Below are 122185 nucleotides of genomic sequence, written 5' to 3'. Positions count from 1 at the left end.
CCTTGCAATTCATTGTTCAAGGGTAACTGTATTCTAAAACTAATTTAAATTGAGTTAAATATGGGACTTCCTTGGTGGTCCAGTGGTTAAGATTTCACCTTCCAATGCAGGGAGTGCATGTTCAGTCCTGTTCTGAGGGCTAAAATCTCACATGCCCCCTGGCCAAAAAACCAAAATGTAAAACAGAAACAATATTGTAACAAATTCAATAAAGACTTTAAAAATGGTCCACGTCAAAAACAAAAAAAGAGTGAAATGAATTGCTCAAGAACAATAAAGTTTCTGCCTACTAAGAATGAAAGAAAACCAAATCCCTAAGTAACATTTATTGCTCCCCTATTTTTCCTCTTTTAGTAAAAAATACCTTGTGGTAATGGCAATATCATAGTATTTAGTATTATTTCTTTTTAAAATATTCAGGAGTGGGATGGGGAGGGAGATGGAAGGGGGAGGTTCAGGAGGGAGGGGACATGTATACCCATGGCTGATTCATGCTGACGTTTGACATAAAAAAAATTTCTGTAAAGCAATTATCCTTCAATTAAAAAATAAATTTCTAAAAAAATAAAAAAAATAAATATTCCCCTAGTTGGGCTTCCCAGGTGGCACAAGTGGTAAAGAATCTACCTGCCGAGCAGGTGGTGCAAGAAGTGCAGGTTCGTCCCCTGGAGAAGGAAGATCCCCTGGAGAAGGAAGTAGCAACTCACTCGAGTATTCTTACCTGGAGAATGCCATGAACAGAGGAGCCTGGGTGGGCTCAGTCCACGAGGTCGCAAAGAGTCGGACATGACTGAGCACACAGGCACACACATTCCTCTAGCTTTGCAGTTAAAGTTTATGATGGCATGAGAAGAGAGAAAAGTATTTCATTCTTTTTTCTTACAAGTAGTAATCGAAATTAAAAGTAGTAAAATCGAATTAAAAGTAGTAATCGGAAAAAAAAAAAAAGTAGTAATCGGGCTGGTTCCAGAAAAAGATGATATAAGCACACTCCACCTCGGCTCTTGCGCAGAATCCAGCTATGGATACACACAGCAACTGTTTGAGGACTCTGAAAAGAAAAGAGGTGGATTGGGCAGGAAGACCAGCATGTGAAGTACCACTGAACCTGTGATGATTGATTCTTACCAATTTTCCCCCTGGGGGTATCCCCCAACACATTGAATTCAACCCCCCAGTGCGTTGAATTAAATGCACTGGAAACCTAGAAGTGAGTACTGGGTTGCAGACCAAGAGTGCCAGAAACCTTTAGGTCTGGTCTAAGAAGTAGAAGAGTACTTATATTCGGAGAGAGTGCAGAAATCCTTTTTCTTTTTTCCACCTTTTCTTTGTCCTCTTAGGGCACACCCCCAAGCAATCCCATGGTGGTGACAGCGTGAACTACCTACAGTGAAGCCAGTAGGAGCCAAAACTCAGGGAGCTAGCCCTTCCTTTCCAGTACAGCTTTGTTTCCAAGAGGTTGGAACCAACCTTCCATTTTTTTCTCTGTTCTCTATTTGCTTGGCTCTGGATACAAAAGATGATGGGGAAAGCACACATGGTAGCTGAAGCCTCAGTCTTTTGTCCAGAGAATGAATAGAAGGAACCAGAAAGTACCAGGGAGCTCATAGAGAAGAAGGAATTAAAAATAAATGACCCCATAAAACTGTTGATATAGTTCTCAGTCTACCCCCAGTGTGCACATGTATATGGATCTGATTCTTTTAGCATGTTGAAAACTTAGAAATTGAGTATGAAGGAGGAAACAGACAGAACAGGCTTCATCTTGAAAGCAGGACTCCATCTTGGGCCGGACTGTGGACTCTGAGCTATATGCCCACTATCTATGGAAACGACATACCAACTGGAAAACCAGGTCCCCAGAAGGAAGAGCCCCAGGGCTCGTACCTAGACTCTCCCTCGCCTAAAAGAGTACCCTAATTATCTGTGTAACAGAATAGAATCATCCATTCTATTATGCGTATTGGGGTATGCGTATGACCACAGGTCTGTTGATAATTGTCCACTGTTCACTACCTAGTCTTAAGGCATATGAATCACAGGTTAACTTTGATTGTATCTTTCTTTTTCCTTTGTTCAGACTAGTTTCAGAGAATTTGGGGAGGTAGGTTTGGGCATGTACACTTAGGGTATATAAGGTTTTCACAAAAACTGGTTGGGGTCCTTGGCTAAGAGGAGACTCTGCCTTGGGCCCATTGGTATAATAAACTGCACTCCACTATCTGCATTGTCCTTCTGAGTGAGTTTGTTCCCTGGAACGTGTGGCTACAACAGACTACCCAAATCCCAGACTGGCAATCAGGAGGCATTCACAGGCAGTAGGTCGAAAATGCAGTAAAAAAATTTTGAAAGCTGAACTGACACCCCAACCTGTCTTTTGCAGGCTATGATTCCAGTGTCAATTCAGCTTTCAAAACCTTTTACCATGTGTAGAACACCTGAAACTAAAAGAAACCAAAAAAACTTTTGCCTGCAACCTAACCAGATTGACTGCCTGCTGAAACAGACAAAAGTTCTGTATTCTCCATAGTATTTAACCAAGGCCCCAAGTTGGTAACAATATTCAAAATGTCAAGGATACTATCCAAAATAGTATGCCAGGAAATGGAAAAAGTATCATTTCTTAGAGAAAGACAATCAGCATATCCCAGTCAGAGATATTGGAGTTATCTGACAAAGACATTAAAACAGCTATTACAAAAGTGCTGTAGCAAATAATCATGAACACTCTTGAAATTAATGAAAAAAACTAATCAAATAGGTATTTTTAAAAGAATAAATGGAAATTTTACAACTGAAAAGCAACCGAAATTGAAAAACTACTCAACAGTCTTGAGCATAGTAAACTTGAAGATGAACTAAGAGAATTTGATCTGAAAAACAGAGAAAAAGATTGGGAAAATAAAGCAAAACCATGAGCAGAAATTTAGAGACTTGTAGGGCAATAATAAAATGTGTAATGTTTGTGCCATCAAGACTACCAGGACAGGAGAAAGTGTGGTGCTGAAAAAAATAGTTGGAGAAATATTGGTTGGAAACTTCAAATTTGGTGAAAAACTTAAACCTATAGATTCAGGAAGGCCAAAGTAATCCATCATAATGGAAATCTAGTCACAGTCACAATGAAACTGCACAATGATCTTAAAAGCAGCCAGCAAAAAGCATTACCTCAAGGGAAACGGATTTGAATTACTGGATTTCTCATCAGAAATCATGGAGGCCAGAGGGAAGTGGCACAATATTTCTAAATTGCAGAAAGGAAAGAACTGTTAACCCAGAATTCAATATCCACAGATAATAACCTTCAGGAACAAAAGTGAAATAAAGTCATTCTTGGGTAAAGAAAAAGGAAGAGAATCCATTGCCATCAGACTTGGTTTAAAAAGAATCACTAAAGGAAGTCCTTCAGCTAAAAGGGAAATGACACCATAAAGAAAATTGGAACGTTCAGGAATGAAGAGAAAATGAAATGGCAATTATCTTAAGTTCTTAAAATATATTTGATAATAGAAATAAAATATGACATAAATGTTCTCATTGTGTGTAGATGTAGTACATAAGGCATCAATAGCATAGAGGAGAAAAAGATACCTATATGATAGTAAAGTTTCTATTAATACACTCCACTCAATGTGAAAAATAGGTATTGTCAGTAGACTGAAAAGGTAAGTATGTATATCCTCATCCCTCAAGCAATCGCTATAGGGTGCTGCAAAGAAATTTAATAAACAATAGATAAAATGAAAAACTAAACATTTAAATAAAGGAGGGCAAGAAAAGGGCATCAGAAACAAAATATGGGAAACATGAACCAAATAAAATGGTAGGCCTAAATGCAAACACATCAGTTGTGTGTGCGCGCACCTGTGCATGTGCACACATGTGATCGGTCATGTCTGACTCTTCGTGACCCCATGGACTGTAGCCCTCCAGCCTCCTCTGTCCATGGGATTTTCTAGGCGAGAAACTGGAATGGATTGCCATTTCCTCCTCCAGGGGATTAGGGATCTTCCTGACCCAGGAATCAGACCCACATCTCCATGTCTCCTGCATCGGTAGATGCATTCTTTACCAACTGCACCACCTGGGAAGCCCGTATCAATACTTATATGAAATGTAAGTAGTCTATGCACACAGAGATTGTCAGAATCAAAAAACTAGAACCAGCTGTATCCTCTCTGCAAGAAACTTCAAATATAGTGATACAAGTAGGTCACAAGTAAAAGGATGGAAAAAACAGGCCATGCCAACACTAATCAAAAGAAAGCTAGCATGACTGTGTTAATTAGTAGACTTAAGAGCCAAGGGTATCTCCAAGGATAAGGGTATCCAAGGATAAAGAGGGACCGAATGTATTGATAAAAGAGTCAATTCACCAAGAAGACATAATTCTAAATGTAATTACACATAAATAGCTTTGAAATGCATGAAGCAAAACCTGATAAAACTGAAAGAAGAAACTACAGTGATGTATCGCCTCACATCAGTCAGAATGGCCATCACCAAAAAGTCTACATATAACACATGCTGGAGAGGGTGTGGAGAAAAGGGAACCCTCCTACACTGTTGATGGGAATGTAAATTGGTGCAGCCACCATGGAGAAAAGTATGGAGATCCCTTAAAAAAGCAAAAATAGAACTACTGTGTGATTCTGCAATCCCACTTGTGGGCATATACCCTAACCATAATTTGAAAAGACACATGCACCTCTGTGTTCATAACAGCACAGTTTACAATACCCACAACACAGAAGCAAACTAGATGTTCATTGACAGATGAATGGATGAAGATGACATGGGGTGAGGGGTAAATTAGGAATTTGAGAGTAACGTATACACATTACTGTATATAAAATGAATAGCGACCTACTGTAAAGAAAAAACTTATTAAAAAACAAGACATACACAGGAAGCTATAGAACATTACTGAGAAATTAAGAAGATAGTTAAAAAGTGAGTCATATTAGAAAATTTCATATATCTTATTCATGTGTCAGAAGAATCAATGTTTTGATGATACTGATTTTCCCCAAGTTGATTTATAAATTCAGTTCAATCTTGATTAAAATCCTAGCAGGACTTTTTTTTTCCCAGAAATTGGCAAGCTGATTCTAAAATTTATATGGAAAAGCAAAGACCTAGAATAGCTAAAGCTATTCCACAAAAGAAGAATTAAAGTGAAGAGCTAAAACCTCTTTTTAAAAAAAAATTTTAATTGAAGGTTAATTACTTTACAATATTGTAGTGGGTTTTGCCATCTATTGACATGAATCAGCCACGGGTGTACATGTGTCCCCCATCCTGAGCCCTCCTCCCACCTCCCTCCCCATCCCATCCCTCTGGGTTGTCCCAGTGCACTGGCTTTGAGTGCCCTGTTTCATGCATCTAACTTGGACTGGTGATCTGTTTCACATATGGTAATATACATGTTTCAATGCTATTCTCTCAAATCATCCCACCCTCACCTTCTCCCACAGAGTCCAAAGGCTGTTCTCTATATCTGTGTCTCTTTTGCTGTCTCGCATGTAGGGTCGTCGTTACCATATTTGTAAATTTCATATATGTGCGTTAATATACCATCTTGGTGTTTTTCTTTCTGACTTACTTCACTCTGTATAATAGGCTCCAGTTTCATCCACTTCATTAGAACTGACTCAAATGTGTTCTTTTTAATAGATGAGTAATATTCCATTGTGTATATGTACCACAACTTTCTTATCCATTCATCTGCTGAGGGACATCTAGGTTGCTTCCATGTCCTAGCTATTGTAAACAGTGCTGTGATGAACATTGGGGTACACATGTCTCTTTCAATTCTGGTAAAACCTCTTTCTTTCATGGCTTATTATAAAGCCTCAGTTAAAGTGCAAAGGCAAGTCAATGGAGAAAGGATAGTCTATTCAACAAATGATGCTGGTGTGATTAGATATCCATATGTTTAAAAAACATGAAATTGGACCTCTACCTTGCACTGCGTACAGCAAAACCAGTCATAAGTCCAAGTATAAAACTATAAAACTCCCAGAAGAAAACAGGAGAAAATGTTTGGGACCTTGGCTAGGTAGGTACCACACAAGAGACAAAATTTATAAAAGAAAAAAATTGGACATCAACATTGAAATCTTCTGTTCCTCCAAAGACACTGTTAGGAGAATGAGAAAACAAGGTACATATCAGAAAAAACATTTATTTACAAGCATATATCTGAGATATGACTTATATCTATAGCACAAAGAATGGTGAAATCTCAGTAAAATCCCCCACCCTGCATAAATAGTACACAAAAGATTTGAACAGACACTCAACTGGAAAAGATGTAAAGATGGCAAATAAGCACAAGAAAAGATGTTTGACATAATCAGTTGTTAAGGAAATGAAAATTAAAATCACAAAACACCACTACATATCTATTGTTGTTTAGTCGCTAAGTCATGTCCAACACTTTTGCAACCCCATGGACTGCAGCCCTCCAGGCTTCTCTGTCCATGGGATTTCCCAGGCAAGAATACTGGAGTGGGTTGCCATTTCCTTCTCCAGGGGAACTTCCCGACTCAAGGATCAGACCCACATCTCCTGCATTGGCAGGCAGATTCTTTACCACTGAGTCACCAGGGAAAGTCCACATACCTATTAGAATGGCTGAAAGACTGACCATACCAAATGCTGACAAGGATGTGGGGCAACCAGAACCCTCATACTGCTGGTGGGAATGTAAACTGGTATAACCAGTTAGAAAACAGGCAGTTTCTTTAAAAGTTATGCATATATCCAACATTCCATTCAAGGACTTGTACCTGAATGTTCATAGGAGCCTTAATTATTAATAGCCAAAAAACTAGAAACAACTGAAAAGTCCATCAGTGGGTTTTTGGATAAATAAATTGTGGCACGTTTGTACATAGCAATACTATTCAGCGATGGAAAGAAATGAACTATTTATACATACAACAAGGTGGGTGAACCTCAATTAGGCTAAGTTAAAGAAGCCAGGTGCGAAAGAGTACATACTGCATGACTTAACTCACATAAGATTCTGGAAGGTGCAAGCTAGTGTATGGTAATTGCAGATCAGTGGTTTCCTTGGTGAAGAGGGGAGATGTGGACGGAAGGAGGGATCTATTTACTGTGTTAGTACATGGGTGTACATATACCAAACTTTGAAAAGCTGTATATTCTGAATATTTGCAGTTTGTTATATTCCAATTATAGCTCAATACAGTATTTTGGAAAAAAAAAAAAAGAACCTCCTGCAAAAAACTGCAGTTAGCTGACAGCCTCCAATCGCAGTCGCCACATGTGTGAGGTTTGCTGCAGGTTCACACTGACGTGTCGCTCTTCCTGAGCTGTTCCCAGCCTGTAGCTGAGCGTGGCCGGGACACCAGCACCGGGCCAGTCCTGCCCCGTGTCTGGCCAAGACAGCGCTGCACTGCCAGCCGAGGCTCTGCCTTCCTCCCTTCTCTCCTGATGCCAGTGTCAGACCTGCACTATGGTCTGAGGCTTTTTTTTTTTTTTTTTCCGTAATTTTACTTATTTATATTTATTTTTGGCTGTACTGAGTCTTTGTTGCTGCACACAGGCTTTCCCTAGTTCTGGCAAGCGGGGGCTACTCTCCAGTTGTGGTGGGTGGGCTTCTCATTGCAGTGGTTTCTCTTGTTGCTGAGCATGGCCTCTAGGCACTCGGGCTCAATTGTTGTGGCACATGGGTTTAGCTGCTGGATGGCGTGTGGAATCTTCCTGGACCAGGGGTAGAACCCATGTCCCCTGCGTTGGCAGGCGGATTCTTAATCACTGGACCACCTGGGGAGCCCAAGGCTCTTACTACTGCTCCCTTTCCTGTTCACAGGCATCTCTGCCAGGAGACCACTACACTTCTTATTCCATCTTGGTATGTGCTTTCCGGAGGCTTGAGTTGACATGGTATCTTCAAATGTGCGCTGTCTGAGTTTACAATTTTTTGCTAATTTTCTGCTGGGTTGCTGTCATTTCTTTAAGGGTTCTTGGGACCTTGGACAAGTTACCTGACCTCTGTGCTTCAGTTTCCTCTGATGTAAACGGTAAATAATAAGGATCTCATAAAGTTGTTATGAGCTTCCCTGGTGGCTCAGAGGGTAAAGAGTCTGCCTGCAATGCGGGAGACCTGGGTTCGATCCCTGGGTAGAGAAGATCCCCTGGAGAAGGAAATGACAATCCACTCCAGTATTCTTGCCTGGAGAATCCCATGAACAGAGGAGCTTGGCGGGTTACAGTCCATGGGGTTGCAAAGAGTCGGACACAACTGAGCGATTTCACTTTCAAAGTTGTTATGAGGATGAAATGAATTAGCATTGGTGAAGCATTTAGTGCCTGGCACAAAGTAATTTCTATGTGTTCATTGAATTAAAAAAAAGAAAGAATCCTCTTTGTTTTCAGAATGTCCTTTGTTAAATAAGCCTCAAGCATTTTTCCCATCCTGTCACTCATATTTTATCTCTGTTGTATGGATACTGTTTTGATCCCATGGAAACTAATTTGTTTCTTATTGCTGCCATAACAAATTTTCACAAATTTAGTGGCTAAAAAAACCCCCACAAATTTATTCTCTTATAGGATTAGAAGTCCAAAATGACTCTTAAAGGGCTAAAATCAAGCAGGTTCATTCTACCTAAGGACTCCAGCAGAGACGCTGTTTCTTTGTCTTTCCCAGGCTCTGGAGGCTGTTCTCATTACTTGGCTCACGGCTCCACACGGCATTGCCTTTCCTACCTCTCCTCTGTCACCACATCACCTCCTTTGACCTTCTTGACTCCTTCTTTAAAAAAAAAAAAAAAAGTCATTTATTTGACTGCCCTGGATCTTAGTTGTGCCACATGAGATCTTTAGCTGTGGCATGTGGGATCTGATTCCCTGACCAGGGATCAAACCTGGGCCCCCTGCACTGGGAGCACAGAGTCTTAGTCACTGGACCACCAGGGAAGTTCCTTGACTTCCTCTTATAAGGACCCTGGCGATTACATTTTGTTCCCACCCAGATAACTCAGGATAATCCTCACATTTTAATCACACCTGCAAAGTCTCTTTTGCCATATAAGGTTGGTCACAGGTTCTGGGGGTTACCTCGGGGCTGTCTTTGGGGGAATCATTGTTCAGCCCACCACTGATACCTTTGGCCAAACAGAAGTTTCAGATTTTGATATTGTCACTTACTCTCTTAGTCCATTCCTTTGTGGTTTCTATTGGACACCAGTCTTCTTGGCAATCATGTATATGCAACCTGGAAACACAGGAAATTCTAAGTCTGTGAGGTTTGCCCTTGACCAAAGAGGGATGGAGCTAATGCTCCTACTTTTTGCTCCCTGGGTGAACAGTTCTGAAACTCATTTTATAAACCTTCTCAAAAGACTGCACAGAATCAAACACCAGTTATCCCAAGTAGTGGCCAAGTTAGAAAGAGATCCTTGTATTGTCTTTTGATGTGAATAAATTTACTAGGAAAGGATGTAGATAACATAAGGAGGTCTGTGGTATAGTAGTGGTTGGCACATAGAAAACCAAGCAAATTTAAAAATTATTAAGTCTAGGGAAAACATGTTATACCAGAAAAGAAAATCATAGTGATGATAACGTGGCCCTGAATCGCCTTCATAATAATGAAAACACTTGAATATTCGAAACTCAAATTTGTGGGGTGGGAAATGTGGGGCAGGAAGGATATTCACCTAGTGAAGTCAGTTGAGCTAATTTCCTTATCTGTTGAAGTCTTCCAACAGGTAGTGCCCAAGATGAGGTTAAAAAGAAAAACACTTAAATAAATAATATTTTAAAAAATCAGTTAAAAGGGTGAAACCTGGTTTTTGCTCTTCAAGGAGAGTAGGGATGGGGTGGGGAAAAATGCTGAAATTGCTGTTGTCTTAAAACTGAGGAGAGACAACCGAGGTTTCAAAACACTGGTTAAAATACCAAAGATGGCAGAGAGTGAAGAGGAGCTAAAAAGCCTCTTGATAAAAGTGCAAGAGGAGAGTGAAAAAGTTGGCTTAAAGCTTAACATTCAGAAAACTAAGATTATGGCATCTGGTCCCATCACTTCATGGGAAATAGATGGGGAGACAGTGGAAACAGTGTCAGACTTCATTTTTTGGGGCTCCAAAATCACTGCAGATGGTGATTGCAGCCATGAAATTAAAAGACACTCCTTGGAAGGAAAGTTATGACCAACCTAGATAGCATATTAAAAAGCAGAGACATTACTTTGCCAACAAAGGTCCGTCTGGTCAAGGCTATGGTTTTTCCAGTGGTCATGTATGGATGTGAGAGTTGGACTGTGAAGAAAGCTGAGTGCCGAAAAATTGATGCTTTTGAACTGTGGTGTTGGAGAAGACTCTTGAGAGTCCCTTGGACTGCAAGGAGATCTAACCAGTCCATCCTAAATGAGATCAGTCCTGGGTATTCATTGGAAGGACTGATGCTGAAGCTGAAACTCCAGTACTTTGGCCACCTGATGCAAAGAGCTGACTCATTGGAAAAGACCCTGATGCTGGGAGGGATTGGGGGCAGGAGGAGAAGGGGACGACAGAGGATGAGATGGCTGGATGGCATCACCGACTCGATGGGCGTGAGTCTGGGTAAACTCCGGGAGTTTGTGATGGACAGGGGGGCCTGGCGTGCTGCGATTCATGGGGTCGCAAAGAGTCGGACACGACTGAGCGACTGAACTGAACTGAACTGAAAATACCAAGTTTAAACAACAGTCCCCCCATCCTGGGCAAAACAAGAATGATGGAGGAGGAAATGGCAATCCACTCCAGTATTTTTGCCTGGAAAATCCCATGGACAGAGGAGCCTGGCATGCTACAGTCCACAGGGTCACAAAGACCCTGTCTGGTCGCAAAGTCAGACATGACTTAGTGACTAAATAGCAACAATCATCTCAGATCATCAGGCATTAGATCCCTGCTATAAAGGACTATTCTTGTGAAAAACTATTTTTGCAAAAACTTGTTTTCACTGACTTCTTGCCTCTATCAAAATACCTAGTAGACCCTGCTATATATAAAATAGACAGCTAACAAGGACCTACTGTATAGCACAGGGAATTCCAAACTCAATACTCTGTAGCAACCTATCTGGGAATAGAATCTGAAAAGAGTAGATATGTGTATGTGCACAACTGATTCACCTTGCTGCACCCCTGAAACTAACACATTGTAAATCAATTATACTCCAATAAAATTTATAATAAATTTTTAAAAGTGAAATGACTCATCCTTAAGGCATGGTCACAATGCAGTGTCCAATGTAGGCCCATAGAGGGCTCAAGAGGGCCTTGACTGCATTTGACCTTTGTGCATAAGCTGTGTTTACAACTGGCTTCTTTACTAAATTCTTCTGTTGACTTTTGATCTTCCTGCAATAGTACTGTTGATCATTGACCTTGAAGTCCTGGGAATGTAGTATAGTTGATGATCTCAAGAAACCTGGGAGAAAGTGGTCATTGTGAAATCATACAAAAGAAATCAGGATTGTTGAGTAATAACGTATTTTTCTGCCTTTCTGTGGACATAGGAAAAGTGCTTAAAAAGCTCGACATTTTGCATCTTTTCTCTTCATTTGCATCTTTTTATAAAACTATGAAATCTATTTAAAATCTAAAATTATTTTCTATTTGTGGTTGCGCCATGATAGGACATATTATTTTGTCATTCTTGATAATCTCCCAAAAGATAATCTTTGTAAATTATCTTATCCATTGTACAAGGCCAAGTTCCTAGAAACTGAGGGTTTTGTTTGTGTTTTTTTCATTGATTGCTTTGTTGTACTGGTGGAAATAACCAATAAACCAATCTGTAGTAAGAATAGAAAAGAGTTTTATGCCAGAAACTGAAGATTACAGCTCAGGAGACACAGATTCAAGAAGCACTTGAATTGTGTTCCGCCAGACTATAAAATGGAGAAGGTTTATAAGGGCAAAAACCACAAAATTACATTAGCTCTTTGTCAAGGATTGTAATGGGAGCTGGCGAAAAGTAATGTTGCTTGCTGAGCAAGGACTGATTGCAGTGTGAGATGGTTGCATAGCTACAAGGCCACGAAGTTGCAGGTGTCAGTTTTATTGTTTTGGGAATAGACAATTGTGTCCTTGAGTCTGATACAAAAAATATAAGTTCTTAGTAATTCAGGAACATGTCTGAAACCATGTCCAAAATGACCACTCAGCTCCATTTGGAAGCCTTGAACCACAGTAACTTCATTTAGATTTTTTTAATGCAATCTTTTCGTTAATGATTAAAGCAGATGTAACAATTGGGAAGGCCATAGCCTTGACTATATGGACCTTTGTCGGCAGAGTAATGTCTCTGCTTTTCAACACACTATCTAGGTTTGTCATAGCCTTCCTAGAAGCAAACGTCTTCTGATTTCATGGCCGCAGTCACCATCTGCAGTGATTTTAGAGCCCAAGAAGAGGAAATCTGTCACTGCTTCCACCTTTCCCCCTTATTTTTGCCATGCAGTAATGGGCCTGGATATCATGATCTTAGTTTTTTTAATGTTTAGTTTTAAGCCGGCTCTTTCACTCTCCTCCTTCACCCTCATCAAGTGGCTCTTTGTTCCTGTTTGCTTTCTGCCATTAGAGTGATATCATCTGCATATCTGAGGTTGTTGATATTTCTCCCTCCTGTCTTGATTCCAGTTTGTAACTCACCCAGGCAGGCATTTCTCATGATGTGCTCAGCGCATAGGTTAAACAAACAGGGTGACAGCAGACAGCCCTGTCATACTCTTTTCTCCATCTTGAACAAGCAGTTGTTCGATACAGGGTTCTAACTGTTGCTTCTTGACCCACATACAGGTTTCTCAGGAGACAGGTAAGATGGTCTAGTGTTCCCATCTCTTTAAGAGCTTGTCACAGTTTGTCATGATCCACACAAAGGCTTTGGCGTAGCTGATGAAACAGAGATAGATGTTTTTCTGGAATTCCCTAGCTTTCTCTGTGATCCAGCAAAGGTTGGCAATTTGATCTCTGGTTTCTCTGCCTTTTCTAAACCCAGCTTGGACATCTGGAAGTTCTTGATTCACATAAAGCTGAAGCCTAGCATGCAGATGTTTAAACATGACCTTACTAGCATGGGAGATGAGTACAACTGTCTGATGGTTAGCACTTTCCTTAGTACTACCCTTCTTGGGAATTGGGTTGAGGATTGACCTTTTCCAGTCCTGTGGCCCCTGCTGGGTCTTCCAGATTTGCTGGCATATTGAATGCAACACCTAGATGGCATCATCCTTTAGGGTTTTGAATAGTTCTACTGGAATTCCATCACATCCACTATCTTTGTTAACAGCAGTGCTTCCTAAGGTCCACTTGACTTTGCTTTCCAGAATGTCTGGCTCTGGGTGACTGACCACACCACTGTAGTAATCCAGTTCATTAAGGTCTTTTTTGTACAGTTCTTCCATGTGTTCTTTCCATCTCTTGATCTCTTTAGCGTCTAAATCATGTATGCTAAATATACTATAATACTTATAGTAAACCATGTAGAAGCCAGAATAACTTCTCATACCTTACTATGTGAAAATCTCTTCCATCATTGGTAGCACCATATGCTAATAGATGACTGTTAAATATAGTTGATTATAAAAATGATGAGAAAATATAGCTATGAAACAATTCTGTATAACTGATGTTCTTATAAAATGCTGTCTTTTTAGGGTGTTTTGTAAAACAGTCACTTGCTATCACCATCCCCACTTCTTTAATGTCCCAGGGGATCTGTAATCCATTTATTTTGAAGTAGGTAACACTTCTGTGATGAGCAGCAGGTGATACGAGACTCTAATTCTAGTAAACTACATACAGGGTCTGGTGCAATCAATAATCTTTCAATTAGCATCTGAAAAGCAATTTATTGATAAGCATCCAGAGAGTAGCAAGTGTAGGGCAAGAGCCCAGTGGTGAATAAACATGAAGAAAAAGCTTGAGTGGAAGCAGCAGGAAATAGCAGTTTACTAGAACTGATAAAAGCCTAGAAATAAGAGCAGTGCAATACATGCTTTAGAAATCTAGGGAGAAAAGCAATGAATCTGGAGTGTCCAATGACCTAGAAATCTAGAAAGTAAGATTTTTTAATGAATTTGTATTTTTATCTGTATATGTTTTTTGATAAATAATCAAGGCTTACAGTAAAATATAACAACCCCCTTCCCTCATTTTTCTCAATCTACTTTTAAGTCTTTTGGCATTTATCGCTAGATATCTAAATAATATGCTTATAATGCATATTTCTTGGTTTGTCAATTTTAGACATTATCTATTGATTTTCTGTTATAATAGATAAATACAATGTATTATATACCCACCACTGCTGCTTCCACTGATCCTCTCAAGATAGGAACAATAATAATTTTGTGTTAAATCAATAGTACTTACATAATGATGAGGTAAATATTGCTCACTACACAGCCAAGCAGTATACCATGATTACATTTCCTTTCTTGAACAACTTTCTGTTTTTCTGTTGTTAATCATTTTCTTCCTTCACTTTATTTTTCTATCTTCCTTTCCTTAGTTTTTCCCCCCCAAATATGCCATCAGATTTGACAAATATCTGTTCATGTTATTTTCCAAAAAGTTAGTTCAGTTAATGTGTAATTTCACTTTCTCTCTGGAGACCTGCCTCCCAGCCATTGTCTTCCTCTTTCCATCTGGACCCTTTGCTTTCTAAGCCTGCTGCTCAGCTGTCAACCTAGGACTTCTATTGCTGTTCCTCTGTTAGACTCCCTGTTTCCCAAATACCATGTCTTCTCCTTTCATTTTTACCCCCTTGTTTTGCTGGAGTACATCCTCTAGTAATATGTCTAGAAATGGGTACATGAGAAGTAAAAAGGGTTTTAGTCCTTACATGTGTGAGGATGTCCTTTATTAATTTGCCCTGACACTTTATTATATAATTCTTCGTTGGAAATAGTTTCCCGACAACTTTTGAAGGCCTTGCTTCACTATTCTATGGTCTCCAGTGTTACTGCTAAGCAGTCTGAGGATATTCTGATTATTAAGTCTTTGTGTTGACTATTTTTGGTTTTGGGGCTTTCCCCCCGCTCTAGAAGCTTTTAGACCTTTTTCTTTAGTATTCTAAAATATCACAATGACATGACCTGCACTGTTGTTCTTCTGTTTGTTTGTTTTTTTCCCCATGGTGTCTTTTTAGTCTGAAAATTCCTATGCTGTGTTTGGGGAAAATTCTTGGATTACTTCTTTAATAATGTCCTTCTCTCTATATTCTCTTTTCTCTTCTATGGAGGAGCTTATATGTCTGGTGCCTTCCTGGATTGACTGGATTTTCTTTCTTTCTTTTTCCTTCCACTGTCTATCTCTTTGATTTGTGTTCCATTTTTCTGGGAGAACTCCTCAATTCTATCTTTGGACATTTCGCTTAAATTTTTAATTTTAAAAAGTGCTTTCTAATTCTCTGAATTGCTTCATTTTTAATCGTATCTTGTCCCTTCTTCATAGATACAAACCATTTCTTATGAGAATACTATAGTTTCCTCTGTCGCCTGTGAGTACGTTCTCTCTCAACTGTGGCTCTGCCTTTTAAGTGGGAGGCTTTCCCCAGTATCTGGTGATCTTTTACTGTTTAGAAGTGAGGCATTAAAGCACCAGTTGGAAGTCTGTGCACGTGGTGGGCAGTACCCTAACTGACCCCAGTGGATGGTGGTTAGACGGTGAGCCAGCTGTTTTGTTACGAGGCCCCCAGGCGTCACTATCTGCAGCTCTTCTGCCGGATGGCTCATTTAGTTAAGCAGCAGATCCTCTTCTTCCTGCCTGGGGATTAGTACCTGGGAATGGTGTTCTGTGAACTCAAGTGGGAAGGCGCTGAGAAGGGATTCCCAGGTTAAAGTGCAGACTTTCACTCGGTTCTACTGTTTTCAGGCAGGTGCCTCATCCCTGTTGTACCTGGGCCCAGTTAGTGCCCCTGAGGTGGAAAGAGTCTCAGTTCAGTTTCCAGAAAATAAATCCCTGGTCGGCCAGTGAGGGACGGCTGGTCACTGGCTTGGAGTGAGAACAGGCAACAGAAGGCACAAATTCTCCTTATACAAAGTTTAAATTAGTTCTCCTAAAGTTTTGTTTTGTTTTCCTTCCAATCTGTATGTGTGTGTGTGTGGTGGGGGGCAGGTTGGGAGGTAAAATACACATAACACCAAATTTGCCATCTGAACCATTTTAAGTGTACAGTTTGAGTAGTATTAAGTACATTCATTTATATTGTCATGCAGTCATTACCACTACCCATTTCCAGAACTCTTTCCATCTTGCAAGACTGAACTTCTATACCCTTTACACAATAACTCCCCATTATTGAGTCTTTTCCTTACATTCTTGGCAGACTCAGCTTGAACATGCAGGGACACTCAAGATCTACCATTTCCCACATCCACCCAAATTCCTACCTTCAGAGACTCCCCATACCTCTATCTCCTAAGATTTTGCAGGGCTCTAAGGCAGGGACTGGCAAACCTTTTCTGTATAAGGGCCAGATACTAAATATTTTAGGCTTTACAGGTAACTACTCACCTCTGCCGCTGTAATATGAAAGCAGCCACAGATGGTATGTAAACAAATGAGTGTGACTGTGCTCCAGAAAAACTTTATTTACAAAAATTAGTTGTGGGCCCAATTTGGCCCGAGGGCTATAGTTTAATGATCTCTACAAATCTAGGGCAAGAATCTGCCTGCTTCTGGTTGTAGAAAGGTTTTTAGCTTTATCTGTTCTGCTATATTAGTTGACTGATTTTCATCTTAAAAAATTCGTGACATCCCTCCTCTGCTGTTATCTTTTCTCCCAATCACCTTGTCCTTTTGGAGTTTATAGCTTTTCTGCACCTCGGTAGTGATTTTCATGGCGTTTTCAGTAGGAGCTGAGATAAAGATATATGTTTATTTGATCCATAATTTTTAAAACTTTTAATTTCAAAATAATTTAAAATTTATAGTAAAGTTGTTGCAAGAATAGTACAAGGAACTCCCATAAACTCTCTACCCAGAGTTACTAATTGCTAATATTTCACTGCATTTCTTTGTAATTCTCTCTCTCCATTTATATATATTATATATACATGTATATATATACATATATACATATGAGATGTATGTATAGTATATGAAATGGAATGAACATTTCGGATGTGACTCCTCAAATCCTTCAGTGTGTATTTTCTAAGATCAAGGATAGTCACTTAGAAAAAAATTCATTCTCAAAATCAAAATATTTTGCACTAATATAACGCTATCATTTATAGACTTTCTTCAAATGTCCCCAATCATATCAATTATATTCTTCATAGAAACGGTTTCTAGTTCAGAATCTAGTCTAAGAGTATCATATGTGTTTTCATGACTCTTCAGTCTCCTTTCACCATGAATGTTTTTACTTGCCTTTCCTTGCCTTTCATGATCCTGACATTTTTGAAAAGTATAGGCAAGTTATTTTGCAGAATATTACTTTAATTGGGTTTTTTCCTGAGGTTTCCTCATGATTAGATTCATATTATGCATTTTTGGCATAAAAGATGTTGTTTCCTTCCAGTGACTCAGGAATTGATCTACAGTTTTCATCCAAAACTGTCCCCCCACACACATTATTTTTAATTCTCCCCGATGTACCTGGAAACTCTCCAGACATTTGTGCAGAAGAACAGCCTTTGTTTTGACTTTTTAAAAGCACATAATTTATTCTAGAGATCACATTATACCCATTCTTTCAGTCTATAAACCTTTCAATAGCTTTTGACTGAAAGCTGAAATCTGAAATCTGTCTAAATTTTGCCCTGCTGAGTTGAACTCAGTGCCTTATTTACTATGTCTAGGTAGATTGTACTTTGAAATATCTAGCACTAGCTTAGATTTCATCTTCTAACACTGGGTGAATGATCTAACCAAGGACGAGGATATTAGGAAACAGGAGTGAGGAGTGAGGTTACCACCTCAGTGCAGTTTTTTTAATACAAAAATGACAGTTTTACTGAGATGTAATTCACATACTATAAAATTCATCCTTTTAAAGTGTACAATTCAGTAGTTTTTAGTGTATTCACAGAGTTATGGTGAGGCAACACACTCCAGAACTCTCGCTTGGAAAATCCCATGGGCGGAGGAGCCTGGCAGGCTGAAGTCCATGGGGTCGCACAGAGTCGGACACGACTGAGCGACTCAGCAGCAGCAGCAGTCATCACCAATATCTGATTTTAGGATGTTTTCATCATCACTGAGTTTGAAGTGTAACAAATTTGAGTCCCTTGGTAATGGCTTCTGTTTGAAAGATTTGGTGAGGGATGGAGGAATCTCACAGACTGCAAGTTTTGGAGTACAGAGATGTCAGAGACTGCAGGGATGAGATCAGGCTTCACTAGGAAGGTGTGGGATTAAAGAACAGTAGGATTTCATATTTGGATGCAGGAGAGCATCCTTTCCAGGTATACTACATAAGCAAAGGTTTGGAGAGGGGACTGAGTTGAATGTTTTTATTAGCCAGGAACGAGCTACCCTCCAGGCATGGAGCTCCACTTAGTAAATCTCAGTCCTCACCATGAAGACCTCTTTATGCGGGTTCAAATTTCACTCAAACTAGTGTTTCTCAGACTGTGTGTTGAAAGACAGGTTTGTAGATCACCAGCCCAGGTTGGATGCGTGAGACAAGTGCTCGGGCCTGGTGCACTGGGAAGACCCAGAGGGATTGGGTAGAGAGGGAAGTGGGAGGGGGGATCGGGATGGGGAATACATGTAACTCCATGGCTGATTCATGTCAATGTATGACAAAAACCACTACAATATTGTAAAGTAATTAGCCTCCAACTAATAAAAATAAATGGGGGGGGGGGGAGACAGGTTTGTTTGCTTTAAAATTTCCCAATTTGTCCTGGACACAACACACGTGTAAAATACAATAACAATGAACTGGTGAAAATATGAAACAAGTTACACAAGGCTTAAGCTTGGGGTTTGTTTGTTTATCGATTCAGTGAGTTTCTGAGAACTTCGGCACCGTTTCTGACCGCGGGCCGCACTTTGAGAGCCCTCTTCCAAAGCAGAGGCGGGCTTAGGAAGGTGCAGAGTCATCCGGGTGGCCCAGGTAACAGGGGCGGAGCGGGACTGAACCCCGGTGGCCCCGCCCGCCCGCTGGGGGGCCGAGCCCGGGCGGGGTCAGCGCAGGGTAGTCACGGAACGCGCGGATCGGGAGCAGGGGAACCCGGAGAGCCGGAGCCAGAGGGACCGCCAAGCCCAGGAGCCAGGGAGCCGACGACCGTAAGCGCTCCGGGGCGTCGTGCGCAGTTTCCCGGGGCCCGGGCGCTCCCAGGGTGCAGGGGCGCAACGCGATCCCGAGGGCTGGGGGACGCTGGCGGCGGGCGCCGTATGGCCAGGGCTCTGGGGAGACTTCCACACAGGCCTCCGCCGCCGCCCCTGCCCCGCCGCCCGCAGCTGGGTCCCAACCGAGGCCTCGCCGCGTGCGGTCCGCAGGCGCTCGGGATTCCGAGAAGAGGCCCGCACGCACTCTGCCAAAGGACTCGGGCGGGCGGGGGAGCGCAGCGGGGCCCCCCTTGCCTGGCTCTCCCGGGGAGTACAGCTTCCAGGGGGCGTCGGGCTCATGCAGTGAAACTGCACTTTGTTCCCGGAGTCCTAAAACCGACCTCAAGTCTTTTAGCTGAGAAGTCCTCTCACCATCTCTAACCGCGGTCCCAGTTTTTCTCTCCCGCTCCCGGCTCTTCTCTCTGGAGAGAAGGCCAACCCCGCCCAGCTCAGAGCCCAGGAGAGGAAACGTGGGTCCGGGAAAGAGAGTTCACCGCGCAGTAGGAGCCCAGGGATGTGACCAGTCTAAGGGCAGCAGAGACCCGAGACTCCTGCAAGCCTCCCTCCCCGGAGGGATGCTGGGGAACTTAAGCCTCTGGCCCCTCACCTGCCCGGCCCTTCTGAAGCCTTCGGGGCGCGGGCTCTGACGATGTTGTGACTCTAATTTTGATTTCTTTTAAAGCCGCGCCTCCCACCCCGTTCACTCTCCTCTACTATATAAACTTCAGGCTCCACAGAGCCTGCGTGGGCCCCTGACGCGGGGATGGGCAGACAGCCCTCTCTTAGCCCTGTCCCCGCCCCGCGGGCTCTGTACAGAGAACAGGAGTGAAAGGTGAGGGGGGACCTCTGCATTCGGCACCTCAGCACCCGGTACATCGGATGTGAGCTGTTGCGGGAAATTGTTGAGAACATTGGGGTTTATGCCTGTTTTAGTGACACTCTGCAGACGCCTCTGAATTCAGCATTAAAAGTTAACACTTAAAAGAAGCGGCCGCAGCCTGGAAAGTTAACACTGTCTTCTGGTGTGGTGGTTGCATCCTTCTGGGAGTAGGGGCTTGAGGACCTTGTGGGGGTCTTTCACTAGCCCTAGTAGGTCTGATTTAGCAAGAAACTCTGGGCTTCCCTGGTGGATCAGGGGTAAAGAATCTGCCTGCAGTGCAGGGGACGCAGGAGATGTATGTTCGATCCGTAGGTCGGGAAGATCCCCTGGAGAAGGGCATGGCAATTCACTCCACTATTCTTGCTTGGAGAGTTTCATGGATAGAGGAGCCTGGTGGGCTACAGTCCATAGGATCTCGAAGAGTCAGAAACGACTGAAGTGGCTTAGCACAGCACTGAGCAGGCTCAGCAGTTTCTCTTTCCCAAATGTCCACACCTAGAAGGGCTTTGTGATGACTTCCTCATGTTTCCCGAGCAAATCCAGAGGACTGACCATGTGTGCAGGCTCTGCCCCGGCCACGGGGGCTCAGCAGGGACCATGTCTTCATAGAGTCTTTAGTTTTGTTGGGGGAAAGATGGACAATACGCAAGATAAATTTGTAAAATATAACGTATGTTAGAAAGCCATGTGTGCCGGGGAGAAAAACAAAGCACTGAAGGGAGAAGTGGGGGGTGGGGTGGGGGAGGTGGAATGAGGGAGTGGCAGGCTGCTCTCTGGAGTGATGGTAGACCGGGTCAAGGACGTGCAAAGGCCCCATGCCCGGCATGTGCCTGGCACGGGTGAACTTTATGTCTGTCTGCTGAGTGTGGGCCAAGCTGCCACCTGCGTCCTTTGGTGTGAGTGATCTACTGGATAAACTGAACTGGCCCAGCCTGAGAACAAGAGGCTCCCCCACCTCCAGTTCCAAGAAAAAGAAAGTCTTCCATGGAAAATAACTGATCAGCAAGGCAGCCAGGATGAACTTCAACACCATCTGCTCCAACCCACATGCTCCCTGTGTGATCCCACCTGCCTCCCAAGCTATGCCTTAAGCACCGTGGCTGGTACAGACTTACAGGAGTGGGAGGTCTGTGGGACATGACGTACTGGGGGCTCTTTGGGCAGAGGGACCCTTAGCGAGAGGGCATCGGATCATTGGAAGAAGTGGGATGCCTCCCCTAGCCCCCTCCTGTGGTGTCCTTGTTTGTGTCTGAGGTCTAAATCCAGCATTAGCTGGAGGTCACAGGGAGCCCCTGTGTTATCACTGCACGGTGACCCACCCATGGACATAACCCAACATGCCCAGACTTGGTCTTTGTGGACTCGCACCTTGACTTTGTTCCCAGCATCCTATCCTGGCCCAGACATGAGAAGGGAGGGGCTGCCCAGGTTCCAGTTCTCCATCCTTGAGCTGAGATATTCAAAGATATGAAACACAAGTGGGTTTAAAAAAACAAGGCAGGGCTAAGTGTGCGCTGCTCGCTGCTGCCAAAGAAAGAGCCCAGTGCAGACCCACTTGGGCTGAAGTGGGCACAGAGCAAGCCTGTGGTGACTTGAGGGGCCTCTAGGATCCCATGCTCAAACCCCACCTCTGATCAAACCCTACATCCCGTCATGAGTGATCTTTTCCTTTGAGAGGTAATCCAGTGCCGTGGAAGAGAAGATCTGGCTGGTGTCTCTACTGTGCCAGTCAGGTCCCCTCTGTGGACCTCATCCATGAAATGAGGTTGGACTTTATAATCTGCAAAGCTTCTTACAACTCTATTATGTGATGATTCTGTGCATAAGAATCCAAAGGGATCTTCAGAAAAGGAAATGGGTTAGTGGGGAATGGTCAGCTTTGAGGGACTGGGGTGGACCTGCAGCCTATGCCAGATCCACTGGGGGCAGTGTCAAATGGAGTGAAGGGCCAGGCCCGGGGTGTGGGCCCGGGACAAAACCCCAGGCAGAGGTTGAGGGCCAAGGGTTAAGGCAGAAGGATCACTTCCCAGCCCAGCTGGCCCTGTGGGTTACCTGTGGGCTGCCTATGGGTAGCTCTTGACCTGAACTCTAGGAGCAGAGGATCCGGGGGCTTGTGATCAGGTAGGGGAGTTGCAGCAGGGAGAAGGCACCCCAGAAGTTCGTCCTAGAGGGAACCGAAGCTTTGCCAGGGAGCCAGTCGCCTCCACCTCCCTCCCTGAGTGGGGAGTGCTGGACGCTCCCTTGCCAAGAAGATAGCTGTGCAGTCCTGCCCTTGCACACTGTATTACTGAACAGGCAATTATACAAACCAAGTTCAAACTGAAACAGTCTCTTGGCATCAAGGGTATATAGCCAGCCCTCTGTAACCCTGGGTTTTGAGGCCATGGATATGGAATCTGCCAAGACAGTGGGCTGACTATATAAGGGACCTGAGCATCCATGGATTTTGGTATTTGGAGGTCCTGGAACCAGTCCCCCATGGATACTGAAGAAATAACTGTTTACATTCCTAAGGGTGGTTTATCCTTTGTCACCAGAGAGCAGCTATTTTCACTCTCTAAAGTCTAGCCGGAGAGCTTATCTCCAGGCAGGCTCCAGGACCTTCAGGGGAGTCTTCCTGTCCACTGGACCCCATTGTCTGTGTCTTGGCTTTGCTGTCAGGCAGTGGACACTTGTCACAAGGACCCAGTTGAGGGCACGGTCCAGCTACTACAAAGCCACATCTGCTAGGCTCTCCATCGCCCGACTGAAAGTGATTGCATTATGGGGAAAAAAAATACTCTTCTGTTTGGGGAGTTTAAGGACTTTCCGGAGGATTCTGTAGCTAACCCACAAACGGAGACCATGGGGCTTGTCCTAAGTCAGGAGCAGGCGTTTTGGCTGCCTTTAACATTTGGGAAGATTCATAAACAGACTGCATTAAAATGCAGTTTTGGCACTTACAAGCTGGGTTAACTTGGACAAACTATTTAACTTGTTGAAGCTTCATTTTTAAATCTCTTCAAAACAGAAAAACAAAAACTATTAACATGACTTACTTCTCGGGGTTATTGTAGAACATGAGATGTTGTGCTTAGAGTCTTCCTACCCCTATGGCCCAGCCCAGGGCTTCTTTGGGCTTCGTCCAGGGAGGTGGTGGCACCCAGATGCATAGTGATGTTCTGGAAGGGTTCTGAGCACCCCCTTACCCCCTATGGGCCCATTGGGCTGGCTCTAGCTGGGCTGTGGTCTGCAGTGTGAGCCGTGAGGGCAATGGGAAGCTGATCAGGAGTGAGCAGGAGGCCAGGTGACTCCGGCTCAGAGACCCCCTACTGCGCTCCTCGCTGGCTGGGCCTGTGCCTCACCCTTCCCCGAGGACCACCACCTCGGAATGTCCACCAGCAGCTCAACCTGGGGCTTGGCTTTTCCTGCGGAATGAGTGACCTTTGCGATACTGGGTGCGGCTTTCCTGTTGTATCACTCTTGTCAGAAGTGGAGAGACTTGGACATTTTGGAAAATAAGAGAAACAGGTTCCAGCGCCAAACTCCATGATTAACCCCATGAGTGCCAAGGGCTCAGGGAAGTCTGACTCTCTTACCAGCTCTTTGGAGGGAAATGGATGGCCTTTCCCGCTTTCCAGTTTTCTCCCTGTGAACCAGGCTGTCCCTGTGAGAAGGCAGGAGAGCAGCCTGGTCGCCAGCTGTGGAGAGGTGGCCCCCTGCCCTCACCCGGTTATGTGCCCCCTTCCCACAGGCAGGTCTCAGGGTCACGGTGATACTGTCAAGGTGGAACATCTTAATTTCCGAGTTGCCTGCTCAACCTTTGGTTGAACACCAGAAGTATTTTTAGCTTTTGTATTTCTTTTTGCAACCTAGACATTTCCACAAGCAGACTGACCCCACCAAGACAGCAGCAATGCAGAATATTCCTCTAAACTCCGACCTGAGTCCTTAGGGCTGCAGTACGTGAGCACAGGGACGCCTTTCTGTGCATTTTAGATAAGAGAGCCAGCTCAGGTGACCGCGCTGTGGCCCAGCCTACAGTGCTATTGTGTTACACACTACTGAGGAAGCGCCCAGACCCAGAGCACACTGCTGAGAAAGCCACCCTGGGGATGGGAGGAAGGGAGAGAGTGTGGTGAATGGTGGGAAGGAAATCCAACAGGTGTATTATATGGCCCACACCTATTATCTCCTGAATAGAAGTCTTTCTCTCTTCAAATAGAAAATGCCACGTATTGAAATTCCAGGAAGGTAATGCTTTTTCCTCATAGGCAGTGAACTGTGTTCCACTTGGGTTTTTCCTTTGGTGATTTGGAACCAACGGACAACTTGACAGGTCTTATTTTAATTGGCAGACGTGAGATGGAAAGGGTTCAAATAAAACTCCCTGAGCGTGAGTGTGTGCACCCTGTGGGGTAGAGAGAGAGCCTGCTCCCCACTTGTGTTGTTTAACTAAAAGTATTGGCTGAAGGTTGAGTGAATGAGTTTGTGGCCACCCCCGCTCCAGGGGTATTTAAAATCTGTGGAGGTTGCCGTCCCCTCCCTGAGGTGCTCTGGGCCAGCCAGCCCACCACATGGCCCCCCTTCACCATTCCAGACTTTCCTGTCAGATACTGAGGCTGCCCCCTCCTTATCCCAGGCTGAATCCTCCTGCCAATGCAGGAGACACGGCTTCAATCTCTGGTCCAGGAATATCCCCTGGAGAAGGAAATGGAAAGAAGCCCACTCTGGTATTCTTGCTGGGACAATTCCATGGACCGAAGAACCTGGCGGTCTATAGTCCACAAGGTTGCAAAGAGTCGGACATGACTGAGTGATTAAACAACATATCCACCCTGGAGCCCCCTGCTCTTCCCTCTCACAGAGAAACCTCCTTAACTTCCCACCTTTGTGCAGGTAGCACTTCCTCAGGGAAGGTTCCCTCAGCTTCAGCCTAGGTCTGTCTCCCCTACCTTAGTGTTCCCAGGATTGAAAAACAAAAAGTGAATGCCCTCTTTTTTTCACAGTCAAAAATTCCCTGTGTGACCACTTTGTTCACTCAGTAGGAGATGTACTTTATTCTGCCCATCTTGCAGACGGGGAGACTGAGGCATGGAGGAATGAAGTCACTGGCCTAAGGTTACCTGGCCTATGGCTGGCAAGTGGTAGAGCCAGGATTCAAAGCAGGCCATTAGTACCTGACCACCAGCCGAGCTGGCACCCTACTCCGTGATTTTCATCGGATCCGTGGTCACTAATTGTATTCTTCCTTTCTATCTATTCAGGTGTGTGTATGCATGTATAGCTGGGGACAGAGGGCAGGGTGACTCTCCAGGGCAGACGGGGATGTGTCTTCCTTCCCTCAGGACCCAGAACAGGGGCTGCCCCATCAGAAGGCTGCCCCCCACACTGTTTATACTTTTTTACATCCCTTTGTTTTTGCCTATAAACTACTTTTTCCTTTCTCCCAGATGCCGGCTCCAGGCTGCTCTCCCAGTTTTGGCTCCAGGTCTTTCAGGGAGATAAACACAGTCCTCACCCTACTGCAGAGGATTCTAATCAGCCCAGCCCAGATGACCTAACCCATGGACCCCGTCCACCTGAGGCCCTGCCGGCCACTGGGGCTCAGGGAGAGGGCTGTGAGTGGACAGTCTGGTCACGCGCTGGGCTGTGCAGAGTCGGGGAGGCACCTGCACCCAGGGCTTTCCCCCACCTACCCTGGGCCTGAGTGCTCTCTGCCACATCGGGTGTCGTGGTTGGGGAGCCCTGGGAGCCCCAGATGTGGCCATCTGTCGGCCTGCATTTGAGGAAGAACGTTCGTGGTTTGTGTTGGCAGGCCAGCCTGAGGTGGAGGGGAGGCTGTCTGTTATCCCCATTCTGCAGGCTGTGCCTCCCCCCACAGAGGAGCAAGGCTGGGTAGGGTGGGGAGGGGCCAAGCCTGCTGAGGCACACAGACCCCCAGCCCCACCTTTCTCTGGCCCGGAGTCTGGGGGCCCACAGCGTACCCCTCTGCCACGCCATTGTTGGCCAGTGGCTGGCTTCTCCCAGAAGGAGCGTGTGGTTCTCATGTCTGAATCCCTGTCAGGAAGACTTAGGACCACAGGGTGGAGTGAGGAATTCCCACATGGAGGCCAGAGCTGGGCCTTCTCCACAGGCTCAGGGCTGTGGCCAACCTTCTCGGGCTCTTCTTGTGAAGGACACTGGGGCTTAGGGTGGAGAGAGGAACTCCCACATGGAGGCCAGAGCTGGGCCTTCTCCACAGGCTCAGGGCTGTGGCCACCTTCTCGGCCTCTTCTTGTGAAGGACATTGGGGCATCTGGCCGAGGGCCAGGTACATGGTGAGCGCTGACTTGGAGTTAGCTGGTAGCTTTCTATAGTTTAGGGAGCATTTTCTAATTGCGAGGTTCTCGCCACCTGCCTGGTTTGAGGAAGGAGAGTCTCCCAGTTCAGGCTGTGCCCCTCCCCACCGTGATCGCCAGGATCCTGAGGCTGATCCTCACCCTCTAGATCTCAATCTTGATTCCAGCTTGTGCTGCATCCAGCCCGGCATTTCTCACCATGTATGCTGCATAGAAGTTAAATAAGCAGGGTGACAACATAGCCTTGACGTACTCCTTTCCCAGTTTGGAACCAGTCCGTTGTTCCATGTCCAGTTCTAACTGTTGCTTCTTGACCTGCATACAGGTTTCTCAGGAGGCAGATAAGGTGGTCTAGTAGTCCCATCTCTTTCAGAATTTTCCACAGTTTGATGTGATCCATACAGTCCAAAACTTTAGTGTAATCAATGAAGCAGAAGTAGATATTTTTCTGGAATTCTCTTGCTTTTTCCATGATCCACTGGATGTTGGCAATTTGATCTCTAGTTCCTCTTCCTTTTCTAAACCCAGCTTGTACGTCTGGAAGCTCTTGGTTAATGTAACGTTGAAGCCCAAAAGTGAAAAGTCGCTCCAAAAAGTGAGAGTCTTGGTTAATGTACTGTTGAAGCCCAAAAGTGAAAAGTCGCTTCCAAAAGTGAAAGAGTCTTGTCAACTCTTTTGCGACCCTGTGGACTATACAGTCCATGGGATTCTCCAGGCCAGAATACTGGAGTGGGTAGCCTTTCCCTTCTCCCTCTTCCCTTTTCCCTTCCCAACCCAGGGATCAAACCCAGGTCTCCTGCATTGCAGGCAGATTCTTTACCAGCTGGGCCACCAGGGAAGCCCAGCTGAAGCCTAGCTTGGAGGATTTTGAGCATGACCTTACCAGCATGTGAAATGAGTGCAATTGTGCAGTAGTTTGAACATTCTTTGGCATCATTTGGGATTGGAATGATAAGTGACCTTTTCCAGTTTTCTTTCCAGTTTTGTCCCCAAAGTAGCAGGAAGCTATTTAGGAGTTTTAACAGGGGCATGATGGGGTCAGATTTGGGTTTCCGGAAGATCGCTCTGGCCGCAGGGCACACTGGAGGAGGCAGAGCAGGGGTGAGTGGACCCAGCTGTAGTCCAGGGAGAGAGGGGCACCACCTGGGCACACGGGCGGGCTGGCGGTGGTGGAGGTGGATTTGTGGTATAATTGGGAGGTGGAGCTTCCGGAAGTCGCCTATAGATTGGATGTGGATGAAATGGAGGATGGGGGGTTTCAAGGCCATCGCCTGGGGTTTTGGCAGTTAGAAGTGGGTACTTCCAGCTACAGGGAGAGGGAACCACAGAAGAAGACAAAGTTTCAGGAGACAAGTGCAACTCAGATGCATTGGAGGAGGCTTTGAGACATTGAGGAACTGTCAAGTTGGCAGGTGGGTGCCTGAGTCTGTTGCTCAGAGCAGGTCTGGGTTGGAGATTCAAGTGTGTGTCCTCTGTCCAGAGGCGGCAGTGGGAACTGCGTGCACAGAAAGGAGTCCCGTTTGGACAGCAGGTCTCCCACAGCCCAGGCAGATTTCTTTACCCCATTTCATATGCTTGCCAGGCCCCCAGCTCTCAGATGCCGGTGGGTTTCCAGGTTTCCAGATTCACCTTTGTCTCAAGGGCTTCTTGGCCACTGGGAAGTCACACCAGCGAGTTTGTGCAGCTCTAGTGCTGTGAGGCGTCTGACTTACTCTTGGAGCAGGATCACAGGGAAGGGTCGCTCTTGTGGTCTTCTATACTTTAGGAAATGCATCATTATTTTATTTGGGGGCAGATAGTTCAGGCATGTGGTAAAAAAGATTTTTTCGACATACAGAAGTCTATTCAGTGAAAGTTTGTTTCCTCCTTGCCGGAGGCCACTGTTGCCAGGGTCTGCATGAACTCTGACGGTCTCCACATGACTCTGTGTGTCCTTTGGTCCACACCAATGTCACCCAGTAATCGTACACACTTTTTTGTACCCTACTTTTTTCACTTACCTATCATGGAGATCTTTTCATTTTAGCATATAGATTTACCTTCTGCACATATTCACTGTATGAATGTCACAGACCATTTCACAGTCCCGGAAGATGGAGTATTTATATTGTTTCGGTCTCCTGCTTTTACCAAAAAAAAAAAAAAAGCTGTAGTGAATATTTTTCTACATACGGCATTTTACTTAAAGGTAAATTCAGTATTTTGGAGGCAGAAATTCCTAGAACTAGAATTGCTGAGTCAAAGGTCATTTGTATCTTACATCTTGACAGGTATTACAAAATTGCTTCTCACCCAGGTTTTTATTTAAAGAAGAGTCTGCATAGTTGGAGTCAAGTGGGACAATATCCTTTTCTGTTCTCAAGAATGATGGCCCCATTCTTGACAATACCACTTTGAGGAGCCACCTACTGTGTTGTGTCTGTCTTTTGAGAACATACCTTTCTGTGACTGGGGCAGCAAGAAAGTGTTTATTTATCATGTTCTATAGCATTGAGATTGTATATAGCATTGAAAATTTTGAAAACTGAGCATTTGTTCTTAAGAGTATGTGCCCTGGAGGACTTGATATATTTTCTTTTCCCCCTGACTTTCTCAATCAGTTAGGATTACTTTAGGCTTTATGTAATAGAAAACTCAAAATAACAACAGCTCAGACAATATAGAAGTTTATTTTTCTGTTATACAAAGGAAGTTTGGAAGTAAGTAGTCCAGAGCTGGACTGGTGGTTCCATGATGAATGCAAGATCCTTCCATCTTTCCCCATCTTCTCTGATTTCCATCCTCAAGATCACTTCATGTTCCAAAATGGCTACCGGAGTCCAGCCATCATGTCTGTGTCCCAGGAAGCATGAAAAAGAAGGGGAAGGGCAGAATGTGCAGCTTTCCAGCTGAGTCAGAGCTCTCTACATAGTCTTCCACACACATACAAGACCAGTACCCTTGTGCAGGTTGTTCACTGGACAAGGAAACCATTCATATCATCATCATCATGGATTTGTATTTTTATTTCCAAGTGCTTTCTAGCAGATGGCAGTGAGGTGTCCTGTAACAAAAGCAGTATATTAGGTTCATTTTCTGACAGTATTTTGAGGAATGGATGTCTTTTCCTAATTCACACGAAGGTTCTGTCTAGATCACAGATGGCTCTGCCTCAAACACACTTCCAGCTCTTTGTCAGCACCTAATCACCCTGTCATACCGAGAGCCAAGAAATGTAGCGTTTAGCTGGGCTTCTCTGACTAACATAAAACTTCCAACGCTGAGAAGGAAGAGGAAAACATAGCTGGCAGTCTGCCACAATATCTCAATCTGGGAGCATGTCTGCTGGAGCAGCCAAATCACTAAGGGCAACTGGGGTGGAATGCTGGGTTTGAGTAATCTCCTGCCTTGGCCACCTTTTTCTCACGCAACCATGAAAGACTTACCTCCCAAGTGTATTTCCTTTCCTTGACCCCCTTGGGATCTAATTCACAGCAGAGTCCTCTGAATTGCAAACACGATTTCTAAGTTAAAACTCCTGAGTCAACTTCATCATGATGAAGTGACAATTTATAAAAGAGATAAGATAGGGACTCCTTTCAGTTAATACAGGAAGAAATTAAATGACTGCACTCCAAAGCTTGTAATCAACTCTTACACTGAACATGGATGTAGATTATTGTGAATCTTTGCTTATATTCCATGCACTTTCTTACTTTCATGTCTTTGCACATGCTCTCTCTCTTTTTTCACTTGTGGATTTTTAAATGCCCAGTGAATTTGTTTATTTATCCTCACTGGGTCTTAGTTGTGGCATGCAGGATTGAGTTGCAGTATGTGGGATTTAGTCCCCTGACCAGGGAATGAACCTGGGCCCCCTGCATTAGGAATGCAGAGTCTTAGTCACTGGACTACCAGGGAAGTCCTTGCACATGCTCTCTTTTCTCCCTTGATGTATCTCCATTCCACCATTATTTTCTGTCTGGTAAACTCCTATACATCCCTAAAAACCCTATTCAATGACCCCCATACTCCATGAAACATTTGTGGCAGGCTTACCACTCTTACCTTTGTACACTTCTCTTCCATCTGTGTAGATATTATTGTATCTATCATTTGAGGGATGTTATTTGTTCATTTGTTTGCCCTTCTAGAGTATGAACTTCAGCAGGCACAAGACTGTGTCTTGTTCCTTATGCCTGCAAAGAAGCCAGCTCATCATCACAGGCAGTGTTTGCCAAACCGCCCTTTGACCCATACTTGCTTTTCCAAGGCACCAATCCAGCTCTCTCATTTTCTTTAAAAGAGCAAAATGACTTCTTGATACTTTATACATTCCAATTGCAAACAGAGTTTTCTTTTGACTTTTAGCATCAATCTCATAGTGAACTGTTTGTTTTAAAACTGGTGTTTCTGCCCCAAGCATAACAGAAATACTTTACATTAAGTGAAATTCTTAGCCTGAGTTTACTTTTAACAATGCTAAAGAGAACTAAGCACCGCTTTTACTTGACCTCCTATATTTAAAATTGTCCTTTGCAAGTCAAACCCAGAAGAACAAAAGAAAAATGAAATAATAAATTGCTCTGTTTGTATATTTTAGGGGTAAAGATCACGATATTGCGCAATTAACTGTTTCAACTTGAACTAATTCCTGATTTTTTCCCAAGTTTCATAAGCTCATGCTCAAAGCTTCGGTACAGAATTTGGGGACTTAAGTTGCATACAATCCCGTTTCTTATCAGGGTAGTCAATTGTTTAGATTTCCCTCCAAGTTCAACATCTTAGAACTAAATGACCACCATCTTCCAGTTATTGTGTCTTTAAAAATATCTGGCTGCTTTGCAACAAAAACTCCATTTTCCTTTTGAGACCAACTAATCATTTTTTAAGGAAGGGTACTGTGACTCCAGGAAAAAAAAAAAAAAATGTTTTCATTCTGAAAGGCTCCTCACTTCCCCAATTCTTTAAGCAAAGTATTTTGCCAGTATTCTGGAAAAGTGCATTACAAGCAAAACAAAACAACAACCTATTAGATTAAATATATTTTTGGAAGCTTTGGAGTAGATGAATTAACCTCCAATTTCAGATGCTAGCCTAATAAAGCAGAGACTCTCATTTCGTGTTGTATTACTTCTGAATTTTTCATAGTATTTCCTAAATATTGATGTTTTTATGTGGATAGACTATTTTCTACACCAGCAGGAGCTGACCACACAGATGAGATAAATATAGCTTTCCTTGGAAACAGGAAGCCTTAGTAAACAGAATTCTACACCCTAATGTAACTTCTCAGAACAGAAAAGAATGGGGACTACCCTCCAGAGACATCTATTGCAAAACACTAGTAGCCAAGCGGTATATAACCTTGCACTTTCCTTAACCTTCAAGTTTGTCTTCGGTGAGAGGAGGCCAGTAGATGACCATGCCATGCACTCTCCTACTCCCAGTCTGCTTATGCAAGTCTTTAGCAGGGTCCTAGGCCTGTCGTCTAACAGGGGTAGGGACAGGGGTCCTCTGGGGTCTCTTGAGGCATGAAAATTCCACGTAGTGATAAAAGCACACATTTGTGGAGTACCTGCTTTGAGCCTGTGAAGTTAACACTATCCCCATTTTACAGATGAGACCACAGATGGTGACTCAGTTGGTAAAGAATCCACCTGTAATGCAGGAGACCACCTGCAATATGCAGGAGACCTGGGTTCGATCCCTGGATTGGGAAGATTCCTTGGAGAAGGAAATAGCAACCCCACCAGTATTCTTGCCTGGGAAATCCTTTGGACAGAGGAGCCTGGCAGGCTACAGTCCATGAGGTCGCAAGAGTTGGACATGACTTAGCAACTAAACCACCACCATCACAGATGCTCAGGGTGGTTTGGGAAGTTGGCCAAAGCCCTTCAACTGGTAAATGGCAGAGCTGGACTTTGAATTACTCAGACAAGGAAGCATGCTAGAAGATCCCTTATTGTAAACTCCCAAATGTTCCAGTTCTTAAAGGTAGTCTGAGTTGCTGTTGGAGGCAAGGGGGTTCCCGTGGAATGAAGGTTCTGCAAGAAAGTCAGGCTGGCTCCTCAAATAGGAGCACCAAAGTGGGCCACTGGGCCTCCCCAAACTCGCAAGTTGTTTGCATTTTCCTTATGTTATGGTGGGACTGAGCGACACTTCATTTCCAGGGACCCAGTGACTAGGTCTGCCCTCTAATGTCCCACCTTCTTCCAGGAATCAAGCTACCAGTGGCTGATTTCTGAGTCAGTTAGTCTTACTGAGTAAAGAAAGCTTGGGTTGGGGTGCCACAGTTGAGGGGTGGCATATAGGCTATGGGGAGGCCTCTGACCATGGCCACCCCAGACTCATTAGAGGGCATCCTGGGGGTGAGTCCTCAGTCACCCTAGATTGGGAAGATTCCCTGGAGAAGGAAATAGCAACCCTACCAGTATTCTTGCCTGGGAAATCCTTTGGACAGAGGAGCCTGGCGGGCTACAGTCCATGAGGTCGCAAGAGTTGGACACGACGGCAGGATCACCCGCTGAACTGCGTCAGTGCAGTTGCCCAAGTCTTGCTCTTCAAGCCTTTCTTTTCTAGACCTGTCTATACACTGCACTCAGTGGAGAGTTTACAATATAGTGCTTGAGTCCAAAGAAAAGCACCGTGCTGAAGTCTCTTATTATAGATCAGTTTTGCTTGTTTTTGTCCTCTATACAAACAGAGTCATATGGTGAGTTCTCTTTTGTGTCTGGCATCTTTGGCCCAGTGCTGTTTGTGGGACAGATCCATGCCACTGTGTGTAATTATAGATTATTTGTTCTCCTTGTAGGGTGTTCCATTGTATCAATAGACCATTAATTGCAGTGGGAGGACATTTGGATTATTTCCAGTTTTGGCTTCTACAGGTCAGACCTGGATCATGTGGCTATGAACATTCTAGGTTGTGATTTTTGGTAAACATGTGAACACGTGGACACATTTTGGTTGGATCTATACTTAGGAGTGAATTGCTGAGTCATAGAGTTGGTATCCGCCCAGTTTTAGTCGATCTGCTAAACAGGCTTCCAGAGTGACTGTTTGAGTCTCTTGTTACATGTTTTTATAGTGATTAACAATTTTTATTATTTTTTTATATTTATTTCTCTGGCTGCATCAGGTCTTAGTTGTAGCACTCAGGATCTTCTGTTGCTGTGCACCACTTCTCTAGTTGTGGGGTGTGAGCTCCATAACACATAGGCTCAGTAACTGTGGCTTAGTTGCTCCGAGGCATGTAGGATCTTAGTTCCACAACCAAGGATTGAACCTTTGTTCCCTGCATTGCAAGATGGATTCTTAACCACTGGACCACCAGGGAAGTCCCTCCTGTTCCATTTTAATTCATCCTAGTTTCTCTCTAGGACTGTTACCTCAATTCCAGTTTTGATGGGACCCTCCACCTACCCTTCCACCTTCAAGGTCAATGTCTTATCTGTGTCCAGTTGTCAGACTGAGGCCCACCAGCCAGAAGTGGGCCTGAAACCCCAAACCCCCCAGCTTCAAGCATGTGTTTGCACTGACTTGGAGGGGACAGAAGAAACAGAAGCTGGAGGCTGGGGGAAGACAGGAAAGACTCCTGCAAGGAAGGTGACTTGGACAGTATGCCAGCATTGCCCCAGCTTCTTTCCAAGCTTTCCGAGGTCCCACTGCCCCCATAGTTGCAGACTGTAAGAAGGAGAGGTTATGGAATTTCTCCCCACCAGGAGAATAAAGTTGGTAAAACATGAGAGTTGGGCTGCTGAGACTTTCACGGGTCTGGCTGGGGGGCGGCAGGGTCCTCTGGAGCTGTCACATTTAGTTTACATTTAGTTCTTCTGGGATCTTGGACTCTGTGGATGTGGAGTCATGGTTCCACCCTTCCTCCATAACAGGAGGGTACTTGGATCCAGCTTTCTGCATGGGACCAGTTTACCAGTCTGTGCACAGAGAGAGGCTCTGCGATGCTCACCTGTTACCTTCAAGACGATATTTTCTCTTTGCTTCTTGATTCTGTAGAAGGGTCACAGTCCCTCCTACCTTGGTCAGACCCAAGTGTTTATTCAGTAACTGTTGGTGAGATTCCTGTATCTGCCAGAACTGGGTTCAGTGTTCACTGGAATACCTTGGGGAGCAAGACAGATGGCCAGCCTTCTTCGAGTTTATAATCCAGTCTAGAATCCAGGGGTTCTCAAAGTGTGGTCCATGGACCATAGGCAGCAGCACTGCTTGGGAATTAGTTAGAAATGTAGATTCTCTGGCCATACCCCAGATCCCTTGAATTGTTCAACAAGCTCCTCAGATGATCCAACACATGATAAAGTTGAATCACTGACCTGCAGTGTGGGTTCTCCACTCTATTGAGGGCAATTTCTCCCCCAGGGAACACTTGGCAATATCTGGAGACATGTAATGTCATCCCACATTGGGAAGGAGGTGGTATTACTGGCTAGAGGCCAGAGATGCTGTTACATTGCACAGGCTGTGGCTCAGATGGTAAAGCATCTGCCTGCAATGCGGGAGACCCGGGTTCTATCCCTGGATCTCCTGGAGAAGGAAATGGCAACCCACTCCAGTACTCTTGCCTGAAAAACTCCACGGACAGAGGAGCCTGGTAGCTGACAGTTCATGGAGTCGCAAAGAGTCGGACACGACTGAGTGACTTCACTTTCACTCTTCACTAAGAATTATCTGATCCAAAATGTCAATTGTGCCAAGGTGGAGAAACCTTGCCCTGCACCAGTTACAATAGAGCGCAGGAGTGCAGTGGTCCTTTTCTCCTTTTTTTTTTCCGGATGTGCTGCTCCCTGGCCTCATGGCTTTGGGTGAGTTATGGCCACCTCTGGACTCAGTTTCCCCAGCTATGAAGTAAAGGGGCTGGACTCGGGTTGCTGAGTTCCTCTTCAGCTCGGCTGTTCAATGGCTCCAAACTAGCGACTGGCCGGCCCAGAGAAGCTGGGCTGATGCAGCCCCTCTCTTCCCCTGGAGGTGGGGATAGGCGGTTGGAGTAGGGAGCTGTGTCACCTGCCTGGAGCCACCCCCTCCCCCAACCTAGGCTGCGACAGCCAGAGTGCAGTTGGCCTTGGATTTCCCGGTGAACAGTGCTCTTCCCCCTTGTGGGCGATGTTGCTTCAACCGGCCCAACCCCAAAGAGTCCGCTCTTGGGAGAAGAGCCATCAGCTGGCTCCACGCCATCGCCTACTTTGTGCAAGGAATTGGGCAGGCAGAGTGGCGCCGTCTCTCCTGAGCCTCAGACTTCCACTTTCCTCATACTCTAAATAAAGCAGCAGCCCTAAGCAGGGAGATCCGGAGGTCTGAAAGCCGCCGCGGGACTCCGAGACCCTCCACGTCCCCGGCGGTGAGCGTCTGTCTAGGCTTTCACTGACTGGCCTGAGAGCGTGGGGGCGGAGTTAAGCCTAAGGATGGAGGGGCTGAACTCTGATTGGTCTGACTCAGAGGTCCCGCCTCTTCTCGGAGTTCTCGGACCAACCACCTCTTTCCTTATGGACCCGCAGCTCCAGTGAACAGGGAAGGGGAAGAGCTTGTTTATTATTATCTAATTTGGGGGGAAAAATATTCTGACCTGAGAGAGGCCTCCCGTGCAGTCGTGGCTCGCCTGTGCTCTGACTGGGACCCAAAGGGCAGGTATGCAGGCTTGAGGCTGGAAACAGATGCTGAGAGGAAATAAGATGGGGTGGGTAGGTCGGGGAGGCAGGAGCAACATACCCAGCGACAGACCGGGAATGAATGCTTTGACGACAGATTCTAATCCTCCAAAGTGCGATGTGATTTGGGGCCAGTCCCTTGCCTGCCCTGGTTCTTACCTTAAGTGATAAAGAAAGGTCAGTGAAATTTGGCTCCTTAGTGGGTGGATTTGCATGGGCCGTGGTTTATCACATCCCTTGAAAACCCACCAGCAGACAGTCAATACCTGTTACACCGGGCTAACCTTGAGCGCCTTGCTTCATGTGCATTTAATACCTGCTAATAAATAAAGGGTAGTTGCTGCTGCTGCTGCTGCTAAGTCACTTCAGTCGTGTCCGACTCTGTGTGACCCCATAGACGTCAGCCCACCAGGCTCCCCTGTCCCTGGGATTCTCCAGGCAAGACCACTGGAGTGGGTTGCCATTTCCTTCTCCAATGCGTGAAAGTGAAAAGGGTAGTTAATAGGTGGCAAATTAACACACTGCAGTAAAGCTTGCTTTGTAATCTGAGATCAATAGCACTAAAGCACCATCCTTGAACCAAGAACTAATATTCTTATTATCTTAATTACGGTGCAAGAGAAAGGGCTTTAAACTTTCTCCTTGAATCTGTCACTTTGCCCTGGGCTATGCCAGCATGGCCCATCATGGTGCCCCTTGTCCAGGTCCCCAGAGTTTAGATACAGTGCTTGAATATTGATCATTTCAACACTGTAGCTCATGGTTCTGTTTGTTGTCGAAGTCCAGGGGAGATAACTGTCTGCACACATATCAGATCTGCTAGGTTGGTAGCACCCAGCAATTGTTAAAAGGCAGTAGAGGGTGAAGGTGGCAACTGCAGGCCCCTAGCATGGATCTGGGTGCAGTATTTCATAACTCTGTTTCCCTGGCTGCTTCCCAAGGAGCTGCTCAGAGGATGAGAACTCAGAGTTCACATGGACAAGTGAAAGCCCTGGGATAATTCAACACAGAAAAGGGACAGTAGGGCATTTATAACCCAGTGGAAAATGACAACCATGCTCTTGACCTCTCTGTGCTGAAGTCAGGTAAGGAGGGTGATGTGTATCATTCACTTGGGAGAATAAAGTTAACCCCTCTTGTTCATTATGACTGCAGCTCCCTTGACAACATCCTGCAACATCTTATTTGCATCCACTGTATATGTTGATCGCACACATACTGGCAAAGTGCCTTTCTGTGCCAGACATTATGCTGGGCACTGTGGTCAGGGCAGGGGCTAGGATAGACACAGTTCTTGTCTTCCCAGCTCCAGACTCTTACGTTGTGACCCACCCGACAGGTGAACCATGTCTGTCTCTTCCTGCTGCCAAGGGCAGCTCTGCTCTCTGCTTTCTGTCTTTTCCCACACGCTCCCCAGCACCTCACAGCCCCTGCCTTCGAATACCACAAAGACTAGCAGCTGGCTCTTCTCAAAGGGGAGGGGTTTCCCTGGCAGAGACAGAGCATCTCTTTGTGGGAAGTGGGAGAAGCCTGTGCATGTTTTCTTGGCAGAGCAAACCGCAGGGCCTTGGCAAGCCCCCAGCAGTGGATCGAGGGCACACTGGGGTGGGTTTGCTAGCGGCATCCTCCCCCTGCCCCAGGTTTCCAGGGGAGAGTTGGGCTGGGCCTGGGAGGTAGCTCTGCCGAGGTCTCTGGCCTGAGGATGGCGCCCATATTCACGCACATTTCTCTGACTGTGAACCTTCAGGGGAGGGGGGTTACTTCCTTGGAAATGTGCAAAATGAATAGCTAGATAATAATGCCGAGCCATTGTCCGCCTGGTATTGGTTTGCAGGCACTAAGCTCTTCTTTCTTCCCCTTTTGCGAAAAAAGTAGGGGAGTCAGACAAATGATTAAAACATCTGAATTTATGTGAAATGTAATAGGCAAGTCTGTAGACAGAAGGTAGATTAGTGGCTGCTTAGGGCCGGGGTGGTGTGGGGGACAAGTGCCAGTAATAGTTAAAGGGTACAGGGTTCCTTTTTGTTGTGATGAAAATGTTCTAGAATTGTGAATATGGTTGCATGTATCTGTGAATATACTGAAAACCACTAGATTACATGGTATGTGAATTAAATCACAATAAAACTGTTGACAACCAGCTGAGATATATGGCCACATTTGGGCCACTGAACACTCCACCAACCTCGGATGCACTTAAACTCCCAACTCTTCAGACCTCCCCCCTTGCCCTGTATGTACACCCTGAGGAGAGGCCCCTCTCAGGGAGAGACAGCAAGGGGCAAGCATGACTCCATCTCCTCTCCTGAGCCCATTGCTCAGAGATGTCCCTGCTCGTCCTGTGAGGGAGGGGACGTCACAACAGTGGAGAGAAGCTTCTCAGAAGTGTCTGGAGGAAGAGACCCCTCAGAGAACCACGAGGCCTCAGACATGCAGAGCCCACCACCCAAGGCTATGCAGACGCCAACCCAGCTTCATCTTTTCTAAATCTGATTAATGAATTCCATAGCTTGGTAGGATTATGGTGATTTTTGTGGCTTTCCCTATTGTTTTCCAATTTTTCGATACTATGCTTATGTTGGGCTTCCCTGGTGGCTCACCAGTGAAGAATCCGCCTGCCAGTGCAGGAGATCTCGGTTTGATCCCTGAGTCGGAAGGTCCCCTGGAGAAGGAAAAGGCAACCCTCTCCAGTATTCTTGTCTGGAAAATCCCATGGACAGAGGGGCCTGGCGGGCTGCAGTCCATGGGGTGGCAGGAATTGGACAGGACTTAGCAACTAAACAACAACAAATGCTGATATTTTTTTCATGTCAAAAGTACACAAAATCGAGGGTTGGGTGGGAAAGAAGTCAGGATTCTGGCATTTCCAGCCAGAGGTCAAGGGCTATCTGGCAGACTGTTGTTGATGGGCTGTTGCTTTTGCAGGAGTCATGTGGCTGGAAATACTCCTCGCCTCAGTGCTGGGCTTTGTCATCTACTGGTTTGTCTCCAAGGGCAAGGAGGAGACTTTGCCCCTTGAAGATGGATGGTGGGGGCCTGGGGTGAGGCCCACAGCTGAGGAGGATAAGAGCATCCGCCCATTCAAGGTGGAAACATCAGATGAGGAGATCAACGTAAGGCACCTCTTTCCCGGTGGCTGAGCAGAGGGGAGGGCGGTGAGGGCCGGGAGGCCCCATCTGGGGTTGGGCCTCAGGCTAGCCCTGGCACCAAGGAGGGTCTTCCGAAGTGGTCCCTCTAGGGCTGTTTTCTGCCTGCTTTTCTCCCACTGGACTCACCTACTCTGCCCACCCATCCCTTCTGCGCCTTCCCCCTCCTCTGTCTCCACGTTCCCGGTTCTTAAGGCCCAGCAGTGCCCGCACGAGGAAAGGAATGCCAGCTGAATCCAGCTACCTGCATTAAGGGTCACAGAGAGCAGCTGTTTCTGCCTCCTCTGTGCCCCACCTGAAACCCTGGGAATGAGCTTGAAGGCAGAAGTGAGGCCCTTCTTGGAGCCTGGGTGGAGATCATGAGTGAAAACAAGCCTGTGGTGACATAAACTGCAGCAGCACAGAGAACCTGGCTCAGGGCCAGCTGTGGCCAGGCACCTGCTGTGTCTTTAGCCCCTCGTGATCACGTGCAGTGACTGCGGTCATGTAGAAACTGAAGCTTAGAGAGGCAAAGCAGTTGATGCACAAGTGACTGAGATAATAAGCTGGAGGATTTAGACTCAGATCTGTCTAATGCCAAAGCCTGGGCCCCATCCTGTGCACACGGCTGGAATCACGGGGATAGGTGTGACCCTGGAGTGGGCTAAGCAAGGCTTGAACAGGACCGGGAGGGTGGGTGGGACCCGGGACATCCCTCCCCATTGTTTCTTTCATTCTGTGGGTATGGGAGCACCTACTATGTGCAGACCTAGTGCCGAGTACTTGGAAGAAGAGAGAGAGCCTTCCCTCAAAGAGCTTCTCGTCCAGCAGTTGAGAAGAGGAGCAGACAGTGAAGAATCCCCCTTGCAATGCAGGAGACCCGGGTTTGATCCCTGGGAAGATCCCCTGGAGAAGGAAATGGCAACCCACTGCAGTGTTCTTGCCTGGAGAGTCCCATGGACAGAGGAGCCTGGCGGGCTACAGTCCATCGGGTCACAAAGAGTCAGACATAAATAACTAAGTGACTAACACACACATACTCACATATAGTGTATCACTTAACACTGTGTATCAGAGTCAGCAAACCTATTCTGCTACCTTCTTTTTAAAATTTAATTTTTATTTTACATTGGAGTATAGTTGATTTACAATGCTGTATTAGTTTCAGATGTACAGCAAAGTGAATCAGTTATAAATATTACATATATCCATTCTTTTTCAGATTGGAACCTGCCTGCAATGTGGGAGACCTGGGTTCGATCCCTGGGATGGGAAGATCCCCTGGAGAATGGAAAGGCTACCCACTCCAGTATTCTGGCCTGGAGAATTCCATTGACTGTATAGTCCATGGGGTTGCAAAGAGTCAGACACAACTGAGCAACTATCACTTTTCCATACAGGTTATTACAGAGTATTGAATAGAGTTCCCTGTGCTGTAGTGTAGGTCCTTGTTGGTTATATATTTTATGATTAATAGTCTGCCACCTGCTTTTGTACAGCTCCCATACTAAGAATAATTTTTACACCTTTAAATGGTTGGGAGAAAATCAAAAGAAGAATAATACTTTGTAACATGGAAATTACCTGGCATTCAAATTTCAGTGCCCATAAGTAAAGTTTTATTGGAACACAGTCACTCCCATTTGTCCACGTACCATCTACGACTTTTTCCATCCTGTAAGAACTGAGCAGGTTAGCTGCGGCTCAGAAAACCTAAGCTACTTATGATCTGGCCCTTTTGAAAAAAGTTGACCAAATGAAAACAAAAACAAAGACGTTGGCCACCCCCTGCCGTCTGTGTGCTGTGTGCTTCGTCGCTGAGCTGTGTCCCACCCTTTGTGACCCCAGGGACGATAGCGACCAGGCTCCTCTGTCCATGGGATTTTCCAAGCAATAATACTGGAGTGGGTTGCTATTTCTTCCTCCAGGGGATCTTCCCAACCCAGGGATCAAATCCTCATCTCCTGCGTCTCCTGCATTGGCAGTCAGATTCTTTACCACTGAGCCACCTGGGAAGCATCCCTTGCTGAATATAAGCCTCAAGAAATTAAAGACGCATTTTGTTCATACATTTAAAAACAAAAATGAGATGTAATCTGAAGTTGAAAGTGAAAAAAGTATGTATGGGGAACAGCCACCATTGGGAAGCCAGGAGCTTTCTTCTGGGATAAACCTGATGACCCAGAGCACAAGTCTGCAGGCCAGGGGCCTCCTCACCCCGTCTGGTGAAACTTTGCTTTGCCTTTACTGTAGCAGGGGGTCTGGTGGCTGCAGGGTTTTCTCTGCCTTCTGGAAGCAAACTTTCTCTTGTGCTCTGCGGCACTCACCTTCTCTCCTTGGGGTCTCACATTTTGCTCCAGGACTTACATCAGAGGATCGACAGGGTCCGTTTAACTTCACCTTTGGAGGACAGTCGTTTCCACTATGGTTTCAACTCCAACTATTTGAAGAAAATCATCTCCTACTGGAGGAATCAATTTGACTGGAGGAAGCAGGTGGAGATTCTCAACAAATACCCTCACTTCAAGACTAAGATTGAAGGTATGTTTTCAAAGCACCAGCTAGAGAGGGATGTGTATGACAGAAACGACCTTCATAGACACTTAAATAAGGCTGGGACTTAAAGAAAGCTGGGAGACCCAGAATTCGATTATTGGTCAATGAGATGTATTTGGAAGATATAACCCCACTCGGATGCAAAACTAATGCAAACTCCCAACAAGTCCAATGGTCTTTTGAGCTAAATGGGAAAACATAAACAAATTAAAAACCAAAGAAATGCACAATTCAGTTAAATGATGGAACAATCTTTGAGAGGATGGAGATGAGACCTAGATCTGGGCATGGCCTCAGTCAACTCAGCCCCTCCTTGAGGCTTTGGAGTCTATGATATTGTGACTGCTCAAGGGTGCTCAAGCTGTCAGTCAAGGTTCAAATAAAAACTGTCTGGTCTCTGCAGCTTTAGACCTCCTGTCCAAACAGTATCATAGGTTGTCACCCAACTTCACCTGGAAGAGAAGCTAGCTTCAGAATGTTCTTGGAAAGGTAACCTAAATTAATTTGGGATAGTAGTTTCCATAGTGGAAAAGTATTTTTTTAGCCCAACACAGATTTAGAATAGATATAGAAATGTTTAAGAAAATCAAGCTCATGCTGTTAATTTGTACAAATTTATCTATTTGTTTTTAATTATAGTAAAATATTCCCCTGGAGTGGGAAATGGCAACCCACTCTGGTATTCTTGCCTGGAAAATCCCATGGACAGAGGAGCCTGGAAGGCTATTGTCCATAGGGTCACAAAGAGCCAGACTCAACTGAGCATACACACATAGTAAAATACACATAACATAAAGTTGACCATTGAAAGCATTAAGTGTACATAAGTCACAGTGGATTAAGTGCTTTTATATTGTTATCCAGCCAGCACCTCCATCTATCTTCAGAACTTTTTTTATTTTGCAAAAACTGAAACTCTGTCATTCAACTCTAACTCATGTTTCTCTCCCTCTCCCTAACTTCTGGAAACTACCATTCTGCTTCCTGTCTCTGTAAACTTAAATATGAATTCTGAATCTAAGGACCTTGTATGAGTGGAATCATATGATATTTCTCCTTTTTACTGGCTTATTGCACTTAGCATAATGTCCTCAAGGTTCATCCGTATTGTAACATGTGTCAGAATTTCGTAAGGCTGAATAATGGTACATTTTGAATAATGGCACACATTGTTATCCATCAGTGGACACTTCGGTTGCTTCTGCTTTTTAGCTATTGTGAAAAATATTGCTGTGATTATGAATGTACAAATATCTATTTATGTTCCTGTTTTCTGTTCTTTGGGTATATGCCCAGAAGTGAAGTTGCTGAGTCAACTAGTAATTCTATGCTTAATATTAGAGGGAACTATAATACTGTTTTCCATAGCAGTTGTACCATATAAGTTTATCTTTAAAAAAAAATATTCAGAGAAGTTAAATTTACCTTCCCAAGGGTGAAAAGGGTCGAAATTGCCCAGGTTCCTAATTTTCCACCCCAGGAATACATATAAATTGAAAATTCTAACTGCTCGCATATGTATTGTATGTATGTGTGTGTGTGTCAGTATGTCTCTGTTCCTGGCTCCCTGGCCTGAAATTTGCCCAAGAGGACCTCCCTTCTCACTCTCTCTGCTACCATCCTCCTCCCTCACGTTTAGGCCTTTTCAGGGTCCTTTCTGCTCCCGCACTGACCCTTATGCTCCCGGCTGCTCACGGCTCAATCTGTGACCTTTCCTGGACGTTCTCTCCTCATCCCCACTAGCCTCCTTATTCGGCCTTCTTGTCCCCGCCACTTCCCTGTTCTGTGATGAGCTTCTGACTCCAGGCCATGTCCGGGACGTCCTGCTACAGATCAGTCTTTGTTCTCAGAGAGTCTGAGACATGCAGGGGATTTGGGGGCTTCCCAGGTGGTACTAGTGATAAAGAATCCACCTGCCAATGCAGGAGGCATAAGAGACTCGGGTTTGATCCCTGGGTCAGGAAGATCCCCTGGAGGAGGGCATGGCAACCCACTCCAGTATTCTTGCCTGGAGAATCTCATGGACAGAGAAGCCTGGCAGGCTACAGCCATAGGGTTGCAAAAAGTCAGACACAACCAAAGTGCCTTGTGTGCGCGCGTGCACACACACACACACACACGTGTGTGCACAGAGGCCTCCAGGGAGCCCAGCACCTCCCAGCGGGAGCAGGGAGTCTCCTGAGTCACAGGGAAGTGGAGGTTCAGGGCTGGAACCCAGCTGTCTGGTCTCCCGGCCTGTCCCCTCCTCCTTCACCTGTGGCCACTATTTCGGCACTGGCCCTCGGCTGTGACCAACCACTCCCCACTGCGCTCTCCCCTCACCAAGCTCGTGGCTGCCCTCTGAACCCAATTTGTCTCCTCAGTTCTGACCCAGCACCTGGGCACAGAGATCCTACAGGCACCACAGATCCATCGGGCGACCAGGAGAGCATCTCACCGCGAAGAGAAGGAGGACCCGTAGGGCAAATTTTAACTTTTTTTTCTTTTTTTAGTTTTTAAAATTTCAGTATTTAAAATTTGAAAAGTACAGAAGGAGACACAGTCTCCCTCTCGTCCCTTCCCAGGGACAGCATCTGCTTCTGTTAAATAACGTACTTCCAGGGATTGCCTGCGTATACGCTGCTATACAGAATGGATGTATATGTGTGTTTTTTCTAATTTTAAACTCAAATGATAATGGGATAAAATTTGAATCAAAAATAATCTCACACCATGCTGTGTGTTCCAAAGGAGTTAACATTAACTACTAAAATCAACTTTAGGAGTAAATTTAGCAGCATAGAAGGACACCCAGGATATATTGTTAAGTGGAAAAAAAAAAAATCAGGTTCCAAAATAGAATGTATGTAGGGTTCTATTTTTGTTAAAGGAAAGTTATGTTCTCTGTTTTTAAAAACGTATGAAACTGTCACAGCCAAAGAGGAGCCTGAGGAGACATGACAGCTAAGTGGAACGTGGTGTCCTGGATAGGATCCTGGAATAGAAAAGGACACTGGGTAAAAACTAAGGAAATCTGAGTAATATTCCATTGTACGTGTGTATGTACCAGTATTATTCAGTCTTTAAAAGGAAAGAAATCTTATAAGATGTGATGACTTGGACGAACCTCGAGGACGTTACGATAAGTGAAATAAGCCAATCACAGAAGGGGCAAAGGTTGCACGATTCCACTGATATGAAGTATCTAAAATTGTCGCGCTCATAGAAGCAGAGAGTAGGATGGTGGCTGCCAAGGGCTGGGAGGTGGGGAACTATAGAATCACTAATTACCGGGTGTAAAGTTTCAGTTATCCAAGACGAGTAAGTTCTAAGGATGGAGAAGGAAATGGCAACCCATGGACAGAGGAACCTGGCGGGCTACAGTCCATGGGGTCTCAAAAGAGTTGGATACAACTCAGTGACTGGAAACACACACACACACACAACACACACACAAGTTCTCAGGATCCACTGAATGACCTATAAGGATCCACTGAATTGTACCTATAGATAGCAATACTGTACACTGCACAACACACTTAAAACTTTGTGGGAAAAAAAGGCAAAAAAAAACTTTGTGAAGACAATAGGTCTCATGTTAACTGTTCTTACCACCATAACATTTATGTTTTTATTTATTTATTTTTTTTTTCCACCATAGCATTTAAAAACTTAAAACTTTTTTTTTTTAACTAAGGAAATCTGAATACATAAAGTATGAACTTTTAGTTATTAATGTATCAGTGCTGGTTCATGCATTATAATAAATGTGCATCCTAACACGAGATGTTAATAGTGGAGGAGACTAAGTATGGGTATATGGGAACTTCCAGTACTAGCTCCACTATTTTTCTGCACTTCTAAAATTGTCCCCAAATAAAAAAATTATTTTAAAAAGTTGGACGGGTAACACAATGTTTTCTTCAGATCATGAGATTACATGTGATTCCCTCCCCACCCCCCCCGGCTTTTGATTTATCTTTTGTTTTCTGTTTTCTACAGAAAACACGTATTATTTGTATAGTGAATAAACCACAGACCTTGCTGTCAATGCCAGCCCTCATGGTGGAGGTGTGACCGCCTCCCTGGCCGTGTTTGCTATGAACACCTACTTGCTTGGGTTGACAGACTGTTCTCAAAGGGACTCCGGGGGGCCCTGGAATCCATTCACCCATCCTTGGCCAGCGTGCTGTTTCAATGCCCAGCACTCTACCTTAAAAAAATTGTCTCCACTTTAAAAAATAGTTATGCATATGTCCATCATAGTAAAATTTTACAGTTCATACAACCACAAAAAAGACAATAATTTGCTTGAAATTCTATTGCTCAGAAAGGACTACTTTTCACATTTTTGTAGCTTATCCAAGTACTAACCAGGCCCGACCCTGCTTAGCTTCCGAGATCAGACGAGATCAGGCGCATTCAGGGTGGCATGGCCGTAGACGTAGTTTATCTTTTCAGACTTTAAAATTCCTATACACACCATATAAATATATGCCTACGTGTAACTATTTACAGAAATTGGGTCATACAATGGATCTGGCCTCATAGTTTGCTTTTACCACTTAGCAGCATATACAGGACTGATTTCCATATTCAATGCACATGGACGCTGTCGTTTTAGATGACTCTATTGTATTACGGTGACTCTACTGTATTTCAGTGTACTGTGTGATCATAGCTCAGTCATGTCTGGCTCTCTGCAACCCCGTGGACTGTGGCCCACAGGCTCCTCTGTCCATGGGATTTTTCCAGGCAAGAATACTGGAGTGGGGTGCCATTTTCTCCTCCAGGGGATCTTCCTGACCCATGTCTCTTGCATCTCCTGCGTTGGCAGGCAGATTCTTTATCACTAGCGTCACCTGGGAAGTCCCTTATAGTTAAACCATAATTTGTTTCATTCTCTACTGCTGGATATATATGGCTTCCCCACCCCCCACCCCCAGTTTGTAAATTATTAAACAGTGAATATGTTGAGCGTTGCCATGAGCTAGGACCGGTTCTGGGCTCTGGGAATACAGCAGTTTGAGAGCATCCTGGCCCAGCCTCACAGATGGCTCACGTTCTCACCTTCAGGGGCACAGCAGTCCATTGCTTGCAGGTGGCTGTGAAGGCGGCGTAAGCCCCCGGGGGGATCTGGAGCTCGGTGTAAGCGCTTAGCCAGCGCTGCTGGTGGTGACTGTGGTCAGTACCATGGGGCACCCGGGGCAGCAGCACCATGGTCCGCTCAGATGGGTGCAAAGCCTGACTGGCTACCCCGAGAGCTGTGACTTCGGCCTCTCCCACCACAGGGCCTTCTCCCCCAGCCCTGACTGTGTTCTGTCCCCCCAGGGCTGGACATCCACTTCATCCACGTGAAGCCCACCAACCTCCCCTCCGGCCAAACCCCAAAGCCCTTGCTGATGGTACACGGCTGGCCTGGCTCCTTCTACGAGTTTTATAAGATCATCCCGCTCCTGACTGACCCCAAGAACCACGGCCTGAGTGATGAGCATGTTTTTGAAGTCATCTGTCCATCCATTCCTGGCTACGGCTTCTCTGAGGCATCCTCCAAGAAGGGTGCGGGGCTGCTGTGGGCCGGGCACCTGCCCCAGGGTGGGGAGCCGGCTTCCTTCAGAGCCTGAGGGAGCTAGGGGGCGGGGAGGGTCTGAGACCTGAAGAAAGAGAAGCAATGGGGACGATTTGGTTGTCAAAGGGCCAGTGTGTCTTCTCAGGATTTGAGGGGCATGGTGGGGCGAGGACCGGGCAGAGTCATGACTGTCCAGAGTGGGCTCAGGGCCTGGATTCCCGTGTCCTTGGGAACTACCCACTCGGGGCGGGTCCACATCTGGACTCTGTTATTCTGGGCCAGCAAGGCTGACTAAGCGCTGCGCACAGTGTGGACCCACGGACCCTCAGCAGGGCTGGCCTCACTGTCTCCTGCACCAGCTGCACTGCCTCTGGGCACTGGGAACCCCACCCTCGGGCCCCAGGATTCCTTCTCACCCACTCCAAGCTGGTCTCCCCTCAGCCTAGGGCGGGGCAGGGGCAGGATGAGAAATCGCAAGGATCCCTGGCAGGACCAAAGGCGTGACCTCCTATGATTCTTCTCTCCCCTTAACCACCAGGCTTCAACTCAGTGGCCACTGCCAGGATCTTTTATAAGCTGATGCTGCGGTTGGGCTTCCAGAAATTCTATATTCAAGGCGGGGACTGGGGGGCCCTGATCTGCACCAACATGGCCCAGCTGGTGCCCAGGTGAGGGCGGCTGTCAGACGCTGTGTGTATCTGTGCGGGTGTGTGTGCACAGCCCGTGCGAGGTGAATGTCTGCGTAGGGAGGAAGGTTGGGCATAGTGTCTGAGGCTTGGCACAGGGGCCACGCGGGCAGGAGGTTTGTGGGCCCAGGGGAGATAAGGGAGGGTCCCTATCACTCAGCTCTGCCTGGGGCAGTTCGACATGGATCCTTCCCCCCTTTTGGACTGGTGACTCTGGGCCAATTGCCCAGGCAGGGAGGGCCAGCTAGAGGAGGGGCAAGGTCAGGGAGTAGACCTTTCTGATGGACCAAGTCCTGGGAGAGAGCTGACCAGAATTTTGTAGAACCTGTATTTTCTCCCCAGCCTGCTCCTTCACCTCATGTAGTCACCCGAGGGGGCAGATGCTGATGGGGGCTGGCCCTCTTCCTCCTCCATCTCCCCGCCCCCCCGACTTCCCCACCCTTGATGGCACCCAGGCTTACCTGGCTCTTCTCTGCCCCCAGCCACATCAAGGGCCTGCACTTGAACATGGCTTTGATTTTAAGAAATTTCTACACCATGACCCTTCCTCTGGGACGGCGTTTCGGGGGGCTTTTCGGTTATACCGAGAGAGACATGGAGCTGATATACCCCTTTAAGAAAATCTTCTTCAGCTTACTGAGGGAGAGCGGCTACATGCACATCCAGAGCACCAAGCCGGACACCGTGGGTGAGTGCTCAGACGGAAGGCACCTGGCTCAGCGGTGGGGGGTGAGGTTACATCCAGTCCATTCAGCAAGGCTCCCAACCAGCAGGGGAAGCCTCGCCTACCCTGCGAACACTGCTCATGGGGTGAAAAGCTCTTGTGAGGGACTCAGAGCTCTTTCCACCCTTACGCTGCCTGGCCATCAAATTCCTGAACATCTCCACTGAGCAGAGTCAGTGTTCCTAGTGACTTTGACCCCTGGTCCCTCCACCCATGAATCCCACAGGGAGAAGCATAGAGATGGACAGAGGAGGGGGTAAGACAAAGCCTAGTGTTTATCAGTTCTGGGACTGTGGAAAGAGAGGGGTGCCCCAGGGCCTGGGGGAGCTCCCCGATTCAGTGAGGGAAGACAGCACGGATGGAGCTTCTGCCATCAGGGCCCTGTTAAGGGATAATATTTTTTTTAAGGCATCAATCATATAGCTGTACTTTTTTGGAGGGGCATACTATGTATCTTTGTCAATAAAGTAATTTCCAAATTCTAAAAAAAAAAAAGCATTTTTAAAGATAAAATCATAAAAATAAAAAATGAACACATGTCAAAATTTTATTTAACACATTAACTAAAGCAACTAGTAAAATGTAAAATAGAACAGTTCAAAGGCATTTAAGAACACTAAAATAAATTTGCTAATAGATACAAAACTTATAAAAATCTACAGGGCAATAATCAAGTAAATCCCCACTGGACTCAGGTTTATTGAGATATAATTGACATACAACACTATATACATTTAAGGTTTACAACATAATGATTTGACTTACATCTGCTGTAAAATGATTGCCACAATAAGTTAACATCCAACATCTCATATAGATTAAAAAAACTTTAAAAATGCTTTAACCTTGGGAAGAGAATCTGTAGGATCTACCCTCTGGACAAAATTCACTTGCTTCTCTATGAACCAGAATCACTTGCATTGCTATTAGTTTTCAACAATTTGTAGACCTCTAAAATATCTGTAAGACAAGGGAAGAAAGGCCCCCTTTACAGTCATATGACATCAGAAGGGTCCACTAGAAACTCCTTGAACCCCACTCAAAGGACACCCAGGAATTGTTTTGCCCATGGTCTTTTAGAGTTTCCATGGCAGTCCATACAACCGGCATTCATTTAAGAAACAGAGCGTGACCCACCAGCCCAGAAGCCCCCTGCACCCTCTTCTGGGTACTGCCCCGCATGCCCAGGGCAGCCACCCTCCTGGCCTGACAGATAGATTGCTTTTGCTGGTTTTTATACTTGATATGCATTAGAATCCTCCAATAGGTGCTCTTTTGAGTCTGGCTTCTTTAGCTGAATATTTTGCTTGTGAGATCCATCCATGCCATTTTTAAAAAGGATTTCTTTTTTAAAAACAATTTTATTTATTTTTGGCTGTGCTGGGTCCTCGTTGCTGTGAGGGCTTTTCTCTAGCTGCGGCAAGCGGGGGCTCCTCTCTAGTTGCGGTGTGCAGGCTTGTTCCGGTGGCTCCTCTTATTACGGAGCACAGGCTCTAGGACATGTGGGCTTCCGTAGCTGTGACTCGTGGGCTCAGAAGCTGCAGCTTCCAGGCTCTAGAGCACAGGCTCAGTAGTTGTGGCGCACAGGCTTAGCTGCTCCTTGGCATGTGGGATCTTCCTGGACCAAGGATGGAACCCGTGTCTCCCGCATTGGCAGGCGGATTCTTCACCATTCAGGGAAGCCCCCATCCATCCCACATTTAATGCTTGCTTTATTGTTGGGCCTATGAGTGGACCAATATTTATTTATAACTGATTCCCTATTTTGGACTTTTAGGTTGTTTCTAATTTTTCACTAATCACAGAATAGAAACAAAAAAAAAACCCACTTTTTAAAAACAGCATTCATATATATTTCTCATTTGGATCCTACAAAACCTGGAGTCGTAGCCTCTTTAGTTTGAAGGAAGCTGCCCATATAGCATATGGATGTCAATGAAGTAGTGGGCAAGGTGTTATCCCTTTTTGTCAGGTAAGGATTCCAAGACCCAGGGTCAAGGAAGTGAGGTGCAGGAGCACCCCAAGAGTCAGGGCAGAGCTGTGCTCCGACACGGGCTTCCTGTCCACACAGCTGTTCTGTGGGGCCGGCACCACCTCTTTTGCTGGCCAGCTCCCTGGTCCCAGGCCTGAGTCACGCCCTTGCTTCTTCCCACACCAGGCTGTGCTCTGAATGACTCTCCCGTGGGACTGGCCGCCTATATTCTAGAGAAGTTTTCTACCTGGACCAATTCGGAATTCCGAGACTTGGAGGATGGAGGCCTAGAGAGGTAAGACCCTATCCTCCCCTGCCTGCTGTCGGCTCACCTTCCTCACCCACCTCCCTCCTCGCCATCTTCATCTCTGGTTGCTCTGAGTGCAATGGTCGGCAAGTTCCATCTTTTATAGGATGTCCCACAGATCCTTAGCCTGTGACCAACCTAGCCCCAGTTTTTGGATGAGGAAGCTGAGGCCCAGAGAGGTCTAGCCACGCAGTGGAGATATAAAAAATAGGATGCAGGGCTCAAGACGTTGCCGTTTGCTAAACAGCCTCCTTCTGGGATCAAGGAGCCCAGAGGGCGGCAAGAGCCTCTTTGTCACTAAGACATGAGAGCAGCCCACGGACCCTCCCTCCCGACTCCCGGAAGAGCCTGACATCATGGCCGTATGACTGCATCGTTTTTGGAAGCTGGCCCTACAGGCTGGCTACAGAAAGTGTGGGGAGGCCGTCCTGTCTCCTGGAAAGTTAATGTCTGCAGCCTCTACAGCGCATGATTCCCAGGTCCCTGGCCTGATTAGAGCTTCATCAAGGTTGACCCTGACCCACCTGCTCCAGGGCCCAGCCCTTTCTTTATTCCTTCAGAGATACTCAGAGCACCAGTGTCTAATATGTGAGAAGGAGTGTATGGATCTGGCCCCGGAAGTAGGGACTTGGTCTAAGCCATGCCCAGCACCTAAAATAACACTGAGCATGTACTAAGTGAGGTGAAGTGAAGTGAAAGTCACCCAGTCATGTCCAACTCTTTGAGACTCCATGGACTGTAGCCTGCCAGGTTCCTCTGCCCATGGAAATTTCCAGGCAAGAATACTGGAGTGGGTTGCCATTTCCTTCTCCAAAGGATCTTGCTGACCCAGGGATCAAACCCAGGTCTCCTGCATCGCAGGCAGGTTCTTTACCATTTCAGCCACCAGGTGGTAAAGGTGGGCATAGAGTAGGTGCTCCACAAATAGTTGTCTGATGAAATGAGCTCTAAAGATCCATGCAAAGGACTGTGGGGGCACAGAGAAAGGGGGATTCGCTTTGTTTAAGAGACAGGGAGAGGAAATGACTGGGAGAATCTGTTTGATCTGGGCCTTAAAGGATGAATAGGAGTTTGCCATGGAAAGGATGGAAGAAGGGAATATAGGCAAAGAGAAAAGCAGAAGCAGAGGGTGGCTTGATTAAAATGCATGGTGTACTTGGAAGGGGTAATTTGTCCCCAGGCTGGAGCAAATACAATGGGGCCAGACCTACAGATGGATCCTCGAAGAGCCTCTCATGGGATCTTTGTCCCCAGTCCCACGCTGGGCAGCACCCAAGGGTTGATGGAATGCCACTAAGAGCACCTTGCCAAGGGCTCTGGCCCTGTTCCTTGCACACAAATACCTGGAACCAGGTGTGAGGCCAACCAGATGGCCCACAGGCTGCCCCCTGCAGCTTCTGCCCACTTGCATGCCTAGAGCACCAAAGCTTTGAGCAGCGGACAGATGTGATCAGATCTGTGTTCTAGAAAGATCGCTAGCTGCAGGAGGGTAGAAATGGTTGCTATGGTAGTTTTCAAGCTGTGGTTGGAGCTGCAGGGGAGGTGGAAGCACTTGGCCAACTCGCTAAAAGCCAGTTCCCAAGTGTAAGTGCTTCTTGTAACTGTTCCGCTTTCATTGACAGGTTTTAATTTTGTTATCAAAACTGCGTTTTAAAAATGTTTATTTTATCTCTATCCCTGCTCCATGCTGCTGTGGCTGGAGATCTAGGATTTCAGAGATGAGGGACTGAGGGCTAAGAGAAATATAATCCCTGAATACGAAGGTGTCTTATGAAGATATTCTTTATCTCTGAGAAGGCTCTTTTCTTACTGTATTTTCATATTTAACATTAATACCTTCTTCTGTCCCCCTCCTGTGCCCCTCAGATTCTCCTTTCTCTGTTCCTGTCTCAGGCTGCACTAGTTGGGAGAAGGGCAGAGGTGAATTGAACATTCCTTAGATTGCAGTTCTGAGGATAAAAATATGATTGACCAACTGCATCTAAATAGCTGAAGTAAACAAGTACATTTAGCCAACTGACCTTTGACCGTTTTTGGCAAATTGGCTTCTGCTGAATCAACTCAGCTCATTGCCTGGAGCTGAGGAGCCTTGCAGACGGAGCAGCAAATGTTCTTTACTCCAGGCATTGAGGATGGGGTGGATATGCAGGACCAAAGGCAGTGGGCTTGGAAGGGATGCCAAGAGGCTGAGCTGGTTTCTGTCACGGACAGGCCGAGTGGGAGATGCTGGCAGGATGCCTGGGCAGGGGTGTCCACTTGGTAGCTGGGCTCACAGATACGGAGCTTTATGTGAGGGGTCGAATTGGAGCAGTTCTTTCCACTGTTCTCAGTGAGTTAGTAGTTGGAATCACGGGGAGGATCTCCTCAAGACAGAGCACAGCAGAGCAGCGTCCAGGGGTGCTGGGAGGAGCCTTACTGGCTCCAGAAGAGAGCGTCTGGGAGGACAGACCTAGGGAGAAGACCCTCCCCACGAGGCCTGGGCGGCAAGGATAGTTCGGTGTGCAGGGTGAGGAGGCGTGGGAGAGAGAGCAGGGGAGGGAGGGAGGAGGCAGGGGCAGGGAGGGAGGGAAGGCCTGGGGACAATGTGGGAGGTGACTGGCTTTTGGGCCTGAAGAGGCAGATGGAGGGATTTAGGACTCAGGACAAGGGGGCAACAGCTCCCCCTGAGCCCCGAATCTGGAATCAACCAGGGAACGGGCCGGGACTGGACGGCTGCTCCATGAACTTAGACTTCCTCACAGAGGAAGGTGGGTGGGCGGGAGGCTGTGGGTGGGCACACGGCTGTCGGGACCGCCTGAGGACGTGGCAGCTGAGGTTGGCGAGCATGATTGTCAGGAGTGCTGGCGTCCCCTTGGGTCTGTGGGCTGTTGGGGGGCTCAAGGTGGCAGAGGGCCCCCAGGATGAGGGCACCGAAGGGGTGAGGGCATGTCAGGGAAGCTAGAGGGGCTGGGGGGTGGTGGGCGGTTATTCCAGGAGACAAGGACAGAGTCTGGTGAGTGGAAGCTGAGTTGGGGAGAACAGTGAGGAAATGGAGGCCCAGGAGACACGGCCCATGGGTGGCAGCTGCTGCCATGGGCAGAGGGGGAGGCTGTGGAGGGTTCTGGGCTCTGGATGCAGGCTGAGCACCAATAGGAGAGGGTGAGGGCCCAAGGGGCAGGCGGGCCGGGAGGGTGTATTGCTCTTTCCAGAGTCCACAGGCCACGTGCTCCAACGTGAGGTACCAAATGATTATTTCCTCCCGGAGTGTGGGGCCCTACAGTCTGGGTGGGCTTCACCTGCTCAGCAGTTCCCAGGCTGGAGAAGAAAAGGGGTGTCCTGTGCTGAGCATGTGGGGGAGGGTCTCTGCAGGGCCCACGGCTCCTTCCTGGGATGACACAGGTTTGGCAAGAGGCAAGCTGGGGGCTGGTGAATACAAATGCCCCAGCAGCTGCTGACCCTGCCCGCTTCTCCTGGTGCCAGGGTCCCAAAGGCTGCCCAGAGACCAGGTTCTGCTCAGGACTGGGCAGGGGTGGGCTGAGCAGAGGCTGCAGCACCCTCCCCACAGACCACCCAGTGGTGACCAGCCAAGCCCCTAGCTTGTTGACCACACCTGCTTCCTCCCATCTGGCCCGAACCTTTGCAGGCAGGTCAGGGACGGGGTAGGCTGACACCACCCAGGATGACTGCCTGCCTTGTACATGGTCATCATGCTACATTACCCGTTGTCATGGTAACTGGTGACCCTGGGCCAGGCCTGCCTGTGGCACGGGGAGAAATAAGATTGCTGAGCGGGCAGTGAGGCCCGAGGAGGGGTGCCAGGTGGGGACAGTACCCGGCACACAGCTTGAAAGTGGCAGCTCTCAGGTGCACCAGGCACTGAGAGTGGCCTTCTGGTCTGCTTTCCCAGGAAGTTCTCCCTGGACGACCTGCTGACGGGCATCATGCTCTACTGGACAACGGGCACCATCACCTCCTCCCAGCGCTTCTACAAGGAGAACCTGGGACAGGTCAATAAGCATGAGACGTAAGTCCAGCTGGGCCTGGAGTGGGGCTTCTGGGGAGGGTACCTCTGAGACAGAGAGCAGGGGGATGGCCTACTTGGACTCAAAGGAGGACATTTGATACGGAAAAGTACAGCCAAGCCTTGGGTGCACACCAGGAGTGTAGAATAGGAACACAATTTAAAGGAGGTCAGGGGTGTTGGGCCTCTCTTTAGAATTAGCTCACAGAAGCTAATGAAGGGAGACAGCAGCTCCCTTTGCTGCCAGGCCTAGTCCCCAAACATCCCCAGGGGCTCCCCGAGGGCCAAGGCTAGCCTTAGGTGGCACAATGGTTCTGGAACTTCCCTGGACCCCTTTCCAGATCTCATAGGGAGACCCTCAGGCAGCAGCAAAGATAAAAGGGAGCAAACCAGAGCTGGTGCACTGGGAAGACCCAGAGGGATGGGATGGGGAGGGAGGCAGGAGGGGGGATCGGGATGGGGAACACATGTAAATCCATGCCTGATTCATGTCAATGTATGGCAAAAACCACTACAATATTGTAAAGTAATTAGCCTCCAACTAATAAAAATAAATGAAAGAAAAAAAACAAAGAAAAGGGAGCAAAGGTGGGAGTTGGAGACTGTTCCCACCTCGACCACACTTTCCAGCTGGGGCAGCCCTTCCAGAAAAGAGGGCCCTTATGGGGTTGGAGCTGAGGTGGGTGCTTAAAACCTAGGTCTGTCCGTTTATAGATCCATGTGGCTGAGCGAATCTGACCCCCCCACCCCAGCTCCCTGAACCCCTGCTGTGCAGGAGTGCTGGCCCTGCCCGCTCCTCAGTGAGATCTCCGTCTCTTCCAGGTTGAAGGTGTATGTGCCCACGGGCTTTGCTGCCTTCCCCTGTGAGCTGATACACTTTCCAGAAAAGTGGGTGAAGTCCAAGTACCCGAAACTCATCTCTTATTCCTACATGCCCCGTGGGGGCCACTTTGCCGCCTTTGAGGAGCCAGAGCTGCTCGCCCAGGACATCCGCAAGTTCGTGGGGCTGCAGGAGCGGCAGTGACCCCGGCGGGGACTAGCTGTCACCTCCCGGCAGCCCCTGCCCTAGCATGGCAGGCTCCCTCCTGACACCCGCCCTTTTGCAGAGAAGCCCCTGGTCTTGCAGCCCAGCTCCCAGTAGCAGTGGGGCTGGCAGGGAGACCACCCCCATCTCTGGTCCTCTGTGGGGAGAGATGCCTCTTTTCCCAGGAATGTGTTTGCTGCCATCCCCTGCCTGTGCTCGGACCCCGGGCTCACCCTTCCACCCGAACTCCCCACACACTTGCTAAGCAACACGGCTTTGATAATAAATGATTTTTCTTCTAAGAGTGTTTGGGACAAGTGACATGCTGAGCCCTGATCCCACGTAGGGTGCCCCTTCCCACCAAGCTGGCAGGCCTGCCACCTGTGTTGGGGCGGTGTCCTGTTCCACTCTTGCTGGGAAGTTGGACTGTTGGGGGCACCAAGAGGCCACTCTGCCCATCCGGGTCCCTGCCAGGGGCAGCTTGGAGGAGAGGCAGCGAGGCCAAGTGACTACTGAGGACCCTCACTGCCTCGCTTCAGTCGACTGGAGGCAGCCTCCCAGGTCTGCCCAGACGCACCCATCATGCAGGCTTGTGCCTCTGGCGCCCCCTGGAGGCAGTCAGGAGGCAGCTTCTCCAACAAGTGCCCAAAGAAGCATTGCAGCCATGGGGTCCAGTTGGGAGAAAAAAGGCAAGAGGGCTGCGCTCCTCCTTCTGTGGCTATAGTTCTCTCTTGGCTTCAAAGAGGCCCCGAGCTCTGTTCCCTCTGGAGGGAACAGACAGATGGAATCAAGGGCTGGAGATGGAGCCCCATGCACTGGACATGAACAGGCGGGGAAGGCTGAATCTCTGCAGCCTGGCTGAGTGGGCACTTTATTAGTGGTCCTCATTGTCCCTGCCACTGCAGGTGACCCCGACCCAGCCACCATGTCACTGGCAACATGAAAGAAAAAAAAAACGACCCTGGTGGGGATGTGGAGGAACCTGCTGCAGCCTGGCGCTGGCCCACACCCCTCCTGCTTCCTGCAACTCACTCCCAGGGTGGGGGCGGGGTGGGGGCGGGGGTGGGAAGGGCCCAGTACCCTCGAGGGGAAGCTGGGATGGACCTGGACCACCATCAGGAACCCATCTCAGGCCTGTGGCTGCTGCAGCCTCTTTGGTTATCGGTGGTATGTGTGTGGCCCAGAGAGGGGTGGGCAGTGTCTGAATGCTCAGAGGGAGAAAGTCTTCCAAACGGTGCAGCCCCTTCTTGCTGGATTCTGTCACCACACTGATGGGTTGGAGGGATATGGTTCCAACACACAATCCTGCTAAAAATCACTGGGGACATCATCCCAGCCACAGAACTGGGCGCTTGTGCAGGAGAAAGGGGACTTGGAAATAAATAGAGCCTCAGGCGAGCGAGTGAGAGTCCAGGGCTGCACTTGCTCCCAAAAGAACCCCACCTGATGGCGGTCCCACCCTCCCTGCTCAGCCAAGGGCCAGAGCCCCTTTCTGCTTTCATCTCTTTAGAGTGGCTGTGCTTAAAACAGGTGGAAAGAAGTCGTGAATTTGGTTGAGCTCGAGGGCCAGCCGCCTCTCCACCTGTGTCTCTTCACCTCCTGACTCCCCAGGGCCCCGAGCCTGGACCAGCCTGGCAGTTCCCCAGCCCTCAGTCCTCCTGGTAGGTGGCTGCCACACTGTCCTCCGAGCTCTGTGCCAGACACTGCCCCCCAACAGTCCTGCTGATGTTGTTGATGGTGCCGTAGGTCTGCTGCTGCGGAGACAGGGCTGTTTTCTCCGAGGACAAGCCGTTCAGAATCCGGGGCACGTAGGGCTGCCAACAAATGGGGGTGTTAGTGCTTGGGAGGGCTGGGCACAAGATTCCAGACCCCATTCTCCCCCTACTGTCCCAACTCCCTCCAGCAGGAAGACACACAGAATTCTCACGAAGAACACATAAAAGAAACAACATCAGCTTAGGACATGAGGACCTAAAGGGCAGCAACTGGCACATTCTCCCAGCAGCCAGAGCAAATCAGAAAGCACAGCCACATAGTTCTCACGGTCCTAGAGAAGAAAGCACACCTCTTTCTCAGAGGAGACAAAACGTCCTCAATTCCAGAGGAACTTTTTGAAGGAATCAGGTCTATCGACACAGGACAGGTTTAGAATGCTGTCAGTGGGATTTCTGAGTAGCTGAGCGAATCCGTGTAGGCTGTGCTTCCTCTCAATCCCAGACTCCGGCTGCCGACCCCAAACCAGGCTGAGAATGAGGGGTTTACATCCGCCACCTGCTGTGTCTGGCAGGCACACTCAGAGTGGTGCCTCTGGGCAATGAATTTTCCTGAAACCACCAGGGCTGGTCCAAGGACAGACACTGATAAGAGTGCCTGACACGTGGAGGGAGCTGCCGGAAAGAACAGCGCTACTGACCCAGATCGGCACTGTCCTAGCCCTGTCGGTCAGTCCCAGCCCGATCCGTCAGGCCGGCGGTCACAGCTCTGGGAGCTTGGGGCTCCATTCTCCTTTCCCAAGCCCACCGTAGGAGCAGGACCCTGGAGACCAGAAATGGGGAGAACCAGGAAGGATAGGACTCCTGGTATCTTTCTAACACGGTGCCCTCCTCCAAAGCAGGTGCCATGCTCATCTACTGAATTCAGAGAGGAGTTAGTGTGACACCCTCTTAATGCCTCGTGAAGCAGCTCCCACAGGCAAGTGCTGGTGAAATGCTCTGATAAACCTTCATCAAACCACAGGGCCTTGCGAAATGGCTTTGGTAAAGGCCCAAACTCCCCAAGCATTAAACACACAGAGGTGGAAAGAGATGAGGGGTGGGAGGGCGGCTCCAGAGGGTGGGGGTATATATATACTTATAGCTGATGCACACTGTTGTCCAGCAGAAACTAACACAACATTGTAAAGTAATGATCCTCCAGTTGAAAAAACAACAGCAGCAACAAAATCTCACCAAGCATTAAATATGCAGAGAAGGAAAGTGAGCAGGGAACTGAAACCAAGGGGGATGGGTGTGTATCATGGTAAAACTAATTATCTTCTCGGTGATGGATGTGGCTTCACACATGCGAGAGAAAACATCCGGAGGGACCTGGGATTCCTTCTCAAATGACATTAATTCAGAAACCCTCCTGCCACATGATCAGGGGACTTCTGTCTTAAGAGAGAAGATCGAAGCGTGTTGGCAGGGCCCATCTGGCTGGGCCTGTGCAGGTGCTCAGCGCTCGGTTAAGAAAGACACTTACTATGAACGGTGAAGGTACGTGGGCCCCCGCCTCATTGCCTTTGTCACTCGCCGATTCTTCTGTCTGCAGATAACAGCAAAAACTTGCGATGATAAACAAAACTGATCTTTCTGAACTAACACCCTCTAAACAAACAGACTATTAACACCCAGAATAATAGTACCAGCTGGCACAAAGCTACCAGCAGCAGCCCAAGAGAGGATGGGGTGGCGGAGGGGAAGGCAGCGTAGGGAGCAGGGAAGGGGGAGGGAGGGGAAGCTACACATCATAGCCAACTACCCACGCCTTCCCCATGGATAAATAAAATCTGGAGAGGGCTGCTGATCTGTTGATATGGGAAGAGGTGGAGGAGGGCTGGAGGATGAACCCAACCACCTTCTGCCAGACTCTGGCGGGGCAGCGATCAGGGAGGGGCCCTTTACCTTGTAGTTGAGAGGGCTGAGGTGCTTGAAGCATCCAAAGCAGGTGTATGCCAGGCAGACCAGGATGGTGAGCAGCAGCACCAGGAAGGTGAACAGGGTGAGGGGAGCCTTCAGACCTGGGGACAAAGGGATGCCAGCCTTGATGGAGGGAGGTCATACCTGCTGCACGAACTGTTGTGTGGCTTCTCCCTCAGGCCAAAAATAAAAGAGAAGACATCATCCCCGCCCCCTTCCCACCATCTCCAGCAGCTGGGATGCTGTCTTCACCCCCAGGGGGCACACAGAGTGACGCGCTGAATTGCTGCCATTATCCCGAGTCAATTTCAGACACTGGGGCACTGAGTCAATAGCTAGAGGCCAACCTCCTTGCTGGGTTGATTCCCTCCAGTCTCCAGTGCCCTGGGCCGAGTCAGGCATCTCTTCTGCATTTTCCTTTTTCCCAAGATTAGCAGTTTTCCTTCCTGCCTGCCCCTACCTCCTCCACACTGTGATGTGTGAGGACCTGGACCCATCCACACCCTAAAAGAATCACGCGGGCAAATTTCCCTCTCTCCTCTGGTCCAGTCCCTTCATCTTCCCTGTAAGGCTGTCTGGGGCAATGGACCTGGCTTTCACCAGCTTACAGATGACCTCAGGAGCTTGGAACTGGGTTGTCAGTGCTGCACCCAATCAGCCATCACCCTGGGGTACCACCTTCTGATTGGACACCAAGCTGATGCTCTTACGGCAGTGAGAGATTTGACTGGCTGGTGTTGGCATGGGGATGGGAGGCTGGGGGTGGCCTCCGGCCCTCCACCCCCGCCCTAGTTGGCAGGGCCCCTTACCCAGGCGCAGAAAGGAGAAGAAGTAGAGCCAGAAGAGGCACAGGATGGGAGCGGCCAGGGCCTGGTTCACGGCCGCGAAGTGGATCCTCTTCTCCAGCTTGGCCGGCAGGTAGGCGAAGTAGAGGTTGTGCCGGTCCACCATGTGCTTGAGCAGGATGTAGATGAGGCCTGCAGAGTCAAGGCTGTGAGCCGGATCTCGGCTGGGCCCAGGGGCCGCTCTGCCCCCTTCCTCCTGGAGGCATTTTTGGTGCCGGAGCTGGAGCCAAGGCTGCTGCTGGGCTCCATGCATACCTGCATCTCCTGGCTCTCCCTGACCCCGCCTTCCCCTTCTCTCCTCTCCCCTCTTCCCCTTCCCTAGCCTCTTTCTGACCCCAGGGAATAGAGGTTTCTGTGTATCCTCAAGGATCACTGCAGTTCTAGGGCCATTTTGGGGAAAGGTGAGATTTTACACCCAGATGCCTGGCCTCAATTTCCTCCCACACTGAGCAACCCCCCCCACCAGGCTGAGCCCCTCCCCTTACCCCTCAATGCTCCCACTCTCCTCTCCTTTTCCCACCCAAGCCGACCCCCTGCACGACGGTGTCAACAGATGCCCAAGGGTCTAAACCCAGGGATGGCACAGAAGGTATGCAGGTGCTGCTTTTTCTATTATGTCAGGTTCTTAAAAAAAAAATTTTTTTTGTTGTTGCTTTGAAAGAGTAATACTACTGTAGATCTTTAAAATAGTACAAGAGATTATACAGAGAAAATGAAAACTTCCTCCTCTCCCTAAACCTCAGCCAACAGTCTCCTGGGTGTTCTGTTTCCTTCCAGAGCCTTCCATTTGTTGCCAGCTCCTGAGGGTGTATTTGCAAGACCTTGGCCTTTTAAGTCAAGGAGACCTTGGCCTTCAAAGTCCTAAGTTCAAATCCTGCCTCCAACGCCTCACTAACACAGTGTTAAATGCTTCATCTGTGGAAAGGGTGCAGAAACAAGACCTGCTTTGAAGGATTGTGAGAGAGTGAAGTGTGGTAATCCACGTGGAGGGCGACAGTGGCGGCCACAGTGACAAATACGAGGGCCTCCCCCAGCGCTGCCAGAGAACCAGCCGAGAAGGAAGCACTCAGCCAGGCCATCAGAGTGGAGGAGGACTCAGAGAGGTCTCAGTTTGGAAGGCCAGTGGCGGCAGTCCATGAGAAGTGAAATTATATTTGGTGTGGCTGTGGCTATGAGCCACAAGCTGTGGCTCCTTGTGGTTCTCAGGGTTACAAGAGGCCCTCTGTCTGGGGCGCTCCATGACATCCTGGGGAACTCTGCGGAATCAGCCACCCGCCTACCCTGGGACCCACCCCAGGGCCGCTCACCGAATGGCACAATGAGGGGGCAGGTGATGCTGTAGGCCATGATGACGGTGAAGACGCACAGCATCCAGGCATACATGGCTCCAAACTCGAACTCGAAGGCCTGGTTCTGGGAGGGGGAGATGGTGAGGAACTCAGGGGTTTGGTCCACCCCAACCCACCTCCATGCTCTCTTAGGTGGTCAGGGAGAACACACTGGGGAGGACTTTGGAAATGGGAGACTCACAGCAAGCCCCACCTCTCAAGGAAGGCCCTTTCTGCCCCTCCACAAGCCTCCTCCAGCTTCACTTAGCTCACACCCAGCGCTCTCAAGGCATGATGACTCATGTTTTCATAGTGTTTTTCTTGTTCTAACTGTGTCTACCCAATGGCCTATGAGCCTCCAAAGACAGAGGGGGTATGTCTGACTGTAGAACGATCCTCCAAGACTCTGGTGTCAGACCCAAGGTCAGCTCTGCCCCTTCGAGCCGTGTGCCTCAGCCAAGCATTCGGCCGCCATGTGGCCCAGTCCTTGCGTCTGCAAGGTGAGCTCCAGTAGGGCCCATCTCACAGGGGCTCTGAAGATTCAGTGACAGGATGCAGGGCCTCTCCTCTCATGGTTCCCACAACAGCAAAGGAGAGTAAAAGAGAACCCCACGCACCCAATTTAGAGTCTTAAAACAAATGCCATCAGTCCCAAATGCCTTTGACTTCTGGGGTAACCTAAAAATTTATGCAAATGGAGGACTATGGGAAAGGAATGTATAGATCTTAGTTGTGTGAATGTGTGTGTGTGTGTGTGTGTGTGTGTGTGATCAGGCCAGTTAAAATGCAAAACTCCCCACTCTCTCCTCTGCCCGAGACAGAGTGGATGGAGGATGATGTAGCCAGGCCACCTTCACACAGGTTCCTCACACCTCCACTCCCCGCAGTGGGGCCCTGGGCCAAACTAAGAGGCCCTGAGCATGGTGCCTGGCACTCTGCTAGGTAAACATGGTTGGTGGGGAGGCTCTAGAAGAAGGCAGCACCCACATCTACCCCCCGTACCTGCTTGACGTTCCTGCGGTCGGCCGCGGTCTTGGCCATGACCATGCGGAAGGTGTAGAGAATGAGGCCGGGCAGCCGCAGTAGCTCCATGCCGTTGCCGATGAAGGCCGAGGCGATGACATAGTTCACAAAGAAGGCGCCCTGGTCGGGCAGGAAGACGCACCTGGGGAACCAGCGGGTGTGCGAGCTGAGCACCCAGGAAGGGAGAGGAGCCCGCAGCTGGGCAGACGAGGGACTGAGAACTGACCATGGATTTGGCCATCTGGCTATCACTGTCAACCTAGACCTGAGCTGGTTGGGTGTGAGTTTGTCTGTGGCTGCCAGCTCCCAAGTCCTCAGTTCACCCAGCGTGAACTTAAGAAAATTCACTCTCTCTTTTCAGATAGGCATGGCCAGGCCTCCCTGTGAACACTCCCTTAGAAAAGTTTATCTTGAACCTTAGGGTCTATGTCAGGACCTACAGTGTAGTACAAGAGGGGCTGGGCTGTATCCCAGCTCTGTCTCTTAACTGCCTGGGTAGCTTTGGGCAAGTTCTTCAACACCTCTGGGCCTCAGTCTCCTCATCCGTAAAATAGAAATAGTCATCATTTCTGCCTCATAGCTTGTTGTGAAGATTCAATGAGAAACAGAATAAAGCATTTAGCAGAGCATCTTCTTAAATAACAGGAATTATTATTAAAAGGGTGTGGTATAAGCTGAAAATACTAACAAGGACACACATTTAGAAATAAATGTAACTCCACTCTCATAGCAAAAATAACTCGGGACCAGACAGTTATTCTGGTTGCAGTGTTAATTACTATTCCCCTTTCCCTTCCCTGGCACCCCTGAGACCTAGCAGTTCCCTCTCCCCAAGCAGTTCTGTTCTCAGTAAGTACGTTTCAAAGGATGAAGGAGACTGTCACTAATTGAGTTTTAACCTAAAAGATTAACCACATTTCTGCACATGTAGCACAAAGTGGGTCAGTTCCCAGGGTGCAGCCCAGCCAGGAAGCTGGAGGGGTGATGGGGAGGCTACAAGCAAGCTGAAGCACAGACTACCCTCCCCCTCTGTCGCCCGAGCCCCAGCCCCTGGGGGACATTCACCTGGGACCTAGAGCCAGAACTCAACATAGCCGATACTTACTCCAACCTGATAGAGGCCTCTGAGGACGTTTTATCAAAGAGCCACCGGAAGAAAAAGTCCAAACTGAAAGAAAAATAAATCCTGTAAGAATTTATTTCCAATACTCCATGTGATCATACCTATATTCTTTTTTCTTTTTTTTGCTTTCTGCTTTTTTTGATTGTTGTTTGTTTTGTAAAAGGCCTAATCTCAAGATCTACATTGGCTTTCTACATTGCATGCACACTGGTTACTTATTACACCATAACTTATCAGGGCCTGCTTTCACAAAAGCTTCCTTCCACAGAATAACCAAAGCCATGATTAGACTCACTCCCTAAGTGGAAGGTCCATGATACGTTTCATTTTCAAGCATTTTTGTTTTTAAGGCAGAAAGAGCCTATCTCTGGAAGTATCAGTGGGCCAGCACAACTGCATTCCAAGAGGGTGTGACAGGTTTAAATGTTGTTAAGGAATTTGCATCCACTTCCAAACCATTTGCACTTTCTGGGAGACAGCGTTCTCTGGATGTGATCTTGGTTCTGAACTTAGAGCAGGAGGTGGTAATGTGTACCTGGTGAGGCCAAGGGAGGGCAGGATCAGCACCATGAAGATCAAGAATATGTAGACCTTGGTCATCATGATCCGGTTCTCTCCTGACCTGCAGGAAGTCAGACGTGAGCCCTTGCAGTCCCTCAGACGCCCCAGGTATTCCCAGGAAGGCCCCTGCTGTGTGCCCATCACGCTGGTAGGCTGAGGGGCCAGACACCCCCTCCCTCAGGGGTGAGTCTCGGAGAACTCACTTGGTCCAGTGAGATTCCAGCAGCGTAGAGTAGTAGACGATGGTGGGGAGCAGGGCAGAGAAGGACCACAGGAGGAGGGTTGGGAAGAACTGGCTGATGATGGGATCCTAGAAAACAGTCCATAGCAGAGAGAGCTGTGAGCCTGGGCGATCTGGGTCATGACCTGTTGGCATGGTGACTCAGTGAACGCGGGGGTTTTGGTCATACTTGTCCCCGAGAACCAATGCTGTGCCTGGTACAGGGGAGATATTCCATAACGTTGGCTGAACAGATGATAACAGCACCCGACATTTGTACACCTCTTTTTTTTTTTTTTTAATTTTGTCCATGCCACATAGCATGTGGCATCTTAGTTCCCTGACCAGGGATTGAACCCACGCCCCTACAGTGAAAGCGCCAAGTCTTAACCCCTGGACCTCCAGGCAAGCCCCTGTATAGCGTTTAGAGGGGCAAAAGCAACTTCACATACAACTGAACTCCACTTATCTTCCTGGCCAGATAGAGAACCTCTTCTGTTCCCTATAAAAAGCCAACAGCAGACACCAAAGGAAGATGTAGCACTGATGGCCGCCCCCCCCCCCCCCCCCCCGGCCTCCTGCCCACTCAGCTCCCACTGGTCCACTCATAGCTCCCCAAAACTGTTCCATGTTAGTTCCCAATCTGGTCTATGCCTGTTGTTATTGCAGTTTCATGGTTCAATTAACTTATTACCTTCTCTGACAAAATGAGCCTTGTAACAATAGAAGATTTCTTTGAAAACTAGGTTGGACACTTTGGAAAGACTTGATAAAGGTGAATTTCTGAAAAGGTGAATTTCTCCTGTTGAACTTAAGAGTAAATTAACTGAAAAAGAGCAAGGAAAATGAAATCTAGGATTCTGTACTGTGAATCACTTTCTGCAAGTATCTTTAAGTTCTTGCTTTACTGTAAGAAACCAAAACTAGAATCACAAACAATGAAATAAGGGTGTGTTTTATGTAAAATAGACAAAGGAGATTTCTAATCAGCAGATCCTTCCTCAAAAGAACAGGCCTTGACCATACACTATTGTTGTTTAGTTATTAAGTCAAGTCCAACTCTTTTGGGACCACATGGACTGTAGCCCACCAGGTTCCTCTGTCCATGGTATTTCCCAGGCAAGAATACTGGAGTGGGTTGCCATTTCCTACTCCAGGGGATCTTCCCAACTGAGGGATTGAACCTGCATCTCCTGCATTGGTAGGCGGATACTTTACCACTGAGCCACCTGGAAAGCCCAACCATACATTCAGTCCGTTCAGTCGCTAAGTCATTTCCGACTCTTTGTGACCCCATGGACAGCAGCACACCAGGCTTCCCTGTCCATCACCAACTCCCAGAGCTTGCTCAAACTCATGTCCATGGAGTTGGTGATGCCATCCAACCATCTCATCCTCTGTCATCCCCTTCTCCTCCTGCCTTCAATCTTTCCCAGCATCAGGGTCTTTTCTAATGAGTCAGTTCTTCACATCAGGTGGTCAAAGTATTGGACCTTCAGCTTCAGCATCAGTCCTTCCAATGAATATTCAGGACTGATTTCCTTTAGGATTGACTGGTCTGATCTCCTTGCTGTCCAAGGAACTCTCAACAGTCTTCTCCAACACCACAGTTCAAAAAGCATCAATTCTTCAATGACATGCTGAAAATCTCAACAAAACTTATGCCTTTTTTTTATTATCTATTGAGCCATTTATCATAATAGCCCCATGAGTATATCATGGCAGCATGTTATAGAAGAAAAATCAGTCTTTAGAGGAAAAAGCAAGGCTCAGAATTCATCGGTTAGGGAATGGCACAGTTAGGACCAGGCCCTCAGGCCCTCTGTCCACTGTGTGTCTCCCAGGGTATGATTAACCAAATGCTAAGTGGAACTGAAAAAAACAAGGCTGAGGATGATATTTCAGCAAAGCCAATTATGGGAAACCAAGTAGATGCCATTCTAGGGAATGTTTAGTTGTTATCAATTCATGTAAAATTTTTTAAAAAACCATTCATTAGCTATCTAGAGTAAATAACTTTACAAGACTACCAGAAACTAAAATGTAAAAAAAAACAACAATAATAATTGATTCATGATCCTGCAATCCCAGAGAGCAAAAGACTTTTCATTCTTTGCTAGCCACACCCCACAGCAGCACACTTCACTGGCCATCACTATGACCACTGCTGAGAGACAGTGTTATATCCTGCTTTTATCATAAGCTCCCCATGTCTGCCACAAAGTCTATATAATTTTTTAATGAATGCTTAACGGTCTATCAGACTGAATACACCTCATTCAACTCAAATTTCCCCTATTGTTGAACGTTTAGATTGAGTCCATTAGAGTTTTATCTATGCTTTTATAGTAACACACATACACATACATATACATGCATGCACACACACACATATATATACACATAACATTACTATAAACACATTGTAATAAATGCTGGCATATATGCCCAGGGCTGAAAAACACAGACATGAGTCAAGTGGTTCAGTTTGAAACTAAACTCCTGGTTCAGTTTGACCCCCACCCTGCCGCCTCAGCCCTTGGCTTCATCCCTCCGCCTCCCACTCCCCGCTCTTATCGCCAGCCCCCCAGGAGGGGCCTTGCAGAACGGTCACTCACGTTCAGGGCGTGGATGGGTTTGGTGACGTTGAACTTGTCCATGGTGGACAGGATGATGGAGGGTGTGGTCAGGAAAAACAGGCCCACGAAGAGGACGAAGTTGATGCCCAGCCATTGGAACCACCAGCGAAAGCCCTGAATGGAGAGGTTCTTCCTGCAAAGAGGAGGACACGGGCCCTGGAGGCTTATCTCTCAGGCTCTGGTCACCTAAGACACCAACAGTGCACTTGGCTAAGGTGGATCAGAAGGTCAGATTCAGGCAAGGCAAGTGACAAGACCGAGGGCTCCAGCTGAGGGCTCGTTCTGACCTCAGGAGCACAGGCAAGCATCCTGCACTGACCTTCAGCTCCAAGAAGGTCAAACTTGGGGTCCCTGTGAGCTCAGGGGGGGAAACAAGTTATTTGCTGCTAACATGGCTCCTCAGCTAAAGTCTGGGGCCAGAACCTACCTGAAGAGACGCCATGAGCCCCCAAGCAGACCAAACAAGGCTTCAACGTGGCATTTCTCAGACACACAAGAGACACATGACTCCCGAGGGGCCCATGAGCTGGGGTGTGAGGAGGAAGGAGGCAGGGGACAAAGGCGAAAGGCCCATCTGGAAATTCCCTGGCTTCTTGCCCCCACCAAGAGCAGAGTGATAACCAGTCCCGAGTTTAGAAAGGTCAGCAACCCAAGAGCAGAGCTGCTGGGGCTGACGCACAGCCGGCAGGGGTGAGGGCCCAAAGCTTGCCCTGGACAAGGAACTGAGGTCAGGCTGGACGGTGAGTCGAGCTGGGGCCTCTGCCGGGCCGTCCTCGCCCTGGGCATCGTGCCTCAGGCTCCCGTGGACACAGCTCAGGTCACCAGCTTGTGCCCCAGGCCAGAGGCAGCTGGCACTAAATGCAAGGCTGCCCCGTCTGTTAACAGTAGCCTCGAGTCACAGGTGGCTGCTGAGTGCTGACATGCGGCTGGTCTGGACAGAGATGTGCCAGAAATGTTAAATACATGCTGGATTTCAAAGACCACAGCATATGAAAAGGAGACTGTAAAACCTTTCAATATTTAAAAATTGATTACATGTTGACATGATAACATTATAGATAGATAGACAGATAGATAGATAGATAGGAAGAATTCTTATGAGAGTTAATTTTAACATTTTTTTTAGACCTGTTCTTGAATTTTATTTTTTGGGTTTTTTTGGCCACACCACATGGCTTGCAGGATCTCAGTTCCCTGACAAGGGACTGAAACCAGGCCACGGTAGCGAAAGCCTGGAATCCTAACCATTAGGCCAGCAGACACCTCCCCAGTTTCTTTTACTTTTTATAATGTGGCTAAAAGGAAATGTAAAATCACACACACAGCTCCTATTATAATCCTACTGGACACCGCTGATGCCAGGGAGAAACACTGGAGTGAAGCCCTGGATGTGGATAGGCGCCCCCATCATGCCCCCCACCCCCGGCCCAGAGGGGTGCAGGAGAGCGTGCGTCTCCCTGAGTGCTAGGTCACACCTGTGCTTCCAGGTGACTTGGGCGGCCCCACAGGACACCCCGGCCTCTTTCTCACCCCTTCCTGGCTGTGGGCTCACCAGCAGATGTCCTCGGGGTAAGCGGCGAAGGTGACCGTCCACCTGGAGATGCCGAGCTCTCTGCCATGGGACGACGGCTGTGGCTCACCTTTGCACTGCAGGCCCTGACACTTCCAGGCGTTGAAGTCCTTCAGGATGCTGCCAGGAAATGCAGAAGTGGCCAGGGTCCAGACCCCTCAGGGTACCATGTCCACATGTGGCAAATAGAACCATGCGAGAGTGGAAACCCTGTGGCACCGGACTTCTGCTTTATCATTCTCTTACTATAATTAACGCTATGAAAGAGACGCCATTCTCAGCACGCTGTGTGCAGAACTTTGTTCAATCCTTAGAACAAGCCTGCTAGTCAGGGGTTACTGTGACTACTTTACAGCCTAGGAAATGCAGGCGCTGAGAGTGAGGTTTGCGTCCCAGCTGTCTGACTACAGCTCCTGTACTGTTCCCATCACCCAACACAGGGGGCGCCTCCTTGCGTGCTGCCCCCCTGATACACGCTGCCTGTTAAGCTGGGTTCTGGTTGCAACCCCCTGCCGGGGCCACGGCCTCACCCTTTCACTCCCTCACCTCCCCCCAGACCCCCTAGAAGCATTAGACTGCATTACTTACGACCCCAAGATACCCCTCCCTAGGACTCCCACCTCCACCTTCACCCCTCTTTCCCCCTTTCGTCTCCCTAAAGAACCCACCAGCCCCACTACTCCCATCTCAGAACACCCTTCCCCTTCTCACTGGCCTTCCCCCTACTCCGCCTCACTTCAGGGTCTGCAGGGCACATCCAGGGGGTTTGTTCCCAGGGTTCACGCTGCCCGGGGCAGGGAAGGCAGGGGGAGGGGCATTTGCTGGGTCACCTCCCTTCCGCGTCCCTCTCCTGCCCTCATCCCCTGCTGCCCGCAGCCCAGGGTGACATGGGGATCCCAGGCATGAGAGCGTTTTAGGAGCTAGAGCCCATGCCGAGGTGAAAACCCACTGCCGTGGGCCAGGCTCCTGTCCACAATGAGCATTCCGCCCCCAGCGGTGCCTCTGGAGGGAGCTGGGAAGGACATACATGGAAGGAGAGTCTGATTCCAGAGTGGAAATATAAAGGAGGTGGGGGTACACGCCACCAGGGAAAATGCTAGGCCACAGGGGCAAGAGGATCCCTGGGCACCTGGTGAGAGCCGGCAGGGGGGCGAGGCTACGGCAACCAGAGAGGGGCTCGGCTGCAAACACTCGAGCCCAGCCGTCACACCAACACAGGCTAGGCTCACCGAGGGAGTGAGTGCAGTGGGTGGCTGCCCCCCCAACGCCAGCCACACCCGGAGGAGGAGATGCAGATGCCACAAACAAACCCCAGCGATGGTGGTCCAGCAGGACCATCTCAACCCGAGAGGAACAGCAAATTGTCTGGAAGCAAAGAACACACATGCACTCACTAGGTGGCCATGGACTTCTCCTGGAAGGTGACGAAGGCCATTCCCAGGGGCTGGTCCTGGACCCTGCATTCCTCCTCTGTGATCCTCTCCATCAGCCTGTCCTTCATGCGTGTGTAGTAGGAGATGGCGTCCTCCTATCAGAGGACACAACCCCTTGTGATGACGTGGCCTTGTGCGGGTGTCAGGGGGCCCAGCACCCATGCCCTGGTGGGGTGTGGGCCCTCACCCACTCACAACCCCGCACTTCACAGCAGCAGAACTGGCCACAAGCCTTGGGGTTGATGAAGGTCTGCTGGCCTGTCTTCACCTGCAGGTTTGTGTAGTAGGTCAGGCTCTTCTCAGTCTTTTTTCTGTAATGGGAGGGACACATGTCAGACTTGCAGTCCTGTGGTGTGACACACAGCCTCCACACCCGTCATCACCCACTGGTCACCACCAGCTTTCTAAGCAAGAAAAGGGCAGAGCCACCCTCCTCCCATCCTCGCTGGGGGAGCCGAGGCCAGCAAGGAAGGCAGGTGGGCATCTCAGAGGGAAGGGGTCAGAAAGCTGCAGGCCAGCTCTGCCCATGTCCACCGCCCCGCCAGCCCTCCCTTACCTCTCTCTGCACAGGTGAATCAGCTTGGCCACATTGTAGCACAACTGGACCTCCACCACTTCACACGTGGGATATGCATCCCTGTGACCCAGAAGCAAAAGACCATTGGGAAACAGAACCCCTGCCCCTGGCAGGGGAGACCCCGAAGACTCCGGGGTGTCAGAGCACCTACGTTTTCATTTCTGCACCAGTGGAGACCTCTTTCCTCTTTGTCTTTTACCAAACAGGGAAATTTTGAAATATAATACAAAAAGGTCCTTTTTAATCGCAAGAAAGTAACTGCCTGAAACTGACAAGTTTACATCTACTTAGCTTTAAATCAGCACTTCTCCTGGAGAAAAAAATAACACTATCCATTGCCTCCTCTACCCACACAAGGGAATAAATTTGTTGTTTGCTCCAGGTCATATCTACCTTAGACCATCACTGAAATCCTATTCAGTTTGTGACCCTTTTGAAGATCACAGGTCTAATGAAAGCAAAGGACCCTTAGCCCAGTAAATGCATTCACAAATCATAGTAAAATACTGTATGTATACTTATTCTTGGCCAGGTAAACTGTTAGAACATTAACTTATCTGATCCTCACCATGACCTGTGAGGTTTTGGGGCCCACTTTACAGATGAAGAAAATAAATGCCAGAGAGGTAAAATGACTTGTGATCAAGATCACACAACCAGTGCAAGTCTAAGCCAGGAAGGGAATTCAGGTGGCCCAGGTCCAGGACCCACACCTGTATCCACCATACGATGCTCCCTCACCATATACACATAATCATATGTACAACTCCTGGGCATTTCTGAACCATGTAAATCCCTATCTGCTTCACACCAGGCACCAGGTCCTGGGCGTGGAGCCTGGAAAAGTTTACATTTTAGTGAGAGAGAGACAGCCTGAAATTGTCACAATTTCAGGTCCCAATAGGAGGTTTGAGGAAGAGAACAACAGTGAAAGCATCCCTGCTACAAGGCTGATTCACACATCAATCCCCACGGATTGCATCAGTGTGCACTAGAAGGGCTCCCTAAAAGAGGAGAAAGCGTGACTCAGTGTTTGTAATGGGAATGCAAGGACTTTTTTTTTAATTCTCTTTTAGGTAATACATTAAATGGAGCTACTGTTTCCGAAGAGCTTCCCTGGTGGCTCAGTGGTAAAGAACCCGCCTGCTGATATAGGACATGCGAGTTAGATCCCTGGGTTGAGAAGACACCCTGGAGGAGGAAAGGGCAACTCACTCCAGTATTCTTGCCTGGGAAATCCCACGGACAGAGGAGCCTGGCAGGCTACAGTCCATGGGGTCACAAAGAGTCGGACACGACTGGGCACGTCCACATGCACTGTTTCCAGATGTTGCCTAACCCGACACTTCGGGGAGCTGTTTCAAGGAATCAGGAAAAATGATTCCAGTATCCAGTGTTTACATAGAGAAAAATATTTCTAAAATGCTTTGAGTTTCTGAAAGAGAGGTTAGTCAATAAATTTTAAACATCTAATTTTACAATTCTGTTTACACTAGTAATTTGAGGCCTGGCGTGCTGTGGTTCATAGGGTTACAAAGAGTCGGACACGACTGAGTGAGTGAACTTGAACTTGAGCAATTTGTTTAGAAAGTGTTCTTCATAAATAAGGCAAAGCTAAGCCATGCTGTTGTTTAGTTGCATTCGAAGAACACACAGTTGTGTTCTGTGTGACACTATGGACTTTAGCCCACCAGGCTCCTCTGTCCACGGGATTCTCCAGGCAGGAATACTGGAGTGGGTTGCCATGCCCTCCTCCAGGGGATCTTCCTAACCAAGGGATCTTCCCAACCCAGGGATCATACCTGGGTCTCCTGCATTGCAGGCAGATTCTTTACCACTGAGCCACCAGGGAAGCCCAAGCTAAGCCACAGCCAACCCCTAATCCATACTACCAATTATTGACTGCTGATGAGGAAGGAACATAGACTGAAACCTCAGCTCCCTGGCTGGGAGCCTTCGGGCCTGCTCTGCCCGCACCACCGCCTTTCCTGGTGTGCCATATGATGCTCTGCATTCACAGCACTGGACACACATAATTTCCTTCTCACAGGAAAGCCCTTCTCCAGCCTCCCTCTGCAGGAATCCCTGTGCAGGTGCTCAGAGGAGGCTGCTGGAAAGGAGTTTCTGGTGGGAGGGCTGTGAGTGAGCTCTGTGAGGACAGAGCTCTGGACAGAGCTCTGGACACAAAGTGCTCACTCAGGAAACACACACTGATCGGAAGAATGGACCATGAAATGCAGGTCCAGGTCCCTCCCCTCCAAGACTTCTCTCTCTCAGGTATCTCATCTTCTGCAAAGTTGACACGGAGAAGCCCAGGGTGAATCCCTTTTTTTTTTGGTGGGGAGGGAGGGTTTCCTATGAATCCTTTTCTTTCCCCACTGGCTCTCAAGATGTTTCTCTGTTCCCACACGCTGGCCTGTACTCTGGCTACTGCAGTCATGTGGCTTCTGGCAGAGGTTGCACTACCCCAGCCCAGGCCCTTGCAGCCCCAGCAGAGCTTGCCCACAGTAGCATCCAAGGCTCTGAGGCTGGGGCAGGCACTCCGAGGGTTTCTGTGGGTGCCCAAGCTCATCTAAGGTGCCCGTCCCACCCAGAGGGTGACCCCACTCCCCTTCCCTCCCAGCGGAAATGGCTCTGCTCACCGGAAGTGGCTCTCCACCGTCTCCTTCTTGGCATCTCTGGGGAGTCCCGTGACAAACAGGGTCCTCCTCACCTGCCAGAGAAACACACTAGTGAGAAAAATCACCAGGGCAAGCCAGTCTGCAGGAGGACACCCTGTTCAATCTGTTCACCCTGTTTTCCTCCCCAAGGAAAACAATGGGGGCTTAGGGGCTTAGAGGCTCATCTTCCAAGCCTGACAGAGCCTTGAAGTCTGTTATTTACATAGCATCTTTTCTAGGCAGTCAAAAATACATTTCCAGGGGATTCCCTGGTGGTACAGAGGTTAGGGCTCTGTGTTTCCACTGCAGGGGCATGAGTTCAATCCCTGGTTGAGGAACTAAAATCCCGCATGTCACATAGTGGCACAACCAAGAAGAATACATTTCCAAAGCAATTTCTATGAACCTCCTTTGCAGGACAAGAGACTGAGAAAGAACCCTGAGAGGGGAGGTGACTCAAAAGAGGTCACACAGCAGATCAGAGTAAGACCCAAGAGCCAACTCATTGGAAAAGACCCTGATGCTTGGAAAGATTGAGGGTAGAAGAAGGGGGCCAACAGAGGATGAGATGGTTGGATGGCAACATCAACTCAGTGGACATGAGTTTGAGCAAACTCCAGGAGATGATGAAGGACAAGGAAGCCTGGTATGCTGTAGTCTGCAGTTCATGGGGTCACAAAGGGTCAGACATGACTGAGTGACTCAATAACAACAGAAACTTCCCCTACCCCCATCAAGTTGTGGGCTGCAAAGAGAGAAGGAGCTGCTCTCAATTCAAACTTCTTGAAAGTTACTTAGAATCAGTAACTACAAGCCCAAAGCCCACAAATCTAAAGGCTAGTTGGCAAAATGGTGGGTAATAGCCAAATCCTAAAACAATCTATCCAAAAAAAAAAATTCTAAATGCCAAAATTTTGAGCACACACATGCAAGCCGGAGGCCCCCTTGCACTCACTGCCACTGTGGGGCTGGGGAATAATCATTGTGCCACTCCTCTCTGGCTCCCACACCAGACCCTCCCCAGCACATGCCCAGACCACCCCCTACTCACCAGGCTCTCCTCCTTGTACTTGATGGACTGGGTGTGGTGTCTCATGAAGACCACAGTGAGGATGAGGTAAAGGATAGCAAAGACAGTATGCAGCCAAAGGAGGTTGTCGCTGTGGGGAGAGGGTAACACCATCTGTCATCAAGGCTGGGCCCCCAGGCAGGGGCTGGGCTTGGTTAACTTCATGGCCCTGAGCTGAAGGCCAAAGGCTTCATCAAAGCAGATTCCTCCGACGGAGGTGGCATGGCCAGTGCCCCTTTATAGAGGGCACTGTGCTGGCAAATGAACCCCAGCCCCATGTGACACCCCCGGGTCTCCTAAGACCCACTGCAAAACAACAGCAGCCTGGGGCATGTCCACGCCCATAGCCCAGTGAGGTGCTAGCAGCAGAGGAGCTTTAGGACATTAACCCTCTCGCTCTGACCTCTCTGGCCACCCTCTCCTCGGTCTCACCCATCAGCACCCTCATGTCCGCCCGGCCCCCCTGGACTCACTCAGTCTCCAGGTTTGCAATTGTTGTCCTCCCAAAGCTGTAAGGGTCTTTGACTGCAGAGAAGCACAGATACTCAGGGTCACACTAGAGACATGCGGGGGGTAGGGGGAGGCAACCTTGGTTTGTGGAGCTCTGAGAAGGGGAAGGATAAGACATCCAGACCAGTCCAAGGATGGTGACGCTTGTCCAGTCTTCAGACCTACACCACCCAAGGCCTTTGCTTTACTCCAAGATGCTCCTGACAACGTCTTCTCAAGCTACCTGAAGTCAAAATTTGACTTCATCTTGCTTTGAGATCCTCGTGGCATCCCTTTGGAAATCTAGAAACATCCTAAGCTGTTCCCAAAACCAAAGCTGGGAATCACTGGGTATAAGAAGTGGGTTCATGGGACTTCCCTGGTGGTTCAGTGGTTAGGAATCCACCTTCGAATGCATGGGGTGTGGATCTGATCCCTTGTTGGGGAGTTATTAATAAGATCCCACATGCCTCACAACCAAAAAAAAAGAAACATAAAACAGAAGAAATACTGTAAACAAATTCAATACAGATTTTTTAAAAAAAGGTCCACATCAAAAACCCTTAAAAAAAAAAGAAGTGGATTCATGATGGTGTTTTGGATGCTGGATTCCTGCAGGTGACTGGAAATAGAATTCCACGTTCTGATTTTCACTCTGAGCATCACAGCCATCTTCCAGATCCACTAACTGTGGCCACCTGATTTGGGTGGCGGCAGGAAGCTATAAAACACACTCTGAAAGCTCCGATCTTACAAATCTTGAGGTCTTCCTCCTACTTAGCTATTAGAGTCCCCAACTCTTGGCCCAGGTTTGGGGTGGATTCTCCACCAGACCTTTAATCAAATGGGCCAGCTCAGAAAGTCACCCTGAGACCTTCTCACATCTGAGTGTTCAGCAGGAATCCCAGAGCTCTGACCTAGCACCATGAGGCCCTTTCCCCAGGGCTGATGCTCTGCCTGGGGCCCAATGCAGGCAAGACGAGGAGTCCTTACCCAGCAAGTCCCCTGAAAGGTTGACAGGCAGGATGATGCACAGTGACAAGCAGCTGACCACCACCAGCAGGAAGATGATGTGTCTCTGGAAGGACAAGTAGTGGAAGGCATCCTCCCCGCACCACTCCAGGATCTGGTCATCGCTGGCCAAGACACACACAGAATCCTAATGAGTAGTGGTACTGGGCCAGGCCCTTGGGGCCTCTCGCGGATTATCTCATTGAATCCTCATGACCGTCCAGGAGGTAGGTCCCAATCTGACCCCCATATTACATGTGAGGAAACAGGAACAGAAAAATCACATTAACTTCTACAATCTGGGACTTCCCTGGTGGTACAGTGGCTAAGACTCCAAACTCCTAATGCAGGGGGGCCAGGTTTGATCCCTGGTCAGGGAACTAGATGCCACAGCCAAGGCCCAACACAGTCAAATAAATAATAAATAAACATTTTAAAAAAATAAACCTTTTACAGTCACCCAGCCTGTAATAGCAGAGCTATGACGTGAACTCCAGAGCCTGCCTCTCAGCCCCCACCCCGTTCTCCTGGATGAAAGAACCTGCCACCACTCCACTTACTGTCTCTAGAAACATCTGTGCCTACATTTGTATGGGAGTGAGGTGTGTAAGTACAATTATCCCTCAGCCCTTTCCTGCATCCATGAATAAGCAGAGCCACTGATAAGAGGGCTGCTGGGAACCTTCTGAGCAAAGCTGTCTGTGTCAGGCTCACCGCCCTCACCCTTTCTCCTGTCTCCTTCAGACAAACTGGGAAAGAGAGGTGAGGCCACTGCTTTAAACACTGCAAGACTCTGTCCACCTGACCAGTCCTGCCTCCTCCTCGTGTCCCTGCTGTGGCCCCAGAGGTTGAGGGGGGTGGTGGGGATGGCAACCTGCTCCGCCCCTTCCCACCCTCAGTGCTGTATCTGGAGGCTCTGGGTCACCTGGGGACTCAGAAAATTAAAATTCTGGTTTCTCACAGCCAGACTTTCCTGCTACAGAGGAAGAAGGCATGGGGGCTATTTCATGAAGGTATCCTGAGGGTCTTGGTCTCAGAAGGCCAGGAAAGCACTGCACTGGGAAGAAGGAACTCAAGGAGGGACTACCCTGGGGGTCCAGAGGTTAAGAATCTGCCCTCCGATGCAGGGGACTGTGAGTGCGATCCCTGTTACGGGAACTAAGATCCCACAGGCTGTGGAACAAGCTACAACTAGAGAAGCCCGCACACTGAAACAAGAGAAGCCTGGGCACCACCACGAAGACCCAGTGCAGCCAAAACAAAAGAAACAGCGCAGTAAGAAGGGCTACAGCAAATTGCCAACATCCACTGGATCATAGAAAAGGCACGAGAGTTCCAGAAAAACATCCACTTCTGCTTTATTGACTACACCAAAGCCTTTGACTGGGTGGATCACAACAAACTGTAGAAAATTATTCAAGAGGTGGGAATACCAGAGCACCTGACCTGCCTCCTGAGAAACCTGTATGCAGGTCAAGAAGCAACAGTAAGAACTGGACATGGAACAACAGACTGGTTCCAAATTGGGAAAGGAGTGCGTCAAGGCTGTACATTGTCACCCTGCTTATTTAACTTATAGGCAAAGTATACCATGCGAAATGCCAGGCTGGATAAAGCACAAGCTGGAATCAAGATTGCTGGGAGAAATATCAATAACCTCAGATATGTAGATGACACCACCCTTATGCAGAAAGTGAAGAGGAACTAAACAGCCTCTTGATGAAAGTGAAAGAGGAGAGTGAAAAAGCTGGCTTAAAATGAAGATCATGGCATCTGGTCCCAACACTTCATAGCAAATAGATAGGGAAACAATGGAAACAGTGACAGACTTTATTTTCTTGGGCTACAAAATCACTGCAGATGGTAACTGCAGCCGTGAAATTAAAAGATGCTTACTCCTTGGAAGAAAAGCTATGAATAACCTAGACGGCATATTAAAAAGCAGAGACATTACTTTGATGACAAAGGTCTAGTCAAAGCTGTGGTTTTTCCAGTAGTCATGCATGGATGTGAGAGTTGGACCATAAGGAAAGCTGAGTGCCAAAGAATTGATGCTTTTGAACTGTGGTGTTGGAGAAGACTCTTGAGAGTCCCTTGGACTGCAAGGAGATCCAACCAGTCCATCCTAAAGGAAATCAGTCCTGAATATTCATTGGAAGGACTGATGCTAAAACTGAAGCTCCAATAATTTGACCACCTGATGCGAAGAACTGACTCATTAGAAAAGACCCTCAACGGTGAAACAGACCACCAGCCCAGGTTGGATGCATGAGACAAGTGCTCAGGGCTGGTGCACTGGGAAGACCCAGAGGGATGGGATGGAGAGGGAGGCGGGAGGGGGGATCGGGATGGGGAACACATGTAAATACATGGCTGATTCATGTCAATGTATGGCAAAAACCACTACGATAGTGTAAAGTAATTAGCCTCCAACTAATAAAAATAAATGGAAAAAAAAGAAAAGACCCTGATGCTGGGAAACATTGAAGGCAGGAGGAGAAGGGGACATTAAAGTATAAGATGGCTGGATGGCATCATCAACTCGATGGACATGAATTTGAGCAAGCTCTGGGAAATGGTGATGGACAGGGAGGCCTGACATGCTACAGTCCATGGGGTTGCAAAGAGTCAGACACGACTGAGCAACTGAACTGAACAGCATAAAAAGGCAGGTCTGAAAGGTGTGGTGAGTGGGCTCTGCAGCCACACAGACAGACCACAGTAGAATCCAGCTACACCGCCTCCAGAGAGGGTCACAGGATCCACAGGAGGCTGGGACCTAAAGCAGAGAGGCTGCTACCTGCTGGCTAACTGGCCACTCAGCAGGCACACAAGGGGCATTGAGGATCCAGGCTTTATGCCTGCCTGGCATTGGGTGGGGATGCTTGCTAAGATCCCTCCTTTTTACTGCCTAGCTGGAGGAAAAATATTGCAACTGATTACACTGTGTTCACTTCTAAATAAACTACCAAAATGCATATACTTTGCCATAACATGTGCTTACTCAACAAATACTTTGGCCACCTGATTGGAAGAGCCAACTCATTGGAAAAGACCTGATGCTGGGAAAGACTGACGGCAGGAGGAGAAGGGGGTGACAGAGGACGAGATGGTTGGATGGTATCATTGACTCAATGGACATGAATTTGAGCAACCTCCAAAAGATAATAAAGGACAGGGAAGCCTGGTGTGCTGCAGTCCATGGGGTTACAAAAAGTCAGACATGACTGAGCAACTGAACAACAACTCAACAAATACTGGTGGAAATGATTACAACTAATAAATAAGCAATTTTCATCAATCTTTTTTTTTTTCTTGAGCTGCACCTCTGATTTCCCTGTCTTGCTGGGGAAAGGCAATTTGGAAGGAAACTGAAAGGCCTCTTTAAACATCAGTTGTAATGTTTGGGCATGAGCAGCTGTTAAAATTTAATTGCAGCCTTTAAAAAAAGTCAAAGGGTAGTCCTTTCTGACACAGGAAGAAAAGAGAAAAAAAGCAGTGGGAGTTGAAAGAGAAAAATATGTCTGATATAGCATTAAAAGAGCCGACTTATTGAAGAAGACCCTGATGCTGGGGGAAATTGAAAGCAAAAGGAGAAGGCAGGGATAGAGGACGAGATGGTTAGATAGCATAACTGACTCAATGGACACAAATTAGAGCAAACTCCAGGAGATGGTGGAGGACAGAGGAGCCTGGTGTGCTGCAGTCCACAGGGTCAGAGTCGGACACAACTTAGCAACTGAACAACAAATAGCATTAATATGGCAAAGCAGAATACACAGTTGTATAAGTTACTGCCCCACTCAGTGAGAGGCGAGGTCTACGCTGAAAGGGGACGTGGAAAGATGGAAACCGTAGGTGTGGACTACAGGGCTAACTGTAAGCAGTCTTTTCTAGTCACCAAGAAGATAATGAGTCAAAATTTCTGTTCTGCTCCACCCGATCCAGGCAGAGAGTTGGGGCCACAGTCCAGGGTAGGGATCACCTGAGCCCCAACCAGCAGTGATATGGAGGGTGGAGGAGCAGAAGAAAACGCACCAGAGGTAGGTACCTTTCAGAGGCAGGGCTAGGGGGTGACTTAAATTTCTTCTCGCTGATTCTTTTCTGTCTGTAACAGACTTACTACACAAAGTGTGACAACTTCCAATGCAAAGAGGAAACACTGACATGATTTCATAATGGGCAGGGATGGGAGAGGCAAGCAAATCCACCCTTCCTGACCTCAGTCCTCTCCTCCCCACCAGAAATCTCTTCTCCTGCTTCCTCTGGCTTCAGAACAGACTTCCTTGCTTTATTCTGCACAGACTGCCTCCTGCCAGTTCCCCTGGGAACAACCCTCACCAACCTCGGCTCTTTATAACATGGTCTCACACATATGAATGCCCCTGAATTAGGCAGAGCAGCTGTTGCGCTCACTCTTTTTTTTTTTTTTTGTGAGGGCGGAGAGAGTACAAATGCTTTATGTTGTGTTTCTCAGCCTGCTTTTATAGTTGAGAAAACCGTAGGCCAGAGAGGATTTACCCAATGTCCTGGAACTACCACATTTCATCAGCTCTAGGATAACCTTTTCATATTTCAACATCTCTGAAATGGGGTGGGATCATAGCTGATCACAGCATAATAGAAAGCATTTTCTCATTCTCGGGGCTGTGTAAAAGAGTGTGCATCTTACAACACTGATCTCTCAGATAGGATAGAACACACCACAGGCAGCAGAGCCGAGCCTCATATCATGACTCTGCCAATCACATGCTAGGTGACTAAATGGCCCCCACGCACCTCTTTCTCTCCAAGGGGCCCAAGTTTTGAAAAACAGCAAGCCTTTAACCAAATGAGCCGAATATATTAAACAATCATTATTTCTCCGTTGTTCACAATTCAAACACATATGATGCTGCCTAGAAGAGCTTCCATGCAAAGATTTCAGTGATAAATAGTAAGTAGACAGAAAAGCAAAAAATTAGTTTTAATTAGCTTGCATAGAGGCTGCCTGGGCCACTTTAATTCTCTGCCCCCACATACTGTTTTGGGCCTGAAAAGTATCTAAGAGACTCCAGCTCAGGATCAGCACCTTGGCTCTCTCCTCCTGATTAGCCAAACACCCAAACAAACCCACCCAAACAAGCCATCCCCAGCCACCCACGCTGTACTCACTGCAGGCGGAAGATTGCGGTCAGCCAGGGGCAACATCCCTGGGAATGGAGAACAGGGGTTAGCTTCCAATAATCTCTGTGTTTTGGAGTCAGATATAATCATCAGCTTTGACACTGAACAACCATCTAACCTCCCGTTTTATATAAAAGCAAACAACAAACTGCTTCTGTCCCCAGTTCAGCAAGCAACACTCTTGTCCAAATACGACAGCGTCTGCGTGCTCCCAGTCCTTTGTAACGTGCATCCTAGGCCTGAAAATCTTGGGAAAACCTCTCAAGTGTTGACAGTTTGTGGAATTATGCAGGCTGCTGGGTCAAATGGTGAAATGCAAATCAAGAGCTGGTGAAAGTTCAGCGCCACTTTGGAGAAGTTGATAAGGGCTTCTGTTCATTTCAAAGTGACTGAATGAGATGCAAGGCAAAGCCAAGGAAACAAGCCTGCTTAACTGGACGGTTCCCTGGAGGGGGGTTTAGAGAGGGACAGGGTGTCATGGGTTTTATTGTCCAACACATCTCTTAAACTTAGCTTGCCTTAAAGTTGGATTGTCACCCAGCTGGGAAAGACAAATATTTGCTCGTCATTCATTCGACAGTTACTTAGGACCTACTGGGTGTCAGGAGATGGGGAACAGAGCTGAATAAGACTTGGTTCCTTCCTGCAGCTGACTCATAAACCAGCAGGCAAGTTAATAATTAACTGTCACACAAAGTCATAAATACGATAACACAGACAAGTGCTGTAGCCTTGTGCCTGAGAATCAGTCAAGTCTCCCGATCCTGGGTCACTCAGCCGCCATTTGTGCCTTAGTAATCCTCAAGTTCAGGTGCCTTTGTCAAAGCAGAGAAGCACTGTCACCAGCATTTGCCACTCAAGGTCAAGGGTGCGAAGTTAGCAGCGCATCAGGAGTACAACTGCCCTCTCACTGACAGTTCAGTCCTGCCAACCCATGCAACGCCCTGCCTCCCAGCCACAACCACACCAGCCCCTTAAACACCAACCAGCTCGCTTTCAAAGTCCTGCTGCCCTGAAGAGGAAGATGACAGTCTCCGGAATCTGGACTCACTAGAAACACAAGAGGGAAAAATGACAGATCATTATTTTAAAACGTTTAAAAACTTGTGTCTAGGGACTTCCCTGGTGGTCCAGTGGCTAAGACTCTGTGCTCCCAAGGCAGGGGGCACAGGTTCGATCCCGGGTTGGGGAACTGGATCTCACATGCTGCAACTAAGAGTTTGCATGGAACTCAACTAAGAAATCCCACATGCTGCAACTAAGAAAGACGCAGTGTATCCAAATAAATGCAAATAAATGTTTAAAAAATAAATAAATAAAAACTTGTGTCTAGTATCTTGCTCCCTCTTGGAGCTCAGGACCAAAGTTACTAGCCTTCATAAAAATATAGGCAAAGACACTGACCACTCCAAGGGATCGTGAGAATAGAAACTCTGTTATGTGTGATGAATAACAGGGGCCCAGGGTGTCAATGGACCATCCTGCGTTCCGCACCCTTGAATCTCAGCCCCATGACTGATATATGGAAAGTGACTTCAAAGCATTGCCTGTTTACAATGTATGTTCCAATATAGCAAGTAAAACTTGGAATAAATACTGTCTTATCAAATCTAAGACAGCTCTGGTTGTAAATGGCACAATTATTTTTTGAATGCCTAAGAAGGAAAGGATGCTGTCAGTTAAATTATGACCACCATTGATAATAGGTTGCACCTAATTTCATAGATGAGAAAATGTCCAAAACACATATTTTGGACTTGACAAACTGGGGCATTTTACACTGTTAATTTGGGCATATCCTTTCTTCTGAGTAACCCATAAAAGCTTTCCAGGCACTGAGGATTTGAGGTGCTTGCAACATGCTGTTTTGTTTCTGTTTTCCTGCTCCTGGCTTCACTATCCCACTTCTAATAGCACAAGGCCTGGTGAAACTCAACTGTCAAAGCCTTTCCAGAGAACTGCTTTGTATGACCTTCCCAGTAACCCTCCAGGCAAGAAAGGGCCAGAGGAAACAATCCAATGAGCTCAAGTTCAGGGTCCCGACCAAGATGACACAGCCATGGAAGTGGGGGTGTCTGCTGATTTCCAGGTGCTCTATTCTGCTGTAGCACTCAGCAGTACTGGTGGCTCAGTGGCAAAGAATCTGCCTGCAGTGCAGAAGACCCAGGTTTGATCCCTGGGTCGGGAAGATCCCCCGGAGAAGGGAATGGCAACCCACCCCAGTATTCTTACCTGGAGAATCCCATGGACAGAGAAGCCCAGTGGGCTATATAGTCCATGGGATTGCAAAGAGTTGGACACAACCGAGCAAGTAGGCACACACGCATGCAGGCACTCAGTCCTCCTGAGGGTGAATGTGCCAAAAATGTACCAGGTGTTTCAAAAGTTCCCCTAAATGGTCCAAGGCTCACATACAGCTGAAGCAAGAGGCCCCACAGCCTAACCCTCGGGCTTCTGCAAAACTAGAGTGGAGACTGTGGGGAAAGAAGATGCATCGCTAGACAACCCCCGTCGACCCTCCTGCACAGACCACATTTCAACAGAGGAGCCGCCTGTGGAGCAAGAGTGGGGGCCTGCCTGGGGAACCCCTGGGGAGGCTGAGGGCAGGGAGCTGGGGCCTGTCCTTGTTTCCCCACTCACTTCCTATTTCGGCATCTGACACAAAATCCTGGGGTGAGGGGGAGCAGCTGGAGCTGGAAATTCCAGTTGTGCAGACCTAGAACTCTTTCTCCCCCTTCAGGTGACATGCGCAGAGAGCCAGCAGAGCCCAGGGTGGAGGTGTAAGGACCTGAGTCCTGGCCAAAGCAGTCTGTGCTCTGACACAGGCCCTCTGAAGCTGGTGGATTCGGGCCACAGGCGGACCCTGCTCCGGGGATGGGAGCAGTTCACCTGCAGCCCTGCTGCCCTTCCCAACCCACCTCTCCTTGTCCCCGGCCCCGAACTAATCAATCTCAAAGAAAATACACTTGGAAATGTTCAAGGCAAGGAAGAAAGCAGGCATCCTTCTTTGATGATGAAAGCCTTAAGCATCTGAAGCAACTAGATTCCTTCCGTAGTCTGACGCAGAAGGTTCATGGCCATGGCCAGCCCCAAGCCCCAAGGGAGAGCTGGGAGTGCAGGCCTTGGTTTTCTCACCACCACAAAGAAGGTACCGAGGCTAACCTCACGGCTCTGTGGTAAAGAGCAGAGACAACAGTTTCTGGTACAGGCCTGGCAGACATACTAATGAGCACAATCTAACACTGGCAACATGTGTGGGCTACGCGTGGTGGGCTTCACAAGCCCTTCCCAGCCTCTCGCGCTTTCTCTCCCCATCCCGCCACCTACACACACACACACACACACACACACACACACACACTTGAAATAATGAGTCTTTTTACCTGTTTCCTTCTGACACCAGGGCAATGCGGCCATAATCCCAGAATTTTCTTCTTATGATGGTAAATACTGCTATTAAAAACTAAAAGTAGAAAAGAAACCAAGTAAAATCTGATCAGATGGCTTTTAGTTAGAAGAGACAGCTGTCTTCGGGGCACAGGCCACCCGCCTAGACTCAGGAGGGCAAGAAGACCAGAGAGGGCACTGAACTGCCCGAGGCCACACAGCTCAAGAGCTCAATATTGCGTTCACCCCCTTCACCAGCTCCCGTCCCCATCAATGCTGACACTGAGCTTGCCCTGGTGGCCTCCCAGTCAAGCTCCCAGGGCCTATCCTTTGCTCTCAAGGCAGCTCCTTTCCATATCAGCCACAACCTTCCTCAGCCCTGGTCTGCCTGCAGGGGCCCCTGAGCAGGAAGGCCCTCACAGCATCCCTGGGGACCAGCTCCCGCCTCCACATCAGGTTGCATTTTTAATCACAGAACCACGATAGCAGAGCCCCCCACCCACAGACTGAGCTAGAAGTGGTCAGATCTTTACTTTGAGTTTGGTTCTCCAGGAGGCAAGCCCTGGGGATGCCTGGTACAGAGCATGTGGGGGCAATGCCCACCAAAGACCTAGTGCTGGCTGGCTTGGCTTCCACAAGCCGGGGCCATCTGCAGCCCTGCATGCCCAATGGCAATGGAAGGGGTTGGACTCAAGTCTAACCCCATTTACACTCTAAAAACCCATGGATTCTAGACTTTCTCCTCCCCTCCTTTGCAGGTCCTCTGCCCTACTCCTGCCTCTCTCCCCACCCTGGGCAGGCTCCCTCTCTTCAAAATCCAGGGAGGTAGAAAGACACATTTTAATCAGCATATCCCTGAGTGCCCTGGTCAGGGACTGCAGTTTTTAAATGTGGGCTTTGGACCCCAGAGTGGCTAAGTTCCAGCAGAATTTTCTCAAGGTGAAGGTGGAAGTTGTGACATAGTTTCAAGGGCAGGTGAGTCTCGCCATCAGAAAAATAAGAAAGCTACTCAATGAGCGCCAGCCCTCTGCCCTGGCTGCTGCCTTGGCTCAAGGGCTGTGGATGTTTCCCACGCCTCGATGTCTTTCAGGCTCCTCTGGCTCCAATCCCCAAATCTTCTTGCAATAAAAATCTACCACAACAGCACACTCCACCAGAGAGTGACTCTCTTCTCATCAAACCCTGTTCAAGACAGACCCACCCAGCCTGTGTCTCCTGACTTCTCTCCCTGGCCCAGACTCTCCCCTCCCTGAAGACGCTGGATAACAGCTCCAGAACTACCCTCCTCCATTAACCTCACCAACCCTGAAATCCATCACCACACTCCCGCCTACACCCCCCTCCCCCAGCCCAACCAAGCCTGGTAGAGAGGACTGTTCTCAACCTATCAATGGGTTTTGGCTCCAAGAGGTAGGTTACTTGACACTCAAAGAGCCCTTTATGGTAAAAGAAACCTGAGTAGCACACAGGTTTCCATATCTGCCAATAGAAGATCAACAACGTATCAAAACTCTAAGGCAACAATTTAGACCTTAATTCTAGGGAGGAAAATGGAAACAGGAGTGAAAACTCCCTTCCTCTCTTCCTATGAACATTTTTCCTGCAAATAAACTTGGGTTGCATAGCCACCTCCTTTGGGGCATGGGGCCCTCAAGTGACTTAGCATGCACCTTAGGCTACCCTAACTCCCCTCTCCCAGGTTCCCACCAAAGCCTAGCCTCTGGTCCAAAGCAGTCCAAGGGGTCCACTCCCTCCGCCCCTTCTTACCCCGGTTACCCAGATGGTCTCCACTACATGTGAAGAGAAGGTGACAAGAGGGACCAACCATCCCATGGACACTTTTGAAAAGAAGGTGCCCTAGCACCCCAGTAAATCACACCTAGCAAGTTTGAGCCAGTCTAGGGGGGAAGACGGCATATTTCAAATTGGGTGATGGTGGTGGGGGTCTTTGGAAACAAGGAGGTCTGAATTAACAAAAGTCCACTGTGAGGAGCACTGCTAATAAAGTGTACTCTTCTCCCAGTTCTCACCTTTTCTCCACGTCTGACCCTCTAAAGGCCCAGGGATCCCAGTGGGGAACAGGGGTGGCATCTATAAATTGGGAATGGCAGCTGCTCTAATTCTCATCCACATTCTCCAGTCACATCTCTCATCCCAGCAGACTGACCCTTCCTAAGGGCCTTAGACACATGATGGGCTGACAACTTGGTAACAATGGTAATAAACAAAAGAGCAGTAATGTACATTCCTTACATGCTTTGCCTTATTTAACCTTCTCCAAGAACCTCCAAGATAAGAATTATTACCTCCCTTTCACAGAGCAAAAACCTGAGGCCCCAATAAGCTATGTAATATGCCCAAGGTTACAGAGCCAGGAAGCAGCAGAACTGGGACTTAAACCCAGGGAAGTCTGGCTCCTCACCTGAGTTTCCCAGAAAGCCCTGTGGCGGGGGAGGGGGTTGGTGTTAAACAAGTAACTGACGTGATCCCCGGGGGTCTCACCAGGAAGCAGCTGACGTCTATGAACAGGACAGTGGGGATGCCCCCGAAGGTGACGCCCTGGAGCACGGTGCTGTTTTTGGCCGAGTTGTAGCAGTAGGAATCATTGGGCTGGTCCCCGATGCCCAGCCGCTCATGGGAGGCCACTGCTCTGTACTGCCACAGCTCCAGGAGAGGGGAGTTGGTCATCACGCTGGTCCTCCCTGGAGAAGGAGACCCAACAGAGGATCAGGGCACCAACTCCCCCGGGGTTTCTGCAGCCAGCGCTGGCAGAGCCAAGGGCAGTTGTCTCCACCAGGGGCTGCTGGCGCACAGGGATCCGGGAGAGGCGGACACCGGCCCTGAGTGCCCGGCAGCGTCTACAGAGAATAGCTCCATTGTGCATGCAGCCCAAGGGTCAGATGGACGGGGCAGATGGCTCATCGAGGACACAGCTGGCCACCTCCCCAAGGGCGGGGATGAACAGGAGGAAAGGGAAGGACAGGAGTCTGCCTAAGGAGTGCCAAGTTCCTCCAGCCTCAGGGATGACTGTCAGGAAGTCATTCCTGCGGGGTGGGGGGTGGGGGTGTCTCTGGGAGGTCTGGAGTGCAGGCAGGGGACAGGATGGGGCAGAGGAATCAACAGAGGAGGAAGAGTGTACCAATGCAACAACTGCTGATCATCTGAGCCATGGACAAGAGCTCATGAGATGTCAGGCTGGGACCTCAGAGATATGCCCACTCCTTACACTTAGAAACTGAGGCTCAGGGCCTTAAGAGTTCCATTAAGATTAAAGAGCTGGTCAGGGCAGAATCGAGTCTCAGACCCAGTCTCCTGGGTCTCAGATGCCAGTTCCCTTTCTGCTATGCCACATTCCCTCTGCAGCTGACTACCCACACCTGTTTGGTGAGAGATTAAAAAGCAGAGAAGGAGACTTCCCTGGTGGCCGAGTAGATATGAATCCACCTTACAATGCAGGGGATGTGAGCTTCATCCCTGGGCAGGAAACTAAGATCGCATATGCCCTGGAGCACCTAAACCCGTGAGCCACACCCAGAGAATCCGTGTACCAGAACGAACATCCCACATGATGCAACTAAGACCCAATGCAGCCAAATATATATTTTTTAAAAAGAGAGAAAGATTTAAAAAAAAAAAAAAAGCCAGGGGAAGAGCAGCAGAGAGGAGGAGACAGAGAAGGCAAAGGGGGAGGAGGTAGACTACGGGCGGAGGACAGGGCCCCAAGCCTCCTCAGGGACCCCTGAGTCACCCACTGTGCATCACTGGAGCGCTCCCCGGGCTCTGCCCTCTCATTCTTACACTCCTGGCCTTTTTGGAAGGTCCAGCATTTCCAAAGCAAATATTGCTCCAGGCTGGTTGTTGACCTTTCCTTGCAGAGATGCCTGGTAACTGCAGGTGAAACTAATGGAAATCTCCAAACTCCTAAGGCCCCAGCATTAGTGCCCAGGTTCTGGCCTGCCTTCACACTGTGTGCAGCTGAAGAGCCTGGAAAAATGCCCAGCATCCCTTCCTCTCAAGATCCCATCTTCTTAAATCTAGTTAGACCAGATTCTCAGGGGACCTCGGCTAAGTCTGGTCTTCCTACCTGTAAGAGGGGCAAAAATCTGGGAGAGAAGAAATAGTATAGAGAACAGACAGATATTTGGACTATGCAGTAATACAGTCTGGGTGTGTGTTGGGGAGCCAGTGATTTCCAATTCTGGCCGCTGGGACGGCTCTTCTGGGACAATCTCACGCACACATGGCAGGAAGTACAGGAGGGGTGGGGGGGGCAGTAGGTGGGGGGGGGGGCATGGGAGGACTCCCCAAGAGGCCAAGTCATTCTGTCATCCCTATTAGAGATTTTGTAGTGGCTGGAGGGTGTGATGGCAGAGCCATGGAGTTGCTGGCCCTACGCAGAGTCACAAAAGCTGCCTCTGGCAAACAGATGGTCTTAGTTTCCCTCCTTTAAACTCAGTGGCACCGCCCCAGTGCAACACCCAGTCAGAGGCTGGCTGGCAAAGGCCTGCCCCTCCTTCCTGTCCCCACACTTACCAGATGCTGGGGAAGGAAGTGTGGATGTGTCCCCTGGAGAGGGCCTCAGTTGGCGCTGGCAAAGGCAGCGATGGCCCTGGCCACCTCCCAAGCTGCCTCAGGTCCGCTGCTCATTTCCTGCTGGGCTTTCCTGATGGGGGTCATGGGGCACCAACCTTTGAAGACTTCCCTGAAGGAACACAGGAGATAACCAGAGACACGTGGGAGCTGTCCTTTTCCCAGGCCGGGGGTTCTGGCGTGAAACCCTTCAGCACACAATCCCTGCACTCATGCTTGCCTGGTGTCTTGGAACTCAAACGCTCGTCCAGAGCCTCTGGTTCTTCCCAACGGGGTCCCTCCTGTCCTGGCTCTCTTTCCAGGCACCTAGTGCTATGAAGGGGCCACCCTCCTCTGTGCGCCCTGTTCCTCTCCTCTCTCTTCCCCAGCATCACCTAAAGCTCCAGTCTCTCCCCTCTTACCCTTAAGGCCCTGGTGAGCCCAGGGCAGTGGGACTCCCCCCACAGAAGCACTGGCAGCTGTAGGCTCTGGGAAAACGGAGTCCAGGACCTCACAAAGGCCCCAAGGGTAGCTGGGAAGGCTTCTCCAGGTCCCCCAAAGACTAGACTCAGGAAGAAAAAAAAGAAAAGCAAGAGAACTAACAAGGAAGGCCTGAACAGTGAAGTGGGGGGAAAAAAATCCCCATAAAATGGTCACAGAGGGAGCACTGTCAAGAGCAAGGGGTGCTGCTGCGGTGGTGGGGAGGAGGGTGTGGGCCTCACCAATTCCGCTTTGTGTGGAGCTTTGAGAGAGCAGAGGCCTAATGGGAGGCAGGGACCTAGGCTCCTCCCCATCTTTCCCGCCCCAGTCATGCCTCTAAGTCAAACAGGCTCCCCTGGGTGGTTTAACAAGGTTTGATAAGAAGGATTCAGTGAGGTCAGCCAGCCAGCCAGCCTGGGATGAAACCCCAGGACTCTTCAGAGGTGGCCTGTCCCGTCTGTGCCCTCCAGGTGCGGGCATGGCTTTGGGGGCCCGCAGTGTCTCTCAGACCTTTCTGCGTAGTTGAGGTCTGTCCCCGCCTGTTACAAGTCTGCAAGACTGCGGAACCATCACAGTCCCTCCAGGGCCAGCCACCTGCATCCTCCCCAACGGGCATGCTGAGAGGGCAGCTGGCAACATATGGACCACAGGGCAGCCCCCACCCCCACCCCCAGGCTCAGGAGGAGCAGGATGGGGAGAGAAGGAGACTCAGCTGGTGGCGACTCGGAGAGAGCTGGCTCAGTGGCTGAAAGACTGATGGCGATGGGCAGGGGCCAAACCAGCAATTAGGCCCTGTGGCCACGGGTGCCCTGCCTGGTCATGTTCAGTCACCCCTTATTTGTCAGACACACATTGTGAATGCTGGGTCTTATCCATCCCTTTTCTAGGGAGCTCTGTGCTCATCATCTCATTCAGGAAAGCCAAGATATACTGCTGAGGCCCTGGGGTCAGGTGAGCAGCAGGTGACTCAGGACCCAACTCAAAGTTCAACCCACATACATCCCAGAGACTGGTTGTGGCCAGGGGACAGAGGGCTCAATGCAATGGCCATTCCCCAAACAGCCAAAGAAGTCAGCCACCCATGCTAACTAACCCCCTGCCCACTCAAGCTGGCAGCAGCTGGCCCCTGTAGCACACCAGAAGATCTCTGTGCCTCCCTGCCACAAACAGGAGCAGAATGTGTGAGCATCATCAGCTCTTGCAAATTCAGGGTATTTTTATCATCACCAAATCTTCTGACTTTGTTACTACAATGGCAGGACGACAAACAGTTCCAGGCCCTCTGCTATAAGAGAAGACTCTGATGTTCTAGATGGCAGGTTGCAAACTTCTCCTTAAAGCCCCACCAAACAGGGTCCAGGACCCTGGACAACCCTTCACCTCCACAGACACCAGCAGGGGAACACTAGGGAAGTGGCACAGAAGCCCGCTGCAGTGGAAGCAGGGCAGCCAGCAGTCCCCTGAGCAGGCTCTGGAGTGAGGCTCCCAGCACCACCTGGCTTCACCACTCTGTGCCTTGGCTTCCTTCTCTGTAAAATGGAGACAATGATGTTCTTCCTGCAGGGTGAGTGGGGGGCAATGCCCATAAAGCATTGAGCCCTCATGGGCACTCCAAATCTGCTTTTAAGTCACCTCTCCAGACAATGGGAAACATGATAGCAAAACCCCATCTGACATTTTTCCTGTTAGAGCACAATGAACACCCAAGGGAGATCTTTGCCCATAAACTAAACAAACAAGAGGTGACGTGAAGTGAAAGTTGCTCAGTCGAGTCTGACTCTTTGTGACCCCATGGGCTATATAGCCTGCCAAGCTCCTCTGTCCATGGGAGTCTCCAGGCCAGAATACTGGAGTGGGTAGCCTTTCCCTTCTCCAGGGGATCTTCCCAACCCAGGGATCGAACCCAGGTCTCCCGCACTGCAGGTGGATTCTTTACCATCTGAGCTACCAGGGAAGCCCAGACAAGAGGTGTGTGAAGGCAGAAAGAAGCCTCTCCTTCTGTACACTCCACCTCAAGACAGCAGCAGACTCAGGACTCTCTGACAGGCGTCAGAGGAAGGAAGTAGAAAGACAAGCATGGAGGAGGAGAGGGGGAATACGGGTTGTTTCTCCAGTAAGAGATGACCTGAAGTCTTTCCTCATCCCCAACAACAGTCCACAACTCTGCTTGAGCCAGGGCCCAAGAAGGTCCTCAGGATGCCCCCACCCACAGCCCCTTTGTACACACTAGGCCTGGACTGGTGAGCACAATCCACTGGCTTAACCTCAAACCTTCCACACTCCAGGGGCCGGATACGCCCACACAACTTCAGCACAGAAGGAAGCAAAGGGGGAAAGGGTGTCATTCTGCATACCCCTGTGGTCTCCTGTTTTTCAGAAAGAACACCGACTGAGCTGAAAGAGGCCACCCCAGAGGCTCAGGTAGCCAGGCTTATCAGGTACTGGAACCTCTACGTTTTTGGTTTCTTAGCAGAGCTCTCCTCTTCCCCCTATCCTCCAAAACCCCTAGCTTCCCTCCTCAGGACTCCACAGAGGGTGGTTTCTACCTTCCCTGGGGCAGGGGACTCAGGGAACCCAGACCTGCCTCGCATATCTCGCTTAGAGAAGAAAGCGCCCCCGGGCTGAGATCCCCGGGCTAGGCTGGGAGGTCGATTCCAGCTGACCAATCTCCAGAGAGAGGGTGGGAAGAGAAAGGGATCAGCCATAAAAGCGAAAAGTTGGAGCCTTGGATTGGGAAGTAGCGTAAAGCCATCAGGCGCGGCGCTGGAAGCGGGGTGCGAGGTCTGAGCGGCCCGGGGACAGACCCTGTCCTCCCAGCCACTCGGTCACCCCTGCTGCGGAGGCAGGGGGGCCGAACCCCGGAACCAGACACTAGACGTGGCACCCTGGCGTAGACCCCGGGTCCTGCCCGTCTCGGGAAGAAGGCGACATCCCCCCTCTCAACGCCCCTTCCCCTTTACCTGCGGCGGCGGCGCAGCGACCCGGGCAGACCAGAAGTTGTGTGGCTCCACCTGGTCGGGCGGGGCTGCGTCCTGACCACTTAAAAGTTACAAAGTGAAACTCCCGCTCTCCTGCACATGCGCAGAGCCGCGTCCTCGGCTTGCCCAATTTGCAGCTACGCCCGAGTGGGCGTCAGCTCAGCCGCCGCCTCCCGCCCCCGACGCCGTGCGCCCCTCGGCGATCCTCAGTCCAGGCGCGGCCGCGGGGCCCCTGCTCAGAGCGCGCAGCTCCTCCCTGCCGTCTGCAGGCCCCGGCCCGGCCGGCTCGCGTCCTGGGACCGAGGAGAGTGCCGCCAAGGCTGATTCCTCTCCCCGGCCCCTCGGCGCGTCCCCCTTCCCCCGACAGACACCTTGGCGAGCCCCAGGCCTAGTACAGGGTGGTCGCATCTGTGGGAGGCGGAGGCAGCGCATTGGCGAAAGTTCTTGATTTTTCTGTAGTGCACTGAATTTCCTAGACCAGCTCTTAGGCCCGCCTGTATCGGGGCGGGGTAGGGGGGGATAGGGAAATCGGGTGAGCTCAGCCCGCACCTCGGCTCCACGTAGTCCGTCTTCACCTGGTCCCGGTGCGGGAGACTGCGGCTTCGCTATCGCTCTGAATAGCCTGACAGTGAAAGCCCTGGGGCTGGGGGGCCGCGGGGTTCCTACATTTAGCCCCAAATAGAAGTCGCAGTGTTTTCGGTGTTTTGGTGCCCTGGAGCCAAAGCCGGAACTGCCAATACCGGGCCGCCAGGGTCACCGCTCTAGCTCGCTGAGCTCTGGGTCCCAGGGAGTTCCCTATGAGCAGCAGCCCCCGCAGCTGGACTGTAAGCTCCCCGAGGCGCCAGGTGTGCTCTGCGCAACACACAGGTCGGCGTTCAATGAGGACCTCGCCCCCAATGAAACCGAAGAGCACAGCCCACCGGCTGCAGCAAACTGCCCTCCTCCTCAGGCCTCCGTTTCCGCGGGGGTTTGGACCAAAGCTTTCTCTCAGGTCCCTTCCAGCACTAAAAATCTGTGAATCCTGAACTGCTTGGCAGTCTGTACATGCACAGCTTTGCAGGGCCCTGACCTCTCTTCCATTTCTGGGCTTTCATCTTTTGTTGTCATGGTAAAAGTATTCACCTTACCTCCCTCCCTAGCCAGCCTGGGGATCTCTGGAGGGAGCCGGGCGGGGGTGTCTCCTGCTTTTCTAGCAGTGCTTTTCTGACCCATTTGCTGGCTTCCTCCTTCTCCCCAGCCCCCAGTCACTAGTTATTTCCAGAGTTTGCCCTTGACCTCTGCGCTCAGCGCAGCCCTTGTCCTACCCCCGCAAGCCCTGGCCATCTCTCCTCCTGCAGTTCCCTCCAGCGGTCAAGGAACCCACAACTGACCTCCAGCAGGTGCCTGTGTGCGGCCACTGGGCTTCCCCCGGCGCCTCAGACGGACTCTGTCCACTCTCTTCCCCCCATATCCTCCACCTTCTGTCCTTATTCCTCCCCTGCCTCAATGAATGGAGTCACCCGTGGTCTGGGCTGTACACAGGTTCTAACCTGTGCAGGGAAGTGCAAGGCTCTAACCCCAGTGATTACATTGGTGGAAACACTGACGAAAGGAAAAGTTAGGATCCTTGATTTCAGAGAGGGAAGGGATTTCTAAATTGACTTTCAGTAGGTTGTTTCAAAATCAAGAGAAGGTTAGACAGATCAGCATGTGAGGTAAGATAACCATAGCCCCACTATGTGTCAGGCAGCATGTGGAGTGCTTGTAAAAACACTATTTCCTTAAATTTCAAGTAGAAGTACAGAGAAGTCAAGGATTGTTCGTATCTGATAGAGAAGAAAATGGAAATTTAGAGGATGTAGAATTTACAGTTAATTTGAGCTGTAAAGATAAGCAACGAATCCAAGACAACCATGCCCCAGGCCTGAACCCCATATCAAACTCAGTTTAAAGCCAGTGTAATCTTGGCATTCTAAAATCTTACATCAGCATTTTATCATTTGCTCCCTTTATCTGCCCTCAAATCTAAAGGAGTGATTCACATTCTTGTAGATGATGATTTTGATCACAGATTTTAAAATTTTTGTATCAATTAGAATTGAAATAAAGCCCCACTCCCTGTGCCCAGAAAAGTAAAAATATCAACAGCAATGACAAAAAGTGTTCTGCCTCAATCTTAAGAAGACAGGCACATTAGAATCAATGCATTCCAATCCTAGCATCCTGTATCACTTAACTGAGACCTTGAACAAGTCTTTTAAAGTCTTTTCCTTCATTTTCTAATCTGGTTGACCTAATTCCTATAGAACTTTCAGTTCTATCACAATTTGCAGGGTTCTGGGAAAAACAGAATAAAATGTATTTTGTTTGTTTCTTGCAGAATGCACTTATTATTTGAGTTAGGAATGCACAGCCTCTGCTTAAGCCCAGAGCAGCAACTGTATCTCCCAGCCATACCATGGAGCTCAGCCCAGGTCCAATAAGAGGACAAGGAAACAATGGCAAATTGGGGTTTCTCTTCTTGGGTTACAAAATCTACACAGGTAAGTGCTTAGGATACAGTGCAGTGAAAAATGTTGAAGAGAGAAGACTGGGCAGGGGCTCCCAGTGTCCAGGGAGTCTTGTTCCTGAGAAACAAAAATCAGAAGGCGAGCTGACTGGTCAGAACTCAGTATGAAGCGCTGGTCAGAACTCAGCACGAGCAGCATGTGCCATCATCAGTTCAGTCATCCCCATCTCTTCTGGTGCCCGGAACACTTTCAACACACACATAAGCCAAGTCCTCGATGACTACACCCCACACCTATGGCTCCAACTTCCTTGGCACAAGCACCCCGTCCCAGGCACAGCTGCACGTCTGCACCCTCATGTTGGGCAGGCTGACCACCTGGGGCTGGAGTTGGCCTCCCTCCTGGATGCTGACAATCACGGGCAGCGAGGTCGTCTCCGAGGCGATGCACTGTCGAGGCCCCAGAAACGGCCACTTGAAGTTCAGGGACTCTGGGGGCTGCTGGCAGGTGCCCACACACTCATAGGCCAGGAAGCCTGGGGGCTCCAGGACCCAGTTCTCAGCCCACTTCATCCCCTGCAGGTCAATGTACATCTCCTGGCGGCAGCAGCGGGCACCCTCTGTCACCGGTGCCTTAGGATCACAGTTTCCCTGAGCTCTGCGGGTGGCAAAGAGAGGCAGAGTCAGAGGTCAGCTGGGAGGGCAGGGGTCATGGGGCCCAGGGTGGGACCTAGTGGGACACCTGAAAAGATTTATGATCCATCTCTCATTATGTTCAAAATGTTGGATATTTGTGATAAGGATAAATAACTAAAAATAACCCCCCAAATGATCATTAGAGCTGACATTACTCCCAAGAGTGGAAGGAGATATTTTATATATTCATTCATTCCCACAGCACCCTGTAAAATTGCCCATTTCAAAACAGGTTCACCCGCAGTGACCCACAGCACCTACCCGTAATCCCTGAGGTCCAGGGTCTGCAGCTCCAGCTGGGGCTCCCCCTGCCGGCCACCCGACGGCCCCTGGGGGGCGAAGCGGACCAGCCTGTGGGCGCTGGAGGCCAGCGGGCCCAGGTGCTCCCGCTGCACCGACACCTGCAGGAGCAGCGGCGGCCGGGGGCTGCGCAGCTGCTGCCAGAAGTTCACCGCCTCGGTCACGTCCAGGGCCTTCCAGCCGCTCTCGTGGATGGACACCAGCCTGCGACACCGCACGGAGGGAGACACAGGCCCGCGCTCAGGGGTGGGGACTGGGACTGCCCGGGGTGGCCCCGGGGGCACCTCTCCCTCCCGCTCCCGGGTGTCCCCGCCGGGACCGAGCCGCCCCTCCTCCCGCCCCGGGCCCAGCCCCTCTTCCCTCCCCCGAGCCCCACGCCGCCGCAGCCGCGACCTCCGCACCTGGAGTCGATGAGGGCGGTGCGGTTGGAGCCGTCGTCGCGGGCGTGCAGCCACTGGACGGTGACCCGGGCGCGGTCGCTGCGCGGGAAGAGGCGCTCGTGTCTGCGGAGCGCGGCCCTGGGCACCGGCTCCTGGAAGAGGCGCAGCACGGCCTGCACCAGCTCGCTGTGCGGCGGCAGCCGCTGCTCCATGTCGAACACCAGCAAATGCGAGGACGCCTCGGACGCCAGGAACCTGCCGACCACCTCTGGGGACAGGAGCGGGGTCAGCGGGGCCCCTCGGGGCACCAGGCGAGCTCTGAGGGTGAGGGGCCACTGAGGTGGTGGCCAGGCTGGGAGAGACCAGCCCCTGTTCTGTCCCCCTGGGCCAAGCCCAGTTACCTGAAAATCCATCATGTTTTTAACAACCTCGGCCCAGCGGGAAGGCTGGCGGGGCTGACCCGGCTGCCTCAGCTGAGATGCTGAACACTAGACTCCTCCCCTGGCCTTGGGTGTAGCTCTGGGCACTGAAGAAGTGAGCCCAGGGAGATAAGAGGCTGAGTAGGACTCAGCCAGAGGGCCCAGCATCCCTGACAGCTGAGTAGCTCCCTGTCACATTTTAGTGTTGTTCCTACACCTTTCCCTCCACAATAATATTTCCCTCCACTTTAATATTCACATTGCTGCGAGATGTGCTGCGAGTCACACCAATGTTCCAGAGGAGCAAACAGAAAAGAAAACTGTGATTGTGTCAGGCTACTAGTATCAGGGTGAAAAGGGAACCTGAGAAGCCCTGACTCTACCACAGCTCTCTGAGGCTTCCCGGTCAGGGTTCTTGCCCCACCCACCGTCTCCCTTTGGCTCTGCTTTCTCTTCTCCATCCTCATCTTCTCTGATGCCTTGTCTTTGGCAGCCGGTCCAGCCCGGCCCAGCTCTTCCTGGCCCTGAGAGGCGGGGTCCTCAGTGCAGACAGAGACCAGGGGCCCAGGCCCGCCATCCTCACAGGTCATGGTCCCCCCTCACCGCCCCGTGGACCCTGCACCCCAGACAGCCCCCCAACCCCCCCCCCAACCCCCACCACCACGAGGACCAGGCTGCGGCAGGAGGGCGGGCCTCACCTCGGAAGTTCTGGCTGAACCTCTTCCCCCGGGAGCGCGCCCCGTGGCCGCGCTGCAGCAGGGCCACGTACTGGGCCCTCACGTGGGCCGGGATGACGAGCCCCTCCACGGCGGCCTTGTCCACGATGGGAACCTCGCTGAGGTGCAGCTGCTGCAGCAGGCTGTCCAGGATCCGCTCCTCGGTCAGGGCCGCCCCGGGGCCGGCCAGGGGCAGCGCCCAGAGGGCCCAGCAGAGCCACAGGGGCCGCATGACACTGCTCGGGAGAAGGAGGGGCAGAGTGGACGTGTCCCCGGAGGAGGCTCCAGGAGGGTCCCAGCAGCGGGGTGTGCTGAGAGCCAGGCTGGGCCAGCTTTATAGCAGCCCTGGGCTGGGCCAGGGTGGTGGGAGGGAGGAGAGGCCCGGAGGAAGGGAGGTCACACCCCTCAGACCTCCTGGGAGCTCAGCATCCAGACAGGTCCCTGAGCCCGAGGAGGGGGCTGTCTAGACTATGGACAGATGGTATTATTGTGGTCAGGTGCCTCTACCTTGGCTGGGGTTGCCGCACCAGTTAAATTAAAAAGCTTGTTCCCTGAAGAAGAGTCAAGGATCTCTATCTGCTCACTTCCTTGTCCTTCAGTCACAGAGCAAACTCCGGTCCCTGGTGTGGATTTAGAGTCCTGATTCTTGCAATAGCTACTGTGTGTGCACACCCAACACCAGAGCTCTCTGGCTAAGGACGGATTCTGCCTACAAAGATGAGCATCTGAGCCTGGGGCTCAAAGGACTCCTGGGGCTGCTGAGCTCCTGGGATGTCCACAGTTGGAAAACCCAATGTTTTTCCCAGTGCTTGGTGGGGAAGTTGCGACCTTCCTAGACAAGGGAGCCTGGGGTAGTTTAGTACGAATGGGAGTTTGTCCAATAAGGAACCTCATCCTCTCCTTCTCCCTGGCTGTTCACGGATGCAGAGATTGGAGTTGAAAAAACCATCCAGCCCATTCCCTCCACCAATTTTTGAGCTAAGAAAACCAAGGCTCAGAGAGGCAACAATACCCCTAACTCACAACAGTTAATGGTGGATGCCTGCATGAAGTCAAGTCTGATTCCTAACCCACAGCTCTTTCCACAACCTCCAACTGTTTCCAGCCAGAGTCCTTGTTCAATCCCCTGAGGCAGCCAAGTGGACTCAACCCAGGTGACCGGGGGCTCGGTGTGGGTAGGGGGCATGTCCTTCAATTTCCTGAGCTTCACCAAGTGAATGTGGATTTGCATGGTAGAGGAGTTTTAGTGGGGAAGTAAAACAATTGGGCAATCAGCCAGGGGTAGGGCTGCCAGATAAAATACAGAACACAACTTGGGACATACTTTAGCACATCATTTGTTGTTTATCTGAAATTCAAATTTCACCTTTCACCAGGAGTCCTATATTTTTAATTGCTAAATCTGGCAACCCTAGCCAGAGGCCAAAGAGAAAAAGCCAGTGTGGATTGGGAGACTTCTGACAATGGGCTAATTAGCTGTCAGGCGGGGAAGGCAGCCCCCACCCTTTGTCATGCAGAAGAAGGAGCCAGGCTTTCCCCACTTCCACCCTCACCTGTGTCTGGCCCAACACCCTGCCAGGTCAGGTTGGCTGGAGATGCTTCAGTGGCCCCTGAGTTAGATCTTCTGTCTGGAGGGAGGAAAGGGGTCAAGAAAATAGAGGGTTTGGGTTTTCCTGGTGGCTCAGACGGTGGTAAAGAATCTGCCTGCAATGGGGGAGACCCAAGTCCAATCCCTGGGTCAGGAACGGTCAGGAAGATTCCCTGGAGAAGGGCATACTCCAGTATTCTTGCATGGAGAATTCCATGCACAGGGGAACTTGATGGGCTACAGTCCATGGAGTTGCAAGAGTTGGTTACAACTGAGCAACTAACACTTTTACTTTCACCCCGTGAAGGACCAATTTGGACCTTGCCCAGAGCTAAGGGTAGCATGGAGGGCAATGGGCCGGCTGTCTTGAGGTGTGGGCCGCAGACCTGGCCCCAGAGAGTCCTGGAAAGATGGGTGACAGGGACTGAGGCAGGAGGGCAGGTAAGGAGCAGGGCCAGGTGCCCATGACCACCCTTGTATCTCTTACAGGCTGGTTTTGATCCCAGCCGGAGTCCAGACTGCCAGCTGAAGGCTGTGAGAAAATGTGAGGTCAGAGGTCATCCTGCAGACTCTGTGGATGGGGACAAACTGGACCAGAGCCTAGGCTTGGAACCAAGGGAGCTGCGAGGTTGGTGAAGACTGGAGTCTGACAGCGGGTTCACTTCTGGATTAGAGCCCAGCATCTGAGGGGGAAGGGACTCCTATCCCCTTCCTGATAGGGAGGCACTGCTGTGGTGCTCCAGAAACAAGCCAAGCCCCAGTCCCAGGTGCCCTGGGCTGCCCCAATCCTGCACCCATCAGCCTACCAACCCAAGACCTGGGAGCCCATGTGGCTCCTTGGGATCTCCAGACATGACCCTGGGTGGGCAATGGGCCCTCCTTGTCCTCCAAAGCAACGTGGCCTTGGTGTCAGCTGGGCCAGCACTTCCCAGGGGTTCCCTGGGCTAAGGAGGGGTGGGGACAGGGAAGGACTAAGGACCCAGGTTTCAGTTCATCCACGCCTTCCAGCTGAGGATGGGTCCTGGGTTCAGTCCTTGCTGTGCCACTCATCAACTGTGTGGCCTTAGATGGGTTTTCTACCCACTTCAATGTCTTGCTCTACAACATGGGGATAATGTACTTTTCTTATTCTTGCTGCACTGCACGGCTTGTGGGATCTTAGTTCCCTGACCAGGGATTGAGCCCAGGCCCTCGGCAGTAAAGTGCCAAGTCCTAACTACTGGACCTCCAGGGAATTCCCAATACTGAAATATGCTTTTCTTTTTTTTTTAATTTTTTGACCAAAAACTTGTCAGTATTAATGGAGAGGTCATCAGAGTGCCTTGCACAGCACTCCCCTACACACACACACACACACACACACACAATAGGTGCTCAATAAATGGTAAGGATCTTTCAACTGATACTAACTTATGATGTTAAACCTTTTAAAAATTTAAGTTAACGATATTTCTGCATTAGTATATTGTTAATACACATAGTACAAAAGTCAAAAGATGAAAGGTGTTTGTGAAAAATGTCAGCCTCTGTGACTTTGCTGCTCCCACTTTGCTGTCTCCCACTTCACCTCCCCAGAGACAGTCTGCTCACCAAGAAACTCAGATATTTTCCCCAGCACATGAATCTTACTAATCTATCATTGTGACCCATATCCCCTTTTCAAATTAAAATTTTATTATTAGAATTCTTATAATTAAATAGAATTCCATAATTGAAAATAGTAATTTTTAATTATTTGTTTTTTGGCCGTGCTGGGTCTTCATTGCTGCACACGGGCTTCCTCCAGTTGCGGTGAGCTGGGGACTACTCTCCAGTCGCAGCACGCAGGCTTATTATTGTGGTGGCTTCTCTTGTTGCGGACCACGGGCTCCAGGTGAGTGGGCTTCAGTAGTTGCAATGTGTGGGCTCAGTAGTTGTGCTGCACAGGCTTTGTTGATCCATGGCATGTGGAATCCTCCCGGACCAGGGATCAAACCCGTGTCCCCTGCATTGGTCGGCAGATTCTTAACCACCAGGGAAGTCCTCTATTTTGCAAGTGAAGTGAAAGTCGCTCAGTCATATCTGACTCTTTGCGACCCCTTGGACTATGCAGTCCATGGAATTCTCTAGGCCAGAATACTGGAGTGGGTAGGCTTTCCCTTCTCCAGGGGATCTTCCCAACCCAGGAATGGAACCCAGGTCTCCCACATTGCAGGCGGATTCTTTACCGGCTGAGCCACAAGGGAAACCTATTTTTTAAAGGGTACAGTAAAAAGTCTCTTCCTGGCACACACCACTGCCCCCATCATCTCCCTATCCACAGCCCCCCACCCACCCAGAGGCACCAGTGTTGTTAGTTCAATTGATTCAAAGGAGCTTAGTGTTCTCACACACTTGCCTCTGTGAAATCGGGATGCATCTCAATCCCTGTCAGCCAGGGGCGGTTGGAACACTTTTGTGAGACCACCTTCTGAGGAAAGTTGTCTCAGGCTGCTGCTCTGGCTGCTATAACAAAATGTTGTGTGGGGGGAGGGGAGGGGAGGGGAGGCCTTAAATCGGCAGAAATTTGTTTCTTCACAGTCTGGAGGCTGGAAGCCCAAGATCAAGGTGCCAGCAAATTTGGTTTCTTCCGAGGCCTCGCTCCTTGGCTTGCAGATGGCAGCCTCCTCGGTGTGTCCTCACATGGTCTTTCCTCTGTGCCCATACATCCCCGGTGTCTCTCCGTGTGTACAAATTTCCTCTCCTTAGAAGGACACCAGTCAGATTGAGTCAGAGCCCACCCTAGGGGCCTCATTAAGTGCAATCATCCCTTTAAAAGGGTGGGTTCAGTGACAGCTTTGCACAGTCTCTCTATGCTTGTTCCACGCACGCATTGTTTTTTGTTTGGTTTGGTTTGGCTTTTTTTTTTTTTTTTTGGCCATACTGCATGACCTATGGAACTTCCCTGACCAGAGATCAGAGATGGAACATGTGCCTACTGCAGTGGAAGCATGGAGTTTTAGCCACTGGCCCAAAAGGAAGTCTGAGTGTATTGTTTTGTATAAAGTAATCATTCTCCTCTCTCCTTTACCCGTCTTTAAAAAATTATATACATGAGTTATTGTTTTTCTTTTTAAAAAGTATTTCACTGCACTGGGTCTTAGTTGCTGTACTTAGAATTTTTTTTTTTTTTTTTGCACTCAGAATTTTTTAGTTGCAGAGTCTTAGCCACTAGACTACCAGGGAGGTCCCTATACATGAGTTATTGAAGGTCAACTTTAGGAAACAAAATTTTCAGTGAGACCATGACCAAACTTGAGGAGGAACTAATACAGCCTGTGATGGATACAATAACCATTGGGATGATGAGTCTTCTAATCTTTGGAGCCGAGAAAGAATTGCTGCACAGGTAGGAAGGACAACTGTCTCCTGTTCAGTAGAGACATACAGTCATGTTCTTGTGGTCAGGCCGTTCCGATGTGTAGAAGGGAAGACACAGAAGCTGAGTTATAAGTAGTGGACCGTGTGAGTCATTGATTTATCACCTCAGCGCTGGGTGCATCCTTCAATAGATGCTCTGTGATGAACAAAGGAATTTCGGTAAGAAGTTTCTTTGAGGACTTCCCTGGCGGTCCAGTGGTTAAGAGTCCACCCTTCTGATGCAGGTGGTGCAGGTTTGATCTCTGGTCAGGGAACCAAGATCCCACATGCCATTTGGAGCAGCCAAAAAAAAAAAGTTCCTTGAGAGGGAGGGTGATATTAAGCTTACCTGAGAGAGGGCACTGAGCTGGGGAGAGGGGTTTATCCTTCAGGAAGAAGAGGCTTTCCTGCAGTTTCTGGTGCAGGCCAAGGTCAGTCAGTGGTGTGGGAGTCCACCCTGGGAGAACTCTTTCCCAGCCACAGGCCCAGAACAAAGTCTGTCTGTAGCTTCATAGCTTTGGCCTGGCAACTGCCTTTCCACAGCCCTTTCACCAGAAGCCAACCATGGAGGCCTGGAGGAAGGGTGTCCAGGCTCGGGACCCAGGCCCTCACTGAGTGAAGTGCTGTACCCTGACCCACAGGGCGGTGGGTGGATGCTCGCTCCAGCCGGGAGGCTTTCTGGGAGGGGGCTGGCCGTGGGGGAAGGGGTGTATTCAGAGGGAAGGGAGAGCAGCATGGGGTGACTGGACAGCAGTGGCAGGAGGAAGGGAGACTTCCCAGCCCACAGAGCCTCGTTTGGCCCTTCTGTCTCCTGGATGAGAGCTTTACTTAGCTTGCTGACAGGAAGAGGAAGTGGGGGCAGGTGGGGAGGGGTTATCAGACCACCTATGTCCCCATATTCAAAGCCCATGAGAGTCCCAGGGAGGCTACAATCCCCGAGCCATCCCACCAGCACTCTGCCCTCGGAGCTCCAGATGTTGCAGGAAAGGGGACCACTTCCAGGGCCTGAAAGTGGGTTCTTATCTAACACTCAGAAAGGAATGTCCAAGGAACCACACGTGCTGACAGAGCAACAGACTTTATTGGGAAGGGGCACCCGGGTGGAGAGCAGTTAGGGTGAGGGAACCCAGGAGAGCTGCTCTGCCTCACCGTTCAGTCTCAGGTTCTGTGGTGATGAGATTGGTTTCCGGGTTGTCTTTGGCCAATCGTTCTGACTCAGAGTCCTGCCTGGCGGCCCACGCGTTGCTCAGCCAAGATGGACGACAGCGAGAGGATTCTGGGAGGCGGTCAGACGCATGGTGTCTTCTTTTGACCGTTCCCAAACTGTTTTGGTTGGTGGTGGCGTGTTAGTTCTGTGTTCCTTACTGGGAGCTCCTGTCGTAAAATAACTCACGCAGATGGTTACCATGGTCCCTGGCCAGGGTGGGCGGTTTCCATCAGTGTGCCTCCCCTAACACACAGAGCGCTGTCTCCTGCCTGAGTGAGTGCGCCCGCCCCAGGCTCCTCCACCACCTGTGCTGCCAAGCCCATGGGCCTCTGGCAGAAGAAATGTGGCCCCCACGGGCTCCCCCAGGCCCTGGGTTGGGGTCTCCCAGGGTATAGGGAGCTGCCAGAGCCATTGAGGGTCTTGCCGTGAGCTGAGACCACCAGCTCCCTAGTGTCCCTTCTCTCTGCCATCTGAGAGGGCAAGGGGATCTACACCAGACTGAGTGAGTGGGGCTCAGAGGAGACGCGGTTGCACGGTGAGCTGCCCACCCATTTTGCAGGGCCGGGTCTTGGCCGGGGCAGGCTGGGCAGCTGGAGGGGTCGGGGTAGCTGTGCCGCAGAAGGCTGTCCAGGCCCAGATCAAAGCGACAGCATCTCCTCCACTGCCTACTGCTGCTCCCACTGCAGGGAGCAGCCCTGCCGTTTCCCTCCAACATTAAAGATGTACCCAAGAGTTCATCTTTTCCTTCCTTTGTCGTGGGCCTTACTGGGGGAGCTCTAACTTTGTCCAGAACAAGAGTGCAGAAGACTTGGGAGGTAATGGGATCGGTTATGTGTGCAGAACAGTCATGTTTACCTACACAGAGAAGCCTCTAGACAGAGATCCAAACAGGCTTGGTTTTGTTTGGTTCTGTGTATTTGTTTGTTTTTTCCTTCTTAATGGCTTAAGGCTCCATCTGTCAATGAACATTTTTTGTTGGAGAAAACACCTGGAGAGTACATGGTGAGGGCAACTTCCCCCCATCCTTGTCTGTGGTCATCCACACCACACAGTAGGCAGGCTTTGTCCGGGGGACAAAAGTGAGTTTGCTGATGGTGAGCTATCGCCTGTCTTTCTCCATCAATAGCAGCAAGCTCCCCTCTAACTCCTCCTCACCTCTCACCCCTGCCCAGCAGTGGAGTCCAAACATCCCTCTCCATTATAAAGGCAAGACTTTCCTGGGGACTTACCTGCTGGTGCGGTGGTAAGACTCCAACGCAGGGGGTGTGGGTTTGATCCCTGGTCTCGGAACTAAGATCCCGCATGTCATGTGGTATGGCCAAAAGGAAAAGAAAAATTAAGAAAAAAAAAAAAAGACAAGAGTTTCCTGGCTTCAGAAAAGCACAGCTGTGATTGTAACACAAGTTATTTTCTTCCTTACCCTCTTCCTTTCTTTTTTTTCCCCTGAAAGAGTTGTTATCAGTATTAGTCTCTTATTTGCAACCCCCAACCCAAATAAAAAATGTCCAGAAAGAAAAACACCCACATAAACTAGTCTCTATCCTCAAATCTTGCCCTGAAGAAGGAACTTCTAGAAGCGGTTTGTCTCCATACGTTCCTCTTCCTGCCTCCCTCTCTTCTATTAATTGAGAAATGTTTACTCGGAGAAGGAAATGACAACCCACTCCAGTATTCTTGCCTGGAAAAGTCCATGGACAAAGGAGCCTGGCGGGCTGCAGTCCATGGGGTTACATGACTGAGCATGCGTGCATGAGGGTGGAGGGAGATGGGTTGGTGGCAATAAACTGATAGAACTGAAAAAAATAAACTGATAGAACTGAAAAAAAAATGACTGATTTTTTTTACTGATGACTCTGCCCCTTTTCTGTATCCTGGGGACAGCTAAGGACCCAAAGGGACAGTTGATTCAAGAGGAAGCTTGAGTTCAGTGCCAGAAAGGTGGGGGAGTCGGGGCAGCCCAAGGGTTCCCTAAATGCTGTGTTTTGGGTGGTTCCAAAGCCTTGCCTCACCAGGTCTGGGATCTCCCTTTGCTTCATTCCCTTCCCGTTTCTCCCTCACACCCCTTCACACCCTGGGAGGAAGACATTGTTGACACTGAACACCAGAGGCTCAGAGCAGTTAAGACCCTGGTCAAGGCCACAGGTTGCTAATGAGAGCACTGGGGGGAGCCAGTCCTGGCCAGTGACCTTGGACAAGTTCATCACCTTGCCTGCACCTTGGTTTCCTTATCTGTGAGATAGGAACACTAATAATAGGCACTGCGCAAGCTCATAATGAGACTTCAGTGAAGTATGGCTCAGCGTAAACAGTTAAGACCAGCTATTATTATCTGGTTGCAGAGGTGTCCTTCCTGGCTCTCCTTGCAGAAGTCGAGCCTCTCTCTGCCTCACCCAGCTGACCACAGACAGCTGTCAGAGGGGGGCGCAGTGATTCTCCTGAGGTCTCACAGCCAGGGAGTGGGTTCAGCGAGCACTGAAGCCAGGACCCACCCTCAGCTGGAAGGTGTGGATGAAACTGAACGTGGGTCTTTACCCCCCACCCCCTCAACCCCTGCTTCAGCTCAGGGAGCCTCAGAAAAGGGCCAGCCGTGTGATGCCAAGGCCAAGCTGTTCTAGAAGACAGGGAGGGCCCACTGGCTAACATTTTCCACTAACACCTTTGTATCTTTTGACTTTTATATTGTGTGTATTAACAATAAAATAATGCAGAAACATTGATAACTTAAAATTTTAAAAAGTTAAACATTGTAAGTTAGTATCAGTTGAAAGACCCCTACAATTTACTGAGCACCTATTGTGTGTTTGTGTGTGTGTGTGTGTGTGTGTGTATGTGTAGGGGAAGCTTCTGTGCAAGGCACTCTGATGACCTCTCCTTTAATACTGATAAGCTTTTTGTCAAAAAAAAAAAAAAAGAGCATATTTCAGTATTGGGAATTCCCCGGAGGTCCAGTAGTTGGCACTTGGCACTTTCACTGCCAAGGGCCTGGGCTCAATGCCTGGTCAGGGAACTAAGATCCCACAAGCCGTGCGGTGCAGCAAGAATAAGAAAAGTACATTATCCCCATGTTGTAGAGCGAGACTTATATTGAAGTGGGTAGAAAACCCGTCTAAGGCCACACAGTTGATGAGTGACACAGTAAGGACTGAACCCAGGACCCACCCTCAGCTGGAAGGCGTGGATGAACTGAAACCTGGGTCCTTAGTCCTTCCCTGTCCCCACCCCTCCTTAGCCCAGGGAACCCCTGGGAAGTGCTGGCCCAGCTGACACCAAGGCCAAGTTGCTTTGGAGGACAAAGAGGGCCCATTGCCCACCCAGGGGTGTGTTTGGAGACCCCCAAGGAGCTACATGGGCCTCAGGTCTGGGATCAGTAGGCTGATGGGTCCAGGATTGGGGCAGCCAGTGCACCTGGGCCTAGGGATGTCTCTGGGTCACACAGAGTGTCTGCCCCAGGCTGGGAACCCCTCCTGGAGCCCCCAGATGCTGGGCTCTAATCTAGGAGGGAACCCACTCCTGGGCTCCAGCCTTCACTGAGCTAAGTCCTCTTTGGTTCTGAGTCCAGGTCCAGCTCAGTCCCATTGACCAAGCCCCTGGGATGACCTCTGACCCTCATGTCTTCTTACTAGGCCTCAGCTAGCAGCTTGGATTCTGGTTGGAGGTCAGATCCTGGCCTCTAGGGACAGGAGGGTGATCATGGCTCCCACCACCCATCTCCCCTACGGTGGCCTCAACCTCAGGCCCACGGCCAGGCCCTCCATCAGGGGTGCTGTTACCCCATCCTCACCTCTCGCTCTCACTTCCTGTCCTCCAGGACAGCAGATCTGACTTTACTACCTTTTATTTAAAAAAAAAAAAAAGATTGTTTTGGTGTGGACCATTTTTAAACTCTTTATCGGATTTGTTAAAATACTGCTTCCATTTTATGTTTTGGTTTTTTGGCCATGAGGCGTGCCGGGTTGTAGCTCCTTGACCAGGGATCAGAACAACCACCCCCCCCGCCCCGCCCCCTCATTGGAACAGGGAGTCTTAACCACTGGACCACCAAGGAAGTCCCCTCTGGGCCTTTCAGGACAAATCCAATCGCAGAAGGCCAGGCTCTTCCCAGATCCTCAGCCGGAAGCCAGGCTCCTTCCTCTGCATGACAAAGATTACCCCCTGAGGGCTAACAGCCCATTGTAAGGAGCCTCCCAATCCACATTGGCTTTCTTCTGGCTGATTGCCCAATTATTTTATTTCCCCAGCAAAACTCTTGAACCCATGTGGAATCCACATTCAGGAAAGGGGCCTGTGTTTGCAGAGGGATAACAGGTCTGGGGGATTTGCCCAGCGTCTGCCCCTACTGATCCCCTTGCCAGGCCCACACTCAATCAGTCCCCTGTGTTAATGGTGTCTCATCATCTCTCTGACCCCATGCCAGAAGGGCCCTGGGGGCTGACCTGCTGTTGCAAACAACCTGAGGTCATGGAAGGAACCTGCTGCTCTTTCCTCATTAAGTGATGTGGTCCAGCTTCCTGGCTTCCCTGGCTATCCAATCCCTGATGGCTCTGGGCTCACACTTCTAGCCTGACCGCTTCACTGAGTGCCAGAACCATATACCCAGCTACCCTTCCACCCCTACCTGTTCCCATCTCAGTAAATGAATGGCTCCACCCTACACCCAGCTGGACCTCCAGACCTAGGGGTCATTCTTTTTTTTCAACAAATGACTTTTATTTTATTTACTTTAAAAAAAGATTTATTTTTTACTGCACAAGGCCTTTGTTGGTGCTCAGGGGCTTTCTCCACTTGTGGCGAGCAGGGGCTACTCTCTATTGTGTGCAGTTTTCTTGCTGCAGTGACTTCCCTTGCTGAGGCCCGCAGGCTCTAGGCCTGCCGGCTTCAGGAGTTTGTGCTCGCAGGCTCTAGAGGGCTGGCCCACAGGCCTAGTTGCTCAGCGGCATGTGGGATCTTCCTGTACCAGGACTTGAATCTACATCCCCTGCATTGGCAGGCAGATTCTTAGCCACTGGACCACTGGGGAAGCCCCTAAGGGTCATGCTTGATTCCTATCCCACATCCTTTGGAGTCAGTTCCCAGGAAGCCCCATTGGTTTCACCTGCAAAGTAAATCCTGTTTGTGACCTTCCATCACTTACCTGGGCAACTGCCACTGCCCTGTCTCTGCTCCTGTTCCCCACCCCCATAATCAGTAGTCATCCTAGGCAAAGTGTAATCGCATGAACTCTATCCATTAAAACCCTACATGTGTGTGTGCTCGGTTTCTTCAATCATGTCCAACTCTTTGGGACCCTATGGACTGTAGCCCATCAGGCTCCTCTGTCCATGGGATACAAAAATTACCTATTTTATTTTATTTTTTGTTGTGCTGCATGGCTTACTGGATCTTAGTTCCCCAACCAGGGATCGAACCCATGCCCCCTGCTTTGGAAACCCAGAGTGCTAACCACCGGACGGCCAGGGAATTTCCAAAACCCTCCAAAAATTAACTCAAAATGGGTCAGAGGCCAAAAAATAAAACCTCAAACTATAAAACTCCTGGAAGATAACATAAAAGAAAATCTAGATGAACTTGAATTCGACAGTGATGTTTTGGACACAACACGAAAGGGAAGATCCATTAAAAAAAAGAATCTATCAGCTGGACTTCATTAAAATTGAAATCTTCGGCTCTATAAAAGATCTTGTCAAGAGAACACCACCATAAGCCACACAGTTTGGGTGAAAACATGTGCAAAAGAAACATCTAATAAAAGACTGTTATTCAAACTATACAAAGACCCCTTGAAACTCAATAATAAGAAAATGAACAACAACAAAAAAAGAAAATGAACAGCTTAAATTTAAAAATAGGCAAATAATCCAGACACCTCACCAAAGAAGATAAACAGATGGCAAATAAGTATGTGAGAAGGTGCTCAGCATAATTTGTCATCAGAGAAATGCAAATTAAATAAAAATGAAATACCACTACTCAGCTATTAGAAGGGCTAAGATCTTGAACACCAAATACTAGGGAACATGTGGAGCAACAGGAATTCTTCATTGTTGGTGGGAATGCAAAATGGTGCAGAAACTTTGGAAAATACTTTGGCAGTTTCTTTCAATAATAAATATACTTGTGCCATATGATCCAGCATTTGTGCTCCTTGGTATTTACCCAGAGAAGGTGAAAACTTGTGTCCACACAAAAGCTTGCATGTGGATGTTACAGCAGCTTTATTTATAATTGCCAAAACTTGGAAGCAACCAAGATGCCTATCAATAGGTAAATGAATAAAATATGGTGCCTCCAGACAATGCAATATGATTCAGCACTCAAAAGAAATGAGCTAAAAAAAAAAGAAAGAAATGAGCTATCAAGTCATGAAAAGACACGAAGGAAACCTAAATGCATATTACCAAGTGAAAAAAGCCACTCTGAAAAAGCTACATGCTATTTGATTCTACTATATGGGATTCTTGGAAAGGCAAAGCTATGGGGATAATACAAAGATCAGAGGTTGCCAGGGGTTGGTGGGGGCATGAATGGGACAGCACAGAGGATTTCTAGGGCAGTGAAACTGCTTGGTATGATACTGTAATGTCAGATACGTGTCATTCCACATTTGTCTAAACCCATTGAATATAGACCAACAGCAAACCCTAATGTGAACTATAGACTTTAGGTGATTGTGATATATAAGTGTAGATTCATCAGTGTAACAAATATACCCCTCTGGTGTGGGATGTTGATAAAAAGGGAGGCTGTGCACATAGGGGTCAGGGAGGTATAAGGGAATTCTATGTTCTCCACTCAATTTTAGCTCTGAACCTAATACTAAAGTGTATTTCAAAAAACAAACAAGCAAACACTCTTTGAATAAAAGTAAAATTTCTTGCCATGTCATTAAAGCCTATGCTGACTGGTGCCAGCTTCACCTTCCCACCTCAGGTCCCACCACTGATCAGGTGCTCCCTAAGATCCAGCCACACGGGGCCATCTTACTGTCCCCAAACATGCCATGCTGGGTTCCACCTCAGGACCTTTGCACTAGCTGTTCCTTCTGCTTGCAAGGCCCTTCATGCAGACCTCTGCAGGGTTAGCCATCATTCAGGATTTAGATCAAATGGCACCTCCTCGGAAGGCCCCTCTCCTGGATATTCATCGATATCTGTTCAACCCTCCCTGTCTCTTCCAGTCACTCTCTCTCTTATCGCCCTGGCTTATTTCCTTCATGGCACTTAGTACTATCCTCAGTTACTGTCTTCATCCATTTGCTTAACTCTTTATGGACTCTTTCTGAGTTAGAATGTAGATTCCAGGAGCTCAGTGACTTTGTCTACCATTTACTGCTGCATGCCTGTTCTGAGAACAATATCCAACCCTCCTTCTGGGTGCTTCAATACTTATTGGATGAATGAGTTAATTTTTAAAAAATAGGAGTTTTAGGGACTTCCCTGGTGGTCCAGTGGTTAAGACTCTGTGCTTCTTAGCTTAGGGGGCACAGATTTGATCCCTGGTTAGGGAACTAAGAGCCCACATGCCACGCCATGAAGTCAAACAAACATTGGGGGGTTTAGCCATGCAAGTTTCTCTGGATCTCAATTTCTTTGTAAAATGAGGGAGATAAACCAGAACTTTCTTCTGGCTCCAAAACACCAGAAGAGAAAACAAGGGTGGATTGGACTTCTCCCTGGACAAATGGCCACCAGTGTAAAATGCTGCCAGACTCCTGCCAATGCTGGTCTCCCTAGGACCAGGAAGGGCTGACCATTTCCCAGCTGTGGGCCTCTGCCCAGAGGCCCTCTGAGCGCCAGGCCCATGCCCACAGGCAGGACTGTTCCTCAAGCAGCAAGCCCAGGTGCTGACGGGGAAGTTTTCACACCTGTCCACGCTCAGCTCCAGCAAGGAACAGGGTGCTGGCTCCACACAGCAGACCCAGCTGGCTCTATGCTGCAGGGCTGACCCAACCCTTGCAGGATGTGTCTGGTGAGGAGGTGGACCTGACTGTATCCTTGAGAAAATAAGCTCTTAATCTAAGTGTTGGTCTCCCTGGGGCCAGAAGGGCTCTGGCCACCCCGGACCTCCCTGCCCCTCCCCAAGACATCTCCTGACAGGCAGGTACCCTGTGCCTCTTGTGGGGGCCTCGCTTGGTCAGGGAGACAGCATCAGGGGCTTGGCCTCCCTCAGCCCCAGGGCAGCAGGTCCTACTGAAACCAGCAGGTGCTACAGTCTGGGAGCACCCAGGGCCCAAGATGGTGGTGTGCTGGGGACAGGGCCTGGTGTGTAGCACAGCCCAGGGACACCCCGGGGGCAGGAGTCTGGAGACCTGCTTTGACCCAGCTATGTCACCAGCTCATAACAAAAACGCCTCTGCACTCTGGGCCTGAGGGACAGATCTGCTGGAATTTCGAAGCTAAGCATCTGTCTGTCGGGCTTCCCTGGTGGTTCAGTGGTAAAGAATCCGCCTGCCCTGAGGACAGACTTGGGGGCAGGTGGATTCTTCATTATGAGTTGGTGACAGAGTTGGGTCAAAACCAGGTCTCCACACAACTGGGGAAGGAGAGTTAGACGAATTCAGAGAGTAGCAATGAAACATATACACTGTGCATGCTAAGTCGCTTCAGTCATGTCTGACTCTTTGTGACCCTATGGACTGTAGCCCACCAGAATCCTCATGGGATTCTCCAGGCAAGAATACTGGAGTGGGTTGCCGTGTCCTTCTCCAGGGGATCTTCCCAACCCAGGGAACGAACTCATGTCTCTGGCATCTCCTGATAGGCCGGCGAGGTTTTTTTGTTTGTTTTTTTTTTTAACTACTAACACCACTTGGAAAGCCCAACATATATATTCAGTTCAGTTAAGTTCAGTCACTCAGTCATGTCCAACTCTTTGCAACCCCATGGACTGCAGCACGCCAGGCCTCCCTGTCCATCACCAATTCCCAGAGTTTACTCAGACTCATGTCCATTGAGTCAGCGATGCCATCCAACCATCTCATCCTCTGTCATCCCCTTCTCCTCTTGCCTTCAATCTTTCCCAGCATCAGAGTCTTTTCAAATAAGTCAGGTCTTTGCATCAGGTGGCCAAAGTATTGGAGTTTCAGCTTCAACATCAGTCCTTCCAATGAACATTCAGGACTGATTTCCTTTAGGATGGACTGGTTGGATCTCCTTGCAGTCCAAGGGACTGTCAAGAGTCTTCTCCAACACCACAGTTCAAAAGCATCAATTCTTCTGTGCTCAGCTTTCTTTATAGTCCAACTCTCACATCCATACATGACCACTGGAAAAACCATATACATTACCATCTGTAAGATAGATAGCCAGTGGGAATTTGCTGGATGACTCAGACAGATCAAGTCAGTGCTCCATGAGAACCTAGATGGGTGGGATGGAGTGTGTGTGTATGTGTGTGTGTGTGTGTGTGTGTGTGTTAGTTGGTCAGTGGTGTCTGACTCCTGGGGACCCCGTGAACTATAGCCCGCCAGGCTCCTCTGTTCATAGGACTTACCTGGCAGGAATACTGGAATGGGTTGCCATTTCCTTCTCAGGGGATCTTCCCAGCACAGGGATCAAATCTGTGTCTCTTGAAAGTCTGCACTGTAGGTGGATTCTTCACCATCTGAGCCACCAGGGAGGGGACATATGTATATTTATGGTTGATTCATGTTGTTGTATGACAGAAACCAATACAATATTGTAAAGCAGTTATCCTCCAATTAAAAATAAATAAAATTTTAAAAGAAAATAGCTGTCACTCACAGTGTTAACAGGTTAATTAAGTGATTTACAGGTTAATAAAGAAGCTATTCATTGTTCCAAAAAAAAAAAGAATCCATCTGCTAATGCAGACAACAAGGGTTCGATCCCGGCTCCAGGAAGTTTCCACATGCCGCAGAGCAACTAAGCTCCGGTGCCACCGCTGCTGAGCCTACACTCTAGAGCCCCAGAGCCACAACTACCGATGCCTGAGTGCCCTCAGCCTGTGCTGCAAGAGGAGCCGCTGCAGTGAGAACGCTGGGCACCGCAGCTGGAGAGGAGCCCCACTCCCCACAACTAGAGAAAACCCTGCAAGGCAATGAAGACCTAGCACAACCAAAACTAAAGAAAGAAAGAACATTAAAGAAAGTTTGTTTAAAAAATAAGTATCTGTTCCCAACTTTTAAAGCAAGAAACCTGCAGTGGGCACAGGGAGAGGAGGACGGTCAAGCTCCAACGGGGAGATCTGAGACAAGGGTCCCTCCCCCTCTGCAGCAAGGCCCCGTCCTTCTGCACTGCCCGGGATCCAACGGCACAGACCACGCGGTGGGGGTGGGGGCTCCATTCAGCGAGGCAGGGGAGGAATAAGACCACGCAGGTGGGGAATATAGGGGAGGACAGTGGACTGAGTCCATTTGAGACGTCAGGTGGAAGCCCAGCGGCCACAACCAGTCACCTGCTGGAGGTCAGGAGTGGGTTCCTTGGCCATAGGCAGGAACAGCAGGAGAGAAAAGTGGCCAGGTGCTTGCATGGAAGGATAAGGGCTGTGCTGAACACAGGGGCCAAGGGCAAACTCTGAGAAATAACTAGTGGCTGAGGGTGTGGGAGAAGGAGGAAGCCAGCAAACGGGTCAGAAAAGCACTGGCAGAGACGCAGGAGACACCCCCACTGCCCCCCCTAACTCCAGAGAGCCACAGGCTTGTGGAGAGGGAGATAAGGAGAAGACGTTCGTGTTTTGCTCAGTCACTCAGTTGCATCGGACTCTGCGACCCCGTGGACTACAACTTGCCAGGCTCCTCTGTCCATGGGATTTCCCAGGCAAGAATGCTGGAGGGACAATAAAAGATGAAAGCCCAGAAATGGAGGAGAGGTCAGAGCCCTGCAAAGCTGTGCGTGTACAGTGTGAAGGGCTGTTCAGGCTTTACAGATTTTTGGTGCTGAAAGGGACCTGAGAGGAAGCTTTGGTCCATCCCCTCACTTCATGGGCTTCCCGGGTGACGCTAATGGTAAAGAACCTGCCTGCCGATGCAGGAGACATAAGAGACACAGGTTCGATCCCTGGGTCAGGAAGATCCTCTGGAGGAGGCCATGGCAACCCACTCCAGTATTCTTGCCCAGAGAATCCCATGGACGGAGGAAACTGACTGGCTAGAGTCCACAGAGTCGCACAGAGTTCGACATGACTGAAGCGACTTAGCACGCACGCACGCACCTCACTTCACAGATGGGGAAACCAGGGCCTGAGGAGGTGGGTGTCCCCAGCCTGGTCATAGGATACCCGCTATCCCCAAGCTCCAGGCCCCAGGGAGCCCCTCTCTCACCCCATGTTCCATGCAGTGGGCCTCAAAGGCTTTCCTTCAGGAGAACAAAAATAAAATTAAAAAGGACACTATGTCTGACTCAGCCTGGGAGGCTCTGAGGCCTCAGCTCTGTAATTAAAAATGAAATAACATGTGACGCGAGGCGGGAGCTGGTCCCCAGGGCTGCCATGGGACCAGCCTCTCATTTCTCACATGGAGCTTTGACTCCACCCAGGGCCTCCCGAAGGATGGAAGCTGTGCAGGTGGTTGGAGGCTCACCTCAAATCAAGGCGCCAGGTGGGAGCACCCCCAGTGCCTGTGTGTGGGTCAACGTTGACATAGGTTGGCCCCGGGGGCTGGGTTTTGTGGCTTGAACTCAAACCAAGGGAGCCTGCAAGGGGGAGTGGACTCAGCACAGGCCTGTGCTGTGTGATCTTGGGCAGCCCAGGACCCTCTCTAGACAATGAGGGATTAGACCTGCATAATCTTCACATCCCTCCAGAGACTGCTTCTCCACCACGGCTGTCTCCTTCAGATCAGAATCACCCCAGATGTGCCTATGTTTTATTTCCACTCCATTGTACTGTTTTCCCTAAGAAGATCCTGAGACGTGTTAGTTCAGTGTCAGCAGCAGTCGAGTAAAACAGGGGCACCATCGGGGTGTGCCTGTGTGTGTGAGTGTGTGCATGGGCATGCAATCCCCTTCCTGATGACAGCCTGACCAAGGGCAGGCCTCAGACTCTGTGATTTCACTACCACCATAGAGCAGCTCATGGTGGTTCCAGGAAAACATGTGTTCGTTTTTTGTGTGTGTTTTAGTGGGAAAACTGGTTGCTCCTGCCAGGTGCCCCTGAATTCCCCCAAAATGTGTTCAATAAGAGGACCAGGGTCCCTCAGGCTCCACATGGGAGCAATTAGAGGTAGATTCTGGACATGGACAGGAGGGGGAAAGAAAAGAAACCAAACTGGCCCCTTTGGAAATGGCTCACACGCCATCTCTGGGTTGGGCTGGTGTTCTAGGTCCAGTAGTCAGTGGCTCAGTGGCTCAGTGATGCTCAGACCACCTTTGCCCCAGGCTTGGGCTGGGCTTGAGGAGGACTATGAGCTGATGGGGGTGGACACACCTGGCCAGAGCCTGCTTCCCTGTGGCCTGGCTCTGCAGCTGTCATGCCACCAGGGGAGTGGTCAGTGCAGCAGGCACCCCTTCCCATAGCTCTGGGGAGTGGCCTTCACCCCCTCTCATGAAGACACCACAGCCCCTGCTGATGATGACCAGAAGTGCCTCCATGACTGCGTTGACCTTTGTCTGAAGCAGGTCTGACTGATGCTTTAGCAGCTGGAGGTGGCCGCTCCAGCCACTTCCTCCTCCTCTTGAGCACTCTACCATTTCCCAAAGTTTTGTGTTCAGGAACATAGCCCCCGTCACCCCAATTCCCTCTCACTGGATTACGTGAAGCCTCCATCATTTGCCAGCCTCAAGGCTTCTGCTTAATCCTTGCCCTATGAGCTGCCACTGCACTGCCAGACCATCCTCTCCCGTCTCCTAGGCTCTCTCTGGTCCTTCTTTCCTCCATGACCCCCACACTCTGCCTGTGATGGGCTGAATTGTGCCCCCAAATCCCCACGCTGGAGCCCTCCCTCCCAGTGCCTCAGAATGTGACTGTGTTTGGAGACAGGTCCTTTGAGCAGGGAATTACGCTTAAATGAGGCCCCAATCCAGTAGCATGGCCCCAATCCAACCTGACGGGTGTCCTTATAAGAAGGGAAAGTATTGGCCAAAAAGTTCCTTTGGTTTTAAAGTAAAAATAAGACACATTTTTCACCAAGAACTTTATTGAACAACTATGCACCATTATGTTCCACCTACCTTCTGCCATTTTTCAGGCAACTTCATAATTCCATCTTCTTAAGACATTTTATCTTTCTGAGCAAACAGTTGTTCCAAGTGCCTTTTAAAGTATTCCAGGGAATTGAAATTTTTTTCTATTAAGAGAATTTTGTAAAGACCAAAATAAATGGAAATCTGAGGGTGCAGTATATGGTGAGTACGGCAGATGAATCAGAACTCTCCAGGTAAGCTGTAACAGGTTTTGCCTGGTCATCAAAGAACGTGAGGTCTTGTGTTATCCTGACGGGAGATCATGCTTTTTCTGTTGACTAATTCCGCACACTTTCTGTTGAGTGCTGCTTTCAGTTGGCCTAATTGGGAGCAGTACTTGTTGGAAGTAATCATTTGGTTTTCTAGAAGGAGCTCATAATAGAGGGCTCCCTTTGCAATCCCACCATATATACAACATCATCTTCTCTGGATGAAGACTGGTCTTGGTATGGTTGGTGGTGATTCATTTTGCTTGCCCCATGATCTCTTACATTCCACATTGTTATACAGTATCCACTTTTTCATCACCCATCACAATTTGTTTTAAAAATGGAATATTTTCACTACGTTTAAGTAGAGATTCACACACAGAAATACGGTCAAGAAGGTTTCTTTTGCTTATGTGGAACCCAGACATCAAAGTGATTAACATAACCAAGCTGGTGCAACTGATTTTCAATGCTCGATTTGGATATTTTGAGTACATCAGCTATCTCCTGCATCATATAAATTGTTGTTCTCAATGTCTCAATTGCATCGCTATCAACTTTAACTGGTCTACCAGTGGCACATCCTCCAGCAAGAAATCTCTAGTATGAAATTTCACAAACCCCTTTCGACATGTTCAATCAGTCACAGGACCTTCTCCATACGCTGCACAAATCTTTTTTTGCATTTCAGTTGCATTTTTACATTTCTTGAAATAATAAAGCATAATATGCTGAAAATGTTGCTTTTTTCTTCCATCTTCAATATTAAAATGGCTACACAAAAATGCACCAATTTTTTTTTTTTTTAATGCATGCTGTCACAATACAATGTTACAAAATTGTTTCAAATGAAGTTAAAGACAACCAAGTGCTACTAGGGGCTTCCCAGGTGACGCTAGTGGTAAAGAACCCACTTGCCAATCGTTTGCCAATAGACATAAGAGACGCAGGTTCGATCCCTGGGTCAGGAAAATCGCCCTGGAGAAGGGCATGGCAACCCACCCAGTGTTCTTGCCTGGAGAATCCCATGGACAGAGGAGCCTGGCGGGCTACAGTCCATGGGGTCACAAAGAGTTGGACATGACTGAAGCGACTTAGCACACACACAAGCGCTATTACAGCTATCTTACAAGAAAAGGATGAACAAACATTTTAGCCAACCCCATAGGACACAGATGCAGAGAAGACCCTGTGAGGACACAGCAAGAAGGCAAGTGTCTACATGCCTAGGATGAAACAGACCTTGCTGACACCTCAATCTGGAGCTTCCAGCCTCCAAAATTATGAGACAATAAACACCTGTTGCTTAAGCCATCCAGTCTGCGGTGGTTAGTTAGAGCGGCCCTAGCAAGCTAATATTTTGCTTTTCCCACACAGATGCCCTCAAAGCTCTAATTCTCTTTAGCTCTAATGTATGGCGCTGGGTTGCAAATCCACATCTGGTTCTAGAAGCTTCTTCTGAGGTTGCTCTTCAGAGGTCTCCACCTCACTCTTGCCTCACCGCAAGTGGAACTCCTGACAGCAGAGAGGGGCCTCTATAGCAGCTCCAGGGCAAATGGGTGAGCCTCGATTTCCTCCTTGTAAAAGTGGGGATCAGAATGCCCACTCAACAGAGGTGCATGCAACAATCTGGGAAGAAACCTAGCCCTGGGTTTGACCCTTACTTGGGCTCACTGAATGGCAGCTGTCATTTTTATTATTTCTCTTAAACTTGACCCAGTTTTTCCCAGGAGCCACCAAGCCGGGAGTCTTGGAGGGGCCTCCACACCTGCTCCCGCCATGTGCCTCCCCCACTCCTGGAGCTGACCTGTGTTTGCTTCATTAGCTCAACAATGCTTATCCAGCACCTACTAAACAACAGCCATTATGCTCTGCTCATTGAACACACGGCCTGGAGGAAGCCTGTGGGCAGGAAGGAGCTTCAGCTTATCTGCACCTTCATTAAACAAATTGATTTTTAAACAATCAGCTACTGGAGAAGGGGGTGTGTTGGTGGAAGTGAGGGAGGGATCCTTAAGCCGGTGGATCACCCTCTTCAGCCGGCCTCTCGTCTTTCCCCCAGATAGCCGCAAGACTCAAGTCACAGCTCCCCAAGGCTTACAGAATTTCCTTTCTTTAGCAAAAATAGACCCGATCCCTTCCTGCTTAAAATCTCCCCTGGCTGCTCCTGCTTTCAGTGGGCCCGCGTCCACACAGTGCAGCGCGTGGACGGTCTTCCCACCTATCATCCAGTCCTGCACCCTTCACACTTGCCAAGTGAGAGTCACCGGGCCTCCGTCCACCTCCAGACCTGGACACGGGCAGTGCTTCTCACCCTGGTGTCACTCCTTGGTCCACCTTTGCTCTTAGCAACCTCTTTCTGTCTGGAGAACGCCTGTTATCCTTTAAGAACCATCGCCAACATCCCTTCCTTCATCAGATTTCCAAACACCTCTCTGCTCCCAAGGTGCTTCATTGCCCCCATCAGAGCATTTATCACCTTGTAATCTGGAGTTTGCAGTGATTTCTTTGTGTCTATTTCCCTACTAGATCAGGAACCCCATCAGGGGAGGAAGAGACCAGGTCTGATAACATTTGCTGCTCCAGGGCTGGGTACACAGTGGTGTCCCTGATGAGTAGACTGAATAAGTGAATGACAGAATAAAAGCAGGCGGTTCGGACTAAGCCAGGTGCCTCTTATGCCTCCTGCCACTGACTCCTCACACAGCTGAGGGAGCGCAAGCTAACAGGAGAGCCAGCCACCCTCTCTGCCCTGAGTGGCTTGGGATACTGACACCAAACCACAGAGAGTTCCCCTACCTGGACAATTTGCGTTTTCTGTGTCCATAATAAGCTCTAAATGAACATGCATTGACTGGTCATCATGCAGGTATTCTTCTCTGGTCTTCATCTTTTTTCTGGTCTGTCTCCGTGGATACCTGGGAATGTTGGCTGTGACCACAATCAGCTCAATTCAACAACTGTTTCTCGAGTCCTGGGCAGTGACTCCCACACTGCTGAGCTTGGTATCGCTGATTCTGAGGTTTTAAGTTGGAGATGAGGAGCTGCCACATTTACAGAAGTGGAAAAGACAGGGAGAAGCCATTTCCAGTGGCGGAGATGGGGTGAGCACAAACAGGGAGGGGCATATGGCTAAGGATAGGTCTGGGGCCCAGATTTTAGAGAGTCAAGGGTAATAAGATTGGAAACGGAAATGCTAGTTTCCTCTACATTTCCCTTAGTTAAAAAAAAGGCAGGTGACAGGCTGGTTTGAGAACCAGGTCTGGAGCCAACGGTGCCCAGGGAAAGGGGCCATGTGCACACCTGGGCCTGAGCTCCACCAGGCCCTGGCTCTGGATCTGTCCTGCTGAATTTCCCTGAGTTTCAGATTCCTGCACGATTGTAGTAAAAATAACAGCAGCCTCCAGTCATTAGTGCTCACCTCCTGCCAGACGCCAAGCCCAGCCCTTTATCTCATCTAATCCTCATCTCAGCCCTCCAAGGTGGGAACTGTTATCATCCTTATGCAGCAGATAGGAGCCTGGAAGGTAAGTAACTTGCCCAAGGCCACAGGACCACTGAGAAATCTGACTCTCAAAGCCACTTTTTTCTCCCCAGTTTTATTGAGATATAATTGACATAGAGCACTGTGTAAATTTAAGATGAACAATATAATGATTTGACTTACATACATCATGAAATGGGGTTCCCAGGTGGCACAGTGGTTAAGGATCCACTTGCCGATGCAGGAGATGCAAGAAATGCTGGGTCAATCCCTGGGCCAAGAAGATCCCCTGAAGTAGGAAACAGCAACCTGCTCCAGTATTATCACCTGAAAAAATTCCGTGGACAGAGGAGCCTGGCAGTCTACAGCCCATGGGGTCCCAAAGAATTGGACATGACTGAGCACAGCACACATTATGAAATAGGCTTAGTGAACATCCATTATCTCATAAGATATTAAAGAAATAGGGAAACATTTTTTTCCTTGTGATGATAACTCTTAGGACTCTCTTAACTTTCATTTATAATGGTACAACTGTGTTAATTACCTTCATCATGTTGTACACTACATCCCCTGTTGTTCAGTTGCTAAGTCATTTCCGACTGTTTGTTACCCCATGAACTGCAGCATGCTAGGCTTCCTTGTTCTTCACCATCTCGCAAAATTTGCTCAAACTCATGTCCATTGAGTCAATGATGCTACCCAACCATCTCACACTCTGTCATCTCCTTCTTCTCTTGCCCTCAATTTTCTCCAGCATTATGGTATTTTCCAATGGGTTGGCTTTTTACATCAGTTGGCCAAGTACTTATTTATTCAAGGCTTCTTCTTGAGCAAGACTGGTGTGTATGGTGTGTATTGACTGAGATGACCTCTGAGAAGCCTGCATCCTGGGGCCCTTGAGAAAGTGCCTGGGACGCCCAAGGGAGGAACCCAGGTGTGGGCATCCAGGTTTCTCGCTTTTCCCACCAGGGAAGATGATGCTGAGGGGAAGAGGGCTAAGGCTGCCCAGCAGAAGATGCAAGTGTTTCCCTCTGTCCCAATACTAAGCTGCTTTGTTACGTGAATACATGAAGTCATGTACTGCAGCCAGCATGCAACGCACCAAGCTGAATCCGTGCCTCTGGCTGGTTTTTCCCCAGGGCACAAGCGCTCCAGCTTTTACGGCAGGAATCACACAGCCTGGGTGCTCAGCGGCTGGCACCTAGCACCCTCTAGTGGCACTGGGGAGCCTTTCCTCGGCAGCTGAGTGGTCAGGTCGGGTCTGGGCAGCCAGGACAAGCT

The 122185-nt window shown here is 49.0% G+C and overlaps 3 protein-coding genes across 7 annotated transcripts; 1 reads left to right on the top strand and 2 right to left on the bottom strand.

Moving 5' to 3' along the window:
- Positions 1-19117: 19117 nt before the first annotated feature.
- Positions 19118-56397, top strand: EPHX1 (epoxide hydrolase 1). 4 transcript variants are annotated; one of them, XM_043484815.1, is made up of 10 exons: positions 35988-36133; positions 37095-37238; positions 39079-39266; positions 41639-41819; positions 47145-47372; positions 47921-48050; positions 48551-48756; positions 50951-51059; positions 54958-55074; positions 55894-56397. In XM_043484815.1, the coding sequence occupies exons 3-10, from the start codon at positions 39084-39086 to the stop codon at positions 56093-56095; spliced, it is 1356 nt and encodes a 451-aa protein (XP_043340750.1). In that variant the 5' UTR covers positions 35988-36133; positions 37095-37238; positions 39079-39083; the 3' UTR covers positions 56096-56397. The 4 variants fall into 4 exon arrangements, with proteins under 4 accessions (XP_043340748.1, XP_043340749.1, XP_043340750.1 ...); XM_043484813.1 differs by lacking the exons at positions 35988-36133; positions 37095-37238 and adding an exon at positions 19118-19270; XM_043484814.1 differs by lacking the exon at positions 37095-37238 and having other exon boundaries at positions 35984-36133.
- Positions 56398-56939: 542 nt separating this feature from the next.
- Positions 56940-93039, bottom strand: TMEM63A (transmembrane protein 63A). Of its 2 annotated transcripts, none has more exons than XM_043484811.1 (24): positions 92883-93039; positions 89407-89575; positions 87376-87575; positions 84870-84949; positions 82473-82536; positions 81475-81512; positions 76303-76445; positions 75294-75345; positions 74803-74911; positions 73734-73804; positions 71071-71151; positions 70702-70825; positions 70476-70609; positions 69064-69201; positions 67491-67644; positions 64856-64962; positions 64627-64713; positions 64074-64136; positions 62948-63110; positions 61925-62030; positions 60582-60749; positions 59758-59873; positions 59336-59398; positions 56940-57909 (listed from the first exon to the last, which is right to left on the bottom strand). In XM_043484811.1, the coding sequence occupies exons 3-24, from the start codon at positions 87559-87561 to the stop codon at positions 57745-57747; spliced, it is 2412 nt and encodes an 803-aa protein (XP_043340746.1). In that variant the 5' UTR covers positions 87562-87575; positions 89407-89575; positions 92883-93039; the 3' UTR covers positions 56940-57744. The 2 variants fall into 2 exon arrangements, with proteins under 2 accessions (XP_043340746.1, XP_043340747.1); XM_043484812.1 differs by lacking the exon at positions 92883-93039 and adding an exon at positions 89865-89999.
- Positions 93040-95306: 2267 nt separating this feature from the next.
- On the bottom strand, positions 95307-98189 carry LOC122451837 (left-right determination factor 2-like). Its single transcript, XM_043484818.1, has 4 exons — positions 97882-98189; positions 96786-97032; positions 96346-96588; positions 95307-96046 (listed from the first exon to the last, which is right to left on the bottom strand). The coding sequence occupies exons 1-4, from the start codon at positions 98129-98131 to the stop codon at positions 95683-95685; spliced, it is 1104 nt and encodes a 367-aa protein (XP_043340753.1). The 5' UTR covers positions 98132-98189; the 3' UTR covers positions 95307-95682.
- Between the last annotated feature and the right edge of the window lie 23996 nt (positions 98190-122185).

This window comes from Cervus canadensis, chromosome 13 (genome assembly GCF_019320065.1).
Source record: "Cervus canadensis isolate Bull #8, Minnesota chromosome 13, ASM1932006v1, whole genome shotgun sequence".
NCBI lineage: Eukaryota > Metazoa > Chordata > Mammalia > Artiodactyla > Cervidae > Cervus > Cervus canadensis.
This window is presented reverse-complemented; position numbering and strand designations above follow the sequence as displayed.

What these genes read in the sequence shown, in the direction of transcription:
- TMEM63A (XM_043484811.1), bottom strand. Translation starts at nt 87,561, where the DNA reads ATGACCAACTCCCCTCTCCTGGAGCTGTGGCAGTACAGAGCAGTGGCC. An exon ending in GAGAAGTCCATGGCCACCTA is followed by an intron (nt 69,202 to 70,475) that starts GTGAGTGCATGT and finishes ATTTCCTGGCAG; the next exon opens with CATCCTGAAGGACTTCAACG. An exon ending in TACCCCGAGGACATCTGCTG is followed by an intron (nt 67,645 to 69,063) that starts GTGAGCCCACAG and finishes TCCTCTTTGCAG; the next exon opens with GAAGAACCTCTCCATTCAGG.
- LOC122451837 (XM_043484818.1), bottom strand. Translation starts at nt 98,131, where the DNA reads ATGCGGCCCCTGTGGCTCTGCTGGGCCCTCTGGGCGCTGCCCCTGGCC. An exon ending in GTTCAGCCAGAACTTCCGAG is followed by an intron (nt 97,033 to 97,881) that starts GTGAGGCCCGCC and finishes TCCTGTCCCCAG; the next exon opens with AGGTGGTCGGCAGGTTCCTG. An exon ending in CTGGACCTCAGGGATTACGG is followed by an intron (nt 96,047 to 96,345) that starts GTAGGTGCTGTG and finishes TGCCACCCGCAG; the next exon opens with AGCTCAGGGAAACTGTGATC.
- EPHX1 (XM_043484813.1), top strand. Translation starts at nt 39,084, where the DNA reads ATGTGGCTGGAAATACTCCTCGCCTCAGTGCTGGGCTTTGTCATCTAC. An exon ending in CTTCAAGACTAAGATTGAAG is followed by an intron (nt 41,820 to 47,144) that starts GTATGTTTTCAA and finishes CTGTCCCCCCAG; the next exon opens with GGCTGGACATCCACTTCATC. An exon ending in GAGGATGGAGGCCTAGAGAG is followed by an intron (nt 51,060 to 54,957) that starts GTAAGACCCTAT and finishes CTGCTTTCCCAG; the next exon opens with GAAGTTCTCCCTGGACGACC.